Source organism: Aquarana catesbeiana, linkage group LG10 (assembly GCF_042186555.1).
Source record: "Aquarana catesbeiana isolate 2022-GZ linkage group LG10, ASM4218655v1, whole genome shotgun sequence".
In the NCBI taxonomy this organism is placed as follows: domain Eukaryota; kingdom Metazoa; phylum Chordata; class Amphibia; order Anura; family Ranidae; genus Aquarana; species Aquarana catesbeiana.
Genome location: NC_133333.1, coordinates 206,502,267 through 206,624,162, shown reverse-complemented (window position 1 = coordinate 206,624,162; position 121,896 = coordinate 206,502,267). Strand labels below are relative to the sequence as shown.

General features: G+C 44.2%; 1 protein-coding gene across 1 annotated transcript; it reads right to left on the bottom strand.

Annotated features, from left to right (window-relative positions):
• Positions 1 to 14,308: 14,308 nt before the first annotated feature.
• LOC141111149 (nicotinamide N-methyltransferase-like) lies at positions 14,309 to 57,573 on the bottom strand. The gene is made up of 3 exons (XM_073603193.1): positions 57,333 to 57,573; positions 56,042 to 56,249; positions 14,309 to 16,497 (listed from the first exon to the last, which is right to left on the bottom strand). The coding sequence occupies exons 1-3, from the start codon at positions 57,481 to 57,483 to the stop codon at positions 16,068 to 16,070; spliced, it is 789 nt and encodes a 262-aa protein (XP_073459294.1). The 5' UTR covers positions 57,484 to 57,573; the 3' UTR covers positions 14,309 to 16,067.
• Positions 57,574 to 121,896: the final 64,323 nt, after the last annotated feature.

Genomic DNA, 121,896 nt, shown 5'->3' with positions numbered 1-121,896 from the left:
AGCAAAAAAATGATGATTTTTACATGTAGGATAGAAGTGCCAGAATAGGCCCGGTATTGAGGTGGTTAAAAGAAGATGGATGCTACAACGTGGTAAAAATGGTCATCGAGTGCTGCCATCAATTTAAAAATGACCTTTTTTTTTTTTTCTTAAAATGCCACATTTTCTCAGTTTAAACTTTTGATAAATTTTCTATTTTCTAATGTACATGATGCTTATGTTTAATGTAAAGGGTGTGCTGATCTTTATATATTTACCCTTGTGCTTTGACGTTTACTCTAGGAGCCTCAGGGGAAATGTTTTTGTTTGTATATCTCTTTCACCTGTGTATGCCGGTGTTCTGCCGAGAAAGTACCCCTCGGCGGATAAGGACCCCCCTGTACTGCGCAGGCGCAGCGCTTGCGCAGTACGAGCTGGCGGAAATAGCCGAAGTCGAATAGTTGTAAATCAGCTGTACACGGCGCCTGTAAGAGGGCCCCTCGTGGGCTCGCTTCGCTCGCCACGCTTCAGGCACGGCCTAGCTTCGCTTGGCACTTTTTTATTCTACCTCTAGGTCCACTTGGATGGTGGGGCTTGAACCTGGACTCAGGGCGCAGGCGCCGTGTACAGCTGACTGAAGGTTTTCAGCTTTGGCTGAAACCCAGAATGAAGCCTACACATGTATCATTAGCTACATTATGAAGGTGAAAAACATAGATGCACTTGGGGTGTTCAAGGATGCTCTTAAGTCTATCTAAACTATGTGATGTTGATGATATTGATGTTTCTATATGTTGTAGAGATGCATTTTGATGGCTTTACACCCTGGAGATGTGAGATCCAATATACTGTGCCCTTATTTAACTCTGTCCACCACCTGATGTTGATGGTTTGAGAAATTTGGGCTTGTTGTGGTGTGTATACATTGTGGGGAATGGGCACCTGTATTGTGTGTATTTGTATGCATTGTATATGAAATTGATATGCTATGGCATTTTCTTTTGTTTTCTACCATTATAGAGACCATTCTTCTTTGTACTTTGCTCCCACACTCGCCGGGGAGATTTTTGGTGCAGTCCTGTATGTTGGTCCATTTGGGAGTGTTGAGTAAGCTGAATCTCCTCTCCAGCTATGGGGCATATTTATACAATGCACAAAGTAATTTTTCGTGATATAGATAAACTATATTTTTTTGTATGTTATGTTGTATTTTTTATTGTTTTCTGCAGATAATCCACTCTCTCAAATACTCCTAAAGAAGCAGTAATTCCACAAAACATGTTGAGAAGAACTGGCTAAATGTTTCCAAGATTGCACCAACTGATCTGTAGCACCTCATAGCACCATTAATCAATAATAATAGTCCAGTTTTGAGAGAGATATCAATGTGATCTCTTCAGGCATGATCAATTGTTTATAATATTTTATATTTTTTGTAACAAAATATCCTGTTTTTAATCTATACAAAGTGTTGTTATGTCTCTGGTGGTGCCATAAACATCCATATTGCCGCAGTGCTATTTTTCCCTTTACAGCATTTGGGGACATAGGTACCTTGTGTACAAACTTTAGCACACTTTACAAGTACTTTCTATTGTGAATAAAATATGGGTTTATGCGATTTGCGAATCATTGCATTCTGTTTTTATGTAGATTTTACACAGTGTCCCAACTTTTTTGCAATTGGAGTTGTAAGGCCATTGTGGGTAGTATTCTAATAACTGAGTACATAGGTGTTCACTACCTAAACAGTAGGGATGGGTGAGCGGTTTGGGCTGAGCATGAGTTCGACCCCAAACATCACCCGCACAGTGTCAGTGAATAAGTTGTTAAGGAGCTGGCGGGAAGCCTGCCGCTTTGTCCTTACCAACAGATGAATCATCAGCTGTCAGTGAGCTTCCCCGCTGACAGTTGAATGAAAAAAAAAACATTGCAGAATTTGCTGGCAATAGAAAAATGTTTAAAAAGAAATACAGTGTGGGGGTCCATCCCCAATCCATACCAGGCCCTTTGGGTCTGGTATGGATTTTAAGAGGAACCTCCATGCCATAACTAAAAAAAAAATAGTGTGGTATTCCCCCCCTAAATCCATACCAGGCCTTTATCTGAGCATGCAGTCTGGCAGGCCAGGAAAGGGGGGTGAGCGAGCACCGCCTCCTCTTGAACCCTACCAGGTTACATGCCCTCAACATAGGGGGGTGCTTTGGGCAGGGGGGGCTCTGCCCCCCACCTCAAAGCACTTTGTCCCCATGTTGATGGGGACAAGGGCCTCTTCCCAAAAACCCTGGGTGGTGGTTGTGGGGGTCTGTGGGCAGGGGGCTTATTGTAATCTGGATGCCCCCTTTAACAAGGTGGCCCCCAGATCCCGGCCCCCTTCCATGTGAATGAATATGAGGCATAAACAAACACAACGTTTTTGACAAGCTCTTAAAAAAAAAAAAAAAAAAAAAGTGTCCCCCAAAGGTAGATTCATTGTCAATCATGATGTCTGCCAAACCGCTGGGCAGCATTGGAGTTTGATTATAAAGTGTCACCTGACCCTTGGGGTCTTTGCTGGAGGTGAACGTGCATTAGGGGTTGGTGGAGAATCACAGTCACAGTTTGTTTAAATGAAGCACAGATGTGTGTTATTAAAAAGCACCATTTTAAGGCTTTTCATGGACATTTATTATTTATTATTTATGCCTATTCATGTTTCTTGATATTTTGAAGCACTATTGTTAATTTTGCTATTGTTGTATACAGATACCTACTGTGTTTATTTTTCCTCATGTTATTGCATCACATCACAGTGCATTGCTTGTACCTAATTTTTATTTAAGTGCTGGCACCCCTGGAGGGTGTTTACTGTTATTTTTTTATTTTATTTTTTCTATTTTTTTCATTTGTTACACACAGATATTCACTCTATTTTTCCTCATACTATTTTTATACATCACTGTGCATTGTTTTTACCTATTTCATTAGATCACTGCATTGCGTTTACAAATTGTGCTATTAGGTATTGGCACCTCTGGAGAGGGTATATTGTCAATTTTTTTTTTAGTGTTTAGATATACACGGGTATATCACTTATCCTTTTTTCTTTATTCTCATTTTGCATTGTTTTGCATTTTTTTTATACCTCTTAGTTATATATTTGTATGGTTTTTGCCTATTGTTGCACAGAAGATTGTTGGTCAATTTGTTATTTTATTTTGTTTATCCATTTACCTGTGAGGATTGTAATTGGTTTTGCTAATTTCACTTGGAGGGGGGGCACCACTTCTGTAGTGTGTTTATTATCACTTTTTATTACTTAGGCAATAGTGCAGCATAATTTTCTGTTGTTTTATTAGAAGTGTGGGAACACATCGGGGTGTTTGCGGCAGCTCTTTTTTAGTTGATTGTCATCTGGCAGCGTGTGAGTTTTTTTTTTGTCTTTTAAAGGATATGGACATGCCATCTTTCCTGAAAGCCTCCCCAATAGTATATGGACCGGCCAGGCTGCATTTGGCTCCTTGAGACAGACGCTGTTGGCACATCTGAGACCTGCTCTGCCACACATTGCTGTTACATCCTGTGAGTGTCCTGGGTCGGGTGCCTTCCTGCAAGGCTTGTTGTGAATCATGAGCTTTAACGTTAACACAAGTTCTGTTGCCTGCATCTGGGTGCTCTGAGTGTTTACTGCCGCCGCACCAAGCTGTACCTCCACTCATGCAGACTGGGCTACACCCCCTTGAGATATTTATATAACTTACCCCTTCTTCCCCATTAGGCAGTGCATGTTCTCTTTTTTGTATCTTGTTACTCCTTACACAAAATTGCCTGCTACTTTTTTCCCATTTTCCCATTCCCCATTTTGATAGCTGACATATTCTGAAAATTAGTGCTTTCATCATTTCACCCTAATCAAAATGTGCTGACCACTACTTTTCTTTTTTTAGTTTTGAAAAAACGTTTTTTTTTTTTATTGAACAATATACCTTTCTGAAGGTTATAAGGCAATACTGGGGAAATGCATATAACAAAGATATATGGCTTATGAACATGTAAACACAACATGACAGAAATGTATACAGATTGCACAAAGAACTCAGCGACTATCAATTGGGTGGAAAACCTTCTGTCTATTCAATTCATGATATTCCACGCTGGGAAGGGTTATGGCTTTACGAACCCCCAGTCAGTGGTGTATTTAGGTTTTGTGCTGCCCTAGGCCTGACTAAACTTGGGCACCCCCTAATTTAAATATGACCCACCCCTTCCTGTCAAGGCCACTCCCCTTCCCTTTTAAGACCCGCCCTGTCATCTTCATCTGATGAAGACAGAGGGACGTCGGGGGAGGAGGACAGACAGGGTTGTTGTGGTGGTCAAAAAGGCTTAGAGAATAGCAGGTTAGGCACGGCTCAGTCCGTAGGAACAGTAATGGATAATGGCCAACAGGCCCTCTTACCAGACCCAGCGAAACCGCAACAGTGATCCTGTGGCTCCCTTTCTGGTGGTGCGGGTACAGCGTGGCTCTATCTGGTGGTGCGGGTACAGTGTGGCTCTCTCTCTGGTGGTGCGGGTACAGCGTGGCTCTCTGGTGGTGTGGGTACAGCGTGGCTCTCTCTCTGGTGGTGCAGTTACAGCGTGGCTCTATCTGGTGGTGCGGGTACAGCGTGGCTCCCTCTCTGGTGCGGGTACAGCGTGGCTCCCTCTCTGGTGCGGGTACAGCGTGGCTCCCTCTCTGGTGCGGGTACAGCGTGGCTCCCTCTCTGGTGCGGGTACAGCGTGGCTCCCTCTCTGGTGCGGGTACAGCGTGGCTCCCTCTCTGGTGTGGGTACAGCGTGGCTTCCTCTCTGGTGCGGGTACAGCGTGGCTCCCTCTCTGGTGCGGGTACAGCATAGCTTTATCTGGTGGTGCGGGTACAGCGTGGCTCTCTCTCTGGTGGTGCGGGTACAGTATGGCTCCCTCTCTGGTTGTGTTGGTACAGCGTGGCCCTCTCTGGTGGTGCGGGTACAGCGTGGCTCCCTCTCTGGTGGTGCGGGTACAGCGTGGCTCCCTCTCTGGTGGTGCGGGTACAGCGTGGCTCCCTCTCTGGTGGTGCGGGTACAGCGTGGCTCCCTCTCTGGTGGTGCGGGTACAGCGTGGCTCCCTCTCTGGTGGTGCGGGTACAGCGTGGCTCCCTCTCTGGTGGTGTGGGTACAGCGTGGCTCTATCTGGCCTCTCCCAGCACAATCCTCTTTTTTTCTTCCTCTGTAGCACTCTGCTGTTTGCCGGGTTCCAGGTCCCCCCCCAGTGCATGTATGTTGGGGGACTGTAGCCTGCTGTCTGTGGACATACTGGGGCCGTCAATCTTCTGGGACTAAGTTTCCCATAATGCCCATCCCCCTCCTGATTGGCTCTCTGCTATGACCAATGAGGAGGGAATCAGAGTGGGCAGAGAGATGAACACGAGAGCCGCTTTTTTTCTCCTGTTCAACTTCAGCTGACAGGAGAAAGGAGGGGGGCGAGCGGGGGAATTACACAGCCGCTGTGTACAGCTCTCCTCTCCCTGTCACAGCGCCGCTGCCTAAGTTAACATCGCTTTGCCGCTGAGGGGGGGGGCGACTGCACCCACTACAACTGCTTCCTAGTGTCACCCGGGTGCAGTCCGCCCGCCCCCCCCCCCACTCCCATAGCGATGTCATTGGCGGCCCTGCATGCGTGAGTCGGGAGAAGGATGCAGGTGTTTTTTTTTCGTGGGGGGGTTGCCGCCCCCCCGCAAAGTGCCGCCCTAGGCCTGGGCCTTGTCGGCCTAGGCCTAAATACAGCACTGCCCCCAGTGCATCTGTCCGCGGACGCAAGCCACCTATCCCAAATTTTGTTGTATTTGTCTGGACAATCTCTGTTAATGTAGTTGAATTTCTTATAGGGAGGTGTGTTATTTATATCTATTTGCCAGTCGTTGAAGCTGGGGGGGAATGGGTCTCATCCACTGTCTGGCTATTATTTTTTTGTCAGAAAACAGTGTTTCATGCAGGAATGTTTTAGTTAATTTGTCTATCTCAGAGTCAGGGAATATCCCCAGGAGGCATTGTTTGGTCTCGAGGGTCATAGGGGATCCCATGTCATCATGGAGGAAATCTACAATCTGCTTCCATAGACTCTGAAGGACCAGGCATGCCCACATTAAATGGAAGAATGTGCCCGTTGCCTGGTTACACATTGTACACGAGGTAAAAGACTGTTGCCTAAAGCGGGCGACTCTTAGGGGGGTAAGATATGCTCGGTGACAATATCCACTTCAGCGCCGGAAGGATTTACCCCCTTCCTGACCAGAGCACTTTTTACAATTTGGCACTGCGTCGCTTTAAATGCTAATTGCGCGGTCATGCAATGCTGTACCCAAACGAAATTTGCGTCCTTTTCTTCCAACAAATAGAACTTTCTTTTGATGGTATTTGATCACCTCTGTGGTTTTTATTTTTTGCGCTATAAACGGAAAAAATTTTGAAAATAAATGATATTTTCTACTTTTTGTTATAAAAAAAATCCAATAAACTCAATTTTAGTCATACATTTAGGCCAAAATGTATTCGGCCACACGTCTTTGGTAAAAAAAATGTCAATAAGTGTATATTTATTGGTTTGCGCAAAAGTTATAGCGTCTACAAACTAGGGTACATTTTCTGGAATTTACACAGCTTTTAGTTTATGACTGCCTATGTCATTTCTTGAGGTGCTAAAATGGCAGGGCAGTACAAACCACCCCGACCCCCCCAGATGACCCCATTTTGGAAAGTAGACACCCCAAGGAAATTGCTGAGAGGCATGTTGAGCCCATTAAATATAAAATTTTTTGTCCCAAGTGATTGAATAATGATAAAAAAAAAAAAAAAAATTTACTAAAAGTTGTCACAAAATACATTTAGCTGCTTCTCCTGAGTATGGGGATACCACATGTGTGGGACTTTTTGGGAGCCTAGCTGCGTACGGGGCCCCAAAAACCAAGCACCGACTTCAGGATTTCTAAGGACGTAAATTTTTGATTTCACTCTTCACTACCTATCACGGTTTTGAAGGCCATAAAATGCCAAGATGGCACAAAACCCCCCCAAATGGCCCCATTTTGGAAAGTAGACACCCCAAGCTACTTGCTGAGAGGCATGTTGAGTCCATGGAATATTTTAGATTTTGACACAAGTTGCGGGAAAATTACAAACTTTTTTTTTTTTTGCACAAAGTTGTCACTAAATGATATATTGCTGAAACATGCCATGGGCATATGTGGAATTACACCCCAAAATACATTCTGCTGCTTCTTCTGAGTACCAGGATACCACATGTGTGGGACCTTTTGGGAGCCTAGCTGCATACGGGGCCCCGAAAACCAATCACCGCCTTCAGGATTTCTAAAGGCATACATTTTTTATTTCACTCCTCACTACCTATCACAGTTTCGAAGGCCATAAAATGCCAAGATAGCACAACCCCCCCCCCCCCAAATGACCCCATTTTGGAAAGTAGACACCCCAAGCTATTTGCTGAGAGGCATTGTGAGTATTTTGCAGCTCTCATTTGTTTTTGAAAATGAAGAAAGACAAGAAAAAATTTTTTTTGTTTTTTTAATTTTCAAAACTTTGTGACAAAAAGTGAGGTCTGCAAAATACTCACTATACCTCTCAGCAAATAGCTTGGGGTGTCTACTTTCCAAAATGGGGTCATTTGGGGGGTTTTGTGCCACCTGGGCATTCCATGGCCTCCGAAACTGTGATAGGCAGTGAAGAGTGAAATAAAAAATTTACACCCTTAAAAAGCCTGAAGGCGGTGTTTGGTTTTCGGGGTCCCATACGCGGCTAGGCTCCCAAAAAGTCTCACACATGTGGTATCCCTATACCCAGTAGAAGCAACAGAATGTATTTTGGGGTGTAATTTCACATATTCCCATGGCATGTTTGAGCAATATATAATTTAGTGACAACTTTGTGCAAAAAAAAAAAAAAAAAAAAAAAGTTTGTAATTTTCCCGCAACTTGTGTCACATAGTAACATAGTTACATAGTAGGTGAGGTTGAAAAAAGACACAAGTCCATCAAGTCCAACCTAAGTGTGTGATTATGTGTCAGTATTACATTATATATCCCTGTATGTTGCGGTCATTCAGGTGATTATCTAATAGTTTCTTGAAGCTATCAATGCTCCCCGCTGAAACCACCGCCTGTGGAAAGGAAATCCACATCCTTGCCGCTCTTACAGTAAAGAACCCTCTACGTAGTTTAAGGTTAAACCTCTTTTCTTCTAATTGTAATGAGTGGCCACGAGTCTTATTAAACTCTCTTCTGCGAAAAAGTTTTATCCCTATTGTGGGGTCACCAGTACAGTATTTGTAAATTGAAATCATATCCCCTCTCAAGCGTCTCTTCTCCAGAGAGAATAAGTTCAGTGCTCGTAACCTTTCCTCATAACTAAGATCCTCCAGACCCTTTATTAGCTTTGTTGCCCTTCTTTGTACTCGCTCCATTTCCAGTACATCCTCCCTGAGGACTGGTGCCCAGAACTGGACAGCATACTCCAGGTGCGGCCGGACCAGAGCCTTGTAGAGTGGGAGAATTATCGTTTTATCTCTGGCGTTGATCCCCCTTTTAATGCATGCCAATATTCTGTTTACTTTGTTAGCAGCAGCTTGGCATTGCATGCCATTGCTGAGCCTATCATCTACTAGGACCCCCAGGTCCTTTTCCATCCTAGATTCCCCCAGAGGTTCTCCCCCTAGTGTATAGATTGCATTCATATTTTTGCCACCCAAATGCATTATTTTACATTTTTCTACATTGAACCTCATTTGCCATGTAGTCGCCCACCCCATTAATTTGTTCAGGTCTTTTTGCAAGGTTTCCACATCCTGCGGAGAAGTTATTGCCCTGCTTAGCTTAGTATCTTCTGCAAATACAGAGATTGAACTGTTTATCCCATCCTCCAGGTCGTTTATAAACAAATTAAATAGGATCGGTCCCAGCACAGAACCCTGGGGAACCCCACTACCCACCCCTGACCATTCTGAGTACTCCCCATTTATCACCACCCTCTGAACTCGCCCTTGTAGCCAGTTTTCAATCCATGTACTCACCCTATGGTCCATGCCAACAGACCTTATTTTGTACAGTAAACGTTTATGGGGAACTGTGTCAAATGTCACAATATAAAATATTCCATGGACTCGTCATGGCTCTCAGCAAATAGCTTGGGGTGTCTACTTTCCAAAATAGGGTCATTTGGGGGAGTTTTGAACTGTCCTGGCATTTTATGCACAACATTTAGAAGCTTATGTCACACATCACCCACTCTTCTAACCACTTGAAGACAAAGCCCTTTCTGACACTTTTTGTTTACATGAAAAAATTATATTTTTTTTGCAAGAAAATTACTTTGAACCCCCAAACATTATATATTTTTTACAGCAAATGCCCTACAGATTAAAATGGTGGGTGTTTCATTTTTTTTTTCAAACAGTATTTGCGCAGCGTTTTTTCAAACGCTTTTTTTTGGGAAAAAACACACTTTTTTGAAATTTTAATGCACTAAAACACACTATATTGCCCAAATGTTTGATGAAATAAAAAAGATGATCTTAGTCTGAGTACATAGATACCGAACACAACATGCTTTAAAATTGCGCACGAACGTGCAGTGGCGACAAACTAAATACATTTTTAAAGGCCTTTAAAAGCCTTTACAGGTTACCACTTTAGATTTACAGAGGAGGTCTACTGCTAAAATGACTGCCCTCGATCTGACCTTTGCAGTGATACCTCACATGCATTTGATACCTCATATATATTTGACGCCAGATCGATGCTTGAGTTCACCTTTGCGTGATAGCAGGGGGGACAGGGGTGCTTTTTTTTAAATTATTTTTTTGCTTTTTTATCTTTTTGCTCGAGAGCACGGGGGGACGGGGTGCTTTTTTTTATTATTTTTTTTTTGTTTTTTTATCTTATTTTTAAACTGTTCCTTTCATTTTTTAAAATCATTTTTAATTGTTATCTCAGGGAATGTAAATATCCCCTATGATAGCAATAGGTAGTGACAGGTACTCTTTTTTGAAAAAATTGGGGTCTATTAGACACTAGATCTCTCCTCTGCCCTCAAAGCATCTGACCACACCAAGATCGGTGTGATAAAATGCTTTCCCAATTTCCCAATGGCGCTGTTTACATCCAGCGAAATCTAAGTCATGAAATGCTCGTAGCTTCCGGTTTCTTAGGCCATAGAGATGTTTGGAGCCATTCTGGTCTCTGATCAGCTCTATGGTCAGCTGGCTGAATCACCAGCTGCATTCTCAGGTGGGGGGGCATTCCCTCCCACTGCTTGTTAAAGCAGTCTAGAGGCTAATTAGCTAGGATTGCTTTTACATGAAAGCCGACCACTGGCTGAAAAGAATGATACTAAGATGATACCTAAACATCATTCTGGTATAATCACTCAAAGTCCAGCAACATACCAGTATGTAGCTGGTCCTTGTTGGGCATATATTGTAAACTTTTTTTTTCATGCAGCCTGTGGGCTGAATGAAAAAAGAGATTGATCGGTGGGTATGCCCACCATTAGAATACCTCCCTTCATCCACCCACTTCTAATGATGGGCATACATGCACCGTTTCTATATGCCGAAGCATGGGGGCATCTGCCCCAAAAGGTAGGAGCAAATCGCTCCTCCGCCCCTGCTGCCCCCATGCTTCGGCATATATGCTCTTTTTTTTAACTGTGATGGTGAAATCACCTCTGACAGCGCTGGAGTCACGGCTTTATGTATCGTGGGAGCAAATGCTGTTGCTGTCAAGATAAATAAATCCGCTCTGCAGCTGAATGGCGTACCTGAAAACAAAAAAATCCACAGCTCTGTTGTCAGAGCTGTCTTGGAGCCGCTGTCCTCTTCACTAGTGTACCTTCGATTTGCCATTTTGGGCTCTAAATTTAGTGGTACACTAGTAAGACTCACGGGTAAAAAAGCTCCTGACTGTTAGCGACTGTATCAAAACGCTACCAAAAAAACTCTTAGCGATCGCAGGGATCAGGCCTGACTCTGCAAACGCTGCAGTTATGTGTGTTTAGTGTTTTGTAAGTGACAGTGATCGATCGATACTGCACTTGGGTGGCAAAACGCAGGTGCTAGCAGGTATCTGGGCTGATCCCGCTAACACTGCGTTTTTGGGAACCCTAAACTGCTGGGGACGCTAGTATAGATCTGATCAGATCAGATATTGATCCGTTCAGATACTATACCACTAAGGGAGGTGTACGCTGCGTGCGTGGGTGTTAGCGGTATTGGTACTAACCTGACGCTGCCTGGGGTGACGCAGACCCTATCTGACTCTAAACCGTAACTTATATCACCGCCGGGCGATCAGGGGGTTAAACCTTTATTAGGTAATAAACGGCAGGTGCCCTGAAACTATAAAAAAGAAACTAACTAACCAGCGTCACCCGTAACAGTTATACGTTGATCACTGGTGAAAGGGTTAACTAGGGGGCAATCAGGGGGTTAAAACCTTTATTAGGTAGTATATGGGGGTCCCTCGCGCTATAAAACGATAACGGTGAGCCTAAATACTTACCTCCCTAACTAGCGTCACCTGTGACACTAATACAGCGATCAGAAAAATGATCGCTTAGTGAAGCTGGCGACGGGGGGTGATCATGGGGTTAAACCTTTATTAGGGGGGTATCCTAGACCTAAAGGGGGGCTAACACTAACTGCCCTACCACTTATAACTGTTACAAACTGACACCAATGCAATAATCAGTAAAAAAATAAAAAAAAATGCTATTGGTGTCACTGTGACAGGGGGTACAGGGGGGTGATCGGGGGGTGATCGGGGGGTGATGGGGGTGAAAAGTGAGCCTAGAGTGTTCTACTGTACGTGTGGTGTTGGTGCAGTTACTTGGATGTCTTCTCTCCTCGGCGCCGGAACGAAAAAGACCGACTCGAGGAGAGATGACATCACTTCCTCTGCCGCTGTTTACATTACAGAGGCAGAGGAAGATTGTCATTCGTTGGGAGCGATCGCGAGGGGGTGGCCTCCCCCTCAGCATTGATCGCTCCCCTAACGATGCCGACCGCCTCGGGCATGATGCCAGGTACATGATTTTGCCTGCCCGTGCCATTCTGCCTCAGTATATCTGCGTTAGGCGGTCGGCAAGTGGATATACAACTGGGTCAACCTGTCAGAAAGTTTGGGGGCTACAGTCTTGAATGAGTCCAGTGCTTCACTCCACTCCTCATCCTCTAATGGGCCTACCTCTCTTTCCCATCTTGGTTTAAGACTGTAAGCTAGCGTGGTTGATGTTGGGGTTAGGAGCGTGCCATAAAGATCTGAAATCAGCCTTCGTGGATAGTCCCCCTTAACTACTGCCATAATGACATTGGGGGTAGACTGTGGCAAAGGTTGGGGGAACTGAGTTTGAGCTGTGTGGCACACTTGGAAGAATCTAAAGAGCAGGGAATCGGGAAGCAGGAACTCATTTTGGAGGCTCTCGAAGTTTTTAAGTGTGCCTTCAGAAATTATGTGGTGTAAGTAATATATCCCATGTTCGCTCCATATCTCTGTGTCAGGGATCGAGAAGAACTCAGAGTAATTTGTTGTTCCATAGAGGGGTATAGTCATTGTATTTGGGGGTTGTCAACATTTTGTTGGCAATTTAGTGGCAATTTTCCATATTCGTCTAATTGGTACAGGAGAGACCCACGTTCTCTCTTAGAGTTATACCTGCTATGGCCCACTGCGATTGCAGTAAGTGGATCTGTGGTTAGTTGCGCCCACTGTGGGCAAAGGAACGTGTGGAATCTGAGTCTGTCGGTTTTGTCTATGTGATATAGCTGAGATAGTTGGGATGCAAGGTAATAGAGGTTCAGGTCAGGAAGGGCCGTGCCACCCAGGTCAGTAGGGTTCTTAAGGACTCTGCAGGCCAGCTTGTGTCTGTTGGTACCCCAAATAAATATCCTGAGTATGGCCTCTATTGATTTAAAAAGTTTTAAGGGTATATGTGGGGTAAAAGTATACGGGTATGTGCCAGAGCATGTACAATATTTTGGGTAGTAATATCATTTTAATAATATTAATGCGGCCCCAGACCCCGAGCGGTAGTCTCACCCATACCTGAGTCTTAGACTTGATGAGATCGAAAAGGGGCACTATGTTAAGGGATATGTAGTCAGCCGGTGTCCTATTCACTAGTACTCCAAGATATTTGATAGTGTTTACTCTGGAGTTGTAATTGCTCTTGTAGCTTGGGGGAGGGGAAGCTGTCCAATGGCAATATTTGGGATTTCTCCCAATGAATTTTGAGGCCAGAGAACTGACCGAAGTACTCGATCGTATGTAATGCCTTCTGGAGAGATGTGGTGGAGTCGGCCAGATACAATAATGTGTCGTTTGCGTATAAACTATTTTTTTCCGTCAGGGATCCAAGGCAAAGACCCTGGATCTCGGGGTCTTCTCTGATGGAAATGGCCAGAGACTCTGCTGCAAGGGCGTAAAGGAGCGGAGACAGTGGGCAGCCCTGCCTAGTGCCCCTGGATAAGTCAAATGTCCGGGAGGTCATCCCGTTGGCCACTACCGAACACTACTTTTCTTAAACCTCTCCTTCACTCCATGGTATCTGCTTTTTGCAGCTCTGCGCCCTTTAAATAACCAAGGGAAGTCTTTATGAATGAGTGACCATTATCTGCAGTACAAGCCTATCACTAATGACATTTGCAGAATTATTATAGGAAAGGTTAAGGTGTGGAGCATTTCTGGACAACTTACATACATCTGGAGTTGTTGATGTGACTAAATATGTATTTTTAATTGCCAAAGTCTGAACACCCGAAAGGAAACCGAACAAAATCAGAAATGTCTGGACAGTTGGTATATCATAGTCTTCTGTATCAATGTGTTTTTAAATGAAATTGAGGTTACCTCTTCTCAGCCAACAATGAACTTGACATGGAAGGCAAATAAGGTACATGCTAAATGTTGATACATTAAGCTTATAGCAACCAACCAATTTCCAGACAGATGTAACACAATACCACTCTATGTAAACGTTGTCTGCACATAACATATGGTTCTGGTACAAAGCATGATGAGATTGTTTATGAATAACTAAAAGCTTTTTAAAAAAATATTTTTTAGGTGTTTATGTGAGGAGAAGCTACAAATATGAATGAGACAAACAAACATAAATAAAAAATAAATGAACAGTAAAAGGAAAATCAGTAAAAAAAAACAGAGAAGCAAATAAGGGAAGAAAGGTTTAATGAAAATATATTAGGGTTACTGAGAGTTAATAACGGGCTAAATAGTGGGTAAGTCAAGGTGTATAAACACCACAAATAAAAGTTCTGGAATCAGAATATTTTTATTGTTTTATTAGCTCAAAAATCAATCAAAGATGCTAACACGTTTCTAAAGTCTAAGGATGCCTTCTTCAAGGCTTCTGTATCTTTGGCAGCCTACCTATATATCAACGGCCACAGCCAATTTCCGTCAGTGTGAAAAGTTGGTGTTCAGGGTGTGGAAGCAGGTTTGTGGTTGGTGATCTCTATATTCAGAGGACTGCCTCAACATTTGAGGTGCTCTACCAGTACATAGGTGAAATACAATTCTGGGGTTTGTTAGTTACCTAAGGCTGGGTTCACATATCTGCGGTGCGGTTTGCCCTGTGCAGGGGCGTAACTACCACCATAGCGACCAGTGCGGGCACTATGGGGACCGCAGCCAAGTGGGGCCCAGTGAGGATAAGAGCACTGCCAGCACAGTCTCCCAGCAAGGGGAAGAGAGAGGAAAGGAAGAGGCGAGCTGTCCGTATCAGCAGATAGCTGAATTGTCCGATGTAAGAGCTTTCATTAGAACTTCCAGTGTTCCGGGGGCTCACGTCACATAGCTCCACCTTTTGGCCCGGTGCCTTTGATAGACAGAACGCTGATCCAATGCGGGACATGTGACGTCATCAAAGGCGTCGGGCCAAGAGGTGGAGCTATGTGACGATGAGCCCCGGGAAGACAGGAAATTTAAATGAAAGCTATTACAGCGGGCAATCCCGCTCTCTGCTGATCCGGGTGGCTTGCCTCTTCCTCTGCACAGGTGGGGCTGTATGGGGCACAGGCAGACCAGGCTGTATTGGGCACAGGTCACGTTGTATTGGGCACAGGTCACGCTGCATTGACACTAGGGCAGCTGTGGGGGGGGGGCTGTTTGCAGGGGGGCCCCATACGAAATTTGGCTATGGGGCCCTGCTATTTCTAGTTACACCCCTGGCTCTGTGCGTTTCTGTTCACCGGTTCAGGTGAGATTCAGGTGCAAAGCCGGTCACACTCAAACCAGAGGGTGTATCATGCCTGCCTTTTTTGTCACACAAAGCCACAGGATTTTAATGTGCAGCATTACATTGTGCATTGGGCATTGTGTTGGCCAGCTGCTGGTTTCCCAACAACTGATGATGGCATAGGTTGAGAAGAAGGACGCCAGGCACCTGAGGACATCCTTGTTTGCCCCTTTATCTACCCCTCTCTGTCAACACTGGGGTCATGTCCGCTGATTGAGGGAGATAAACTGGGACAGAAGGGAAAAGCTGGAATGCTAGTCAGTACCAGTGTGAATTTTAAAAGAATAAATCTCTCATGTTGGGTGTCCCTCCCTGCACACTGTTTTTATGTAGAACTATTAGTTTAGTTTTTTTTCATTTTAGAATGGGTTGCCTCAAGATATGTACAATATTTTAAAGGGCGCCACGACACAAAACAGGTTGAGAAACACTGATCTATGAAGCTGTTCACATCAATGTGTTGTGTAAGAGGGCAGTGCATTTTGTTTTCCACAAATCCTGCTTTCTGCATCATTTGTGAGTTTTTGGTAAAATGTGTTTTGACTTATAATCAAAGCAACATATGGCGATGCATAGAAAATTCACAAATATTTTTTTAATTACTGCATTTTTTAAATCACATGGTACATTTCCCAGGAAGAAATTCATGGAAAATGCACGCAAAGCTCCCACCCACGCCTTGTATTACATTTTAACATTACACATTAAAATTGCACTAAAAAGACATTATGTTCTTTCATGAAATTCATGTGCACTTACTAACACGAATGAGACCTAAATCTTCTGTTCTTTATAAGCTGTACAGAACATAACTGAATCAAAATCTATCAGATCACTCTCAGCCTTTCTTTGGGAAACCTCCAAATGGGTGATAACAAACCCCTCATTACAGAGCATACTTCTAAAGTCACTTTCATTATACTTACAAAAATTGAACTTTTCTCCCCCAACCATAAAGAATGTGCAATTTAAAGCTCCATAATATATAATGCACCCGCCAGGTTTGAGAAGCTTTGAGAATTGCCTGAAGTTTCTCACAAATTCTTCAAGGTTTTTGCTGATGGCTTCCAGAATACAACCGAACACAAGACAGTCGGCTTGTGGTAGCCCAATTGAGCCTGTGAGATTTTCCTGGTTGAGATCGAATTTTACAACATGTTTAATTGCCTCCCTGAGTCCGATTTCCTTCTCCTCACATTGGTCACTAGAAGGAAGAAGCAAATCCCCTGTCACATAAAGCATTTAACTGATATTCTGAGAGACATTGAGTATATTGGGTTTGAGCTGTTGAATACTGTTAACATTTCTGAGCTGTAGAAGAGACTTTCAGATATCAGTGGAAGAGGAGTCGACTCCAACCATTTACCAGTGAGATGAAGCACTTACAGCTAGCCACTAACCACCAATTCCCTCTACCTCTTTTGCTGGGCATCATATGCTGCATACCCAAAAAAAGGTTCTTCTAGCAGTATTACACTTGATGTCAGTGGATAGGGATGAGCCGAACACCCCCCAGTTCGGTTCGCGGCAGTACATGCAAACGGACCGAAAGTTTGCTCGAACATTCGAACACCGTTAAAGTTTATGGGACCCGAACGAGAAAAATTAAAAGTGAATTTTAAAGGCTAATATGCAAGTTATTGTCCTAAAATTTGTTTGGGGACCCGGGTCCTGCCCCAGGGGACATGTATCAATGCAAAAAAAGTTTTAAAAACGGCCATTTTTTCGGGAGCAGTGATTTTAATAATGCTTAAAGCGAAAAAATAAAAGTGAAATATTCCTTTAAATATCATACCTGGGGGGGTGACTATAGTATGCCTGTAAAGTGGCGCATGTTTCCCGTGTTTAGAACAGTCCCTGCACAAAATGACAATTCTAAAGGAATAAAAGTCCCTATCAGCCCATTACCAGGCCCTTTGGGTCTTGTATGGATATTAAGGGGAACCCCACACCCAAATTAAAAAAAGAAAAGGCGTGGGGTCCCCAGGCCATATATACTCTGAACAGCAGTATACAGGCGGTCCAAACAAGACAGGGACTGTAGGTTTGTTCTTAAGTTGAATCTGTTTGTAATTTGGAACAGGTACATTTTGTAAGTGTAGCTCCAGCCAAAAAATCAATTTTTAAGCTTTTTGGATAACATAGGGAAGGGTTATCACCCCTGTAACATTTGTTATGCTGTCTGTGCCCCTGTTCAGAAGATTTCACCTCACTTTCTGTCCCAATGACAATTGGATTTTGAAAATTTGGGGTTATTAGGGAAACAAGGATTGGTGATAAAGCATCAGGGGAGAAACCTTTTTCCCATAATAACTCTTACAGGAGAGAATTTCCCTTCCTAGGGGTAAATTTTCTCTCACTTCCTGATGTCTCCCTCCGTTTGTAAGTAGGAGTAGTTTGTAAGTCGGATGTTTGAAAGTAGGGGGCTGCCTGTATATACTATACGGCCTGTCCTATATGCTCTGCAGAAAATTGGGCCTTAGGTGTTGGTGGTACCAGAACTCTAAGCCCTCACAGTTACTCTTGGTGGGTGCTGGAACGGGCCCTGCTGTGAAATATTATATCAAGAATTGTAATTACATGCCCCTCTTGAACAGGGGCAGAAAAATTGGGCCTTTGGCGGTGGTATGGTGGTGGTGCCACAACACTGTAAGCCCTCACAGTTACTCTTGGTGGGCACTGGAACGGGCCCTGCTGTAAAATATTATATCAAGAATTGTAATTACATGCCCCTGTTAAACAGGGGCAGAAAAATTGTGTCTTAAGCAGTGGTGGTGGTGCCACAACACTGTAACCCCTCACAGATTCTGTTATTGAGCGCAGGAACGAGCCCTGCTGTGAAATTTTAGAGAAAATATTGTAATTACATGCCCCTGTTAAACAGGGGCAGAAAGATTGGGCCTTAGGCACTGGTGGTGGTGCCACAACACTGCAACCCCTCACAGATACTCTAGTTGAGCACAGGAATGAGCCCTGTTAAATATTTGATCAAAAATTGTAATTACACGCCCCTGTTACACAGGGGCAGAAAAATTGGGCCTTAGGCACTGGTGGTGGTGCCACAACACTTTAACCCCTCACAGATACTCTAGTTGAGCGCAATAATGAGCCCTGCTGCAAAATATTACAGCAAAAATTGTAATTACATGCCCCTGTTAAACAGGGGCAGAAAAATTGGGCTTTAGGCACTGGTGGTGATGCCCTGAAACAAAAATGTTCTTAGAAGCTATCAACATGAACACTGAGGAGGAATAGGATAGTCTCTCAGCATAACAGGATAGTCACTCAGCATAGGCAGTCTTCAAGGGATCTCACATTCATAGAAAGATTAATCAGTTACATCAGCATCAGGTGCTTGGTAGCTGGTGACAGGGCCAGACTGGGAATGAAAACCAGCCCTGGAAAAAATGTCATACCAGCCCCATAGCATTATTATACCAGACCAACAGCATAACGTCATTATTTTCTTGTTCATAAAATGGAAAACCATGCATTTTAAAGCACATTTAAAGAGTGCATTATATATAGATAAGACACATAAAAGCACATAGGGCTATATATATATATATATATATATATATATATATATATATATATATATATATATATAAAGCAAATTACAGTTAAAAGTGGAGCAATCATCAAGAACAGTCCACTTATTGCTATGGTGATATATATTGCCAGAATAAGGAATAATCAAAGAACTTTACTGCAAAGTATGGAAGACGTAAACATGTTAAAACTTTATTAATGTAACATAAATAAATTACTCACAAAGACACAAAAATAGTAGTAGTTCATTACTACACATACTACAAAAGTGGAAAATGTTTTACTTAACAGTAATTAAATATTGTAACAGTTACAATAAACCGTTTGAGATAAAAAAAAGTGCAAATATGTTGCTGTTAATTCTGTAGCAGTACAAAATGGGCAAAAACTTTTAGAATTTTGACAAGTCGGAATACCTTGAAAACATGTTGTTAACTTGCTTTCCAGTCCAAGTTTAGGAATTAAAAAACGTTTCAGATGTACCAATGTAATGGCAAGCAACTCAACAGTTTTCAAAAAGTAAAGTTCAAACATTACTCAAAAAAAGTGCTTTAAAAACAAGTAAACGACTTTAACAGTAGATAAAAAAAAAAGTGCTCATTAACTTTTAGGAGGTTGCAATGTGCAAACTATCTTCTAAAGTTTTAGAGGATAAAATATGCAAAAACTTGTTTGTAAACATTGTAAACAAATAACTAATCTAGTCAAAATTTAAAAAAATAGAGATCAACCAGCATTGTAATCCTCAGACATGCTTGTAATGTTATGTAAGCAACATCCCTTGTAGCAAGCTGCTTTTTGAAGCCAAAACATCAATGATGGTTTCATTGCTTAGTCCAATCAAGGCCTCTTTTTCCATGGACATGAGCATAAAGGCCTCCAAATGTGGTTGGGAGAGGGAATTTCGAAGTCTGTTCAAGATATATTTCAGTTTTGAAAATGACCTTTCACATGCTACTTGAGAAGAGGAAAGTGTCAGTGTCAATTTGTATGCATTAAAAAGTGAACTATACGTCAGACTGTATAAGTTGTAATGCAGTAACACATTGTAGCAGAATGCTATACAGTTCTTACAAGTCTTGCACTTTCCATTTTGATCACCAACAGTTTAGTATGGTTGTTCCTCAGTTTCAGTGATGAGATGAGAATGGATGGCGTCTTCATCTTGACCTTCATTGTTAGAATGAGTATATTCTTCATCAAGAGACATTTTCAATCTTTGCCACTTTGATGAAAAATCAGGTAGCTCACTTTGCAGTTTCTCTTTAGTTGCCATGGAGTCAAATTTAATTACAAGACTGCTCAGTCATTCTAATGCATTGTTGGGAAGGTGTAGCAAAATGTCTTCAAAATTTCTGGGATCCAAACATGCCAAATCTGCAAATAGCTGACCATGTTTTGTAAATCGGCTCTGCAGACTATTAATAATCTTGTCTAAGGTCACTTTGTATACCTCCACCCTGAACTGATCACTTGCCAACAAGATTGGTTCATCTACTGCAAGCTCACCAGCCATTCTTTTCTTTCGTTGTATTCTTTTAGTTGGTGGAAAGTCTTCCTCAATCATAACTTGGCAATCAATTGTCTCCAACTTGCCATTTGCCCAGACTGCAAACTTCTTTGCAGCATCTATAATCATTTGAGAATCATGATCATGTGCTTGTAAGTTGTCAACGGTTTCTGACACCATTCGGTATGCCTGCAGTATATCCATACCCTGTGTTTGCAGGTACAAGGATAGTGGAGTGGTATTCTTGAAAATAAATAAGTACAGCTGTGCTGTTATACATGTTTTGAATTTCTTGAGGGAGTCTAAGAAAGTTCCAGCCTTGTATCTTATGTCAGCATTAAAATGATCAGAACATGATATCGCTGCCATGGTCTGGATCAAATTTACATACAAGGCTTGACTTGGATCATTAAATGAACCAAACACCTTTGTAAGTGCTGCATCTGTGGACCACCATCTTGTTTCTCCAATCACAGAAAGTGATCGGAATCTTTCTTCCTGAGGCTTATCCCACCATACATTCATCCGGACGTAAGATTCACGGATAAACACAGCACATGAATTTAAAATGCCGAACAATGATATTGCCTGAACAGATATCTTTGTGACATCCATCATCACCAGATTTAGTACATGTGCATAACACCAAACATGAATCTGGCCAGGCGCTTTTTTACTCAGCCATGTGCCGAATCCGTTGTACTGCCCCTGCATATTAGAAGCTCCATCTGTTGAGTTCCCAACACAGTTTGTAACTTCAATTTCCATGGATTCCAATACATCGCAAACTAGTTCACACAAAGTCTTCCCTGTCGTGGATGTGCAATTTACCACAGCAACTAGACGTTCATGGACCACATCCAGACATATCAAATTATAATTGAACACTGCTCTGAGACATATATATCCTGCGTTGTATCTAGCTGAATTAAGAACATGCCAGCATCTCTGATCTCTTGGGCAATACTTTTTTTAAAAGTGTTGAAATTACACAGATGATATTGTTCACTGTCGTTTTAGAAATTTAGTGTAACAAACCCGCCAAGTCCTTTGTTACTCGTTGCACCTTGATGCTTCTTTTTACTTTTTTAATAACTGTATCAAGGTGATTTTTCAGCAAGAGATCAAACTTGCTTAGGAGTAGCAAAATCTAAAGGAACTTTTCCATGGTCCAAATTTTTATCTTCTAAAGTATATGCTGCTTCAGCTGTTGCCCTATAGCTTAGACCTCTTTTTCCAATCAGCTTGATGGTGTCAATCACTCTCTCTAGGATGGCACGTTTTCTCTTCACTTCCTCCTTTCTGGCAGTTGTTTGTTTCTCAAAGAAATTACTAGATATGTCCATATTCTTTGAACTCATCAAAAAGGATTCAGAGCTATTATTGTGGAGGTTGCTTTTTCATGCTCTTCAATTCTCTGATACATATGTTTTTCATCAAACCAACCATCAATAAAAGCACTGATGTCTGTCTTTTTACTGAAAGCAAGACACACCATGCAGAAAAAACACCATGTCCATGTGAATAGGTCAACCAGTAACACTTCTTTCCATCCCTCCTCTCATATAACTTTTTCAAATTAAAAGAATGGAAATCTGGTTGACATGGATGAAACCAGAAGAATGAATCCAAATTTTCTGATTTTGGTCTGATAAACCACATTTTATCATCAACTGTGTCAGGTATGCCCTCATTAATGCTCACTACTTCTGGAATCTCTTCTGCTGCTAATGATTCATCCACAATTTCTTCTTCCAATTCTTTATCAGTTTCTAGCTCAATAGGAGGTCCAATACTGCGGTGAATATCTTTACCTGCATCAGTATCCATATCCACTTGTACAGTGCTAGGTATTGCTGTGCTACAGCTAGCACCACTGCCTTTAGGTAGAGATGCAGGTGGTAAGTCATGCTTTGTTGCCACTATCTTGTTTAATAAATTTTTATTAAAGGAAAATATAACAAAGGTATAATTACATCTCAAAATAGGTAACATTTTCATAATAACAATACCATAGATTACAGTACTCACAGATTTCAGCGAATATATGTAAGTTAGAAATACAATAAGTGTCTCTAGAAATATACAAAGAATCAACGTACTATCTAATTAGACAGAGGATACTTACTATGTGAGCACTATAATCCGAACGTATTTGAGAAAAAAAAAAGAAAAATGTTGCTTTGGTTTAATGAAAATACAGAATATGAAAGGATAGCGGGGTGAAAGTAGGGAAGAAGAGAAGATAAAGAAGAGAGAAGATGGGAAAAAGGAAAAGAAAGAGAAGTGTAAGAAGAAATGGTAAAAGGAAGGGAGAGGGGGGTGGTGGGTTGCCGGCATGCATAACCGCATATTGAAAAGGTGGGAGAGTTATCAGGAGTTAAATGTTAGATGGCTAAGTTTGATTGACAGGTTTTAAGGGGTTTGTGTAATAAGGTCTCTATATGAGGAGGTGGTTTGAATTTTTTTCCAAGGATCCCAGATTAGAGAATGTTTCTTGGAGGTCCCTCCAATATTGTGGGTGATACTCTCCATGAGGTGTACATTGTCAACCATTTGTAGCCAAACTTTTATAGAAGGGGATACTGGTTGGCCCCATAAAGTGGGAATTAAGGCCTTGGCAGTATTCAACAGATGAGGGATGATTGAGCGTTTGTACAACCTTATAGGAGTTTTTGTAACATTAAAAAGGATAGCCCAGGGGTCATTTGGTATATTGACATCAGCAATCTGGACAATCAGATCGCGAATGACATCCCAATATGGTCGAATAAGTGGACAAAACCACCATATGTGTGCATGAGTAGCTTTGTTCCCACAGTTCCTCCAGCACAATGGGGAACTGGCGGGAAACATTTGGAGCAATTTAACTGGGGTGTAATGCCACCTAGTGAGCAATTTATAGTTGACCTCTGACATTTTTGAGGCTATGGATGAAGTGTGGACTAATTGTAGGATCCTATACTTTTGGTTGTCAGTCAGAGAAAAATCGAAATCGATTTCCCATTTAGTCAGGAAAGGTGGGAAGTCGGGGTTTTGAAGAGCAATAAGGGCTTTATAAAATAAGGAAATACTATGTAAAGGGGGGTCTTTTGGATGAAATATTACTTCATATCGTTTATGTCGCTGGCACCCCTAAGTGGAGTAGGAAGAGAACTTACGAAGTGTTGTAGTTGGTGGTATCTCCATTTATCTAGAAACGTGGCAGGGTTAGGTGCGAGGATCGTATGTAATGGTTTAAGTATATTGCCATCTAGAGTATGATGTAGTAAGAGAGGCTCTTCTGACCTCCATGATTTAAAGCCTGGATCAAGAAGGCCTGGCAGAAAATATGTGTGGTTAAGGAGAGGTAACAGGGTGGAATCATATTTCCAGGAAATTTTTTTATGTATGGCGTCCCATACATCTAAAGAGGATATGGTAAGAGCCGAGGTAGTACGAGCAAGGTTCCTGTGAGAATGGGGTATCCAGGGAGCTATTGAGAGATCCACGCCACTTAGGAAATATTCAATTTGTAACAATAGCTTCGAGTTAAAAGCATATTTCCAATCAGCTAGTCTGGCCAATACAGTCGCTTGATAATATGCTTTAAAACTAGGAAGTGCCAGACCACCTGAGCATTTGGAACAAAACAATAACTCTCTGGATATTCTGGAGTGACTGTTCTTCCAAATAAAGCGGGAAACCATGGATTGTAGAATAGTAAAAAACCCCACTGGAACACACAATGGAAGCATTTGAAAGAGAAAGAGGATGCGAGGTAGTATGTTCATTTTAATTATATTTACTTTCCCTAACCATGTGTGGGACAGACTAGACCATTTTCGCAGGTCACCTCTAATCTTGTTTAGCAAGGGAATATAATTGTATCGAAAGAGGGATTGGAGATTAGAAGTAAGAGAAATACCTAGGTGTTTCATACATTTTGGTTCCCATTTAAAGGGAAAGAGGGGTTTGAGAGAGAGAGCCTCGGACTTAGGGATGTTAATGTTTAAAATTTCGTATTTGGATAAGTTTATTTTGAAGTTAGAAATTGAATGAAACGTGGAAAATGCAGACATCAAATTGGGAATCGAAATACGTGGCTGTTGAATTAAAAATAGTACATCATCTGCATAAGCTGTGTATTTATGGGATCTGTTGCCTATTTGTATACCTTTGATATTAACATTATTCCTAATTATAGCTAAGAAGGGTTCTAATGTAATAGCAAAGAGGAGAGGGGAGAGGGGGCAGCCCTGCCTAGTTCCATTATGTAAGACAAAGGAGTCACTTAACGTACCATTAATTCTAATTTGTGCTGAGGGATTAGAATAAAGGGATGAGATACGATGGAACATTTTAGGACCCAAACTGAAGTGTCATAAGGTCAGCTTAAGATACTCCCAGTCCACCCTATCAAAAGCTTTTTCTGCGTCGGTGGAAAGGAGTAGGGTGGGCTGGGCGCATCGCTGAACATATTGAATTAGATTGCACGAAGGGAATTATCTTTTGCTTCTCTATTGGGTATGAAACCTGACTGGTCTGCTGAGATCCAGCTGGGTATAAGGGGGAGTAATCGGTTTGCTATTACTTTGGCGAATAATTTAATGTTGACATTTATTAATGATATTGGCCTGAAACTGTTACATAGGGTAGGGTCCTTATCTGGTTTGGGATCGACAGTGATATGAGTTGAAAGTGACTCCGGGCATAGACCTGAGGATTGAGAAATAGAATTTGCATACGAAGAGAGACGAGGGAGCAAGATGTCACTGAATGTTTTATAATATAAAATAGTGAACCCGTCAGGTCCAGGGGCTTTACCAGATGGGGAGGACTTTAATGCTGCCTGAAATTCCTCAACGAGAAGCCTTCCTCCAATTCTTTAAGGACAGATATGGGCAATTTAGGAAGATTGGCTTCTTTCAAGTAGGAAAGCATGCGGTTTCTTCTCTCCTTATGAGGAAGAGAGGATAAGTCATTTTTGACGTTATATAGGTCCGAATAATATTCTCTAAAGGCTTTAGCAATGTCCAGAGTTGCATGAGCCAGTTCACCTGTTGAGAGTTTGATTTTGGGGATAAATGATTGCGACTGTTTAGTCTTTAATGATCTAGCTAATAATCTACTTGGTTTGTTCCCCCATTCATAAAATTTCTGTGACAGGCGTTGGAACTTTCTCTTGGTGTCTAAATTAAGGAGGGATTGGAGGTGTTCAATATGCAAAGAGAGTTTATGTTGCTTGTCAAGAACCGCTATCTGTTGTAGCACTTGGTTAATTTGTTGACCATGTTCCCTTTTCTTCCGAGCACCAAGCTCAATGAGTCGGCCTCTAATAGTAGCCTTATGAGCTTCCCATATAATAGAGGGGGAGGTGTCAGAGGGTTTGTTTTCCTTAAAGTATTGCGACAAATGAGAGGCCAACATGGAAACCTCAGCTTCATTAGAGAGAAGGGAGTCATTAAGTTTCCAGTTGGTGGTATGACGTGGTAGGAAAGGCATGGTCAATGTCATTGACACAGGTGCATGATCTGGAACAGATGCAGTGCCAATGTGAGTAGATTGTAGAAGGGGGAGATGAAAATGGTCTAAGAATATATTGTCTATTCTAGAGTATGATTGATGTGTTGAGGAAAAATGTGAAAAATCCTTCTCTTTGAGGTGGAGGAGGCACCAGACATCCATTAATTGGAGATCTGGAAGCCTTTTTTTTACAAACTTCAGTCGTTTGAAAGAGATGTTAGAGCGGCCCTGTGACGTATCAATAGTGGGGTCCAATGACATGTTTATATCCCCACGCTAGGATAGTAAGTCCCTTAGCAAAGTGTGACAATTTAGTCAGTATTTGTGAGAAAAAAGTGGGTTGATTATGGTTTGGGCAATAAATATTTGCAAGAGTGCATTGAGTGTTTCCAATAAATCCCCTAAGAAAAATAAAGCGACCATGATCATCTGCCAGCATATCAGATAGCCTAAGGCCCCTTTCACACTGGGGCGGTGGGGGCGTCGGCGGTACAACAGCGCTATTTTTAGCGCTGCTGTACCGTCGTTCTTGCAGCGGTATTCGGCCACTAGCGGTGCGGTTTTAACCCCCGCTGGCGGCCGAAAACGGGTTAAAATTCCTCGTACAGCGCGGCTATAGCCGCGGTATTGCTGCGGTATAGCCGCGCTGTGCCATTGATTTCAATGGGCAGGAGCGGTGAAGGAGCGGTGAATACACCGCTCCTTCACCGCTCCAAAAAAGCGGTTTGCAGGACTTTTTTCACCGCCCTGCTTGCGCACCGCTTCAGTGTGAAAGCCCTCGGGCTTTCACACTGAACAAACAGCGGAGGCTGTTTAGGGGCGGTTTGCAGGCAGTATTTTTAGCGCAATACCACCTGCAAACCGCCCCAGTGTGAAAGGGGTCTAAAGTACACATTTCTGCAAAAACCAATGGCTACTCCCTTGGCCTTATAGGCTATAATACCACTGCGGAAAGTTAGGTGATGTTAGTTTAACAGGTGCCGTGTTAAATGCGTTTCCTGAAGAAAGGCAATGGAACATGTGGCTTGTTTCAGTTCCCGAAATATTTGGTGTCTTTTAGCAGCGACATTAAGACCCCTAACATTATAGGATACAATCTTTACTGTAGCCATTGATAGGATAAAATGTGGACCTTCGGCCTATCCTGCCATGCATGCCAGCAGGGAGGGGGAAGTGAGGGGGAAGGGGAGAGAGAGGAAAAGTAGAGAGAGAGCTGAAGAAAGAAGTAAGAATATAAGCATAAACAGAGAGTATATACACAAATCAAAAAACTTGTGGGAAACAAATGAATATCACGCAGAAACCTGCAGTGGTCCCATTGGGGAAAGAGAGAGCGAAAGGCCATCCTAAGCCCTGAGCAGGGATTGAATAGGATAACTGCAGGGCCTCTCACACTCACCAACCCCAGAAGGAGATGGGGACGGGGTTACGCTGTAGGGGAGAGGTAGTGAGGGAAGTGCGCCTCGACAGCACACGGCCTGTAAAGAAAAACAAATAGCTTGTAACTACAAGTAAACAATTAGTTCCAGTTAGGAATATGAGAAACTGTTCATGTAGAACCAGGATCATTTTAAACGGTATACATCCTACAAGAAAACATAAATGTAGACCAGAATGCTAATTTGTAGTCCTGTGAGCCTCCAGGTAATTGACCAAATCTGGTCTCCAAAATAGTATATCTTTGTAAATGATCAGCTGCTAACGTTACGCATGTCTCATAACCATGCAAAATAGTTAAACCAAATTGTACACACACTGCGCTTATCAAAATAAAAAATAAGAAATATCCACTAAAATATTAATAAAGTGATATTGTGCTTAACATATACAAAATCTTTTAATAACTATTAATACTATACTATACTATACGTTAATGTGCAATAAATTTCAATGAGTGAATAAATAGGTAAAAGTGCTCCAATAAGCCTGTGTATTGCAAATATTCCACAAAGCTTGTGCAATTTTCAAACATTAATAGATAATTCAACACAAACATCCATGCGATTTAGTGTTGCATCCAAGCATATCAGTACTGCATCTATGCAATATGGTGTTAGTGCAATGTTCGAACAATAAAAAGTTAAAAAATACAAAAAAACGCATCCATGCGATTTGGTGCTACATCCATGTGATTCTATTCAATTCAGTGCTGTGTTGCTGTGCAATTATTAAATTAACAGTCTGATTTAGTGTTGCATCCATGCATTTCAGTGCTGCATCTATGCAATATGGTGTTAGTGCAATGTTCAAACAATAAAAAGTTAAAAAATTCAAAAAAACGCATCCATGCGATTTGGTGTTGCATCCATGTGATTCTATGCAATTCAGTGCTGTGTTGCTGTGCAATGATCAAATTAACAGTCCACAGATCTTCCACAATCCATTCATGTGTTATGGTTTTTCTGCTCCCTGTGCTACCTAACTCATTCTTAGCAGACACATCACCTATGCAGCCTCTGTTACTATAGAATTTTTACTCAAGATAATTTTTCTTGCTCCCCTCCGTGGCTGATGGAGAACATTTAATGCTACCTGCTTCCAACCTATATGAGATTTCCTCTACATGCTAGCAACATTTTGATGTAGGCACAATATTGATCGGATGTGAGTAAGAGGTGCCCTTTGCAGCTATCGGCCATATAGTTCCAGATATGCCTACCAAAACGCAGAAACTCCGGTCTGCCACAGTCAAACGTCCAAGCAAGAGATCACTGTCTACTCCAGTTTCTACAGGTTCCATTCAGCAATACTTGGCTAACGCACGTGGCAGCCAAGCCCGAACCTCGAGAACAAGCGTCTCTCCATCGTCCCACACTGCTTCGGTGAGAGAGAGCTCTCCGGCATCCTCCTATTGCTGGGACCTTGTGGACGATCCTGGTTCCCCCCGCGGGTTCTGAAATGTCTTCACTCATGAGCGGTCTCAAAAAAGAACTGGTAGGTATGTTTTCATAGTTTGGAGAAATCCATTAAAGAAATCACTGCTGTTAGATCTGATATGTCACATATCCTGGTCAGAATGGAGGAAACGGAACAACGGCAAGACACACAGGCGTTAGCCATTAAAGAACTACAGGACACTGTTACCCAAATGGCATTTGCCCATCAGGCATCTTTGTATAAGCTTGAAGACCCTGAGAACCGTAACCGTAGAAATAATATACGTGTTCGAGGTCTGCCGGAAGCAACTGGAGATTCTGATTTTGAACCTTCTATAAGAGGCATTTTTAATACCATTCTGGGTAACCCTGTCACTGCACCATTACGTTTCGACCGTGTGCACCGTGCCCTGAGACCCTGTAATAAGTCATTCCCTAACTGGACATATTTCCAAATCCACCACTTTCTACATGACAGTAACTGTAATTCGACGGTTTCCTGGGCACTCTCCCCTTTTAAAACCCTGTGCTCCCAATCCTCACCCCAGCAGCATGTACTATCAAATATTAATCACTAAATGTCTTGATCCAGGAGAATAACTATAAGACCCTTACTAGATGTTATCACACACCTGTTATGCTTAATAAATACCACCCAGACACCCCCAACACTTGCTGGAGAAGCTCCAGGGAACCTGGATCACTACACATATTTGGTGGTCATGTTCACTAATACAACCTTTCTGGTCACAGGTTCACAAAATAACGTCACTAATCTCCACCTACTCCCTGGAACACACTCCGGCCCTGTTTATCCTCCATCAATTCACTACACCTGTACAGTCTTACTGTAAGTCCCTGGTCATCAGGGTGGATAAAAATCAATGATTTAAAAAAAAAAAGATTTTTGTTTGATTTTTAATTTTCAAATTTATTTTAATAAAATGCTTTTGGAGTAAAAATCTAAAAGATAGTTTTCTATTTAATGTGGAGGTCCACCCTGAAACAAAAATGCACAAAAAAATACCTAAAAAATGTAGGAAAAGAAAAAAAAATTTTTTTTTACTTACGTGAAATGGCTGTTGCTAGGCAGTTTTCCTAATCTGCTTCTTCCTACACCGTGGTGATCTTCAGTCTACTGCTCCCCGCGTTGTCTTCTGGGGAATGGGGCGCGGTGTGTTATGGGAACTGTGTGTGTCCTACAACACATCGCGTCCCATTCACAAAGCGCCGCACCGCTCGCGCATGCGCAGTAGGAAACTGGCAGTGAAGCCGCAAGGCTCCATTGCCTGTTTCCCTTACCTAGGATGGGGGTGCCGGGACCCGAGAGCCGAGGGATGGATCGGCCTCGGGCGGCCGACATCACGGGCACTCAGGACAGGTAAGTACTTATTTAAAGTCAGCAGCTACAGTGTTAGTAGCTGCTGACTTTTACATTTTTTTTTCAGGGGCGGAATCCCGCTTTAAGATAAAATAGGAAAAAAAAAAGAGGCTGTATATTCTGCAATATTTTCATTTTTGGTAAACTCATTCAATGAATCCAAACTCTGCAAGTTGAGATAACATGCACTGCATTGATGTCACAGTAACCATGAACAAAATTCAGGAATATTACTTATCCCATTGTTTTGCATATCTATATACACTACAAACTGTATGATTGAATTGGTTCTGATATCGCTGTTTTACTAACCTGACAGCTTATTATTCTAAATAGGAAACCTTCATTTTGTTTGCAAATATCAAAGATTCTAACTACCAGCAAGAATGGTTCCTTACATTTAAAGAGCACCTGTCATTTCAGATCCATCACGGCAGCGCCTGTTAGCAGGCATCCACTCGCCTGCTGCCGCCACGTCCCTCACCTTGTTGTGTCACTGCCGCATCACCAGCCATCCCATTAAAGTGAATGGGACTGTCAGTGAGTCAACAGCGGGTCAGAGGAGGAGCCGCTGCAGGACAGAGATGACAGTTGCTCTTTAACCACGTCCACTCAGAAGGAGGAAGCGCCCACCCGGCCGTATATGTGCAGTGGCCGGGTGGGCGCTTCCTCCTTCTGAGTGGACGTTCAGGAACATCCCTCAGAAGGAGGGGGATCATGCGCGTGCGTGCGTGCCCGCGCAGTGGCGTGATCCCGATGCGTTTGTGTCACCTGGACACGGCGCATCTCTGATCGGCACTAGGGCTCTGTGATAGGCCGAATCACAGCCATCATGTGATGTAAATAGAGAGCCATTTTCTAGGCGATCGGCTCTCCTCTCCTCACACGGAAGTTATCGGAGAGGAGAGCGGATCTCTGCAGCCGGCCAGTGATCAGTGAGTATGAGCTGTCCCCACACAGTAAAAACACCTGTCCCCCACATATGTAACAGTGAAATCATATGTCCCAATGATCATCTGCACACATGTCCTTGATCACCTACGCACATCTGTACGCGCACATCTGTACATGATCATCTGCGTACATGTCTGTGATCACACAAACCAACTATTATACACTTAACAGGATTTTTTTACCAAAGACATGTAGCAGAATACATTTTGGCTTACATTTATGACAAAATTAGATTTTATTGGATTTCTTTTAAAATAGAAAGAAGAAAATATTGTTTTTTTTTCCAAATTTCCGCTCTTTTTTTCTGCTTATATCGCAAAAAATATGAATAAAATATGAATAAATACCACCAAAAGAAAGCTCTATTTGTGTAAACAGCATTGCATGACTGCGCAATTGTCATTGAAAGTGCGACAGCGCTGAAAGCTGAAAATTGGCCTGGGAAGGAAGGGGGTGAAAGTGCCCAGTAAAGTGAGGCCCGGAACGAAAGGACTGCAAGGAGGGATAGTGTAGGGCCGGGCATGACAGTGTGTCTAAGGGAGACACATATGGGGTTAATGTGGAAAGGAGTAATGGGAGTGGCAAGAAAGGGGAAGGTAAGAAAGAAGTTTTTGCCAAAGGGGAGTGGTTATATTTATAGAGGGGGCGGTGCAAAGGGTCAGTGTGAAGATGAACTTACAGGAGGAGGCAGTTTTTCTCACTGCTCCTCCATGATGGCAGAGATTGAAGCAATACCAGAGTGGCTGCAGAGACAGGCGCGGAGCTCATGGAGGATGAGGCAGACGGATCCCCGTCAGGTGAGGTGTCCCATCGCGGAGGTCGCGGCCTCCAGCGTGCTTTTCACCAGGGCCTGCATCTAGACCCATTCACCTCCCCAGAAGCCCGACAGAGGAGCGATCGCTTCCCCCGGCAAAACAGCATCAGCCACAGCTTTCAGCAGGCCCTGGGTGGTCCACACGCCGCCTGCCTAATCCGGTGGGTGGGGCCACGGGCCAACATGGCGCCGGTTCCCCGCACGGACATCGTGGGTCAGGAAGCAGGGCGGCATCCCCATCCGCACACAGCGATCAGAGGGGGGAGATGATGAGGGACGGAGAGCCGAGCAGAGACACGGAGGTGGTGGAGCGGGAGATCGGGAAGTCGGTGAGGGGGCGGAGCCTACCGGGACAGCGCTCGGTGGGACAAGATGGCGGAGGAAGAACAACACATGACAGCCAGGACATCGCCAGGTCAGGTCAGTGACGCCGGTCTGGAGAAGGAGGAATTTCGGGGGTGAAGCGGGCCCCACAACTGCCAAGCACCACGGCCTTAGGGATTTCATCTCCCGGGGGGCTTGCTATGCCACCCATCCTGGAACAGGACGAGAGGTCAGGGAAAGCATCAGGGGAGGAGGAACCACTAGTACCAGCGATAGAGAGAAACGCGGCGGCTGTTGGGGGAGCTCCTGGTCAGCCCGGTAAGTCAATGGTTAATTTGTCTTTGTCTGATGCATTGCAGGATGTGTTAGGGGTGGTAGCTGCGGGTACGGTTAGGCCAGCAGTTCCTTTGATACAGTCAGGGGGGGATACGCTGGGCCAGCAGGGGGCAGGGCACAGGCCTGCCAGTGCGGGGTCCGGTACACAGCTGACGGATTTATTGGAGGGCCTGCGGGCGTTGTTAGGTAGATTTGAGGCAGTGGTTGGAGGAACTGGGGGATCTGGGGTGGAGATGCCCCCGGCAGCTCCGATACCCGTGCAGTCAGGGGTAGGAGTGGTCACCGAGAAGGCAGGGGAAAAAGGGGATACGGAGAAGGCGGAGAGGACCAATATGGTCAGGACCGCGAACGCGGCAAAGTGCGAGGTATACCTCTACTTCGAGGGCCTGCTGGGAGCTCATCTAAAACAGGAAGTCCGGGATAAGATTTACAAGGGCGAGTATGTGGAGATTTTTCGCTACTGCCATTGGAAAAAATTAACTTGGACAGGGTGAAACCTGATGATTCCAAGAAGGAGAACGAGGAAAGAAGGAGGTACAGGCTTATACCGTGTACATTTGTTAACTGGCTGCAAGCGTTTGCCATTATGGTGAGCGTTATTGGTGAGAAGAACCCCGAGCATTGCTCGGCTTTGTTCTGTTACATGGACGCTATAGGAGAGGCACATAGGGTGTACGGTGGTACTGCTTGGCTTAGATACAACGAGCAGTTCAGACAGCGCAGAGCAGTCCGCCCATCTCTGCATTGGAATCATAAAGATATTAGCCTCTGGATGAGGCTTACGTCTTCAGCGAGGGCCCCGCCTCAGTTTTTTCAGGGGGAGGCCGGGGGTACACATTCCTCAGGACTGCCGGCCGGAAAGAAGTGGGGAGTATGCTGGCAGTGCAATGAGGGCTCCTGTAAATTTGGAGCAGCATACAAGTTCAAGCACGAGTGCTCTGGGTGAGGGGGAGCCCATATATTGTCCAGGTGTTTTAAGAGAGGGAAGCGTGCCAGCGACTCTGCTCAAAAGAGGGACGACGCCGGTGAGGGTGGAAAGGATGCTTCCTTTTCTAAGTAAGTATCCAGACAGGGAAGCGGCAAAGTTATTGGCTTCGGGGTTTCAGGACGGTTTTAAGAACCCGTGTTCGTTGGCGATGGTTCTGCCAAAGGCAAGGAATCTGACATCTGCTTTACAGCATCCGGGGGTGGTGGAGGACAAATTGGGAAGAGAAGTGGCCATGGGGCGCATGGGGGGGCCCTTTGCCAACAAACCCTGGCAGGATTTGGTGGTGTCACCATTGGGGGTGGTGCCCAAGAAGGAACCGAACAAGTTCCGCGTGATACACCACTTATCTTTTCCAAAAGCCATGTTCGCGGCTTTCAGCTCGTTTTTGGAGTGGGTGATTAGGGAGGTTTCCGGCTTAGGTTCAGTCATACATTATTTGGATGACTTTTTGTGTATAGGCCCCCCTGCTTCCTCTGTGTGTGCGATTCTACTTTCCATGTTGCAGCACATCGCAGGCAGGTTTGGTATACCATTGGCCGCAGAAAGAACGGAAGGCCCAACAGCTGAACTTAGCTTTTGGGGATAGTAATAGACTCAATGGCGATGGAGTGCCGATTGCCCAGAGGTAAGTTGGAGGACTTGCAGAAGGAAATTCGGAAAATCCACGGACTGCGGAAAGTTCAGTTGAGGACTCTGCAGTCGTTGCTGGGTAAGTTGAATCTTGCCTGCAGGATCATCCCCATGGGGCAGGTATTGCTGACGGCTGTCAGCAGCCACCGCGGGGGTAAAGGCCCCGACTCATTTTATTCGCCTGACCGGGGAACACAGGGAGGATTTAAAGGTGTGGTATGAGTTTTTAGCCTCATACAATGGCAGGGCGGTGTGGATGTCTGGCCCGGTGAGTAATTTCGATGTAGAGCTGGTTACAGATGCTGCAGGCTCCACGGGCTATGGTGCATTTTTCCAAGGGCAGTGGAGCGTGGAACCCTGGCCGCAGTCTTGGGAGAGGGCGGAGTTCCTTAAGAATTTAGTGCGACTGGAACTTTTCCAGTGGTGCTGGCTTTGGAACTGTGGGGGGAGGCATGCCAGATTCTAAAGTTGAGAATAAATTGTGACAACATGAGAGTAGTGCAGGTGGTCAATCGCATGTCTGCGTCACCACAACCAGTTATACGGCTTTTGCGGAAACTGGTGTTGAGGTGTTTGAGATTAAATATTTTATTTATGCGGTGCACATCCCGGGTGTCGACAATTCGCTAGCTGACTCCTTGTCTCGATTTCAATGGAACAAGTTCAGGGAGCTGGCTCCGGGTGCACAAAAAGAAGGAGTTCCTTGCCCGGACTGGATTTGGGAGCTGCCCTTGGAGTCACCGCGGGATGGATTCGGCAGTCTAAGTGAGTCCACTTGGTCAGCCTACGCGAAGGTATGGAAAGAATGGTCAGGGTTGGTACAGGAGGCAGGGGCTGGGAAAATGGGGTCTGACGGGCGGTTACTGGTATTGTATATTGTAGCTAGGAACATTGAAAAATGTTTTTTCGGTCTCTTCCATCGATAAAAAAATGGCGGGCTTATCGTTTCTTGTCAAATTAATGGGAGGGGAGGACTGGAAAAAAGATTTTGGGTGAAGCAGGCCATAAAGGGTTATCGAAAACAGCATATGTGGAAGGATGTGAGACGGCCTGTCACTTTTGCGAACCTGGGGTCCGTATGTGCGATGTTGGGTTCAATATGTAAATCGCGGTATGAAGCGTTGCTGTTTACAGCAGTGTTCTCGCTAGCATTTTTGGGGTTTTTCGGACAGGGGAGTTGGTTAGCCCATCGAAGTGTTTGGCAGTGGGCCTGTTGGGAGCAAGATGTGCAGGTGGAGGTGGATAGAGTGTGTTTGCGGCTGCGCAGGTCAAAAACTGATCACCAGGGTAAGGGTGTGGATGTGTCGCTGTTCGCAGTACCTGGGTCTAGGGTGTGCCCTGTTGAGGCAGTGCGTGAATTTCCGAAGATTATAACAGATGGGGCAGGGCCATTCCTGAGGCATGAGGATGGGTACTACTTGTCAAAGTTTCAGTTCATATCAATTTTTAGGAAATGTCGTAAAGCAGCTGGGTTGGACGGGGCAGGGTACGCTTCACACTCCTTCCGCATAGGGGCGGCTACAGAAGCTGCCAGATGTGGGTTGGATGAGGCGGCTGTGCGCAGAATTGGAAGATGGGATTTGTGAGATTTCGGTCTTATATTAGGCCTCATTTGGCCGTGGAATAGATATAAAAAAAAAAAAAAAACTATCTTGGATGTTTACAGGAAAAGGAGGGTGCATGTGGGATTCGCATGTTGTGATATGGTTGTGTTAAGTTGACAGGTGTGTTGCTGCCTTTATGTTATTTGTTTGTCGTTTCAGATGGAGGTTCAGTACGCCTTGTCTGGATCATAGGGCACTCCTAGGTGTGTTGGGGGGCCAGGAGAGGAGACGTAAGACCGGATGGCAGGCAATTGGGTATTTTCCAGGAGGGAGGCTTATCGGAGATGGTTGGGGATACCCGGGATGAGGTGGGGTAGAGTGATGGTGGAGGTGGAGAGGTACGTAAGGCTGGATAGACCACCTGACGTGTTAGTGATACATGAGGAATGATTTGGGGATCCGGACAGTCAGGGACCTGATCGCGGATATTAAATCCGATTTCACGCACTTGCGCACTAAATTCCCGGGTACCCCTTTTTGCTGTTGTCTGACATTGTGGCTAGAACGACATGGCGTTGGGCTAGATCTGTGGTGAGCATCAGTAAGACTCGTATCAACAAAGTAGTGGGTAGGTTCGTGGCACAGAATGGGGGTATTGTGATTAGGCACAGAGAGCTTGGAAAAAATGTGGGGCTCTACTTGAGGAGTGATGGAGTTCGTCTCTCTGAAGTGGGGATTGACTTATGGCTATGGGTTTACAGGAAGGGATAGAACGGGCCCTGAGGGTGTGGAGGTGCCCTCAAGGGTAAGGTTGTCACCCTTTCGGGCTGTGGCGGTGTTCTTCTGGTGGTCTTTGACGGTGGCAGTAAACGGAGGGATCAAAAAGGGGTGGGGGGCTCATCGTTTGTATGTGCCCCTCCGGTGTATTCCTGAACGGTGGATGGAATACTGGAATGGTTGCACTGTGGGAAGGGGTTGTCTCCGAGCGGTCACAGCTGGAGGCCTATCAGTTTGGAAAAGGTCCCACAGTGCATTGGTGTGGTATGTGGTTATACGTGGTTAAAAGGTGGGTCACCGTTAGAGACCATCAGACTGGGGTTAACAGGTTATATTATTGTTTATTATATTTATATATACAGTATATATAATATATATATATATATAGTGGTTTGGAGTTATTTAGTTGGTTTGTTTTAATAAAATAGGCTGTTATGGCCATTTTACTCCATAAAATATAAGTGTGGTCTCATTATTTGAGGTGGGTAAGGTATGGGTTGGAGATAAGTGGGTAACAGCGATAAGAATGAAGGGGACATTTAGACTACACTGGTCAAGTGAGGCCCGGAACGAAAGGACTGCAAGGAGGGATAGTGTAGGGCCGGGCATGACAGTGTGTCTAAGGGAGACACATATGGGGTTAATGTGGAAAGGAGTAATGGGAGTGGCAAGAAAGGGGAAGGTAAGAAAGAAGTTTTTGCCAAAGGGGAGTGGTTATATTTATAGAGGGGGCGGTGCAAAGGGTCAGTGTGAAGATGAACTTACAGGAGGAGGCAGTTTTTCCCACCCTCCCGCCCTAGATATATGTGTGCAATGTGTCCGTGTGTACTTGCTGCTCTGTTTTTAATTTATTGCAGGAAAAGGAAGAAGGTCGTCATGACAGCGGATAGGTGCCCTTCAGGGCTATGGCGGTGTTCTTCTGGTGGTCTTTGACGGTGGCAGTAAACGGAGGGATCAAAAAGGGGTGGGGGGCTCATCGTTTGTATGTGCCCCTCCGGTGTATTCCTGAACGGTGGATGGAATACTGGAATGGTTGCACTGTGGGAAGGGGTTGTCTCCGAGCGGTCACAGCTGGAGGCCTATCAGTTTGGAAAAGGTCCCACAGTGCATTGGTGTGGTATGTGGTTATACGTGGTTAAAAGGTGGGTCACCGTCAGAGACCATCAGACTGGGGTTAACAGGTTATATTATTGTTTATTATATTTATATATACAGTATATATAATATATATATATATATAGTGGTTTGGAGTTATTTAGTTGGTTTGTTTTAATAAAATAGGCTGTTATGGCCATTTTACTCCATAAAATATAAGTGTGGTCTCATTATTTGAGGTGGGTAAGGTATGGGTTGGAGATAAGTGGGTAACAGCGATAAGAATGAAGGGGACATTTAGACTACACTGGTCATGCACACAAATAATAAAAAAAATTGCCTGCACACCACTCTGTCCCTTAATGCCCACCTCCTTTTTATAGGGCACACAGTGTATAGGAATGTATAATGTAAAACATGGTGGGATTTCCCCACCCAGGGGAAATACAACTGGGCAGTGGCGGTGCGTCCATTGCACCCGTCAATCTTCAATAGACAGATTCATGCATTGCATGAATCTGTCTATTGTCGCTGCTGCCGCCCCCTATTCAGGTGTCCAGCCCCTTGTCAGGCATCGGGCATCTGAATTACAGCGGCGGGGGTGTTTTTAGAAGTGCCTGATTAGAGCCGTCGGCTCTAATTAGGCTTCCAAATTGGTAAACAGCAGGCACATGCTGTGCGTTCGCTGCTTACACAGTGCTGTGTTAGGAAATCAAATAAATCGCTTCCCTAACACTGACCCTCCTCTCAGCCAATCAGGTGCACTGGGTCTGGTTACCTGTCACCTGACTGGCTGAAGTGACAGGCGCTGTGATTGGATGCCTATTGGAGGGAGCGTGGAACAACGCGCTAACCTGAGACAGGTGAGTGTTGGGCGGGGGGGACACTGGCAGGATTTGATGGGCAAACTGGTGGCAATTGATGGGGCAAACTGGCGGCAATTGATGGTTACAGTGGCTGCGTTTGATGGCATAGTGGCTGCGTTTGATGGGCACAGTGGCAGCGTTTAATGGGCACAGTGGTGGCAATTTATGGGTACAGTGGCTGCGCTTGATGGCACAGTGGCTGTGTTTGATGGGCACAGTGGCGGCAATTTATGGGTACAGTGGCTGCATTTGATGGCATAGTGGCTGTGTTTGATGGGCACAGTGGTGTGAATTTATGGGCACAGTGGCTGCGTTTAATGGGCACAGTGGTGGCAATTTATGGGTACAGTGGCTGCGTTTGACGGGTACAGTGGCTGCGTTTAATGGGCACAGTGGTGGCAATTTATGGGTACAGTGGCTGTGCTTGATGGCACAGTGGCTGTGTTTGATGGGCACAGTGGTGGGAATTTATGGGCACAGTGGCTGCGTTTAATGGGCACAGTGGTGGCAATTAATGGGTACAGTGGCTGCGCTTGATGGCACAGTGGCTGTGTTTAATGGGCACAGTGGCTGCAATTGATGGGTACAGTGGCTGCGTTTGATGGCACAGTGGGTGTGTTTGATGGGCACAGTGGCGGGAATTTATGGGCACAGTGGCGGCAATTTATGGGTACAGTGGCTGCGTTTGATGGGCACAGTGGCTGTGTTTAATGGGCACAGTGGCTGCAATTTATGGGTACAGTGGCTGGGCTTGATGGCACAGTGGCTGCGTTTAATGGGCACAGTGGCTGCAATCGATGGGTACAGTGGCTGTGTTTGATGGTACAGTGGCTGCGTTTGATGGGCACAGTGGCTGCGTTTGATGGTACAGTGGCAGCGTTTAATGTGCACAGTGGCAGCAATTTATGAGTACAGTGGCTGCGCTTGATGGCACAGTGGTTGCGCTTGATGGCACAGTGGCTGCAATTGATGGGTACAGTGGCTGCGTTTGATGGTACAATGGCTGTGTTTGATGGGCACAGTGGCAGGAATTTATGGGCACAGTGGCTGCGTTTAATGGGCACAGTGGTGGCAATTTATGGGTACAGTGGCTGGGCTTGATGGCACAGTGGCTGCGTTTAATGGGCACAGTGGCTGCGTTTAATGGGCAGGGGTGGCTGCAATCGATGGGTACAGTGGCTGCGTTTGATGGTACAGTGGCTGCGTTTGATGGGCACAGTGGCAGCGTTTAATGGGCACAGTGGCGGCAATTTATGGGTACATTGGCTGTGCTTGATGGCACAAAACATGGACACCTCCCTGAAGGGGAGAGAGAGAGAGAGAGAGAGAGAGAGAAAGAGATTTTTAGTACCTTAATTCTTGTGCTGCAGCTGCATGGCCGGCCGTTGACTTCTATTCTCCTCGTGCAGATTAGTGGGCGGTGCTGGCGCCGCACGGGACGAGTCATGAAGGGAAAAATCAAGCAGCACGGCGTTCTCCTGCTCCTCCCCTCAGGCACACAGAGGCATATTACTCTTTAGTTGAGTGTGGGCGGTGCGCCGGCGCCGGATCGGAGGAGGAGACACAGTGACACAGCCATTGCATAGTGCGGTGGCTGCCGCTGCTCTTTATATTGCTGACACAGGCAGCCAGCCAAGCTCCGAGGCAAAAGCGGCCCCAGCGGTACTAAGTGCAGCCAGTCTACCGGGATATTAACCGGTATCCCGGTAGGCCAGTCCGGCCCTGGCTGGTGATCCGAAACTGATTCATTTTTATGAAGGTGAGCCGACCAACTGAGTCTGTGGACAGGTGCACTCTATGATCGCTTACAAAGCCTCCAGCAGCACTGAATGTGCATTCAGAAAGAACGTTGGATGCAGGACAGGCCAGTAGCTCAACTGCATATTGTGCAAGCTCTGGCCAGTGATCCATCCTCAAGACCCAGTAACCCAGTGGATTTTCGGTTAGAAAGGTCTCCAAGTCTGATCTTGCCCCTAGGTATTCCTGCACCATGTAAATCAGACGCTGGTGATGGTTGCTGGAACCGATCAGACCTTGGGGCTGCGGACCAAAGAATTGTCTGAACGCATCGGTCAGACGACCACCTTCTCCACCGCTCCTTCTGTGACTGACCGAAGCCTCAGCAACACATTGTCCAGGAGGACCAGGAAATTGTAACCTCCCAGGCTCAGGAAACGCATCGCACAAACCTTTTTGGAAGGCCTCCCGAAGATGTTTCATCCTCTGCTCCCTCTGCGAAGGCTGGATAAGTTCTGCAACCTTACCCTTGTAACGTGGATCAAGAAGGGTTGCCAGCCAGTAATGATCCCTCTCCATGATACCACGAATCTGAGGGTCCTTTTCTCAGGCTTTGCAGGATCAGGGAGGCCATGCAGCGAAGGATTGCTGAGGCATTCGATCCAGAGTCATCTGGGTCACTAAGGATGACATGATCCACAGCCACCTCCTCCCAACCACGTACAAGTCCATGGGTTTCTGGGGACTGAAAACAATCCCTTGAAGACTGCTGCTGATGCTGAGTGCTAGGCTCCACCTCCATGCTGACACAATCCTCTTCCTCCTCTTCCTGTATGATCAGCGGGCCCGAAGGAATACTGTTTGGATAAAGGGGGCCTTGACAGGTAAGGAAGTCCTCCTCTTCCTCCCTCTGTTCTGCCTCAAGTGCCCTGTCCATTATTCCATGAAGCGTGTGCTCCAACAGGAAGACAAGAGGGACAGTATCACTGATGCATGCACTGTCACTGCTCACCATCCTCGTGACCTCCTCAAATGGTGACAGGACAGTGCATGCATTCTTGATCAGTAGCCACTGGCATGGCAAAAAAAAAGCCAAGCTCCCCTGACCCTGTCCTGGTGCTATACTCACACAGGTACTCATTGATGGCCCTCTGCTGCGTGTGCAGCCACTGCAGCATTGCCAATGATGAGTTCCACCTGGTGGGCATGTCACAAATGAGGCGGTTGTTGGGCAGGTTGTATTCCATTGAAAGGTCAGCCAGCCGAGCACTGGCATTATAGGAAATGCCCACAGACTTTCCTGGCCTAACTCAGGAGATCCTGTAAGCCCGGGTACCTGCACAAGAACCGCTGCACCACCAAATTAAGGACGTGAGCCAAACAGGGAACATGGGTCAAGTGTCCCTGTCGGAGGGCAGAGAGGAGATTGGTGCCATTGTTGCAAACCACCATTCCTGGCGGAAGCTGGCGTGGTGTCAACCACCTCCGAGCCTGCCCCTGCAGAGCTGACAGAATCTCTGCCCCAGTGTGGCTCCTGTCCCCTAAGCAGACAAACTCAAGCACCGCATGGCATCTTTTTGCCTGAGTGCTTGTGTAGCCCCTTGAACGCCTACGGAGCACCGCTGGTTCTGAGGAGAAATCTGCAGAGGAAGAGGCCATAGAGGAAGAAGAAGAGGAGGGGGTGGAGGAGAGAGGTGTGGCAGAATCACCACTACTAGCATTTTGGAGGCGTGGTGGTGGAACAAGATCCAACAATACTGCACCCTATCCTGCTGCCTTCCCAGCTGCCAGCAGAGTTACCTAGTGCGCCGTGAAAGAAAGGTAACGTCCCTGTCCATGCCTGCTGGACCATGAGTCAGCGGTAATATACCTTACCGCTGACCGCCCTGTCCAATGAGGCCAAGACATTGTCTTCCACATGCCGGTAGAGAGCGAAAGGGGGCAGAGTCTACCAGAGTCTACCAGCTGAAAAGGCAGCAGTTGGAGTGCTAGCAATTTAGCCAAGCTTTTTACGATTTAGCAACTGGGGTAGGGAAATTTGTATGCTACAATCAGGTGTTGGTGTAGCAATAGCAGATTGCCCGCAAGTACTTGGCACAACTAATTCTACACGTTCATTCCTCTCAGTGCAGGTTTCTGAGAGGACTGAAGGTATAGTGGGGTGAGCAATGAGAAGTCTGCCTTGTTCTTTGGTGTGGGTCTTTTAAGCCAATGGACTGCATGGGAGGTCGACATATGTCTGGTCAAGCATGTGGTGCCCAAGTGGCTGCTGTTTTGGCCACGCTTGATATGCTTCACACATATGTTGCAAACAGCAATGGTGTGATCTGCTCCACACATATCAAAAAAGGCCCACACCAAAGAACTTTTCAAAATATGCAGGGAGTCAGCAGTGCCCTGCACATGCGGAGCTCTGCGGTGTGATGCAGTTAGGTGGCTGCCCTTAAGCTGAAGGGCATCCTGCCTCGTTGGAGATGTGCCTCCTTCTCTCTTCTATCAGGCACCCACGTAGAGTCAATGACCTCATCATCCCCTCCCTCCTCATCACTGGAGCAAACCTGGCAGTATGCTGCAGCTGGGGGAACATGACTGCCAGTTTCTTGTCCTTCTTGAGCACCCCCTCTCTCTGGGCTCACGTTACTGCCTTCCTCAACCTGGGTACCATCATCGGAGCCTTCAAAATGCTGTGCATCCTCCTGCAGCATGTACCCGACACTGTGGTCAAACAGTTTGGGGGACTCCTCTGTGCATGATGGTGGGGCTAGGGAAGGAGTGACTGATGACATTGAGCCAATGGAATAGGTCGCTTTGGCAGCTGCATTGGCAGGCAAACTACTCTGTGCCTGGGTGACAGAGGATGAGGACGGCTTAGTTATCCAGTCTACCAACTCTTCTGCATGTTGTGGATCAACACGGCCAGCTGCCGAAAAAAAGGACAAGCATGTCCCACAGCCACGTGCTGAGGATGCACTGTGTCCACGACCAGCACTGTTGGCTGTAGACACAGAGCCTGCTTGCCCTTTTTTAGTGGCCTGTGAGCGTCTGCCTCTCCTAGATGGCCTTCCAGACATGCTGTAAAATTTTATTGGCAAAACACCGCCTGAAGTTTACTAGAAAAAGTACACCAGGATTGGCCTGCAGTCAGATATAGGCTTGGCTAGACTAGAATGTAGTGGATATATATATATGTAGGAGACTGTATATATATTTAATGCACTGCAGATCACTGAATCACCTGCCTGCCTGCCTAAAAGTGTATTTGAAAATGTACAACAGGAATGGCCTGCAGTCAGATATAGGCTTGGCTAGACTGGAATGCAGTGGATATATATGTAGGAGACTGTATATATATTTAATGCACTGCAGATCACTGAATCACTTGCCTGCTTGCCTGAAAGTGTATTTGAAAACGTACAACAGTAATGGCCTGCAGTCAGATATAGGCTTGGCTAGACTAGAATGCAGTGGATATATATATGTAGGAGACTATATATATTTAATGCACTGCAGATCACTGAATCACCTGCCTGCCTGAGAGTGTAATTGAAAACGTACAACAGGAATGGCCTGCAGTCAGATATAGGCTTGGCTAGACTAGAATGCAGTGGATATATATATATGTAGGAGACTGTATATATATTTTATGCACTGCAGATCACTGAATCACCTGCCTGCTTGACAGTATATTAGAAAAAGTACACCAGGAACAGCCTGCAGTCAGATCTAGCTAGACTGGATACAGTGGATGTGTATATAGATATATATATATATATATATATATATATATACAAGACTGTATATATATATTAAATGCACTGCAGCTAGCAAAATCACCTGCCTGCCTGAAGTACATTAGAAAGAGTACACCAGGAATGGACTGCAGTGAGATCTAGCTAAACTGGATACAGTGGATATATTTATATATAAGAGACTGACTGTATATATATATATATTAAATACACTGCAGCTAACTGAATAGCCTGCCTGCTCAATCTAAATGAAATGACACTCTGTCTCGGTCAACGCCAGCAACACACTACACAGGGCCGACATGCAGGCGGACTTATATAGTGTGGGGCGTGGACTTAACCCCCTGAGCCATAATTGGCCAAAGGCACTATGCCTTTGGCCAATTATGGCTCTCTTTGCTGATGGCACTGTGATTGGCCAAAGCATGCGGGTCATAGTGCATGCTCGGCCAATCATCAGACAGCAATGCACTGCGATGTTGTGGTGCATTATGGGGCATGACACGCCGCTCGAATTTGTCACGAACGCCCCATAATGTTCGTATTTCGATGAACGCTTGAACAGCCAATGTTCGAGTCGAACTCATGTTCGACCCAAACATAAAGCTCATCCCTATTAGTGGAGCATTAATGCATTATTAACCCCTTTACGCCAACCGTATGCAAATATGCGGCCCCACTGGACTGGGCTTTTTTTTGCTTATTTGCTTATCACCCTTCGTGCTAGAAGCGCATCACAAGGCAGGACCCAGCACAGAGACTGGGTCCTGTTCTAATGATCAGGACCCAGAACGGCCAATTCTGGGTCACCTGATCGCTGTGATAGCTTCTAATTGGCTATTTATCAGTGTTTAGTAGGGATGAGCTTCGAGTTCGAGTCGAACCCATGTTCGACTTGAACATTGCACGTTCGACCGTCATCGAATTACGAACGATATGGGCTGTTCACGTCAAATTCGAGTGGCGGGTCATGGCCCATAATGCACCGCAACATCGCAGTGCATTGCTGTCTGATGATTGGCCAAGCATGCACTATGACCCGCATGCTTGGCCAATCACAGCGCCATCTGTACAGAGAGCTGTAATTGGCCAAAGCCAGGGTGGCTTTGGCCAATTATGGCTCAGGGGGTTTAGTACACGCGCCACACTATATAAGGCCGCCTGCACGTCGGCCCTGTGTAGTGTGTTCCGGCGTTGAGAAAGAGATAGAGAGAGAGAGACAGTGTCATTTGATTTAAGTTAGATAGAGTAGGCAGGGGAGTCAGTTAGCTGCACTTACAATGTATTGTGTATATATATATATATGCATCCTAGGTGATATATATATATATATATATATATATATATACACACACACACACACACACACACACAGTGTATTCAGTTTAGCTAGATCCGTTCCTGTTAATATATTCCTACTGTCAGGCAGGCAGGTGTTTTTACAGTATTTACAGCTACCTGAAGAAAATTGCTGGTGTTCTTCTGATCCTATTAGTCCTATTAGCTACAGTATTTACAGTTAGTGTAGTGCGTCCTCTGCACAGTGTGCACCTAAAGCTACCTGAAGAAAATTGGTGATGTTCTTCTGATCCTATTAGTACCGCAGGCAGCTGCAGTATTTACAAGTTAGTGTAGTGCGTCCTCTGCACAGTGTGCACCTAAAGCTGCCTGAAGAAAATTGGTGGTGTTCCTATTTATTTATTTATTTATTTCAGGTACTTATATAGCGCAGTCAATTTACACAGCGCTTTACATATACATTGTACATTCACATCAGTCCCTACCCTCAAGGAGCTTACAATCTAAGGTCCCTAACTCACATTCATACATATTAGGGACAATTTAGCCAGGATCCAATTAACCTACCAGCGTGTTCTTCTGATCCTATTAGTACTGCAGGCAGCTGCATTATTTACAAGTTAGTGTAGTGCGTCCTCTGCACAGTGTGCACCTAAAGCTACCTGAAGAAAATTGGTGGTGTTCTTCTGGTCCTAATAGTACCGCAGGCAGCTGCAGTATTTACAAGTTAGTGTAGTGCGTCCTCTGCATAGTGTGCACCTAAAGCTACCTGAAGAAAATTGGTGGTGTTCTACTGATCCTATTAGTACCACAGGCAGCTGCAGTATTTACAAGTTAGTGTAGTGCGTCCTCTGCACAGTGTGCACCTAAAGCTACCTGAAGAAAATTGGCGGTGTTCTTCTGATCCTATTAGTACCACAGGCAGCTGCAGTATTTACAAGTTAGTGTACTGCGTCCTCTGCACAGTGTGCACCTAAAGCTACCTGAAGAAAATTGGTGGTGTTTTTCTGATCCTATTAATACCACAGGCAGGCAGCTACAGTATTTACAGTTAGTGTACTGTGTCCTCTGCACAGTATGCACCTAAAGCGACCTGAAGAAAATTGGTGGTGTTCTTCTGATCCTATTAATACCACCGGCAGGTAGCTACAGTATTTACAGTTAGTGTATTGTGCCCTCTGCACAGTGTGCACCTAGAGCTACCTGAAGAAAATTGCTGTTCTGCTCCTATTAATACCACAGGCAGGCAGCTACAGTATTTACAGTTAGTGTACTGTGTCCTCTGCACAGTGTGCACCTAAAGCTGCCTGAAGAAAATTGGTGGTGTTCTTCTGATCCTATTAATACCACAGGCAGGCAGCTACAGTATTTACAGTTAGTGTACTGTGTTCTCTGCACAGTATGCACCTAAAGTGACCTGAAGAAAATTGGTGGTGTTCTTCTGATCCTATTAATACCACAGGCAGGCAGCTACAGTATTTACAGTTAGTGTACTGTGCCCTCTGCACAGTGTGCACCTAAAGCTACCTGAAGACAATTGCTGTTCTGGTCCTATTAATACCACAGGCAGGCAGCTACAGTATTTACAGTTAGTGTACTGTGTCCTCTGCACAGTGTGCACCTAAAGCTGCCTGAAGAAAATTGGTGGTGTTCTTCTGATCCTATTAATACCACAGGCAGGCAGCTACAGTATTTACAGTTAGTGTAGTGCGTCCTCTGCACAGTGTGCACCTAAAGCTACCTGAAGAAAATTGGTGGTGTTCTTCTGATCCTATTAGTACCGCAGGCAGCTGCAGTATTTACAAGTTAGTGTAGTGCGTCCTCTGCACAGTGTGCACCTAAAGCTACCTGAAGAAAATTGGTGGTGTTCTTCTGATCCTATTAGTACTGCAGGCAGCTGCATTATTTACAAGTTAGTGTAGTGCGTCCTCTGCACAGTGTGCACCTAAAGCTACCTGAAGAAAATTGGTGGTGTTCTTCTGGTCCTAATAGTACTGCAGGCAGCTGCAGTACTTACAAGTTAGTGTAGTGCGTCCTCTGCATAGTGTGCACCTAAAGCTACCTGAAGAAAATTGGTGGTGTTCTACTGATCCTCCTAGTACCACAGGCAGCTGCAGTATTTACAAGTTAGTGTAGTGCGTCCTCTGCACAGTGTGCACCTAAAGCTACCTGAAGAAAATTGGCGGTGTTCTTCTGATCCTATTAGTACCACAGGCAGCTGCAGTATTTACAAGTTAGTGTACTGCGTCCTCTGCACAGTGTGCACCTAAAGCTACCTGAAGAAAATTGGTGGTGTTTTTCTGATCCTATTAATACCACAGGCAGGCAGCTACAGTATTTACAGTTAGTGTAGTGTGTCCTCTGCACAGTATGCACTTAAAGCGACCTGAAGAAAATTGGTGGTGTTCTTCTGATCCTATTAATACCACAGGCATGCAGCTACAGTATTTACAGTTAGTGTACTGTGCCCTCTGCACAGTGTGCACCTAAAGCTACCTGAAGACAATTGCTGTTCTGCTCCTATTAATACCACAGGCAGGCAGCTACAGTATTTACAGTTAGTGTACTGTGTCCTCTGCACAGTGTGCACCTAAAGCCGCCTGAAGAAAATTGGTGGTGTTCTTCTGATCCTATTAATACCACAGGCAGGCAGCTACAGTATTTACAGTTAGTGTACTGTGTCCTCTGCACAGTGTGCACCTAAAGCTACCTGAAGAAAATTGGCAGTGTTCTTCTGATCCTATTAGTATCACAGGCAGCTGCAGTATTTATAAGTTAGTGTACTGCGTCCTCTGCACAGTGTGCACCTAAAGCTACCTGAAGAAAATTGGTGGTGTTTTTCTGATCCTATTAATACCACAGGCAGGCAGCTACAGTATTTACAGTTAGTGTAGTGTGTCCTCTGCACAGTATGCACTTAAAGCGACCTGAAGAAAATTGGTGGTGTTCTTCTGATCCTATTAATACCACAGGCATGCAGCTACAGTATTTACAGTTAGTGTACTGTGCCCTCTGCACAGTGTGCACCTAAAGCTACCTGAAGACAATTGCTGTTCTGCTCCTATTAATACCACAGGCAGGCAGCTACAGTATTTACAGTTAGTGTACTGTGTCCTCTGCACAGTGTGCACCTAAAGCTACCTGAAGAAAATTGGCAGTGTTCTTCTGATCCTATTAGTATCACAGGCAGCTGCAGTATTTATAAGTTAGTGTACTGCGTCCTCTGCACAGTGTGCACCTAAAGCTACCTGAAGAAAATTGGTGGTGTTTTTCTGATCCTATTAATACCACAGGCAGGCAGCTACAGTATTTACAGTTAGTGTAGTGTGTCCTCTGCACAGTATGCACTTAAAGCGACCTGAAGAAAATTGGTGGTGTTCTTCTGATCCTATTAATACCACAGGCATGCAGCTACAGTATTTACAGTTAGTGTACTGTGCCCTCTGCACAGTGTGCACCTAAAGCTACCTGAAGACAATTGCTGTTCTGCTCCTATTAATACCACAGGCAGGCAGCTACAGTATTTACAGTTAGTGTACTGTGTCCTCTGCACAGTGTGCACCTAAAGCCGCCTGAAGAAAATTGGTGGTGTTCTTCTGATCCTATTAATACCACAGGCAGGCAGCTACAGTATTTACAGTTAGTGTACTGTGTCCTCTGCACAGTGTGCACCTAAAGCTACCTGAAGAAAATTGGCAGTGTTCTTCTGATCCTATTAGTATCACAGGCAGCTGCAGTATTTATAAGTTAGTGTACTGCGTCCTCTGCACAGTGTGCACCTAAAGCTACCTGAAGAAAATTGGTGGTGTTTTTCTGATCCTATTAATACCACAGGCAGGCAGCTACAGTATTTACAGTTAGTGTACTGTGTTCTCTGCACAGTATGCACCTAAAGCGGCCTGAAGAAACTTGGTGGTGTTCTTCTGATCCTATTATTACCACAGGCAGGCAGCTACAGTATTTACAGTTAGTGTACTGTGCCCTCTGCACAGTGTGCACCTAAAGCTACCTGAAGACAATTGCTGTTCTGCTCCTATTAATACCACAGGCAGGCAGCTACAGTATTTACAGTTAGTGTACTGTGTCCTCTGCACAGTGTGCACCTAAAGCTGCCTGAAGAAAATTGGTGGTGTTCTTCTGATCCTATTAATACCACAGGCAGGCAGCTACAGTATTTACAGTTAGTGTACTGTGTCCTCTGCACAGTGTGCACCTAAAGCTAACTGAATAAAATTGGTGGTGTTCTTCTGATCCTATTAATACCACAGGCAGGCAGCTACAGTATTTACAGTTAGTGTACTGCGTCCTCTGCACAGTGTGCACCTAAAGCTACCCGAAGACAATTGCTGTTGTTCTGCTCCCATTAATACCACAGGAAGGCAGCTACAGTATTTACGGTTAGTGTACTGTGTCCTCTGCATAGTGTGCACCTAAAGCTACCTGAAGACAATCGGAGGTGTTCTTCTGCAACTATTAATACCACAGGCAGGCAGCTACAGTATTTACAGTTAGTGTACTGTGTCCTCTGCATAGTGTGCACCTAAAGCTACCTGAAGACAATTGCTGGTGTTCTCATACTAATAATACTACAGACAGGCAGTTGATTCTGCTAGCTGCAGTATCAGTATATATATATATATATATATACATCCCAGCTTTGTGCAGCTACATCTCACTGCAGGCCATTAGTATGTCTGGAAGGCCAACAAGCAGAGGCAGACAGTCACCAGCCAATAAAAGAGGGCAAGCAGGCTCTGTGTCTAGAGGCAACAGTGCTGGTTGTGGTCATGGTGCATCCTCATCAGCACGTGGCCATGGAACACCCTTGTCCTTTTTTTCGGCAGCTGGCCGTGTTGAGCAGCAACATGCAGAAGACTTGGTAGAGTGGATGACCAAGCCGCCCTCATCCTCCTCATCCTCTCTCACCCAGGCTCAGGGTACTTTGTCTGGCAAAGCAGCTGCCAACGTGGCCTCTTCCTTCGGCTCAATGGCATCAGTCACTCCTTCCCTAGCCCCACCATGTCCTCCTGAGGAGTCCCCTGAACTGTTTGAACACAGTGTTGGGTACATGCTCCAGGAGGATGCCCAGCATTTTGAAGGCTCCAATGATGGTACTCAGCTAGAGGAAGGCAGTAACGTGAGCTCAGAGAGAGGGGGTGCCCAAGAAGGACAACAATCTTGCAGTCATGTTCCCCCAGCTGCAGCATGCTGCCAGGTTTGCTCCAGTGATGAGGAGGGAGGGAATGATGAGGAAGTCGCTGACTCCACGTGGGTGCCTAATAGGAGACAGGATGAGGAGGAGGCACATCACCAACCAAGCAGGATGCCCTCCAGGGGCCAGCTTAAGGGCAGCACACCGACTGCATCACACCGCAGAGCTCCGCATGTGCAGGGCTCTGCTGTCTCTGTGCGTTATTCCGAAATTCCTTGGTGTGGGCCTTTTTTGAGACGAGTGCATCAGATCCCACCGCTGCTATTTGCAACATATGTCTCAAGCGTATCTCACATGGCCAAAACATTATCCGCTTGGGCACCACATGCCTAGCATACCTAAAAGACCCACACCAAAGAACAAAGAGGACCTCTCCTTGCTCCTCATCAGCTGGGATCTCCAACCCCACTATACCTTCAGTCCCCTCTGAGACCTGCACTGAGAGGAATTAAGGTGTAGAATTAGGTGGGTCAAAGGCCAGGGTACTTGGGGGCAATCTGCTATCGGTACACCGACGTCAGATTGTACCAGGCAAATTTCCCTGCTCCAGCTGCTGCACCGCAGAAAGAAGTTCGCTCCCAGCCATCCACATACCCAGTGGTTGAAAGCTAGCTTGGCTAAATTGCTAACACTCCAACTGCTGCCTTTTCAGTTGGTAGACTCTGCCCCCTTCCGTGAGTTTGTGGAATGTGCGGTTCCTCAGTGGCAGGTTCCCATACGCCACTTTTTCTCATGGAAGGTGATTCCGGCTCTCTACCGGCATGTGGAAGGCAATGTCTTGGCCTCGCTGGACAGGGCGGTCAGAGGTAAGGTGCATATTACCGCTGACTCATGGTCCAGCAGGCATGGACAGGGACGTTACCTATCTTTCACCGCGCACTGGGTGACTTCTGGCAGCTGGGAAGCATGCAGGACAGAGTGCAGTAGTGTTGGATTTTGTTCCGCCACCACACCTCCAAAATTCTACTAGTGGTGATTCTGCCACACCTCTCTCCTCTACCCCCTCCTCTTCTTCTTCCTCCATGGCCTCTCCCTGTGCTGATTTGTCCTCGGAACCAGCGGTGCTCCATAGGTGTTCAAGGGGCTACGCAAGCACGCAGGCAAAAAGATGCCATGTGGTGCTTGAGCTGGTGTGCTTGGGGGACAGGAGCCACACTGGGGATGAGATTCTGTTAGCTCTGCAGGGGCAGGTTCAGAGGTGGTTGACGCCACACCAGCTTAAGGCAAGTATGGTGGTTTGCGACAATGGCACCAACCTCCTCTCTGCCCTCCGACAGGGACAACTGACCCATGTGCCCTGTTTGGCTCACGTCCTTAACTTGGAGGTGCAGCGGTTCTTGGGCAGGTACCCGGGCTTATAGGATGTCCTGAGGCAGGCCAGGAAAGTCTGTGTGCATTTCCACAGGTCATATAATGCCAGTGCTCGGCTGGCTGACCCCTAAAAGGAATTTAACCTGCCCAAGAACCGTCTAGTGGGCATCTGTGACATGCCCACCAGGTGGAACTCAACATTGGCCATGCTGCAGCGGCTGCACACGCAGCAGAGAGCCATCAATGAGTACCTATGCGACTATGGCACCAGGACAGGGTCAGGGGACCTTGGTTTTTTCCCCACGCCAGTGGGCTATGATCAGGGATGCATGCACTGTCCTGTCACCATTTGAGGAGGCCATGAGGATGGTGAGCAGTGACAGTGTATGCATCAACTGTACCTCTTGTCCACCTGTTGGAGCACACACTGTGTAAAATAATAGACAGGCCACTTGAGGCAGAACAGAGGGAGGAAGAGGAGGACTTCCTTACCTCTCAAGGCCCCCTTTATCCAGACAGTGTTCCTGAGTGCCCGCCGATCACACAGGAAGAGGACGAGGAGGACGAGGACAAGGAGGAGAAGGGGGAGGATTGTGTCAGCATGGAAGTGCAGCCTTGCACTCAGCATCGCAGCAGTCTTTAAGTGATCATTTACAGTCCCAAGAAACCCATGGACTTGTACGTGGCTGGGAGGAGGTGGCTGTGGATCATGTCGTCCTTAGTGACCCAGAGGACTCCGGACCAAATGCCTCAGCAAACCTACGCTGCATGGCCTCCCTGATCCTGCAAAGCCTGCAGAAGGATCCCCGTTATCGTGGTATCAAGGAGAGGGATCATTACTGGCTGGCAACCCTCCTTGAGCCACATTACAAGGGTAAGGTTGCGGACCTTATCTTGCCATCGCAGAGGGAGCAGAGGATGAAACATCTTCGGGAGGCCTTGCAGAAAGGTCTGTGCAACACGTTCCCAGAGACTGGGAGGTTACAAACTCCTGTTCCTGGACAACGTGTTGCTGATGCTTCGGTCAGTTAAAGAAGGAGCGGTGGAGAAGGTGACCGTCTGACCGATGCGTTCAGACAATTTTTTAGTCCGCAGCCCCAAGGTATGTTCGGTTCCAGCAACCATCGCCATCGTCTGTTTTACATGGTGAAGGAATACCTAGGGGCAAGATCTGACTTGGACACCTTTCCCACCAAAAATCCTCTACGTTACTGGGTCTTGAGGATGGATCATTGGCCAGAGCTTGCACGATATGCAATTGAGCTACTGGCCTGTCCTGCATCCAGCGTTCTTTCAGAACGCACATTCAGTGCTGCTGGAGGCTTTGTAACCGATCACAGGGTGCGCCTGTCCACCGACTCGGTTGGTCGACTGACCTTCATAAAAATGAATCAGTCTTGGATCACCACCAGCTACCAGGCACCTGATGCTGATGTAACCAAATAATTTTTTTTTGAAATGTCAGATCCCTTCAAGACTATCCTGTTATGCTGAGTGATTATCCTCTTCCTCCTCAATGATCATGCTGATAGCTTGTAAGAACATTTTTGGTTCTGGGCGCCACCACCAGTGGCTAAGGCCCAATTTTTCAGCCCCTGTTTAACAGGGGCATGTAATTACAATTTTTGATGCAATATTTTGCAGGAGGGTTCGTTGCTGCGCTCAGCTAGAGTATCTGTGAGGGGTTGCAGTGTTGTGGCACCAGCACCAGTGCCTAAGGCCCGATTTTTCAGCCCCTGTTTAACAGGGGAGTGTAATTACAATTTTTGATGAAATACTTTGCAGCAGGGCTCATTCCTCCGCTCCAACTAGAGTATCTGTGAGGGGTTGCCCAGCGCCCAAGGCCCAATTTTTGTGCCCCTGTTCAATAGGGACATGTAATTGCAATTCCTAATCTAATATTTCACAGCAGGGCCCATTCCTGCGCCCACCAAGAGTAACTGTGAGGGCTTACAGTGTTGTGGCAACACCACCACCACCAAAGGCCCAATTTTTCTGCCCCTGTTCAACAGGTGCATGTAATTATAATTCTTGATATAATATTTCACAGCAGGGCCCGTTCCAGCGCCCACCAAGAGTAACTGTGAGGACTTACAGTGTTGTGGCACCAGCACCACCACTACCAAAGGCCCATTTTTCTGCCCCTGTTCAACAATGGCATGTAATTACAATTCTTGATCTAATATTTCACAGCAGGGCCCGTTCCTGCACCCACCAAGAGTAACTGTGAGGGCTTACAGTGTTGTGGCAACACCAACACCTAAGGCCCCAATTTCTGCAGAGTATATAGGGCAGGCCCCTACTTTTCAAACACCCAACTTACAAATGACTCCTACTTGCAAACGGAAGGAGACAACAGGAAGTGGGATTAAATCTACCCCTAGGAAGGGAAATTCTCTCCTGTAAAAGTTATTATGGGAAAAATGTGTCTCCTCTCCACTGATGCTTTATCACCAATACTTGTTTCACTAAAAACCCCAGATTTTCAAAAAACATTTGTCATTGGGACAGAAAGTGAGGTGAAATCTGAAGAGGTGCACAGACAACAAAACAAATGTTAAAAGGGGTGATAACCCTTCCCTATGATTTTCAAAAAGCTTAAAAATAGATTTTAAAAATAGATTTTTTGGCTGGAGCTACACTTGTAATATACCAGTTCAAAATTACAAACAGATTCTACTTAACAACAAACCTACAGTCCCTGTCTTGTTTGCACCGCCTGCATACGGCTGTTCAGAGTATATAGGGGGGGCCCCACGCCTTTCCTTTTTTAAATTTGGGTTCAATATTAATATCCATACAAGACCTAAAGGGCCTGGTAATGGAACTGGGGGGGTACCCATGCCGTTTGTCAAACTGATTTTCATCCATATTGCCGGGACCCGACATTACATTAAAGCCGCAAGCAGTTTTAAATGACTTTTTTTCCTTTAAAAATTTCATTTTGTGCAGGGACTGTTCTAAGCACGGGAAACACGCACCACTTTACAGGCATACTATAGACACCCCCCAGATACGATATTTAAAGGAATATTTCATTATTTTTCACTTGAAGCATCATTAAAATCACTGCTCCTGAATAAACAGACGTTTTTAAAACTTTTTTTTTGCATTGATACATGTCCTCTGGGGCAAGACCCGGGTCCCCAAACCCTTTTTAGGACAATATCATGCATATTAGCCTTTAAAATTAGCACTTTTGATTTTGAACGTTTGAGTCCCAAAGACTTTAATGGGGTTCTAAAGTTTGCGCAAACTTTCGGTCCGTTCGCAGGTTCTGGTGCGAACCGAACCGGGGGGTGTTCGGCTCATCCCTATTGTTTAGTCACTGTGAAGCCCGTCCCCATGTTTTCTGTCTCTGTGAATGGACAAGAGAGATACATTGTATCATTCTCTGTCCTTGCAGAGATAAATTAAAAAAAAGTGTGACGAAAATAAAAAAAAAATGATAAAAAAAAAAATAAATAAATAAAATTAACATAAATACCTGGATCAAGGTTTGATCCAGTAGGTCAGTGCCAGGGTTAGTGTTTGGGTCAAGGTCAGGGTCAGTATATTTTGGACAGGATTTTTTTTAAAATTAGTGTCAGTGTCAGTTAGTGTCGGTGTGTTTTAAGTAGGGTTAAAAAAAAAGCAAAAATGCGCACTATTGTTTCTGGGCTGTACTACGGGTACAAACAACATAAAATATACATATGTGATATCGCTGGGATCGTCAGGAGCAGGAGAATTTATTTTGGGTAGTTCTTTGGTGGTGAGTTATGGTAGTAGCAAGAAATATACAGTTACATTTAAAAATTTGTTTTTTTTTTTACTATTTTGTGCTAGTTTTCATTGATAATAATAATTTAAAAAAATATCGGAAGATATCCATTACCATTTACCACCAAATGAAAGCCCAATTTGTCCTGAAAAAAACAAGGTATAATCCACCTGGATGCACAAAGTATTGATGATATGTACGGTTTTACTAACTTTACTAACTGTCAAAATTGCAAAATAGGGCTTAGGCATTTACATTTGTTTTACCCTAGGCGTGAAGGGGTTAACATAACTTTTTCCCTCGTAATATTATCACCTGATTTACGCATCTCCTCACAAGTTGAAAAGACTAATTAAAAATACAATAATTAAATAATAATAATAATTATTATTATTATTAATAAATAAATACAAAAATTAAATTACAAATGTTTTAAAAAGTATGTCTGGTCCTCCTCCCAACGCTACTAGTTCATCACACAGGGTATTCAGTCTGACTAGGACAAAAAACTGGCAGATACTTCACCTCTTTCCTGCCAATTCTGTAGCAAGTATAGTGGTGTGTGACCAATCAAATGCTCCGGTTCGTCTGTCTGTCCATTTTTTCACTTCTACAATACAGTGATCAGAAGGCTTGAGAAGGATGATATCTCTGAAATATTTCTGCGCTGCATAGAGAAGGTGTATGATGGGACCAGTACTGATATCAATCAACACATCTCCCCTAAAGTCACCTGCAGGAAAAGATTCAAAACAACCTTAAAGAAGAGCTGTGGAATAGTCTCTATGCAATGCATTTGAATTCAAGACAGTTAAAGCACAACTGTGCTACATCTAAATATCAATATAGGCCATTCAAGAAGAGGGTATATTTTTTATAGGTCAGTTCATTAAAAACTGATATTTCAGTTATTGGTAGGTGAGTTAAACCAGTTTCTTCTATCTCTATGCTGAGGTCCCGGCTCTGCACACCTGCCGTGTCCATTACAATGGGCTTTCACCATCTCTTACAGCATGATTTGTTTTATATTATAGAGAATGTAATAGGAAGAGTTGGAACACACAGAGATGGGTGGGGGCAGCTAAAACTTCCAGGAGTACATAACCAGAGAGAATTATGGTAGGAAGATCCCATTGTAGGAATATTCCACACATATAGCCAGGGACTGTGCCAGGGGGTAGACAACCAGGACTCCCTATAGTGGAGATGATTGATCTTTTAACACATTTGGGTGTATGATCTCTTGCTAATTCTTGCTAAGTTCAACCTCCCTATGTACAATATATTCTTATACTCCAACAGCAAGGTAAAGCAGTAGTAAAGTCCCCTTTTTGATTTATACCTACAGACCTATAAGACTTACCTATATGTACATTAAATATCTCCTAAGTGTGCACCATTTAGGAGATATTTAGTTTAGTAGTAGCCGGTGATGACACTGGTGCATGCACATTGCCCTCTGAAAAGACAGTGCTGTCCATTCAGAGCTCTGTGCTGAGACCGTGACTCCTGTGGGCATCATCGCAGCTCGGCCATTCAAACGGACAGAGCCCATGGACCCAGAAAGAAGACTGTGAAGATGGAAGCCCTGGCAGCAGTGACAGTGTGCCGCTAGAGGGCTTTTTGATTTTCCTAAAGAATGGATCAGCAAAAATTCTACTTTGTCTCTACCTGGTTTATCTAAATATATGATTCTTTCACCCTCTGTTTCAGTCATATCTTGTACAAGATTGTTCTGCAAATCAATAGTTATGCTTAATTTCTCCTAATATATACTTCATGCACAAAGAATTTATCAAAAAAAAGCTTTACCTACCTGAAGAAAATGCATTGTGAAATTTCTCCATAGGATACATAAAAGCCTCATGAGTAAAGGGCATTTCTGGTTTACTGGAACAGTACGTTTCTAGGAAATCCCGGGAGTGGAAGCCGTGTACATGGTAGAGTTTATGAGAGCCGGGCTCCATCCTGTAATATTGTTTTCTCCACTACAGCAATCTTCCAGTGTGTATCCTATCTTCTGATGTGTGGGATAAATTCAACTTTTTAAATATTATGACTTCGTTAGAATGTCACCCAATATTAGTACATTGTGACTCAAGTCATCATGCTTTGGTAGCAGAGATTCAGGTGACTGCATTGTGATCTGCCAACGATGTAAAGAAGGTTTTTTTTGTTTTATTTTTGCTGGTTTGGGGGTAGAAGAGGTTTGATCCTCTCAAACAAAATATTACATTACAAGTATAGAACAGAAGTTTTTTTCTGTGCCCAAAATGTCTTGTGTGTTTTGTTTATGTAACCAAGTCCTGGACTACAGAAACAAGAAGGAGACAGTGGGCTCCATTTTACAAAGCAGTATCTACCGCTTTAAGAAATGTAGTAAAAGAGTTTGGCCTTGGAGTTCCAATAAATGTTTTTTTATATTTTCAATCCTTATGTGTGAACTGGTGATAATTCATCCAAGACATTGCTCAACAGAAGGACTAAAAAAACATTTTTAATGATGTGATCATTTCTTTGCCCATTTACCAAGTGTATAATCATGTTATGCAGTGTTTGTTTGCCCTTTTACAATATGGTTGCTACAGGGGCGTAACTAGAAATAGCAGGGCCCCATAGCAAAATGTTGTATGGGGCCCCCCTGCAAACAGCCCCCCCCCCCACAGCTGCCCTAGTGTCAATGCAGCGTGACCTTTGTCACATACAGCGTGACCTGTGCCCAATACAGCGTGACCTGTGCCCCATACAGCGTGACCTGTGCCCCATACAGCATGACCTGTGCCCCATACAGCGTGACCTGTGCCCAATACAGCCTGGTCTGCCTGTGCCCCATACAGCCCCACCTATGCAGAGGAAGAGGCAAGCCACCCGGATCAGCAGAGAGCGGGATTGCCCGCTGTAATAGCTTTCATTTGAATTTCCTGTCTTCCCGGGGCTCATCGTCACATAGCCCCACCTCTTGGCCCAACGCCTTTAATGACGTCACATGTCCCGCATTGGATCAGCATTCTGTCTATCAAAGGCACCGGGCCAAAAGGTGGAGCTATGTGACGTGAGCCCCAGGAACACTGGAAGTTCTAATGAAAGCTCTTACATCGGGCAATTCAGCTCTCTGCTGATACGGACAGCTCGCCTCTTCCTTTCCTCTCTCTTCCCCTTGCTGGGAGACTGTGCCGGCAGTGCTCTTATCCTCACTGGGCCCCACTCGGCTGTGGGCCCCATAGCGCCCGCATTGGTCGCTATGGTGGTAGTTACGCCCCTGCACAGGGCAAACCGCACCGCAGATATGTGAACCCAGCCTTAGGTAACTAACAAACCCCAGAATTGTATTTCACCTATGTACTGGTAGAGCACCTCAAATGTTGAGGCAGTCCTCTGAATATAGAGATCACCAACCACAAACCTGCTTCCACACCCTGAACACCAACTTTTCACACTGACGGAAATTGGCTGTGGCCGTTGATATATAGGTAGGCTGCCGTGACGGACAGCTCGCCTCTTCCTTTCCTCTCTCTTCCCCTGGCTGGGAGACTGTGCCGGCGGTGCTCTTATCCTCACTGGGCCCCACTCGGCTGCGGGCCCCATAGCGCCCGCATGGGTCGCTATGGTGGTAGTTATGCCCCTGGGTTGCTATGCTCTCTCTCTCTCTCTCTCTCTCTTGCTCTCTCTCACCAAGGATGAGATCATCAAGAAGAGCAGAGGATGGCAAGGGGTTTTGTGGGTAAGTGGGTGGAGAGACAGACATGTGGGGAGAGAAGAGTGAATTCCTGCTAAGAGAACACAGACTGTGTAAGTGCTGCAGATTTACCTCACTGAGACATACATAGAGACTGTTAATGATTTCATGTTCCTGTTTGGAAAATACGTTATGTTGGATGGTTCAATTAATGTTATTTCTTCAATACTTTCAAATACAATGCTGTGTGGATTACTGTCTATGTGGAGATACATTTCTCAATTGGGATTTCACTTGTTAGTCACAAGCCCCAATTGAGTGGAGGCACTGTGCTTGTTAAAGATCCTGTCCTGATCACACAGATTATGAAGACTCTGCTCCTAAATACTATACAGGTGGCACCATCATACCTCAGTAGCCGCAGAGAGAGAAGAATAGTGCTGCATTTGGAGGCACTGCTGAGATAAATATCTTGGATCAGGACATTAAAGTGGGGTTCCACCCAAAAAAACAAAAATACCTGAAAAATTGTAAAAAAACAAAAAACAAAAAAACATTTGAATACTTTTTTTTTTTTACTTACCTCTAAATGCCTGTTGCTAGGTGGTCCCTTGTAGTCTGCCTCTTCCTTTGCCTGGGCTGGTGACATCGCGTCCCCCCAGGCACAGGAAGGGCTCGGCTCTGCTCCCTCCCTCCTGTCAATCATCTGGGACCCATTACAGGTCCCAGGTGATTGAGCAGCCAATCACGGCGCGTGGCGCTGCTTGAAAATGCCGGCCCCGACGAGCGGAGGGGGGGACGAGCGGGGCTTCGATCCCCCGCATCGCTGGACCCAGGGACAGGTAAGTGTCTAATTAAAAGTCAGCAGCTGCAGTATTTGTAGCTGCTGACTTTTATTTTTTTTTTTTTTTTAATGGAGCCCCTGGGTGGAACTCCTCTTTAAGGAACGACCATGTCACTGTTATCAACAGAAGCTGTGAGGCAGTGGGCCCTGGAATAGGCACTTCCACCTAAAAGGACATTTTTCGTGTGTACCCATCACTGTGAGCACCTATAGACTGCAGGAGGCGCAGTCTGCGATGAGAGTTATGAACTTTATATCCATTATCTCTGACTCAGTGAGGTGGATTTAAATCCAGTTAAAGGGCCCTTTTGCATATATCTAAGGGGAGCTGAAGTAATTGGTTGTGCTGTAGTATTTCCAGTAATCTCACCTCCAGTAAGGTGGAAGTTACCAGCCCTGCCTGTAAAGGTTGAACCATTGAATACAACTGCTTCATCAGGACAAACTCTGTTGACTGCTACAGCTGCTAAGCAGGAAACAAATATTGAGCACCTGCTGCTAAAAGTCACTGAAGTCATTGCTCAGAATTTACATGCTGATTCTTATCGCAAATTGAAGGCTTTTTCAGGGGTGCTCCCTGTCTCCGCTGGTAAAGAAAGCTTTGAGGTGTGGAAAGATTTTGCACAACAAGTGATAGAGGAATGGACCTGCTCAGCAGAAAAGAAAAAACAGCGCATCATGGAAAGTTTAAGACCATCCGCATCTATTATCATTAGAGCTTACAAAGACACTCATGTGAGTACCAGTGCTCAAGAATATATTGATGTTTTGACAGATACTTATGGACTGCACCGTGACCCTGATCAGATGCTTGCTGATTTTAAACAGACAAAGCATAAAGAGGAAGAGGATGTTTCTGTGTTTGTGAGGAGGCTAGAAGTGCTTCTAGGGAGATTGCTCACTGAAAAGGTAATCTCTCCCACGGATGTTGATAAATTAAGGACTGCTCAAATAATAAAGGGGCTACTGCCACATCACCCAATGTCACCGGTCCTAAGAGTTGTTTTGGGAGAGAGAAACTTTACTTTCACTGAAACTATGACTGAAGTAAAGAAACAGGAACCTGATATCCGTTTTAGTACCCTTCTACGAGCAAAGTGAAACAGAGTTCTTTGGTTGAGCACAAAAATGAGACTGTTGCTAAACACAATGAAGTGGGTAGACACCTAAATCTGCTGATAAAACCTCCAGTGATAAGCCTCTCTTCCACATTAAGGCTCGGTTTCCACTATTGCAACCCCGAAGTCGCGCAATTTTGCCACAATTTTTTACCTCGATTTTGATGCGACTTGAAGCAATGCCTGTGTAATCTTGAGGTTTATGGACCTCAAGTTGCATCAAAGTGGGACCAAAGTAGTGCAGGGCCTAAGGCTCAGTTTCCACTAGTGCGACTTATCATGCGACTTGGGACTGCAAAGTCACATGGCAAGCCATACCCCATGATTTCTAATGAGTACCGTTCATATCTGTGCGACTTCAAAGTAGTCCCTGCACTACTTTGGTCCCACTTTGATGCGACTTGAGGTCCATAGACCTCAAGAATATATAGGCATTGCTTCAAGTCGCATAAAAATCGTGGCAAAATCGCACGACTTTAGGGTTGCAATAGAGGAAACAGAGCCTAATGCCGCGTACACACGGTCGGACTTTCCGGCATACTTGGTCCGGCGGACCAGAGTGTGCCGGACAATCCGCCCGTGTGTGGGCGGCGGCGGACTTTTCCGGCGGACTTTTTCCCAAAAGCCCGCCGGACCAAGATTTGAAACATGTTTTAAATCTTTCCGTCGGACTCAGTTTCGGGCGGAAAGTCCGCTCGTGTGTGTGCTGGTCCGACGGAAAGCCCGCTCGTGTGTAGGCTGGTCCGACAGACCAAATACGACACGAGGGCATGGTATTGCATCTCGCGCTCGCTGCAATAGGAAAAACAAATCTTCCTATTGCGGCGAGCGCGGGGCATACCAGGCCCTTAGGTCTGGTATGGATTATAAAGGGGAACCCCGCTACGCCGAAAAAACGGCGTGGGGCCCCCCCTAAAATCCATACCAGACCCCGATCCGAGCACGCAGCCTGGCCGGTCAGGAAAGGGGGTGGGGACGAGCGAGCGCCCCCCCCCCTCCTGAACCGTACCAGGCCGCATGCCCTCAACATGGGGGGTGGGTGCTTTGGGGGAGGGGGGCGCCCTGCGCCCCCCCCAAAGCACCTTGTCCCCATGTTGATGAGGACAAGGGCCTCTTCCCGACAACCCTGGCCGTTGGTTTCGGGGTCTGCGGGCGGGGGCTTATCGGAATCTGGGAGCCCCCTTTAATAAGGGGGCCCCCAGATCCCGGCCCCCCACCCTATGTAAATGAGTATGGGGTACATGGTACCCCTACCCATTTACCTAGGAAAAAAGTGTAAGTAATAAAACACACCACACAGGTTTTTAAAATATTTTATTAAACAGCTCCGGGGGGGGGATCTTCCTCCGGCTTCGGGGGTCTTCTTCCGGCTTCGGGGGTCCCTCCGCTTCATCTTCTCCCGGCGTCCGGTTGGTTCTTCTCCGCTCTCCGGCCTCTTCTCCCGGTGTCGCAGGTCTTCGGCCGGCCCCTCCGCTCTCTTCATGTAGCTCTATTGCGAGCGGAGGTCCGGGCTTCTTGGCTTCTTGGCTTCTCTTCTCTTCTCTTCCCCCAGATGTTGACACGACGCTCTCTCCGGCTGGACTGGTGTCTGAGGGCTGCGTTGTGACTTATATAGGCGGAGACCCCGCCCCCATATGATGTCACAGTCCTTGGGCATGCTGGGACTGTGACGTTTTAGGGGGCGTGGTCGACCAGGGGATTTAGTACACGCCCCACACTATATAAGGCCGCCTGCACGGCGGCCCTGTGTAGTGTGTGTTCCGGCGTTCATTGAGAGAGAGAGAGAGACAGACAGTGACATTTGATTTGAGTTAGACAGATTAGGCAGAACAGTCAGTCAGTTAGCTGCACTTACAGTGTATTGTGTATATATATATATATATATGCATCCCAGGTGTTGCATATATATATATGTATATATACACTGTATTCAGTTTAGCTAGATCTGTTCTTGTTATCTTCCTACTGACAGGCAGGCTTGTCTTGTTACAGTATTTACAGCTACCTGAAGAAAATTACTGGTGTTCTTTTGATCCTATTAGTACCACAGTCAGGCAGCTAGACTATTTACAGTTAGTTCAGTGCGTCCTGCTCACAGTGTTCAGCTAGATCCGTTCCTGTTATCTTCTTACTGACAGGCAGGCTTGTCTTGTTACAGTATATACAGCTACCTGAAGAAAATTGCTGGTGTTCTTTTGATCCTATTAGTACCACAGTCAGGCAGCTAGACTATTTACAGTTAGTGCAGTGCGTCCTGCTCACAGTGTTCAGCTAAAACTACAAGTTAGTGGGGTGCGTCCTGCTCACAGTGTTCAGCTAAACCTACAAGTTAGTGGGGTGCGTCCTGCTCACAGTGTTCAGCTAAACCTACAAGTTAGTGGGGTGCGTCCTGCTCAGAGTGTTCAGCTAAACCTACAAGTTAGTGCAGTGCGTCCTGCTCACAGTGTTCAGCTAGATCCGTTCCTGTTATCTTCTTACTGACAGGCAGGCTTGTCTTGTTACAGTATATACAGCTACCTGAAGAAAATTGCTGGTGTTCTTTTGATCCTATTAGTACCACAGTCAGGCAGCTAGACTATTTACAGTTAGTGCAGTGCGTCCTGCTCACAGTGTTCAGCTAAACCTACAAGTTAGTGGGGTGCGTCCTGCTCACAGTGTTCAGCTAAACCTACAAGTTAGTGGGGTGCGTCCTGCTCACAGTGTTCAGCTAGATCCGTTCCTGTTATCTTCTTACTGACAGGCAGGCTTGTCTTGTTACAGTATATACAGCTACCTGAAGAAAATTACTGGTGTTTTTTTGATCCTATTAGTACCACAGTCAGGCAGCTAGACTATTTACAGTTAGTGCAGTGCATCCTGCTCATAGTGTTCAGCTAAACCTACAAGTTAGTGGGGTGCGTCCACCTCACAGTGTTCAGCTAAACTTACAAGTTAGTGGGGTGCGTCCTGCTCAGAGTGTTCAGCTAAACCTACAAGTTAGTGGGGTGCGTCCTGCTCACAGTGTTCAGCTAGATCCGTTCCTGTTATCTTCTTACTGATAGGCAGGCTTGTCTTGTTATAGTATATACAGCTACCTGAAGAAAATTACTGGTGTTCTTTTGATCCTATTAGTACCACAGTCAGGCAGCTAGACTATTTACAGTTAGTGCAGTGCGTCCTGCTCACAGTGTTCAGCTAAACCTACAAGTTAGTGGGGTGCGTCCACCTCACAGTGTTCAGCTAAACCTACAAGTTAGTGCAGTGCGTCCTGCTCACAGTGTTCAGCTAGATCCGTTCCTGTTATCTTCTTACTGACAGGCAGGCTTGTCTTGTTACAGTATATACAGCTACCTGAAGAAAATTACTGGTGTTCTTTTGATCCTATTAGTACCACAGTCAGGCAGCTAGACTATTTACAGTTAGTGCAGTGCGTCCTGCTCACAGTGTTCAGCTAAACCTACAAGTTAGTGGGGTGCGTCCTGCTCACAGTGTTCAGCTAAACCTACAAGTTAGTGTGGTGCGTCCACCTCACAGTGTTCAACTAAACCTACAAGTTAGTGGGGTGCGTCCTGCTCACAGTGTTCAGCTAAACCTACAAGTTAGTGGGGTGCATCCTGTTCACAGTGTTCAGCTAAACCTACAAGTTAGTGGGGTGCGTCCTGTTCACAGTGTTCAGCTAAACCTACAAGTTAGTGGGGTGCGTCCACCTTACAGTGTTCAGCTAAAGCTACCTGTAGAAGGTTGGTGGTATTCTCATACTACAGGCAGGCAGTTGATTTTGCTAGCTGCAGTATCAGTACATATATATATATATATATATATATATATATATATATATATATATCCCAGCTTAGTGCAGCTACAGGCCATTAGTATGTCTGGAAGGCCAAGAAGGAGAGGCAGACAGTCACAAGCCAATAAGAGAGGGCAAGCAGGCTCTGTGTCTAGTGCTGGTCATGGAGACGGTGCATCCTCATCAGCACGTGGCCGTGGGACACGCTTGGCCTTTTTTTCGGCAGCTGGCCGCGTTGAGCCGCAACATGTGGAAGACTTGGTCGAGTGGATGACCAAGCCGTCCTCATCCTCCTCATCCTCTCTCACCCATGCCCAGGGTACTTTGTCTGGCAAAGCAGCGGCCTCTTCCCTTGGCTCAAAGTCATCAGTGACTCCTTCCCTAGCCCCACCATGTCCTCCTGAGGAGTCCCTCGAACTGTTTGACCACAGTGTTGGGTACATGCTCCAGGAGGATGCCCAGTGTTTGGAAGGCTCTGATGATGATACTGAGCTCGATGAAGGCAGTAACATGAGCACGGACAGAGGGGGTGCCCAAGAAGGACAGCAATCTGGCAGTCATGCTCCCTCTGCTGCAGCATACTGCCAGGTTTGCTCCAGTGATGAGGAGGGAGGGGATGATGAGGTCACTGACTCAACGTGGGTGCCTGATAGGAGAAAGGAGGAGGAGGAGGAGGTGGCACATCATAAGGGCAGCACATTAACTGCATCACACCCCAAAGCTCCACATGTGCAGGGCGCTGCAGTCTCTGCCGTTATTCAAAAAGTTCTTTGGTGTGGGCCTTTTTTGAGACGAGTGCATCAGATTGCACCGCTGCTATTTGCAACATATGTCTCAAGCGTATCTCGCGTGGCCAAAACATCTCCCGCTTGGGTACCACATGCTTGACCAGACATATGTTGACCTGCCATGCAGTTCGTTGGCAAGCATATCTAAAAGACCCACACCAAAGAACAAAGAGGACCTCTCCTTGCTCCTCATCAGCTGAGATTTCCAACCCCACTATACCTTCAGTCCTCTCTGAGACCTGCACTGAGAGGAATGAAGGTGTAGAATTAGGTGTGTCACAGCCAAGTACTTGTGGGCAATCTGCTTTTGGTACACCAACGTCAGATTGTACCAGGCAAATTTCCCTGCCCCAGCTGCTGCACCACCGAAAGAAGTTTGCTCCCAGCCATCCACATGCCCAGCGGTTGAATGCTAGCTTGGCAAAATTGCTAGCACTTCAGCTGCTGCCTTTTCAGTTGGTAGACTCTGCCCCCTTCCGTGAGTTTGTGGAATGTGCGGTTCCTCAGTGGCAGGTACCCAAACGCCACTTTTTCTCATGGAAGGCGATTCCGGTTCTCTACCGGCATGTGGAAGGCAATGTCCGTGCCTCGCTGGACAGGGCGGTCAGCGGTAAGGTGCATATTACCGCTGACTCATGGTCCAGCAGGCATGGACAGGGACGTTACCTAAGTTTAACGGCGCATTGGGTGCCTCTGCTGGCAGCTGGGAAGGATGCAGGACAAGGTGCAGTAGTGTTGGAGGTTGTTCCGCCACCACGCCTCCAAAATGCTAATGATTGTGACACACCTCTCTCCTCCACCCCCTCCTCTTCTTCTTCCTCCATGGCCTCTTCCTGTGCTTTGTCCTCGGAACCAGCGGTGCTCCGTAACCGTTCAAAGGACTACGCAAGTACGCAGGCCAAAAGATGCCATGCGGTGCTTGAGCTGGTGTGCTTGGGGGACAGGGGCCACACTGGGGCAGAGGTATTGTCAGCTCTGCAGGGGCAGGTTCAGAGGTGGTTGACGCCACGCCAACTTAAGGCAGGAATGGTGGTTTGCGACAATGGCACCAACCTCCTCTCTGCCCTCCGACAGGGACAAATGACCCATGTGCCCTGTTTGGCTCACGTCCTTAACTTGGTGGTGCAGCGGTTCTTGGGCAGGTACCCGGGCTTACAGGATGTCCTGAGGCAGGCCAGGAAAGTCTGTGTGCATTTCCGCCAGTCATATAATGCCAGTGCTCGGCTGACGGACCTCCAAAAGGAGTTTAACCTGCCCAAGAACCGCCTAATCTGTGACATGCCCACTAGGTGGAACTCAATGTTGGCCATGCTGCAGCGGCTGCACACACAGCAGAGGGCCATCAATGAGTACCTGTGCGACTATGGCACCAGGACAGGGTCAGGGGAGCTTGTTTTTTTTTCCCCACGCCAGTGGGCCATGATCAGGGATGCATGCACTGTCCTGTCACCATTTGAGAAGGCCACGAGGATGGTGAGCAGTGACAGTGCATGCATCAGTGACACTGTCCCCCTTGTCCACCTGTTGGAGCACATGCTGCGTGGAATAATGGACAGGGCACTTGAGGCAGAACAGAGGCAGGAAGAGGAGGACTTCCTTAGCTCTCAAGGCCCCCTTTATCCAGACAGTGTTCCTGCGTGCCCGCCGATCACACAGGAAGAGGACGAGGAGGAGGAGGAGGAGGAAGATTGTGTCAGTATGGAGGTGGAGCCTGGCACTCAGCATCAGCAGCAGTCTTTAAGGGATCAGTCCCAAGAAACACATGGACTTGTACGTGGCTGGGAGGAGGTGGCTGCGGACCATGTCGTCCTTAGTGACCCAGAGGACTCCGGACCGAATGCCTCAGCAAACCACGCTGCATGGCCTCCCTGATCCTGCAAAGCCTGCGTAAGGATCCTCGTATTCGTGGTATCAAGGAGAAGGACCAATACTGGCTGGCAACCCTCCTTGATCCACGTTACAAGGGTAAGGTTGCGGACCTTATCTTGCCATCGCAGAGGGAGCAGAGGATGAAACATCTTCGGGAGGCCTTGCAGAAAGGTCTGTGCAACGCGTTCCCAGAGACTGGGAGGTTACAAACTCCTGTTTCTGGACATCGTGTTGCTGAGGCTTCGGTCAGTCAAAGAAGGAGCGGTGGAGAAGGTGGCCGTCTGACCGATGCGTTCAGACAATTTTTTGGTCCGCAGCCCCAAGGTATGATCGGTTCCAGCAACCATCGCCAGCATCTGTTTTACATGGTGCAGGAATACCTAGGGGCAAGATCAGACTTGGACACCTTTCCCACCGAAAATCCTCTGGGTTACTGGGTCTTGAGGATGGATCACTGGCCAGAGCTTGCACAGTATGCAATTGAGCTACTGGCCTGTCCTGCATCCAGCGTTCTTTCGGAACGCACATTCAGTGCTGCTGGAGGTGTGGTAACCGATCACAGGGTGCGTCTGTCCACCGACTCGGTCGATCGACTGACCTTCATAAAAATGAATCAGCCTTGGATCACCACCAGCTACCAAGCACCTGATGCTGATGTAACCGAATAATTTTTTTTGAAATCTCAGATCCCTTCAAAGACTGCCTATGCTGATGCTGAGTGAGTATCCCTGAGTAATTATCCTCTTCCTCCTCAATCATCACGCTGATAGCTTGTAAGAACATTTTTGGTTCTGGGCGCCACCACCAGTGCCTAAGGCCCAATTTTTCTGCCCCTGTTTAACAGGGGCGTGTAATTACAATTTTTGATGCAATACTTTGCAGCAGGGCTCGTTCCTGCGTTCCAACTAGAGTGTCTGTGAGGGGTTGCAGTGTTGTGGCACCAGCACCAGTGCCTAAGGCCCAATTTTTCTGCCCCTGTTTATCAGGGGCGTGTAATTACAATTTTTGATGCAATACTTTGCAGCAGGGCTCGTTCCTGCGTTCCAACTAGAGTGTCTGTGAGGAGTTGCAGTGTTGTGGCACCAGCACCACCACCACCACCAAAGGCCCAATTTTTCTGCCCCTGTTCAACAGGGGCATGTAATTACAATTCTTGATCTAATATTTCACAGCAGGGCCCATTTCTGCACCCACCAAGAGTGAGTGAGGATTTACAGTGTTGTGGCACCAGCACCACCACCACCAAAGGCCCAGTTTTTCTGCCCCTGGTCAACAGGGGCATGTAATTACAATTCTTGATCTAATATTTCACAGCAGGGCCCTGTGAGGGCTTACGTTGTTGTGGCCACAACAACACCTAAGGCCCAAATTTCTGCTGAGTATATAGGGCAGGCCCCTACTTTCAAACATCTAACTTACAAACGACTCCTACTTTCAAACGGAAGGAGACAACAGGAAGTGAGATGAAATCTACCCCTAGGAAGGGAAATTCTCTCCTGTAAGAGTTAATATGGGAAAAACATTTCTCCTTTCCACTGATGCTTTCCAATCCTTGTTCCACAAAAAACCCCAAATTCTCAAAAAACATTTGTCATTGGGACAAAAAGTGAAGGTGAAATCTTCTAAAGAGGAGGAAAGACAGCAAAACAAATGTCACAGGGGTGATAACCCTTCCCTATGTTTTCCAAAAAGCTTAAAAAAGATATTTTGGCTGGAGCTAAACACGTTAAAAATGTACCCGTTCAAAATGACAAACAGATTCTACTTAACAACAAACCTACAGTCCCTGTCTTGTTTGCACCGCCTGTATACTGCTATTCAGAGTATATGGGGCCTGGTGGCCCCACACCTTTCCTTATTTTAATTTGGGTGCGGGGTTCCCCTTAATATCCATACAAGACCCAAAGGGCCTGGTAATGGACTGGGGGGTACCGTTTGTCTCACTGATTTTCATCCATATTGCCAGGACCCGACATTACATTAAACCCGCAAGCAGTTTTAAATGAGATTTTTTCCTTTAAAAAAGACATTTGGTGCAGGGACTGTTCTAAACACGGGAAACACGCGCCACTTTACAGGCATACTATAGACACCCCCCAGGTACGATATTTAAAGGAATATTTCACTTTTTTTTTACTTTAAGCATCATTAAAATCACTGATCCCGAAAAAACGGCCGTTTTTAAAAGTTTTTTTGCATTGATACATGTCCCCTGGGGTAGGACCCGGGTCCCCAAACCCTTTTTAGGACAATACCATGCAAATTGGCCTTTAAAATGAGCACTTTTGATTTCGAATGTTCGAGTCCCATAGACGTCAATGGGGTTCTAACGTTCGTGCGAACTTTCGGTCCGTTCGCAGGTTCTGGTGCGAACCGAACCGGGGGGTGTTCGGCTCATCCCTATTCCCGAGTCTGGCTCGGGGTGGAATTTCAGAACCAAAAGCGGTAACCCCAAGCCAGACTCTGGATCGCATCGCACGATCCAGGAAGAGCTTACTTACCTTGTCCCCTGGATCCTGCGATCCAGTGTGAGTGGCTCGTCCCCCCCTGATTCATCATGGAGCCAAGCTACGTTCCCTGTGAGCGTTGCGACACACTGGGACAGAGAACGGCGCCAAATTCAAAAAGTGAAACACACACAATATATACAGTATAATGTAATCTTACAGATTACAGTACTGTATGAAATTATTTCACCTCCCTTTTGTCCCTAGTGGTTTGTCCAGTGCCCTGTATGCAGTTTTATATTATAAAAACTGTTCTTTCTGCTTGGAAACTGGAGATTGTCCATAGCAACCAAAACCGTCCCTTTACATCAAAAGGGGTTTTAGACCAGCTAGAAAACAGCGATAATAAATTAGAATCACTCGCAGAATTGAGCGATAGTGATTTGTGGGGAGATCCGTCATTAAACACTGAAAAGTAATGACAGCGACAATTCTGCAACTGAGCAAATTTTTGTGTTTTTGATTTGATTACATTATTAAATAATTTTTATTATTATTATATTATTATTTTGGTATAATTATTTATAGTTATTTATTATATTATAATTTATGATTTTGTGTTTCAAACTTTATCATACCCGAGATGTCTACTAGACTCTGGTTTGGACAGATTTAAGTGAGTTATTCCTAAGAATTACAGGCCTACAATATAAAATGCCAAATTTCCATGCAAAATAATTGTACCGCTTTCAGCATCAAAAATCTGAAATAATCATACCGCCAGGAAGGTTAATGTGCAAATAAGGATCATCTCTTCCTCAGAGAACTTAGCAGAAGTACAAGCAACTTCCTGTAGGGGCGTGATGTCATTCTGGCCACCGCTTTCTGAGGACCACGTATGCGCATACCTGTGCGCACACAGCAGTTGCGCATCTCACATACACAGTGGTCGCGCATCTAGCTGCATTTGGTGCATCTAGCTGCAGAAACCCAATTTTTATGGAAATTAATAGTAAAGCAAATGCAGATTTCCAGGACTGGACTAACAAATGTTTCTAGTGAAAGGCAACTGGTGTTTTCTATTAAACAAGGTCTAAATGGGCCATTGACATGCATCACAGTTGTACTTAGGAATGAGTTTTTGCAAAGTTAGACTAAATGAAATTCTCTTATTTTTGCTTGGGGATAGAGTGCAGAGGAATTAGAAGTCTTGTCAGTTTTTTGGGATGTCTGCACCCCTGATAGGGTGAAGACACCTCCTTCCAATTTATTCACTTCCTGTCACATAGCCAAACAGGTATGAGGGTAAAATCCTACCAATGTCTTTCCTTGGGGACACACAAGTCAATATAAATAGTTTCCCCATTAGGTAAATTGCACTCTAGCATTTTGCCCTGTACACCCCAAATTATTAGGTATCTTGGACTTTGGGGTTTATTTACTAAAGGCAAATCCACTTTGCATTACAAGTGCAGTTGGTGGAGATCCAAGGGGGGGGACATGCAAGGAAAAAAAAAAACACCATCTTTGCTTCTACATGATTGGATGTTAAAATCACCAGTACTTCCCCTCAAATTTTCAGCGACTACACTTGTATTGCAGAGTGGATTTTCCTTTAATAAACCTAAAAATACCTAAGAATTTGGGGTGTACACAACAAAGTGCTAGAGTGCAATTTGCCTAATGGGGACACTAGTTAGATTGACCTGTGTGTCCCCAAGGAAAGGCATTGGTAGGGTTTTACCCTCACCTCCTGTTTGGCTATGTGACAGGAAGTGAAGCCAATTTTAAGAAAAGGGACACAAAGCCCAACCTAAAAAAGACAAGTAGGGGTTCTAACACTCACTCGGTTTCCCTCAAATGCCCAAAATTAGAATAGGATTGTCTTGAGCTAGATTTTAGCTCAGTGCTCTAAATGAGTACTTCTCAAGCCTGTCCTCAAGTACCCCCAACAGGCCATATTTGCAGGTTTTCCTTCATCTTGCACAGGTGCTTTAAATCAGTCAATGGCTTGGTATTTTGGACAGCTATTTTAGCCAAGATAAAATTCCCAATACATGTCCTGTTGGGGGTACTATAGAACTGAGGCTGAGAACCACTGCGCTAAAATGGAAAATTGAATACTTACCTCTCTGTAACTTCTTTCCTGGTGCCTATCCATGGCAGCATACACACAATCAATGCATATGCTACCATGAAGGCACCAGGAAAGTAACTTAGACAAATCACACATTTTTGGGATTTGCCATGCCAATCAGCCTAGTTAGGCTGCAGCTGGGAAATATGTTGCATGAAAAGTAACAAAAAACACAAAACATAAAAATTGGCTACAAATTTTATTGGTCAACAAAACAGGACTTGGAAAAGAGCATGGAAAGCAAAAAACACATGTACAGTCAGGTCCATAAATATTGGGACATCGACACAATTCTAATCTTTTTGGCTCTATACACCACCACAATGGATTTTAAATAAAAACAAACAAGATATGCTTTAACTGCAGACTTTCAGCTTTAATGTGAGGGTATTTACATCCAAATCAGGTGAACGGTGTAGGAATTACAACAGTTTGTATATGTGCCTCCCACTTTTTAAGTTACCAAAAGTAATGGGACAGATTAACAATCATCCAGCAAACTTTCACTTTTTAATACTTGGTTGCAAATCCTTTGCAGCCAATTACAGCCTGAAGTCTGGAACGCATAGACATCACCAGTCGCTGGGTTTCATCCCTGGTGATGCTCTGCCAGGCCTCTACTGCAACTGTCTTCAGTTCCTGCTTGTTCTTGGGGCATTTTCCCTTCAGTTTTGTCAAGTGAAATGCATGCTTAATTGGATTCAGGTCAGGTGATTGACTTGGCCATTGCATAACATTCCACTTCTTTCCCGTAAAAAACTCTTTGGTTGCTTTCGCAGTATGCTTCGGGTCATTGTCCATCTGCACTGTGAAGCGCCATCCAATGAGTTCTGAAGCATTTTGCTGAATATGAGCAGATAATATTGCCCAAAACACTTCAGAATTTATCCTGCTGCATTTGTCAGCAGTAACATCATCAATAAATACAAGAGAACCAGTTCCATTGGCAGCCATACATGCCCACGCCATGACACTACCACCACCATGCTTCACTGATGAGGTGGTATGCTTTGGATCATGAGCATTTCCTTTCCTTCTCCATACTCTTCTCTTCCCATCACTCTGGTACAAGTTGATCTTGGTCTCATCTGTCCATAGGATGTTGTTCCAGAACTGTGAAGGCTTTTTTAGATGTTGTTTGGCAAACTCTAATCTGGCCTTCCCATTTTTAAGGCTCACCAATGGTTTACATCTTGTGGTGAACCCTCTGTATTCACTCTGGTGAAGTCTTCTCTTGATTGTTGACTTTGACACACATACACCTACCTCCTGGAGAGTGTTCTTGATCTGGCCAACTGTTGTGAAGGGTGTTTTCTTCACCAGGGAAAGAATTCTTCGGTCATCCACCACAGTTGTTTTCTGTGGTCTTCCGGGTCTTTTGGTGTTGCTGAGCTCACCGGTGCGTTCTTTCTTTTTAAGGATGTTCCAAACAGTTGATTTGGCCACACCTAATGTTTTTGCTATCTCTCTGATGGGTTTGTTTTGTTTTTTCAGGCTAATGATGCCTTGCTTCACTGATAGTGACAGCTCTTTTGATCTCATATTGAGAGTTGACAGCAACAGATTCCAAATGCAAATAGCACACTTGAAATGAACTCTGGACCTTTTATCTGCTCCTTGTAAATGGGATAATGAGGGAATAACATACACCTGGCCATGGAACAGCTGAGCAGCCAATTGTCCCATTACTTTTCATCCCTTAAAAAGTGGGAAGCACATCTACAAACTGTTGTAATTCCTACACCGTTCACCTGATTTGGATGTAAATACCCTCAAATTAAAGCTGAAAGTCTGCTGTTAAAGCACATCTTGTTTGTTTCAAATCCATTGTGGTGGTGTATAGAGCCAAAAAGATTAGAATTGTGTCGATGTCCCAATATTTATGGACCTGACTGTATGTTAATTTGAGACACTAACAGAATATGGTTAACATGAGTTAAAAGGAGTGTGCCCACAAATGGATATCCATTAAGGATTTAAACATTAGTCACAACATTTTGAGAACGTTTTTGCAAAATAATGCAGCACAGACAATTAAATCGAAGTGAACAACCTACAAATGACACACATTGACAACAAATATATTTCAGGGGAAAATATCACCTACCCAAAAAAATACAATAAACCAAAGTGAAAAAAAAAAAAAAGACTTGCTCGAAAACACATCTGTTTTGCAAAGACATAACAAACAAAATACAAAGAGAAAATACATGTGTTACAAACTCGATAAGGACACCCAAATGTACTCTTTTTTTTTTAATTCCACTTCAGAAAACTCTCGAGAGACTATTTAGCTTGACGCTCATTCACTGTCTCCAACAAGGTCTTACATCATCATGGTAGAGACTTAATTTTTAATCAACATCCTCCATTTTTTAAACTTCAAGGTGCCTTCAGCATCCACACCGTTCTTTTTCTCTTTTAAATAGTTTATTGAGAATAAATCTTTACATATTAATCATACCATTTTTAACATTGTATAAAAATAACAAATACGTTTTCAGGAATAACTTCTCGAAGTAAAAAAAAAGCAGATAATATTATATTGCAGTAGCGTAGATACAATATAAAAGGAATGTGGGAATTTTAACAATCAATATAAATATAGGATATGATTCTTATGATGAATATTTCTATAATAAATTGTATAAGGGAGATATAGATAATGCATCAAATATTAGGGAGTAAAGGGTAGAGGTAAAAATATTTATTAATTAATCAGTTATCATTAGGATGTCCTAAAAAGGTATCCAGACATCCAGGGCCAAGGTCCGGCTATGTGGCCCAGTAAATCCCAGATGACCGGGTACCTAACAGAACACCCCTATTGCAGATCAGGAAAAGTTGTTTAAAAAACGATTAATATCCTTCTATCAAGGTGTAATTCGGTATGAGAGTATAATAAGATATTCCCACTGTCGTTTATAGTGAAAGTAAAATAACTTATGTGGGGAAATGGGGTGGGAACTGAAAGGAGGTTGGGAGGGTGTGGGGTCTTCAAAAGGGGGTAGGTTATCTCAATACAAGCATAGTCATATATAATTTTGACCATAAAATGGTGAAACAGCTAGGGTAAAAGTAGGGAGTAGTCTAAATTTGATGGTAGGAAATGGGTTATCCATGGAAGCCAGAGTGTATTAAATTTATCAAGTTGATCGAGTATAATTGCTTCCATTTTTGCGTGTATCATAGCTTGTGTTATACGTTGTTTCACCGTAACTTCACAAAGTTTGTCTGACTTCCAAGCTTTTGAAATTGTCTGTTGTGCAGCAGTTGTAACATTTAATAAAAGTTTAAATTGAAGTTGTGTGATGTTTCGTGGTTTATTGTTTAGGAGAGCTACGGAAGGATCTAGTTGTATAGTAGTGCCAAACATTGTAGAGAGAAAGTAAAATATTTTTGACCAAAAGGCCTGCGCTATGGGGCAAGTCCACCAAATGTGTAGATGAGTACCTGGGTCACTACAACCACGAAAACATTGAGGGGGATATTGGGGAAGGAATTTAGATACTCGTGCAGGTACTAGGTACCACCTAGTGAGAACTTTATAGTTTGTTTCAAGAGCTATAATGTTAGGTGTAGCAGGTTTAGTATCTTTCCAGATTTGTACCCAATCCAATGCATCTGGGGTAAGATTTAAATCAGTCTTCCATTTGGAAGTGTAAAATGGAGGAGTGGAGGATGTATGTGTAAGTAATTGGGTACATAGATCTGAAATCAGTCCTCTTCTGTGTGGATCAGATATACAAGTGCGTTCAAAGGTAGTATAGTCCAGTGTTGTCAAGTTGGTGGGGGCATTATGGGACAAAAAGTTTTTAATTTGTAAATATCTAAACATTTCATTAGAAGATATATTGTGGGATTTACTGAGCGTTGGAAATGTTATGATTTTATCGGAGTCATAGAATTGATGTGTCTGTGTTAGACCAGCAGTTTTCCAGGCCGAAAAGGAGGAAGGTAAAGTCCAAGCTGAATAAAAGGAGGGATTGTGTAAGAAGGAGAGGAGAGGATTAAGTGGAGATTGGAGACCAAACCTAGATTTGAGTCTATCCCATATTGAGAGGCTATGCTTAGTGATCGGATTTGATATTGAACGACGTTGAGAGGTTGACAGCCATAACAGATTTGACGTGGAAAGTGGATCACAGTCCACTGATTCTATTGCTACCCAAAGGGGTGTTTCTTTTGTCGAATGGTATTTTGTTAGTTGGGCTAATTGTGAAGCATAGTAGTATTTTGAAAAATTAGGAACGCCCAGGCCTCCACGGATTCATGGCATGAATAGTGTAGATTGTGGTAAACGTGGTTTAAGCTTATTCCAAATAACTTGGGCTGATCTGCGTTGTAATATACGGAAAAAATGAGCAGGAACATTTATAGGAAGTACTCGGAACAGATATAGAATTTTAGGTAATATTGACATTTTAACCACTGTTATTCTACCCATCCAAGCTAACGGTAAGGAAGACCATTTTTTCATTAAGGTTGTTAGCTGTGATAGCATAGGTGGGTAGTTTGCAGAGTATAAGTCGGCTGGATTTGCAATAAGAGAGATTCCCAGGTATGATACATGTGTTGTCGACCATACAAATGGGAGGGAATCTTGTAATTATTTTTGCATTTCTGATGATAATGAGATATTTAGGGCTTTTGATTTGCGTTGGTTAATTTTGAGTCCAGATAAGTCGCCAAATTTAGTAAGTATGTCGATGAGGTTTGGAGCTGATATTAGGGGTGAGGTTAGAAATACCAATACATCATCGGCAAACATACAAATCTTGTGTTGGAGACCTCCCAGTTCAATCCCTTTTATATTTATATTTTATCTAATGAGTTGTGCTAGAGGTTCAATAGCTAATGAGAATAGGAGAGGGGATAAAGGACATCCCTGCCTGGTTCCTCTATCAATCTTGAAAGGACCAGAGCAGTAACCTGAGTAGTATACACAGGCTTTTGGATTATGATAAAGAGAGGAAATCCATTTCAGAAATCTATCACCAAAACCCCATCTATGAAGAATGGCGTGAAGGTAGGACCAAGACGATGTATCAAAAGCTTTTTGTATGTCAATTGAGAGGAAGCAGGCAGGGATTTTGCGAGTTCTTGCTATATGGGTTAGTAGAGTAGCACAACGAATGTTATCACTTGTTTGTCTATTGGGAATGAAACCAGTCTGGTCTTTATGGATCAGTGTACCTATAATTGGGTTAAGTCTATTTGATAAGATTTTGGCTAGAATTTTAATATCCATATTAAGTATAGAGATGGGCCTATAGTTAGACCATGCAGTGTCGTCCGTTTGAGGTTTAGGTATCATCGAAATTGAAGCTAGTAAAGATTCTGCACGAAATGATTGTCCTTCTAAGAGTGAATTAAATGCGTTTGTCATAATTGGGGAAAGTAGTGTAGAAAAATGTTTATAAAAGGAGGCTGAAAATCCGTCAGGGCCTGGACGTTTATGAAGTTTCAAGGATTTAATGGCTAATGTGACTTCCAAATTAGAGATTTGTTCATCTAAGGTATCTTGTTGTATATTCGAAAGAGAGGGTAAGTGAATTGAGGAAAGTAGAGTGTCTAGACTGTTTGGGTCTAATGTGTGTGTGTTTTGATATAAGTCTTTGAGTTTTCTGCTGAATTGATTCAGTATTTTCAGTGGATTACTAGAATATGTGTTTTTGGTTATTTGTAGACGAATCGGTTTAGGATTGTGGTTAGCTCTCCGAAGAGCTAATGCTAAAAATGTAGTTGGTTTGTTTGCTTTCATATATAATGTATGTTTTGTTCTATGAAGAGTCTGTACAGCCGAGTCTGTTAGGAAAAGGTCCAATTCCAATTTAGCTTTATCATAGATAAGTTTGGTGGAATTAGAAGGTGATTTTTGAAATTCTTCAGAGGCTTTATAGAAGGTATCCTCTAGTTTATTTTGAATATTTAGTTTAGTTTTACGGTAGTAAGAGGCTTGGCTGATACAGACTCCTCTAATAGACAGCTTGAGAGCTTCCCATAAAGTCAGTGGATTTGTGTCTGTTGGTTTGTTGTTCACGAAGTAATCTTCGATAGTTTTTTGGATATTTATACGATATGTAGGGTCAACTAAAACTTGTCATTTATATTTCAGGATCTATAATTAGGTCTAGGAATCAGGGACGAGAAAGTTGTTATGACCATATTGTGATCTGACCAGACACATGGGATAATCAATGAATTTTGTATTAGTGGTACAGTACCAATATGGACAAATTGGTGGTCAATACGAGAAAATGTTTTGTGAGGATGAGAAAATTGTGTATCGTCTCCTCTTGGGATTTTGTTCACACCAAGAATCAATGAGTGCATGTTGTTCAAGAAGTTGTCGAAAATTAAGTCGTTGAGGTTGTAATGGTGTAGGGGATTTGTCTAAGAGAGGGTATATCACTTGGTTTGAATCACCACAAATGATAAGGGTACCTTGTTTGTGGGATTCCACTACTGAAAATAGATGTGAGAGAAACGAAAGGGGATTTCTATTTGGAGTGTAATATGAAACAATAGTTACAACATTATCTAACAATAGACCGGTAATTATTATGTAACGTCCTTCAGGGTCTTTTATTTCTTTCTGCAGTGTGAAGGGGGTAGTATTGTGAAACGATATTAGCACACCTCGTTAATGCTGATGCCATATAGACTTGAGGATATTGGCAATTTATAAATTTAGGGGCAGATGAAACTGAGAAGTGTGTTTCCTGCAGGCATATAACATGTGCAGAAAGTGATGAGAAGGAGTGAAAAGCTTTTGTTCTTTTTTGTGGTGAATTATGACCCTGGGCGTTAAGCGACAATAAGTAAATAAGTAGGAAATAAAATAAAAAATAAGGAATAATAATGAATAAAAAATAATAAATAAACATTAGATGGGGAAGGGAAAAAAAAAGGGGGGGGGTAAAGAAAAGGTAGGAAACGGAGAGTTTAGTAATGGGAAAACAAATTGACTAGCAACTTAATATACCGATAAGAAAACTAAAAAAGAGAAGTTATTATGACCTATTAAGAAATATAGCTCCTATGAGGAGCTTGTATCCAAGGGTAGGTGATTTTATCACCTACCATTGGGTACTAACCGTCCAAAAAGGGTCCGGTAACTCGAAGATCAAGTGAGAGGTGCAGTGGATTGTTTCCGGGACAATTGTAGCCTCTTCAAAAGTTGTATAAACATTTATTAAATAATACAAGTCAAGGATGATGTTTAAGGTATTATTAAAATAACTGAAAAAAGGATTAATCTTATAACCTAGCCTTCGAAAATCAGTAAATAAAGGCAATTTATTAAACTGAAAAAACCTGCAGAAAGATGCTGAAGCATTATGGATATATATAAAAAAACAAAAAGAGAGAGGAATCCATCTAAAAACGTAAAATATTACTATATTTGTAAACTTATAAGGATAAAGTAATCAACCTTGAAAAGGTAGTATGGTCCTTTCCATTGAGAGTTCTTATGACTTGTCACTATTAATGCAGTGACTAAGGATTATAAGAATAGTGAATTAAATTTCTTCAAAAATGTATTAGTCCATCTGTTCTTCAGAATTCGGTGGAGAAGCAAAACGACCCCTTTTATTGGAGGTGGAGAGGACTTGTTGTATAGAATTTTCTTGCTGGGTAGTAGGTGAAGTTGATGAAGCTCGTTTAGCGCCTTCTGATGCATTCTCTGGGATTGTCAATCGAAGATCTTGGATTGCAGTTAGAAGGTCATCCGTAGTCTTGCAGGTGAATGTGGTACTTTTATGAGTGAATCGAAGAGCGAATGGAAAACTCCAACGATAGGTAATGTGATGGTACTGGAGAATCTGTAAATGTGGCTTCATTTCTTTTCTTTTGAGGAGAGTCTGTTGTGAAAGATCTTGAAATATTTGGTAACGCTGACCTTGAAAAATTAATGTGTCTTTATTGCGTGCAGCTTCCATCAGCTGCTCCTTTGTTTTGAAGTAGTGTAATTTTAACACTATATCTCTGGGGGGGGCCATCTTCTTTTTTGGGGGTTAATGATCTATGAATTCTATCCATCTCTAAACATTCAATGGGGATTGAAGGGGCTAATTCCTGAAAGAGTGCTGTTATTGTTGATTGTAGATCTATTATGTTTTCTGGTATACCACGGATTCACAGGTTTGACCTCCGTGCTCTGTTTTCAAAATCTTCTAAACGTAAATTAAAGATTGAATTCTCTTCTTTAAGGGCTTCTAATTCATCAGTATGAGCTGTGGTAATATCATTTATTTCCTACACTTTGTGTTCTAATATTGATGTGCGGCACCCTACCTCACGAATTTCTCTTGTAAGTTTTTCAGTTATTGTATCTGAAGTATTTTGGAGGGCTTTTTGTAAGACACGTTCAAATTGGCTTAATAAGTCAGTGCCATTATGAATATCTTGTAATGATATAGGAGTTAATCTGAATTCAGAATCAGTGTCAATTAAATGTGGAGAGGAAGGGTTAGAATTCCCCTTCTGTGTCATTTTCTGAGGTAAAGTTGTGCGGGAGGAATGCGCAGCTGCCATTTTAGAAGCGTTTCTAGTCAGAGTTTCCTTGCCTGGTTGTTGTTTCAATTTTTTTTCCCATTAAACATGGTATGTCGTTGTGCTGTACAAGTTGGGGAATAAGATAGTTACCGTGGAGATGCGGTTTTCGACCATGACTCGATGATATGAGGCCGTTATTGTCCCGGTGACAGCGGAGCTCTAAGCATCCATGTCTGCTCAGCAGCCTCGCGCATGCACTCTCCCACACCCTTCTTTTTATCCAACACGAAAAAAAAGTATAGCTTTCTTAGCCATAATCCTATACATTGTTTACTGTCTAACAAAACATTTTTATATACATACAAGTTGCGTGCATCCCACAACACTTCCTTTAATGCACTGTTAAGTGCAATTTTTAACTGAATTGCCTCTAGTTTATATTGCTTTGCCAAATTTAGCTCTATTAGAAGTAAGAAACAGAATCAGGAGTTTCTGTATATCAATTCCGAGCCTTAAAGGTCCCGTACTGTCTGTGGCTGCCCTTCTTTATTGAAGCTTTTTATAGGCATGGTTACACAAGCATCAGTTTGAGCAAATTTCCATATAAGGTAACAAGCAGTATATTTCAACATACATGTGCTGGACATACATCTGGAAGATCTTAAGCTAGTCTTGCAACATATGCTGACACGTACACATAATGCAGAGAAATGAAAAACTACTTAAGTAGAACTCTAACCCATTATTTCCAACCTTATCATGCACATAACACTAACCACAATACTCTGTTTATCTTTTCCAGTTTCCCCAAGCCATACATCATAATTTTCCACTCACTCACCTTCACTCCTGTTATTTCTTTCACCAGATCTTGACTCTTATTGATCACATCTTTCGCTACACCACATCCCCAGAACACATGCTCACTGTCTTCTACACACGCAAATTCCTCCTTTTCATAAATAGCCTTGTAGCTAGACATTTATGCAAACTCATCCATACTATCTGTCTCTGCACATTTATCACCCCATATATACTCATCTTGTTCCATACTTCCCCAGCCATTGACGCATTAACTCCCCTAAGGTTACACACATACTCCTTCTCTATCAACCACTTTCTCACCTTCAATTTATCCCTCTCCCCTTCTCCTAAATCTGCCAACTTAAACTCTACCCTAAACTTTTCCAATACCCAGTAGTCGCGTGCCACTACGTAAGCCACCAGTATCCTTGAATCCCTTCCCAACCACCCCCATCTCCTAAACAACCACCCACCCAAAAAAGCTATCATCCTAGTACACACTCCACCATTCCTCAAAACTTTCACCACGCAAAACCAATAATTAATTAACAAAAACACTCTCACATTCGGAAACCCAACCCACCATTACATTCACGTCTACACACATTCTCTCTTGACTCTTTCCATTTTCAACCCCCATAAAAAGGTAGACAATAACTTATTAATTTTCCTCAATCTCATCTCCCCAGGAGGGAAGATATTACTTGCATACAAAATTAAAAGTAAGATTACTGCCTTGACTACTAAAACTTTCCCATAAATCGACAATTTTCTTAGACACCAAAACCTCCTTCTTGGCCATCTTGTCTCCCACTTCATTCCAGCACACTTCCCCTTTCATTCCATAGTCAAACACAATACCCAAAATCCTCACTCCATCCTCAACCTTCCCAATCTGTTCATCCACACATTCCACTTGTCTTCCATACACACCCAAACTACACTTATTCCAATTCACACTCATTCCCGCACATACACAAAAAATAGACAAAAGTAACTTCACCCTTATGCCCACCACTGACTGACACACTGCCACTACATCATCCATATAACCTAAACATTTCACAATTTTCTCCCCACTCCCAGGCACCAAAAAGCCCCTCACCACCTTATCCCTCTGTATCATCCTTAACAGTGGATCAATAAAATAAATAAAGAGAATAGGGGACAGGGGGCACCCCTGTCTCACCCCAGATTTAACCAAAAAAGCCAGCCCCAAACTCCCATTAACCAGAACCCCACTACTGATCCCCCAATACAATCCTTTTATTACATTAATGAGCAGCTGTGGTATACTCATCTGCTTCAAAACCTCCCACAAAAAACCATGATTCGTTTTATCGTATGCCTTCTCAAAGTCAAATGATGTCAGGAAGGATAATCGAACTATTCCTATCTTTACAAAAATTAATTATATCCCTAACTAAAATGAAATTCTCCGAGATCATTCGACCCGGCACTGCACAGGCCTGCATCTCACTAACCATCCTACTAATGACCTTAGATAATCTCCTCGCCACCATTTTTGCAAAGACCTTGAATTTAGTAAGGAGATAGGCCTCCAATTTCGAATATCCATCTTATCTCCCTTCTTATCAATTAATACCATTACCCCCTCTCTCATAGATTCGGATATAATGCCTTCTCTCATCATGTAACTAAATACCTCAACCACATCCCGCTTAATAATATCCCAAAACAATTTAAAAAACTCACTTGGTAAGCCATCCCCTCCCGGGGTTTTATTAGCCCCCATGCTTGTCACAGCTTCCCACACCTCCTCCTCGTTCACTGCTTTCTGCAAAAAAACCTTATCATCCTCATCTAAATTATCCTCTACCATATCAATCATTCTAGTATCTGACTCATCAACACACACTCCCTCATACAATCGTTCATAAAATTTAGTCACGCATTCCAGCACATTCTCTCCCTTACATTCCCTACCTTCTTCATCATACACACCCTCAAACACTCCTTTTTCTCTTACAATCCTTCTCGAAAAAAAATCTAGAACATTTTTCATCCTGCTCCAGGTGTTTAACTCTTGCTTGAAAAATTATTTGTTTTCCTCTTTCAGTTAATACCTCTTTAATCCTTTTCCTAACATGGTCTATTTCATCGGCCATGCAAAGCCCATATCTCTAAATTAATATAATGTAGCCAACCTGACTTGTAACTGACAATATCTCCTTTTCTCACTGCTACTTTTATCCCTACTCTTTTTTTGAAAAAATAATTTAATTTTCCTTTTGACCCAATCCCACCACCCAAAATATTACTAAAATATTTTTTCCTATTAACCCTTCTACTATATACATTATTAAATGGGCTTTGACATGCTCATACTGCAACAATAATCAATAATTTAACCTCCATACCCCTAAACCAAACTTAATACTATCTCCCATACTCAAATCAACATACACTGCCACATGGTCTGAAAAAATTACCGGCCTGTGTTTAACATTAGCACATTTGAACGCATCAGAAAACAAACAAATCAATTCTGGATTTGGTGCACTCACAAAAAAAAAGTGAAATATGGATCCACCAAACCCAGAACAGTATTAGCATCATTGAGATGCAAGTCCTGAATTACCCCATTCAGCATACTGCTACCTACATCTAACTTAGTCTCCACTACTCCTATTCGATCTTTTACAAATCGGATCGTATTAAAATCACCCATGATCACACTAGGTCTCCTTCCCACTGCATGTAACTTCAGGAGACCCAGAACCCCTCACAGGGACACCAGCTTGATGCTCATTCACATGAAGATGTGCATCATTCACCCCCAGACCTATCACTTAAGCCAGAAAACTGACATACATTCCTCAGGGCCATAAAGCTTTCATTATCAAAAAACTCCTGACTAGGCCACAATGTGGCCGGCTGAAAAATTTCTGGAGCCCCCGGACTTAGTGCTGGTGATTCTACCTCCACTCCAACATCCCCCAGGACCACAAAGAGGTTACTTGTTTCAATTCCAGCTGTCCCTACTTTAAATTTCTTAGCCCTTCTCTTCTTAGGGCTCTCCAAAGCGTCCACCTTGGTCCTGGCACCCAGTGTCTCCATCTTTTCCACCTCCTCTTTTTGGGCTTCCTGCACCTCTGGCTCCCACTGTAAGGCTGCTGCCAACTCCTCCATAATCTCCTCCACTGCCCTCTCCACCTCGGCTCCACTCTCCGCTCTCCGCTGTTAATGGCTCCACACTGGTGGGTGGCACTTCTACTCTTTCCTTCACTCTCTCCTCCACACCCCAGTGCCCACTTTCTTCCTCTTCCACCACCACCTCCTCCTCCTCTTCCTGTCTTCCTGTCTTTCAGGAGAGTCAGACAGCGTCTGTGTGGACACTGGTCGTCCACTCTCAGCGGTGCGCCTGACAGCTTCAGCATAAGAGACATAGGCCCTTCTTACTTTGGGACAATTCTTCACTGTATGTTCACACTGTCCACATATATCACAGGCCTGCTTAATCAAGCAAGCCCCAGCCTTATGACCCTCCTCCCCACAGTTCCAGCAGTGCATCTCCACATTACATTCATCTCTGGTATGCCCAAACTTATGACATCTTCTGCAGTATGTCGTTGACCAGGGTAGTAGAGAAACTTTCTATTTCCTGCTATTGAAAAATTAGCTGGTAGATGCCGCACTCCATCAATCCCTTCAGAATCCACCTTCAGCTTGACAAAAAAACTTTACTTTGCCATTAAAGATCCCCAGACGATTAGTCAGCCTGAAGCCTCCCTTAACTGCAGAACAGTATCTTTTCAAAAAGGCCACTACCAAGGCAATGTCCGTGAAGGGGTTAAACAGGTGAACAACCAATGGTTTCTCCTCCATAGCATACAAGGGTTCCACTATGAAAGGCCTTATAGACTCATGGTTAGCTTTCTTCAATTCCTTAAACTTCTCAATAACTCCAATGCAAAAATTGCTATGCACAAAAGAAACATAGTACCTTGTTGTTGCATGGTCCTGGATACAATAGATGTGACGTGGTTCCACTCCAACTGATTTCTGCAGCAAATCCTGAACAAGGAACTCCAAACTCACTTTATGCAAATGTCCAGGCATAACCTGAAACCGCAGGGCGTTCTGAATCCCCTTTCACTCCATTGGGCTCAGCAAACAAAAATTCAGACCATCACACAATCTTGCCTTTTTTCAGGGCAAGGTAAAGAATGCTATCTACAAGCTTTATATAACATAGGTTTGTGTGCTAATGAGGCAGTTGAAAACACATGCACAGTCCATGAAACACACAAAATGCAAGTTCACCCAATGTAGAGACAGAACTTCAAAGTGGGTACACCTGTTAAGGATGTACTTAAATTACTAACTCAAAAAACACACTCTCTGAGCATGCCCAGAAACATCCAAGTGCTGTTCACACACAAAAAGCACAAAAAAACTAAAGTCCCTGAGTATGCCCAGACCAGCCCTAATGCAGCTAGCACAAAATAAGCCACCCCCATCCAAAATTAAACACATTATCCAGCATGTCCTTAATTAAGTTTAATAAAAAAGAAGGTGGAAAAAAATACTGGAGTGCATCAAAAACGCACCAAAAACTTATAAACGCACTGGATCGCATCAAAAATGCACATGCATCTGGACTGCATTTCTATGGAGTGAACTAGCCCTAAAGCTAGTAACTTGGGGGGGGGGGCTTACTCTGCCTGTAAAGTGGTGCATCTGTAGCATGTATCCAAAATGCTGCTTCAAAGATGTACGGCTTTGGAGAAAACATACATATCGACATTGCAGCTGCAATATTTTAACACAAAACCAAAAATAGCCTGCCCCCCAATACATACAAGGCCATTTGGGGCTGTAAAGGCTTAAAATGAGAACCCCCACGTGAAAAATACCACCACAAAATCTAAAAATATTGTGCCCCTCCCACACACTAACAAACCCCTAGCCAAACACACAGCAAGCCAGCCCATGAAAGAGGGGTGTATGCTTGGGAGCAGAAGGGGCTCAGGCACCCCAAAAGTCAACCACCTTGTTCCCATATTCAGAGGGACAAGGGCCTCTTCCACACAACCCTAGCCTGGGGTTGTGGGGGACTGAAGACGGGGGGCTTTACAGAATGTAGAAAGCCTCTTTGTGTGTACAAGGTGCTTTGTGGTTGGTATTGGGCTAAGCACAACATGCCCCAAAGGCAGCCAGCTATGTTGAGTGCATGTGGCCTTGAATGGTTCGTGAGGAAGTTGGGCGATCGCTCTTCTCGCCCCTTTCCTAGCTGGCCCTGTTGTTTGCTCTGAAAAAGGATGTGGTTAGGATTGGTGAAGGCAGCTCACAGCCTTTGGAGATTGGAGAATGGAGTGTGAAGTTCCACTTTAAAAGCAAAAGCTAGCCCCAAAGAATTATATGCATTAGAAGTGGGAGACAAGAGCATTGGAGTGTAGAGTTCCCCTTTAAAAGCAAAAACTAGCCCAAAGAAAACATTTGCATTAGAAGGGGAGAAAAGAGCATTGGAGTGTAGAGTTCCCCTTTAAAAGCAAAAACTAGCCCAAAGAAAACATATCCATTAGAAGGGGAAGACAAGAGCATTGGAGAATGGAGTGTAGAGTTTCTCTTTAAAAGCAAAAGCTAGCCCAAGGAAATTATATGCATTAGAGGGGGAAGGTTAAATGCCCTTTTAGGAGAAGCTAGAGTAGCGAGAGTCTTTTTTAATAATTTTAACAAGGTACATGTCACATGTTGGCAACGTAACATGCTAACATGACCTGTGTGCAAATATCTTTAAAAAAATACATAAAAGTAAACCAGCTTAAAAAAAAAATGTCAAGTTTAGAGGTGCGCCCGTTCAACCCACGCAAATGCATTTGCTTGACATTTACTAAGATTTTGCAGACGCAGTGAGCCAATGCATTTGAACGAGCGCAAATGCCACTTGCGCATGCACAGTGCATAAATTGATCTCACGCAGTTCTAAACGTACTTTCAGGCACAGCAGGCTTGTTCAGAAAAAGTTACTTTCTCATTCTATTTTGGGCATATTTGTTACTTGGGCAGTTATTACTATACTTCCTCACATCACCCCCATAATATTGGTACTTCCAGCTTCTTTTATTTTTGGGTTGAAGATGCCCTTCGTCATGTCCATAGTGGCGCACTAATCGCCTCCTCCCGTGCGCCGAGATTACTATAGTAAATGGGGAATAGTGCTGTGTTACCGGCGCAAATGTTTCGTAAATACCAAAACGTACGTTGCGCCTCGCTGTGCGCCTCAACTCATGGCGCAAACGGTTCGCATATCAGCCCCATTATCTGCAGTTTCCAGGGCTGCCAGTATATCAGATTCACCCAGAGGGAAGCATGGGCTCACTAAAAGCTTGGCAATCACCTACTGCCCCATTCAGAATCAGTTCATGTGCCGCAGAATTCAGGTTCGCAATCTGCTCCAACAACCTCTCAGAGACCCTGTCCAGTAACTAGGTCCAAACCTGTGCCCCTGAACATAGGCGAGGAGGACACTAAGGATGAATAATTGGGCATGGACTGGCTGTGTCTGTCTCAAGTATCGGACACTGTCACCCCCTCTTCTCCTCCTAGAAAGTGTCAGGGCTGGGCTCAACCCTTCCTTCTCTGAGCTGGCCGCTCAGCTGTCGGCTAATTGCCAACTCCTATCTTTCCACAGTTACTAAGCTGTTGATGATATCCTGCTCGTCAGTCCTGCCTACGTAAGCTGTCCAGCCCAGAGGACCTCTGCCTTTGCCTTAGTCAACATCACAGAGACGCTCTCCTGCATTCCTGTTAAAAGACTTGCTTGGCTGACATCCCTTCCGGCTCCAGATCCTGCTTGCTGTTTTACTACGCTCATCTCAGGCTCCCTGATGTTTGGCTTGTCTGACTATCCATTCCGGTTCCTGAACTCTGGCTATGTTTTGACTATGTTTGTTCTATTTACTTTTATTATTAAACAAGTGTGATTTAACTGTACTTCTGTCTCTGTCTTATTTCATGATTTCTGACAGTAGGAAAAGGCCATGAATTCAGAAGATACAGTCAATCCACTTGTTGGCAATATTTTTTCCAGATTGGATGAGCAAGATCACCGCATGGATCAGTTTGCCATAGCATTACAAATGCTCCTGATTCGTATGGCTCACCTGGAATCTCCCACTGTGGCTGCTCCGGTACAACCTGAGTTGCAGGCCGTCCCTGCTGCTGCGCCAGTCTCTATGCAGGCACCCGCCTCCAGTATTACCTCTATAAGAGGTATGTCTGGTTCTGCTCCGATTCCCCAGAGATTTGGGGGCGATCCAGTCCAATGCAGAGGGTTTCTCAACCAGATTGAGATATACTTTGAGATGCTGTCCCAGGCGTTTCCCACAGACAGAAGCAAAGTAGATTTTGTGATATCTTTGCTTTTTGAGAGAGCCTTGGCCTGGGCAAACCCTCTATGGGAGACGCAAAAATCTATTGTCTTGAGTTACCCTGAGTTTGTGGCCTCCTTTAAAAAGGTATTTGACATTCCCGCATGCTCCGCTTCTGCTGCCAAGTGCCTCATGTCCATCAAACAGAGTACGAGATCTGTTGCCTACTACGCCATTGAATTCCATACTCTGGCAGCAGAGGTGGCTTGGAACAGTGAGGCCCTCGTGGTTGCTTTTTCTCTCGGATTACATCAAGGATGAGATAGCAGCCCGAGATATACCCACTGAGCTGGAGAAGTTGATCAGATTTGCCATCCTCATTGATTCCAGACTCATTGAAAGACTCCCATTTAAAGAGCGCTTGCAGAAGCCTCCTGTACGTTTGCCTCCGAGCTTTGCAGTCCCACCCATGCCTCCCATGCCTCCTGGTACCAAGTCGGTCAGTGAAGGTGAACCCATGCACTTAGGCTTCATGCGTCTCTCTGCGGATGAGAGAACCTTTAGGAGGAGGGAGAGATTGTGCCTGTATTGTGGCCAGGCAAGTCACTTTTTGTCCTACCCGTCCAGGGAATGCCTGAACCTTGAGGTCCCATCATGGACAGACCTTAGGTGGCGTTGTTTCATCCCCAGTTATCCAGAAGGATAAGCCCCTAATTTTGGTCACCCTTTCTTGGGCTGAGTCATCGGTCGAGATACAGGCTCTAATCGACTCTGGGGCTGCAGGCCTGTTCATTGATGCTGCCTTTGTATCGAAGCACTCGATTCCGCTTCTTCTGCATGACACTCCACTTGCTATTGAGGCTCTTGATGGGAGACCCCTACAGCCTGCCCATGTGACTCATGAGACGTTTCCGTTGTCCATGGCCGTAGGGGCTTTTCACCATGAGATAATCCAATTCCAAGTTATTTCCTCACCTAAGGTTATTGGTTATCCTTGGTTACAGAGGCACAACCCCTCTTTTGATTGGCTCCATGCTGAGGTTCTCTCCTGGTCATCACAATGCAGTAAGACATGCTTCCAGAAGGTAGCCAAGGTCCTGTGCACCTCCTGACACTCCTCCCTGCCGGAGGAGTACCGTGATTTTAGCAATGTCTTTAACAAAAGGTCAAGCCGGTAGTTTACCTCCACACTGGCCATATGATTGTGCAATTGACCTTCAACCTGGTGCCCTACCCCCTCATGGCCGGGTTTATCCTTTGTCGGTCTTGGAGGATAAGGCCATGGAGGAGTGTGTTGCAGACGCACTTTCTCGAGGTTTCATCCGCACCTCGTCCACTGCTAGTGCTGATTTCTTCTTTGTGAAGAAGAAGAGTGGTGAACTGAGACTCTGTATTGATTATAGGGGTCTCAATCATTTCACGATTAAGAATGCCTGTCCGATTCCTTTGATTACGGAGTTATTTGAGATCCTCAAGGGAGCAACGGTTTTCACAAGGCTTAATTTGAGAGGGGCATACAATCTTGGGAGGATTAAGGAGGGGCGACGTATGAAAAACTACGTTTACTACCAGAACAGGCCATTATGAGTACCTCGTAATGCCTTTTGGCCTTTGTAACGCCCTGGCAGTTTTCCAGGAACTCATTAACGATGTCCTCCGAGATTCGTTGCAGTTATGTGTGGTGGTTTATCTCGATGATATCCTGATATTTTCCAAGTCCCTGGAGAGCCACCACACAGATGTCTGTTGTGTGCTTCTGAAACTAAGAGAGAACCATGTCTATTGTAAATTGGAGAAGTGCGAGTTCCATTGTGAACAGGTTAAATTCCTAGGCATTTCCACTGCTGGTTTTTCGATGGACCCAGAGAAACTCTCTGCAGTCCTACAGTGGCCCCATCCCATGGGTTTACATCCTCTGCAGAGTTTCCTGGGCTTTGTAAACCATTATGAGAAGTTTATTCCTAACTTCTCATCTCTGGTCAAGACCCTGACTGATATGACCAGAGAGGACGGTAACCTACAGAGTTGGTCTCCAGAGTCCGTTAAGGCCTGTAAAAGTCTCAAGGCTGCCTTTGTTTCTGCTCCTGTGTTGGCACATCCTGATCCTACATTACCTTTTATCCTTGAGGTTGATGCTTCTGAGACTAGAGTTGGCACCCTTCTGTCTCAATGTCCTACCTCTGAGAGTGCTTTGCATCCATGTGGCTAATTTTCCAAGAAATTGTCACCTGCAGAGTGCAATTACGAGATTGTGACAGAGAGCTGTTGGCGATCATTTTAGCCCTGAAAGAATGGAGACATCTCCTCGAAGGTACCACTCTTCCGGTTCTCATTCTTACTGACCATAAGAATCTCACATTCTTGTCTGAGGCTAAACGCTTTTCTCTGAGAAGGGCGCGATGGGCTCTTTTCTTGTCAAGTTTCAATGACATTGTCTCATTCTTTTTATGTTTTTTTTTTTTTAAGCTACTTCAGCAAGTTCTTTTGGGATACTTAATTCACCATTAAAGTTCATTTTTATCCCATCACATGTCACATCATTGTAGCTTTAGTCTTTTCTTTACCCTTTTTATCCCTCCCCCCATTTAATCTTTATTCAGCTTTTCTTTCCCTTCCCCTTCGCTTCCTCCAAGGGTTAAGAAATTAGTTAAAAAGTGAATACACAAAACGTTCTCTTACATAATAAAATGGATAAGTACCTCATCAAGAAGTGAAGGGGCATTATACTAAAAAACAGTAAGATGAGTAGTAGAAACCAAAGTGATCAAAAGACCTCCTCCATCCCACTCACTTCACCTATTTTCAGTGTTACAAACCAAGCATTGCCCCTTAATCCCTCCCCTCTTTCCTACCCCTCCCATTCATTTATCACTCTATAGGGGGGAACCCATTTTTTCCAACCATCTCCTCCACATCGCATCAAATTCCTTAAGGTTGCCTCTCTTTGTATACACTGCTCTTTCTTTACATATAGTCTCATTCACTTCCCGAATCCAATCTATCACAGTAGGGGTTGTTCTAGATTGCCATCTGGTTGCGATCATTTTTCTGGCTTGGAACAAACACCTCACTATTGCAATTGTGGTACTATTCATCTCCACCGCTCCTTCCTGTACCCCAATATGCATACCACAGCATCCATTTTCATTGTTATTTTAAATATATCACTTATGATTTTAAGCACTTCCTCCCAGTACTAATACAGTTTGGGGCACCTCCATACCATGTGTATAAGATCGCCGGTTCCCTGACATCTGGGGCATTTATCGTCTGATCTTCTGCCAAACTTGAACAGCCTCTTAGGAGTATAATAAGCCCTATTTAACAACATCAGGTGGGATATCTTCTGAGGGGGTGAGACCGATACCCTCGAGCCCATTTCTAGGATTCTTTTCCACTGCTCCTGTGTTATTCTCCCTATATCCTCTTTCCATCTTTTTTTCTCTTTGCGGAGTTTCCCCTCAGCATCAACTTCTTTGCTTATCTGTCCATAGAGTTCAGATATAAGTCCCTTAGTGGAGCCAACCTGGAGTATACTCTGAAAGAGGGGCATTTCGTTCCATACTGGTTGCTGTTTCCTAAATTGGGCTTCAAGGGCATGCCTCAACTGTACGCAGGAATAAAATGAGCGTTGCGATATATTGAACTCTCGTCTCAAATCTGAGAATTTTTTTAAAGTATTTCCCAGGTACAGTTGTCTCAGTCTTTTGATGCCATGTATTTCCCATTCTCTTACTTTTCCTATCGAGAGGGTTTCCCGCAGATTGTAGTTATTCCAAAGGGGAGTGTATTCAGTTAGCCCATTATATCCCATCTGTTTTTTTACAGTTTTCCATATTTTAGTTATCATTTTTAATATTGGAGACCTATAGCCAAAGGAATCCGCCTCTAGTGCTTCAATAATTGTATTATGTGAAGCTTCAGTCAGCACGATTCTCCCATTGGGGGTACCTCCACCTGGAACGTCACATATTAACCACATGAAAAGAGGCCATAAAAAGCAATATTCAAAGAGGGATAAATAATTCTCGTATTTATAAAAAAACCACCGAGGTCAGGCTCCCTCCTGTAGGTTGCATAAAAATACAATCGATAGAATGTTTGTCAGTAAGTTACCCTTACTGATGCTGAAATTTCCCTCTTAGATAAGGGCCTCAAATTTGCACCCCCCGAGTCTTGAACAAATTTGAAACATATATGGATATTCACAAATACACACGGAAGCTTAACATCAAGAGGGGTTTATGCTGTCCAACCCTATCAGCTCGAGAGGGATAAACTCCACCAATATTAGGCATTCAGGCCTTGCTAATGCCTCCCTCTTTAATCCTCCATGCGGCCTATCTTCATCGATTAAGGTATTTAGAGATGTGCTTTTGAGAGATTTGGACCTTCTAAAAGTCAAACAGGCTAGGATGACCAAACATCTCCAGTTAGGATTGGATCAATTATGTAACCAGAAAGAGTTACTGCCGATAAAGTGTGTGGGGGGGGGGGAATTGTAATCTTAGACAAGATGGACTATATTACAGAACTTAACAGGATTGTTGGCGATAGGGAGACATATATGCCACTCCCTTCTGACACACGGTTTAGATTTAAGAAGCAACTTGAGTCAATTGTCCACTATGGGTTTGATTCAGGCATACTTAACAAAAAGGAGAAATCATTTCTTATACCCATTGCTTCTATAATTCCCGTCATATATTATCTGCCCAAAATCCCTAAATATTCAGCCCATCTCCCCGGCCGACCCATCATTAGTGGGATTGATTCCCTCACTTCTCGGGCAGGTAAATATATTGACGGGTTTCTCCAACTGCTGGTTAGATACCTGCCTGCCTATATTAGAGACACCAAACACACTATTTATCTTTTGAGGGATTGTGCATACAGGGAGGGCCTCTGGCTGGTCACAGCGAATGTACACCATAATTCCACATAACTGGGGGTTGTCGTCAGTGAACTACTTCTTGAAGAAAGACACTACTTTGCCCACGAAACAAAAAGAGTTCATTATGGAACTCTTATGCCCTGTGCACACGGTCGGATTTTTCGACGGAAAATGTGCGATGGGAGCTTGTTGTCGGAAATTCCGACCGTGTGTGGGCTCCATTGGACTTTTTCCATCGGATTTTCCGACACACAAGTTTGAGAGCAGGCTATAAAATTTTCCGACAACAAAATCCGATCACGTCAATTCCGACCGTGTGTGGACAAATGCGCACAAAGTGCCACGCATGCTCAGAAGAAATTCCGAAACTGCTCGGTCTGGTAAAATTAGCATTCGCAATGGATATAGCACTTTCGTCACGGTGCAATGTTTGAAATTGTTTAATGCAGCGCACTCTCTTCTTCTTTATAATGTTAGAAGAAAGAAGTAGTTTTGCTGCTCATATTCACACAGAGTTCTCACAAACTTCTTTCTTTATTATTTATCAAGATTTCATCACTATATTTTGATTTGTCACATCTGACTAAAAAATTATCAATTTTTTATTTTTTGGTTTGTATTTTTTTCAAGCCTGATCTTTTTTTTTTTTTTGACCAGAATATTTTTGTGTGTGTTTTGTGTGTCAAGTTACCATAACACCATTATTATTGAGTATTATTTAATCTCAAGGAGGTTGCTTGGTGTTGGTGTCTCTTGTTAATTTGACATTGTATTTTTGAAATGTACCCGCCTCCTCACAAACAAACTGTCCTTTTTGAAGGAAAACACACATAGGCAAGTATAATTGAAACAAAAATTCCTTTATTAAGGGCTCATAACCAAACAAAGAGGGAGGCAACGCTGGATAAACAGCAGAAATTGGCGAAGCCTTTGGCCCCCAGGGAACACATCAATTATTTTACAGCAAAATTGGTGGCCTGAGGAGTCCATATATAAGGGAGTACAGTCTGGTCCAGAAGTCCAAGAGATCAGGAACAGCAGCAGATGACATGTATGTTCCCAGGCTGTGGTCATACAAGAGCCTACATCTTTTGACATACCAGACTGAACCCAGGCCATCACTCTCTGGTCTTCCTTACATGCTTCCTTCCTGGCTGTGTCTCTGGTGTTGGAGGTCTGGCAGGAGGAGGAGTAGGACCTGGAGAAGGAGGAGGAGGACCTGGAGGAGGAGGAGGAAGACCTGGAGGAGGAGGACCATGGGTGAGCTGACAAATGTGGCTTTCACATGTGAGTTGGCCCCTCAACCCCTTCTGTAGAGCTTGTAAAATGACACACTCACATAAGAGGCGTTGGCCCTCCTCCATTTGCAGCATTTTGCAGGCTGTTATGGCAGCAAAATCCTGTTCCACACTGTGGGGTGTTCTGAGGGCCTCAGTAGCCTTCCAAAATAGGCCAATTGCAGCCTCCTCCAGGTTACTCCTCTTCCTGCCACTTTTTCTTTGAAGGCGGAGGGGAGGAACCTGGGTATCGGGCAGCCTACTTGGCCCGGCCACCTCCTGGCTGAGACTTCCCTGTGTATGAAAAAGGGACATCGATTTAGTTTTTGGTTCATCAATCACAATCTTAAATTAGTACTCCAAACTAACATAGATTTAACATCATTAATTTGACAACCCGAAATTTTTAGAAGAATGCTATACCTGACTCAAGCTGGGCTCCTCCACATGTTGCTGCCTGGAAGGCCCAGGTTGGTCATCAGAAGCCTCAGCTGAGGGGGAAGGAAGCGTGGAAGGAAGACTGGAGAGTGCTGGCCTGGGTTCAGTCTGACCTGACAGAAAATGCAGTCTGTCATAGTACCACAGCCTGGGGACATAAATGTCATCTGCTGCTGCTGATCTCTGGGAATCCTGGACCTTCTTGTGCTCCCTTAGATAAGTACTCCTCATGGCACCAATTAGGATCTTCAAATAGGTGATGTCTGCCGTGGGGATCACCGGCTTCACAAATTGCAGAAATTCATCCAGCGCTGCCTTCCTCTTTGTTTGGTTCTTATAATCAGGGTGGTTTACCTGCCATAGACAAGGCAGCTCCCTGAACATATCTATGAATATGCTCATAAACTCCTGATCCTTCAAGATATCCATTTTCTCTGCAAGACACAACACAAGACAAACCCTAATGTCAGGCTAAAGTCTCCTAATCTTGTCCCAATAGAGGCCTCAATCTAGAAGCAGTATAGGCCCAATGTTAAATCTTACCTTCGTTATCACGATCGGCCCCTCCGATACTCCTTCCTCCGCTCACAGATCGTACGCACTACGCACGTGTCTTACGCTTTATATACACTGCGCATGCGTGAAACTCCGCCCGCCCCTGACGTTCTTTCTAGTCTATTCCCCGCCCCTTCTCGTTCGGAGCAGTGGGGGAAGAGCACATGGCGGAGACACAACAGGTGCGTGCTAATTACAGCAACGAGGAGGAGGAGGAAAGCCCGGAGCCAGAAACGTCCCAATCCCGGAGGAGATGATTTAAGGCCTCAAATACGTCCTTTGAGGAGATGTTGGAGATGGTCGACATCCTGAAGAGGACCGACTATGATGGGAAGTATGGACCTTACCCCAACCTCAATGTCAGAAAGGCCAAGATCAATAGCGAAAGTAGTCAAGAGTTTGTAGAAGAATTTTGGGGTACGACGATCGAAAGATCAACTCAGGAAGTGGTGGTCGGACCTCAAATTAAGGGAGCATGAGCAGTACAGAAGGATCAGGAGAGTGCTTCAAAAAAGTAAGTAGTTGTCCTGTGTTCCTATTATTATTTATTTTTCTAACGTTTGTGCTGCTCCATGTGCTTTTCTTAACTGTTGTACAGTTTAAAATGGCAACTTTCATGTTCATGTGCACATTATTCATTCGTATGAAACATTCGTTCGGCATAGAAAACACCGTGTTTTGGACATATGCATTTGAATACATTTTTGCTAGCCTACTTCTTTTCAAATAATTTTGGTGTCTAGATAGGTTGTTAACTAGAATGAAATGCAAACTAGATTCTGTGTAAGAAGAGGACACTCAGCAGCTGTTTACACATCTGGACACTGGAGCACTAGTGTGGGACACCAGAACACCCTTTTTAATAGGGGGCCCCACACAGGTGCTCCAGTGTATACTATAGGGGTGACTCCATCTGTGAAGCTTGTACAAAACAGGTAAGTATTCAAGCTTGACAAAGGAAAAAAATATTTCTTCATCTTGCAACTCTGCCAAAAGAGACAATTGTACCCCACTTCCAAGCAATGTTTCATATTCCTATTTCTGCCATCAAATATCTGTGTACCTATTTTTTTTTACATAGGGGAGAAAAGACTCGTAGGACACCACTCATCCGAGGAGACCACAGACCCCCCACCTCATGAGGAAGTGGAAATCCCCCAAAGGCAACAGGAGGAGGAGGAGGAGGGAGATGTGGTGGAAATTGTCACCACAACAGGTGAGTGTCTGCGACCACAGGCTCAGGTAAGAGATGGATGGCGGCATATTTATAATACACGGTGTGTTTTTTTATATATATATTTAGGTGATCATGATGTTGTGGATGAGGGACATTTCACCAGTGAAAGTGCCCAGATCCTGATCGGGGAGATCATGGGCTGTAATAGGGACTTGGAAAACATCCAGAAAAACATCAATGATGTTAAAAAACAAAATGAAGAACATCACTGATGTTTTAGGGAGAGTTTAAAACCCCTCGAAATCCCTAATGTAGTTTGCATTTTTTCCACAAAAAATTGTTGCACCTTTTTTTACATAGTGTCGAAAAGCCAAATTTTGAAGATGCACACAGTGTGTCAACATGTGCTATCTGCCATCACGGGAGATCAATGTATGCTTTTTGTGGGTGCAATCCCTTCCTCAATAATAAAGTAGCTGAGAGGAAGGGGTTGCACCCACAAAACACGTCCCTTGATCCCCCATGATGGCAGCTAGCACATGTTAACATTCGTGCATTTGTGTGCATCTTCAAAATTTGGCTTTTCCAGGGGTGACTTCACCCCAGTTGAACGCAATATCAAACACAGTTTAGAAATACTCATGTCTGATATTGCCCTCAATTTATAACAAAGTTGAGCTTTGTAAGTTCCAGATTTGTGTATTTCTTGTTGGTTTTAAACATGCCTGTTTTACCTTAAATGGACATTTCTACTTTTATTAATGTGACCCCAAAAATTGTTATACAACAAACATGTTGGTTTGTTTTAAAAACCTTTGATAAATGCACATGTGATTGTGCTTGTATTAAAGATTGTTCATCAAGAATGTGTGGATTCTTCTTTCAATGCTCCCCAAATTTTTGGTTGATAAAATTGTTGGTTTCTGTGACAATGGGGGTTATATCCTAAGGGCAAATCCACTTTGCACTACAAGCGCAGTTTCAGTGCAGTCTCAATTGCACTTGTAGTGCAAAGTGTCTTTGCCTTTAGTAAATAACACCCAGCAATGCTTTCTAATGTTACACAATCACGCCATTTTCAGGACTCCCCAAATTTATGTCAGGGTCAGCTAAAAGAAAGACAAGCAGTAAATGTCAGCAGATATTTTAGTTGTTCAAATTTGTTTTTTATTTAAAAAATGTCTCAGACATTGTCTGGCATACTGATGGCGCCCCTACCCGCAAAGTATTCCATGTATCTTAGACGGACCTCGTGGGCACTCAGGGGGGGCAAGCCAGGACGGCCAGCTTCAAGCGCCCTCAGGGTTGGTTCATTTACTTGAATTCTGGATTCAGGCCCAACTGAGCCAGCATAGTTCACAGAATTTCTCCGTAAAAAGTTGTGGAGAACACAGCACGCCAGAATGATATGATTGAGTTTATACTCAGCTGTATGTATGGGTGTAAGAAATAGGCGGAACCGACTGGCCATTATTCCAAATGTGTTCTCTACCACTCTTCTGGCTCTGGCCAGCTGTCATATGATGGCCTGGGCTGCCTGGCCGTCTAGGGGGCGCGCACGCCGGCCGCATTGCTTGGGAACCGTTGCGTGTGCCCGGCAGCCGCGATGTCCGCCGGGCACCCGCGATTGCCTGTTAACCGGGCCGGACCGCGGATCTGTGTGTGTAAACACACAGATCCACGTCCTGTCAGTTGAGAGGAGACCGATCTGTGTTCCCAGTACAGAGGAACACTGATTGGTCTCCTCCCCTTGTACGTCCCCGCCCCCTACAGTTAGAATCACTCCCTTAGGAAACATAATTAACCCCTTGTGTCCCCTAGTGGTTAACCCCTTCCCTGGCTGTCACATTTATACAGTAATCAATGCAATTTTATAGCATTGATCGCTGTATAAATGTGAATGGTCCCAAAAATGTGTCAAAAGTGTCCGATGTGTCTGCCATAATGTCGCAGTCATGAAAAAAAATCGCGATCGCCGCTATTATTAGTAAAAAAATAAATAAATTATTTTTTTCTAAAAATGCCATAAATCTATCCCGTATTTTGTAGGCGCTATAATTTTTGCGCAAACCAATCAATATACGCTTATTGCGATTTTTTTTACCAAAAATATGTAGAAGAATACGTATCAGTTGAAACTGAGGAAAAAATTTGTTTTAAAAAAAAAAAAAATTGGGATATTTATTATAGCAAAAAGTAAAAAATATTGTGTTTTTTTCAAAATTGTTGCTCTTCTTTTGTTTATAGCGCAAAAAATAAAAACCGCAGAGGTGATCAAATACCACCAAAAGAAAGCTCTATTTGTGGGGGAAAAAAGGACGTCAATTTTGTTTGGGTACAACGTTGCACGACTGTGCAATTGTTTAAAGTGCGACAGCGCTGAAAACTAAAAATTGGTCTGGGAAGAAAATGCCCTGTATTGAACCGGTTAAGGAGCATTTAAAGACAAAGGTATAAGGTCCACCTATCAGATTCCTCCTCCCCCCCTCTCATGGGCCATTTTATAAATTTTAGGGGGGAAGATGTTTTGGACAGGTAACCCTCTCCACTTCATTGAGAGATGAATGCCTAAATAATGTGTATGCCAGCCCCTCCTTACTTACACTATTGGCAGCCCACTGGACAGGTAAGAAGTGTCATAATACAAAGAGATAAATACACACTGTACACATTTTAGCACATTTTTACATTCTGCTATTACCTATCAAGATAATAATAGGATACAAAAACTTCAAACAGTACCATTTAAAAGTATTCAGGCAGGCCCCTGCACTACATGCTTTGGGGAATTCATCCATAAATCTGACCACAAAAGAGGTGGGTATAGTGTGTATGGGTTTGGCAAAGTCAGCAGATAGAGGATTGGTATCAGCTGAGTTAGCAGTTGGAGGGAGGGAGGGAGGGTTCCAAATGTTTTTGTGACCCAAAAAAAAAACCTCTGGCACTCTGCCAGAATTTAAAGCACACATCACAATTTTAATCATTTTAGGGGGTATTTAGGGTAAAGCACTACTATGGAGCTGGCAAAATACATTGTTAAGTGACTACACTAGGTGAATATAGGCCCAGGAGAGCATGCTGGGGAGGTAAGTGAAGGCAAATATGTATGAAGGACAAAAATAAAAATTACATAAAAATCCAGCATGCATAAGGACAAAGGGGACATTCACAGCATATTACAATCATGGTAATTAGGAAAGAAATACAATATATTATCAAACATTAAATACAATAAAATGTGCTGTTAAAGGATAAAAATCTTACCTTAATATACTCCTTCTGCAGGACCTGAATGATGGCAGAACAGGTCTCTGGGATAATGATCCCCAGATATGTAAATAAATGCATTGCGCTAGAAAAAACATATATAACACCCCAAATAAAAATCTGTATATGTTAAATAAATAAATACCAATTCATAAGTGACCGGTGATAAATATAAATATTCCCAATAAATCTAAGACAATATTTGATAAGTGACAATTATTAAACCACGATAATGAGTGACAATTATATAAGTGCAACGTGCATATATAATGCTGAAGTCAAAGTGCAAAACATAAACCAAAAGCACACACTATTTCCAAAAGGAAATTAATATAAATGAATGAATGTTCATAGGTGATGAATAAAAATGTGGAGGTAACACAATGTCCATTAATAGTGACATCCAGCATGCTCATCCAAAGGGTGTAGTAGAAAAAAAACATGCTAAGGTGCACTCCGGTGACCCCCCAAAAGCTTATGCGCTCACCTCTGAGCGTGTGACACAGTAACCAAACTATGTCTAAACACGCTTTGGAGCCACTCCTGGGCTCTATAATGATGTATTATATATGCACGTTGCACTATAATTGTCACTCATTATCGTGGTTTAATAATTGTCACATATCAAATATTGTCTTATATTTATTGGGAATATTTATATTTATCACTGGTCACTTATGAATTGGTATTTATTTATTTAAGAATAACTAGAAACTGGTGGGGTCAACCTGCGCTAGTGAGCAATACGTGAAAATAATGTGTATTCGCAAAAATTGCAGCAGCAAAAAAAACTTCAAATATCCATGAAGTGACAAACATAAAAAATAAAACTTAATTGCGCTAGCAGTGATAATATAATTGAAAAAAAAAGTGTTTAGGACACACAATATATGTATGTAAGTCCCAATTAACAGGTAACAATAAGTGCATAAACCTTATAACAGGAAATAGTTATGTGCTAAGAGTCGATGTTCAGGCAACAACACCACCTATAATATGTCCATAAAACAATAATTCCAATAGGAATAAAAGTCCATTTAAGTTGTCTAGTCTTCAAACCATAAGGGCTGATAGATCAAAGAAGCTTTCTATCGGACGTGCATTGATTGCAGAGAGAGTAATAGGTGTGCGCTTACCCCTATTGTTGGACCTCCTCTGTGGCAAGGTCTTACGAGCTTGCAGATTTCGCCCTCTGCAGGGACCAAATGTTGGTAACCAGGTCTTGACAGCGTACACCGCAGACTTCCAGATGGTCGGGATAGTCCAACAGCTCCAGCATCAGAGGGGGGACCCGAAAATGGAGAGGCCCATAGACAAAAAAGACATAAGGAGAAAAAGAAGAAGCTCCTCTGGTGTAATATCGTTGGGGTTTTATTGGATAAACCACAAGTGAACATTTAAAAAAACTCCATAAAAAATTCATAAAAAGCCGGCATATACAAAGGCAGAACGCCCGTGCAAAGTAAACCTTTCAAAACACGTGATGGCAAGCACTGCGAGGCCACGCCCTACATGTTTCGTCATACGTGACGTCATCTACGTGCCCCGTAGATGACGTCACGTATGACGAAACATGTAGGGCGTGGCCTCGCAGTGCTTGCCATCACGTGTTTTGAAAGGTTTACTTTGCACGGGCGTTCTGCCTTTGTATATGCCGGCTTTTTATGAATTTTTTATGGAGTTTTTTTAAATGTTCACTTGTGGTTTATCCAATAAAACCCCAACGACATTACACCAGAGGAGCTTCTTCTTTTTCTCCTTATGTCTTTTTTGTCTATGGGCCTCTCCATTTTCGGGTCCCCCCTCTGATGCTGGAGCTGTTGGACTATCCCGACCATCTGGAAGTCTGCGGTGTACGCTGTCAAGACCTGGTTACCAACATTTGGTCCCTGCAGAGGGCGAAATCTGCAAGCTCGTAAGACCTTGCCACAGAGGAGGTCCAACAATAGGGGTAAGCGCACACCTATTACTCTCTCTGCAATCAATGCACGTCCGATAGAAAGCTTCTTTGATCTATCAGCCCTTATGGTTTGAAGACTAGACAACTTAAATGGACTTTTATTCCTATTGGAATTATTGTTTTATGGACATATTATAGGTGGTGTTGTTGCCTGAACATCGACTCTTAGCACATAACTATTTCCTGTTATAAGGTTTATGCACTTATTGTTACCTGTTAATTGGGACTTACATACATATATTGTGTGTCCTAAACACTTTTTTTCAATTATATTATCACTGCTAGCGCAATTAAGTTTTATTTTTTATTTATTTATTTAACAAATACAGATTTTTATTTGGGGTGCTATATATGTTTTTTCTAGCGCAACGCATTTATTTACATATCTCGCTATTGCACGGTTATGAAATGTGGTCAGCGTTTGCAGCTGGTTATCATTATCTTTTTAGCCTATAGGCACTGATCTGTCAGTGGCTCGCAAGATTTTTTCTTTATTTCCATATAATTATCCCCAGAGCCTGGGGGGAGATGCCTGTCGAGAACTTAAGGTCCTGCAGGCTTCTCCCCGTCGCCAAGTACCGCAGGGTGGCCACTAACCTCTGCTCCAGAGTGATGGCTTGCCTCATGCAGGTATCCTGCCTGGTGATATAGGGGGTCAGCAAAGCCAACAAACAGTGAAATACGGGGTCCGTCATCCTGAGAAAGTTCCTGAAATCGTCAGGATTATTCTCACGGATCTCACGGAGAAAAGGCATGTGACAGAACTGGTCACGCTGGAGCAACCAATTCTTGGTCCATGAACTCCCCCCCACCCTGTTCATGGACTGGGCTTGTGTCAAGGTAAGGACCCCAACACCAAGCCCCCGCACAGCACGAACTCTACGAGGAGTACGTATACGCAACATGGATAGAAAACAGTCGGCTGCTCAGAACAAAGTAACAGAACGCACTGAAGAACAGCAAGGCCTGTGAAAATCAGTAACGAATGAACACGAACACAATGACAAGTCAATTGTACTCGCTGCACGCACTGAAGACCAGATACAAACCCACAAGCACAAACTGAACAGCAGAAAACGATCTGAAAGCCACAAGTCTGAAAAAGTGCGAATCGTCTATCACCAAACTTTTACTAACACGAGATTAGCAAAAGGAGCCCAAAGGGTACCGCGCCTGGTTCTGAACTGCCCTTTTATAGCCTCATTGTATGTGGTGTACGTGACCGCGTTCTTGCTGATCGGAAATTCCGACAACTTTGTGAGACCATGTGTATGCAAAACAAGTTTGAGCCAACATCTGTCGGAAAAAATCCATGGATTTTGTTGTCGGAATGTCCGATCAATGTCCGATCATGTGTACGAGGCATAAGAGTATGTTACCACACACAAATTTTTCTGGCATGAGAATAAATATTTCCTCCAGAGGAAGGGCGTAGCCATGGGGCAAAGTTTGCCTCCAGTCTGGCTAATTTGTTCATGGGCAAATGGGAGGAGGACGTCATCTATGCTGACAGGAGACCTGAATTGGTTCTCTGGGCCAGATATATAGATGATGTCCTCCTCCTATGGGATGGTACCCTTGAAGCTTTACAGTCGTTTATGTCCTTTTTAAATGATAACAATCGAGGGATAGAATTCAAATATGAAGCTAGTCAGCATACTATTAACTTTCTAGATTTGACTATCCGGAGTGAGGGTGACACATTGGTCACCTCCACTTATTTTGGCACATAGTCAAAAATGACCTTGTGCTGGGCTCTGTGCTTCCGGACAAGCCACGTGTAGTGTTTAAAGGGGCTCCTTCCATTAAAAAACTGGTTGCCCCTACCGTCTGTGATCCACCTATTAATAAGCCCACATTCTTTCAGAATTTAGTGGGCTTCTATAGATGCAACAATTGTGCTGTTTGTTCTACTAATGCCATTAAAGCTAGGAAAACAACTGAATTTATGTCTAAAAAAATGAATCATGTATTCCCCAGTAAATCTTTTATGACCTGCTCCACCCCCTGTGTAGTGCATCTCCTGACCTGCCCAGGTGGGCTTCAGTATGTCGGTCGTACCGTACGCCCCCTGCAGGTCAGGTTGAATGAACACCTAGGTAATATCAGGAGAGGGTTCAAAGTGTCATCCACTTTCCAAACATTATTTAGAAGTCCACCAACAAAACCCTTAAGGTACCTCTATGATAGGGATAGACAGGCTGAGATTACCCTGGTGGGGTGGACCAAAAAGGCGGGCCATTTCAATGTTAGAAATGAACTGGATCTACAAAATTAAATGTCTCAGGCCTTTCGGTTTAAATGTAGATATAGAAATTAATGCTTTCTTTGATAATTCTTGAACTTTGTGGATTCTATCGGTAGGATTATGTATTGTTTGGCAAACATTCTATCGATTGTATTTTTATGCAACCTACAGGAGGGAGCCTGACCTCGGTGGTTTTTTTTTATAAATACAAGAATTATTTATCCCTCTTTGAATATTGCTTTTTATGGCCCCTTTTCATATTTTTATATTTTCATATTTTTATATTTTTTTGTTTTTTAATTTTATCCTTTCTTTTTTATGCCTTATCTTTCAATTTCCCCATACCAACTGAGGGAGTTGAGATGTATATGGTCGTATCGTGACACAATTCTAGTTGTTGAGGCGTATATGTTAATTCAATAACATGGGTATTCTCATGAGATCGTGACGGTGTCAGATCGAGGTCTGGCTCCTCTTGTGCGTTTCATTTGCTATTTGAATCCAATATGGCGCCCAAGTCACAACGAGGCTTGGTGATGGCCGTACGTTATTTCAGTGATGTTCAGCACATCGCCCGTGCCACAGGAAGACGCAAGGTATTGCAAAACTTGTAGGGCGGTGCGTTGTGCTGACGCCATCACGCCACATATGACCCCGGCACGCGGGTTTTTTGTTTTTTGTTTAGTTAGCCGGCTTTTTATCTAATTGTTTGTACATGTCATTTGCGGTTATCCGCTCGTTTTTATATTAATAAAGTGCTCTTGTTTACTACTTACTACACGATCAGCGCCCCTTTTCTTTTGCTCTTTCACTCGTGGCGTTGAGCCCGAGTGTGTTTCATTTCAGAGCAAGATTATCACTGTGTCGGGCTCAACTCCGCATCCCTGTGAACCACCTCTATTCACTATCTGAAGTGAAGAAGAGACTGGAGACACTGACGGCTCATCAGTCCCCCACAGAGGGCTAATCTGTCTGCCTGTATGACCCTGCGCTGGAAGGGGTCCACCATCTCTGGTAAGGGTTTTCATATACAGAGTCCTGCCTCCAGGGGTGATCCATCTCTCCATTATCTATGATCCGGGGAGGTGAAGACAGGGACCTCTGAACCTTACCTGCACTGATCCCTACTGTCAATATACATCCATCTCTGTATCTATCTGCTCACGTTGTATTTGCGTTACACTAAGGACATTCGTTCTGGCTTATTGATGCACTTTTGGTGATTGATTGACTTTTTATGTTTATTTATTAATTTTCACATTATTTATTGTTTTGTCACTATTTATTCATGCAACTTAGGTTGATTTGTGGTTTTATGAGGGGGATTTTTTTCAATTTATGATTTTTCACAGGAATAATCACTTTTTTTGCAATTTAGCGCAACTTTAATCATTCCCTAATTACCATGATTGTAATATGCTGTGAATGTCCCCTTTGTTCTCATGCATGCTTGAATTTTTTAAACTTCCTATTTTGTCCTTCATGCATATTTACCTTCACTAACCTCCCCAGCATGCTATCCTGGGCCCATACACACCTAGCCTAGTCACTTAACATTGTATTTTGCAAGCTCCATAGTAGTGCTTTACCCTAAAGACCCCCTAAAATGTGTACAAATGTTATTTGTGTCCTTAAATTCATGCAGAGTGCCAGAGGCAATTTTTTTGGGTCCCAAAATCATTTAGAACCCTCCCTCCCCCCCAACCACTAAGTCAACCGATACCAATCCTCTATCTGCTGACTTTACCAAACCCATACACACTATACCTACCTCTTTTGTGGTCAGATTTATGGATGAATTCATCAAAGCATGCAGTGAAAGGGCCTGCCAGAATACTTTCTAATGGTACTGTTTAAAGGTTTGTTCTCCTATTATCTTGATAGGTAATTGCAGAATGTAAAAAAGTGCTTCAATTTGTACAGTGTGTATTTATACTTTTGTATTACGACACTTCTTACCTGTCCAGTGGATTTGCCTGTAGTAAATAACCCCCATTTCAGTGTAAACACCAACTTAGTCCAAAAAATGATATTGCGCAATGAAAGAAGCAACACATTGTTGATTAGAAAACTTTTTGCTCTGTGCACATTCACATGTGCATTAGAAAAGGGTTTTTAAACAACCCAACATATTTTAGTAATACATTTTTTTTGACAGTACAAATAGCCTTTTTTGTGTTAAAACAGGCTTGTTTAACCTCTTCCCGACCGTTCACGCAGATAAACTGCAGCAGAAGGGCACGTACAGGCAGAATCACGTACCTGTATGTTGCTCTTTAAGAAGCGGCTTGCGGGCGCGCGCGCCTGCCGCTGGCTCCTTGAGTGTGAACACGGGTCCCGCAGACTCGATGTCTGTGGGGATACCCGCGACCGTCCCACAGAGAGGAAGAACGGGGAAATGCTAATGTAAACAAGCATTTCCCCGTTCTGACTAATGACACTGATCACAGCTTCCTGTAATCGGGAGCGGTGATCAGTGTTGTGTCACACACAGTCCCTCCCCCCCACAGTTAGAATCACTCCCTAGGATACACTTAACCCCTACAGCGCCACCTAGTGGTTAACCTCTTCACTGCCAGTCACATTTACACAGTAATCAATGCATTTTTAATTGCACTGATCGCTGTATAAATGTGAAAAGTCCCAAAAGTGTCCGATGCTTCTGACATAATGTTGCAGTCGCTGATCACTGCCATTACTAGTAAAAAAAATATTATTTATAAAAATGCCATAAAACTATAAATATATATTTATATTCTTTGCACGGTTATGAGTACGTGAACTGCATTTGCTGCTAGATATTTATCTCTACTAGTATTATTCTTTTAACTGTCTGCACACTGAGCATTGGGTTATTGTGGCTCGCAAGATTTCTACCTTTTGTTTCTGATGCCATAAAACTATCCCCTATTTTGTAGATGCTATAACTTTTGTGCAAACCAATCAATAAACGTTTATTGCGGTTTCTTTTACCAAAAATATGTAGAAGAATACGTATCGGCCTAAACTGAGGAAAAAAAATATTTTTTTAATATATTTTTTGGGGATGTTTATTATAGTAAAAAATAATGCGTTTTTTTCAAAATTGTTGCTATTTTTTGTTTATAGCGCAAAAAATAAAAACCCGCAGGGGTGATCAAATACTACCAAAAGAAAACTCTATTTGTGGGGAAAAAAGGATGTCAATTTCGTTTGGGAGCCACGTCGCACGACCGCGCAATTGTTAGTTAAAGCGACGCAGTGCCAAATCACAAAAAGTGCTCTGGTCTTTGACCAGCCAAATGGTCCGGGCTTAAGTGGTTAAAGCCATAAAACAATACACAACACAGGAACTTACAAAGTTCAACTTTGACAATGTGAAGGCAATATCAGGCATTAGTATGTCCAAGCTGTGTTGATCTTGCCTTCATCAGATGGGGAGATGTCACCCCTGTGAAAGCCAAATTTTGAAGATGTACACAAATTGAGAGTCAAAATGTGGATTTCCCTCCTGATCCCATGCCTAATGTCAACATGTGCTAGCTGCCATCATGGGTGATCAATGGACGTGTTTCGGGGGTGCAAACCCTTACTCTCATCTACTTTATTTGCGAGAAAGGGGTTGCACCCCCAAAACACATACCTTGATATCCCATGATGGCAGATAGCACATGTTGACACACTATGCGCATCTTCAAAATTTAGCTTTCTAAAAAATATTTAAAATGTGTGAAAATAATAAAAATATAAACAAACTAGAAGAATTTTGGGGTGTTTTAGCCTAAAACATCAATGATGTTTTTGAGTCTTTTTTCCACATCATTGATGTCTTCCTTGATCTTCTCTAAATCACGATTGTACACCATGATCTCCCCAATGAGGACATGTGCACTTGCACTTGTGAAATGAGATTCTTCTTCCACAACATCCACATGCCTGGAATAAAAAAACACCATGTATTATAAATACGCAGGAATCCATCTATTACCTGAAGCTGTGGTCTCAGACACTCACCTGTTGTGGTCACTATTTCGCACAGATATTTAAAGCAAGAAATAGTAATATGAAACATTGCTTGGAAGTGTCGTACAATTGTCTTTTTTGGCAGAGTTCCAAGCTGAAGACATTAATTTTTTCCCTTTATAAAGCTGGAATACTTACCTTTTTTGTACAGTTTTCACACACGGAAACACCCCTAGTATCCACTGAAGCACCTGTGTGGGACACCCTTAAAAGTGTTTTCTGGTGTCCCACACTAGTGCTCCTGCGTCCAGATGTGTAAACAGCTGCTGAGTGTCCTCTCCTTACACTGAATCAAGTTTGCATTTCATTATGGTTACAAACCCGTCTAGACAACAAACGTCTTTTAATACAAATAGGCATGAACAAATGTAGTTAACCTGCATCTGCCAAAAACATTGCATTAGTGGGCGAACAAACAATGTTTACTACGAATGATTACTGTGCCGACGAACCTGAAACTTGCCATTTTAAACTGTACAACAGTAAAGAAAAGAACAAGGAGCAGCACAAACGTAATAATAACAATAGGAACACACGACAAGTACTTACTTTTTTGAAGAACTCTCTTGATCTTTCTGTACTGATCGTGCTCCCTCAATTTCAGGTCTGACCAGCATTTCCTCAATTGATCCTTGGATCGCCGTATCCAAACATTCCTATGCAGACTTTTCAGAACTTTAGTCATGATCTTGGCCTTTCTCACATTTGGGTTTGGGTAAGGTCCATGCTTCCCGTCATAGTCGACCCTCTTCAAGCTGTCCACCATCTCCACCATCTCTATAAAGGACATATTAGAGGCCTTAAATCTCCTCCGGGATCGGGACGTTCATGACTCCGGCCTTTCGTCATTGCTGTTGCTGCTGTCTGCATGCACTTGCTCTTTCTCCGCCATGTGCTCTCCCACTGCGCCGAAAGACAAGGGGCGGAGAATAGACTAGAAAGAACATCAGGGGCGGGCGGAGTTTCAGGCATGCACAGTGTATATAAAGCGTAACATGCGTGCGTCGTACTTACAATCTGTGAGTGGAGGAAGAATTAGTGGAAGCGCCGATCGTTCTAACGAAGGTACAAGTTTAACTTGGTGCATCAGTGGCCTATACTGCTTTTAGATTGAGGCCTATATTGGGAGAAGATTAGGAGAGTTTAGCCTGACATTACTGTTTGTCTTGTGTTGTGTCTTGCAGAGAAAATGGATGGCTTCACAACTTCCTCCCCCTATTCATAGACAAGTACAGGGAGCTGCCCTGTCTGCGGCAGGTGAAACATCCGCATTATAATCATAAACAAAAGAGGCAGGCAGCGCTGGAGAAACTGCTGAAGTTGGTGAAGCCGCAGATCCCCATGGCAACCATCCCCTATTTGAAGGCAAAAATTGGTGGGGTGAGGAGCACTTATAATAGGGAGCACAATAAGGTCCAGGATTCCATGAGATCAGGAGCAGCAGCAGATGCCATTTATGTCGTCAGGCTGTGGTACTATGACAGACTGCGTTTTCTGTCAGACCAGACTGAAGTCAGGCAATCACTCTCAACCTTTCCTTCCACTCTTCCTTCCACACTTTGTTCAACCCCAGCTGAGGCTTCTGACGTCCAACCTGGGCCTTCCAGCCAGGAAGAAGTGGGCGAGCCCAGCTTGAGCCAGGTATAGCATTGTTCTACATATTTCTTGTCGTAAAATTAATGATGATAACTAGATGTTATTATTGATTACTAATTGCTGATTTAATAAAGTGTTTTACATATCAATAGACAGTAGTGGCCAAAAATGTTTGGGACAAGAATGAAAAATGCTGGGGTCAGAATGATAGTGTTTTCTATTTGTTAACATTCAACTTGCAACAGTCATGAGCTGAAATTGTGTGTGATTGATGAATAAAAACTAAAACGATGTCCCTTTTTCATACACAGGAAAGCCTCAGCCAGGAGGAGGGCATGGAAAGTTGCAGCCAGGAGGTGGTGGGGGTAAGTGGCAGCCAGGAGGTGGCGGGGTAAGTGGCAGCCAGGAGGTGGCCCGGCCCAGTAGCCTGAACAAATCCCAGATCCCTCCCCTCCGCCTTCCAACCAAAAGGCCCAGGAAGGGGAGTAACGTGGAGGAGGCAGCGATTGGGCTGAACCACCCCCCAGAGGCCTTTGCCTCCATGGCTGCATGCAAAATGCAGGAAATGGAGGAGGGCCAATGCCTCATCTGTGAGGAAATTATGTATCTGTCCCTAAATAAGGGGTTGAGGGGTCAACTCACAACCAAAACCCACCTGTGTGAGTTCGACCATCCTCCTCCTCCTCCTCCACCTCCTGCCAAAACTCCAAAAACACAGCCTGGGAGCAAGCCTGGAAGGAAGAGTGGAAGGAAGACAAGAGTGTGATGGCCTGGGTTCAGTCTGGTCTGACAAAAGACGCAGGCTGTTGTATGACCACAGCCTGGGGACATATATGTCATCTGCTGCTGTTCCTGATCTCTTGGAGTCCTGGACCGGATTGTGCTCCCTATTATATGGACTCCTCATGCTACCAATTTTGGCTGGAAAATAGTAGATGTGTGTCCTGGGGTACAAAGGCTTTGCCAATCTCACCAGTTTCTCCAGCGTTGCCTTCCTCTTTATTATATTATGACACATAATAAATTGCTATTTTGTATTCACAAATACTTGCCTATGTGTTTTACTTAAAAAATGACAGTTTGTTTGAGAGAAGGCAGGTACATTTCCTAAATACAATGTCAAATTAACAAGGGACCCCAACACAAACCGACCTCCTTGAGGTTCAAAAAATACAAGATAATAATGGTGTTGTGGTAACTTGACACACAAAACGAAAAACAATATTATGGAGAGCACTAGAGAGAAAAAAAAAGCAGGAGATCTTGATAAAAAAATATAACAAAAATTAAAAACATTATTATGGAGATCTGACGAAAAAAAAAATATTCAGGAGATCACAGGAAATAATAAAGAAATCATTTTTTCAGAACTCTGTGTGAATATAAGCAGCAAAACAACTTCATTATTCTAGCATTATAAAGAAGAGAATGTGCTGCATTAACCACTTCAGCCCCGGAAGGATTTACCCCCTTCCTGACCAGAGCACTTTTTACAATTTGGCACTGCGTCGCTTTAACTGCTAATTGCGCGGTCATGCAATGCTGTACCCAAACGAAATTTGCGTCCTTTTCTTCACACAAATAGAGCTTTCTTTTGATGGTATTTGATCACCTCTGCCGTTTTTATTTTTTGCGCTATACATGGAAAAAGACCGAAAATTTTGAAAAAAATTGATATTTTCTACTTTTTGTTCTAAAAAAAATCCAATAAACTCAATTTTAGTCATACATTTAGGCCAAAATGTATTCGGCCACATGTCTTTGGTAAAAAAAATGTCAATAAGTGTATATTTATTGGTTTGCGCAAAAGTTATAGCGCCTACAAACTAGGGTACATTTTCTGGAATTTACACAGCCTTTAATTTATGACTGCCTATGTCGTTTCTTGAGGTGCTAAAATGGCAGGGCAGTACAAAACCCCCACAAATGACCCCATTTTGGAAAGTAGACACCCCAAGGAAATTGCTGAGAGGCATGTTGAGCCCATTGAATATTATTTTTTTTTGTCCCAAGTGATTGAATAATGACAAAAAAAAAAAAAAAAATTACAAAAAGTTGTCACTAAATGATATATTGCTCACACAGGCCATGGGCATATGTGGAATTGTACCCCAAAATACATTTAGCTGCTTCTCCTGAGTACGGGGATACCACATGTGTGGGACTTTTTGGGAGCCTAGCCGCGTACGGGGCCCCGAAAACCAATCACTGCCTTCAGGATTTCTAAGGGCGTACATTTTTTATTTTACTCCTCACTACCTATCACAGTTTTGAATGCCATAAAATGCCCAGATGGCATAAACCCCCCCCAAATGACCCCATTTTGGAAAGTAGACACCCCAAGCTATTTGCTGAGAGGCATGGTGAGTATTTTGCAGCTCTCATTTGTTTTTGAAAATAAAGAAAGACAAGAAAAAACATTTTTTTTTTTCTTTTTTCAATTTTCAAAACTTTGTGACAAAAAGTGAGGTCTGCAAAATACTCACTATACCTCTCAGCAAATAGCTTGGGATGTCTACTTTCCAAAATGGGGTCATTTGGGGGGGGGGGTTTTGCCACCTGGGCATTCCATGGCCTCCGAAACTGTGATAGGCAGTGAAGAGTGAAATCAAAAATTTACGCCCTTAGAAAGCCTGAAGGCGGTGCTTGGTTTTCTGGGTCCCGTGCGCGGCTAGGCTCCCAAAAAGTCCCACACATGTGGTATCCCCATACTCAGGAGAAGCAACAGAATGTATTTTGGGGTGTAATTTTACATATTCCCATGGCATGTTTGAGCAATATATCATTTAGTGACAACTTTGTGCAAAAAAAAAAAAAAAAAAAATTGTCTCTTTCCCGCAACTTGTGTCACAATATAAAATATTCCATGGACTCGACATGCCTCTCAGAAAATAGCTTGGGGTGTCTACTTTCCAAAATGGGGTCATTTGGGGGGGTTTTGAACTGTCCTGGCATTTTATGCACAACATTTAGAAGCTTATGTCACACATCACCCAAACTTCTAACCACTTGAATACAAAGCCCTTTCTGACACTTTTTGATTACATGAAAATTTTTTTTTTTTTTGCAAGAAAATTACTTTGAACCCCCACACATTATATATTTTTTTAAAGCAAATTCCCTACAGATTAAAATGGTGGGTGTTTCATTTTTTTTTTCACACAGTATTTGCGCAGCGATTTTTCAAACGCATTTTTTGGGGAAAAAACACACTTTTTTAAATTTTAATGCACTAAAACACACTATATTGCCCAAATGTTTGATGAAATAAAAAAGATGATCTTAGGCCGAGTACATGGATACCAAACATGACATGCTTTAAAATTGCGCACAAACGTGCAGTGGCGACAAACTAAATACATTTTTAAAAGCCTTTAAAAGCCTTTACAGGTTACCACTTTAGATTTACAGAGGAGGTCTACTGCTAAAATTACTGCCCTCGATCTGACCTTCGCGGTGATACCTCACATGCATGGTGCAATTGCTGTTTACATTTGACGCCAGACCGACGCTTGCGTTTGCCTTAGCGCGAGAGCAGGGGGGACAGGGGTGTTTTTTTTTTTTTCTTTATTTTTTTGCTTTTTTATCTTGTTTTTAAACTGTTCCTTTTATATATTTTTTTTTTAAATCATTTTTATTGTTATCTCAGGGAATGTAAATATCCCCTATCATAGCAATAGGTGGTGACAGGTACTCTTTTTTGAAAAAATTGGGGTCTATTAGACCCTAGATTTCTCCTCTGCCCTCAAAGCATCTGACCACACCAAGATCGGTGTGATAAAATGCTTTCCCAATTTCCCAATGGCGCTGTTTACATCCGGCGAAATCTAAGTCATGAAATGCTCGTAGCTTCCGGTTTCTTAGGCCATAGAGATGTTTGGAGCCACTCTGGTCTCTGATCAGCTCTATGGTCAGCTGGCTGAATCACCGGCTGCATTCTCAGGTTCCCTGTTGAGACAGGAGAGCCTAGGAAAAACACGGAAGACGGTGGGGGGGGGGCATTCCCTCCCACTGCTTGTAAAAGCAGTCTAGAGGCTAATTAGACGCTAGGATTGCTTTTACATGAAAGCCGACCGCTGGCTGAAAAGAATGATACCAAGATGATACCTAAACCTGCAGGCATCATGCTGGTATAACCACTCAAAGTCGTGAATGGCGTACCTGAAGACAAAAAAATGGTTAACAATAAAGCACAGTAAACGGTAAAGTATAAAAAATTGCAGACCTGAAAAACAAACATGATAAAACATAATAACAATAAAACATTGCAGAATAGAATACAGTAAAAAAGAGCAGAACAATAGAGAGAATAGAGAGAGAGAGAACAATAAAACGACAACTATTTTTTTTTTATTTTATATTTTTGTATGTGTTTTTTTTTTTTTTTTTTACACTTTTTTTTGTAACTAACTTTTATAACTGTAACCGGTTCCAGGTTCGGGTCTCTCAAAATGTGATGGCATCTTGGGAGACCCTGTGAAAGTGTGCCTAGTCTGTGCAATGCTGTACCCTACGCTAATACTCAACTAGTGAATGGTAGCATTCAAAACATTCACCAATGCAAAGACCAGGATTGTCAGGACAGGAGGGACAATAATAGCGGGTGTCACGCCTATATCTGCGCTTGCTGCAGACACAACATCTTTTTTGGGGGGGTTCGTTGGGTAGGGGTACTCGGGAGGACATAAAAATGCCTCTCATGCAGCCGACTGCATTTGGTTGGGGATGTGAATGAGGGAAGTACGGGCGCTGCAGAAGTGGTCGGTTCCCAATTAGGATTGGCGAATGCAGCTGAAAGGGCATTATGGGCACGACGGGCCTGTGTTTGTCTTTTTGGTGGCAATGGGACACTACTTGTGCTTGCCACCTCACCAGCTTGAACTGCATTTATGGGACTCGCCACGTCACCAAGTGTTACTGCAGTGCTGGTTTGACTATGACCGGGGTGTACTAGGCCGCTGGTGCTTGCCAGTTCACCAAAACGCTACCAAAAAAACTGTTAGCGATCGCAGGGATCAGGCCTGACTCTGCGAACGCTGCAGTTATGCGTTTAGTGTTCTGTAAGTGACAGTGATCGATCAATACTGCACTTGGGTGGGCTGGGCCGGGCTGGGCCGGGCGGAGGGGCAAAACGCAGGTGCTAGCAGGTATCTGGGCTGATCCCACTAACACTGCGTTTTTGGGAACCCTAAACTGCTGGGGACGCTAGTATAGATCTGATCGAATCAGGTATTGATCTGATCAGATACTATACCACTAAGGGAGGTGTACGGTGCGTGCGTGGGTGTTAGCGCGACTGGCGCTAACCTGACGCTGCCTGGGGCTGGTGCTTGCCAGTTCACCAAAACGCTACCAAAAAAACTGTTAGCGATCGCAGGGATCAGGCCTGACTCTGCGAACGCTGCAGTTATGCGTTTAGTGTTCTGTAAGTGACAGTGATCGATCGATACTGCACTTGGGTGGGCTGGGCCGGGCGGAGGGGCAAAACGCAGGTGCTAGCAGGTATCTGGGCTGATCCCGCTAACACTGCGTTTTTGGGAACCCTAAACTGCTGGGGATGCTAGTATAGATCTGATCGGATCAGATATTGTTGCGTTCAGATACTATACCACTAAGGAAGGTGTACAGTGCGTGCGTGGGTGTTAGCGCGACTGGCGCTAACCTGACGCTGCCTGGGGCTGGTGCTTGCCAGTTCACCAAAACGCTACCAAAAAAACTGTTAGCGATCGCAGGGATCAGGCCTGACTCTGCGAACGCTGCAGTTATGCGTTTAGCATTTTGTAAGTGACAGTGATCGATCGATACTGCACTTGGGTGGGCTGGGCTGGGCCGGGCGGAGGGGCAAAACGCAGGTGCTAGCGGGTATCTGGGCTGATCCCGCTAACACTGCGTTTTTGGGAACCCTAAACTGCTGGGGACGCTAGTATAGATCTGATCGGATCAGATATTGATGCGTTCAGATACTATACCACTAAGGGAGGCGTATGCTGCGTGCATGGGTGTTAGCGGTACTGGCGCTAATCTGACGCTGCCTGGGGCGACGCATATCACCGCCGGGCGATCAGGGGGCTAAACCTTTATTCGGTAATAAACGGCGGGTGCCCTGACACTATGAAAAATAAACCAACTAACCAGCGTCACCCGTAACGGTTATATGGTGATCAGTGGTTAAAGGGTTAACTAGGGGGCAATCAAGGGGTTAAAACATTTATTAGATAGTATATGGGGGTCCCTGTCGCTATAAAATGCTGACGGCGAACCTCAATATTTACGTTCCTAACTAGCGTCACCAGCGACACTAATACAGCGATCAGAAAAATTATCGCTTAGCGACACTGGTGACAGGGGGTGATCAAGGGGTTAAAACTTTATTAGGGGGGGTTAGGGGGGTACCGTAGACCTAAAGGGGGGTAACACTCACTGTCCTACCACAGTAACTGTCACTAACTGACACCATGCAGTAATCATAAAAAAAAAAAATACTGCTTGGTGTCAGTGTGACAGGGAGGGGGGAGGGGTGATTGGGGGGGATCGGGGGGCGATCGGGGGGGGATCGGGGGTGTTTTGTGTGCCTGGCATGTTCTACTGTGTGTGTGTGTGTGTGTTGGTGCACTTATATGTCTTCTCTCCTCGGCGCTAGAACGGAAACTGCCGAGCCGAGGAGAGATGACATCACATCCTCTGCCTGTGTGTACTATACACAGGCAGGGGATGTTCCTCATTGGCTGGGAGTAGGGATGAGCTTCGAGTTCGAGTCGAACTCATGTTCGACTCGAACATTGGCTGTTCGCAAGTTCGCCGAACAGCGAACAATTTGGGGTGTTCGCGGCAAATTCGAATGCCGCGGAACACCCTTTAAAAGTCTATGGGAGAAATCAAAAGTGCTAATTTTAAAGGCTAATATGCAAGTTATTGTCATAAAAAGTGTTTGGGGACCTGGGTCCTGCCCCAGGGGACATGGATCAATGCAAAAAAAAGTTTTAAAAACGGCCGTTTTTTCAGGAGCAGTGATTTTAATAATGCTTAAAGTCAAACAATAAAAGTGTAATATCCCTTTAAATTTCGTACCTGGGGGGTGTCTATAGTATGCCTGTAAAGGGGCGCATGTTTCCTGTGTTTAGAACAGTCTGACAGCAAAATGACATTTTGAAGGAAAAAACTCATTTAAAACTACCCGCGGCTATTGCATTGCCGACAATACACATAGAAGTTCATTGATAAAAACGGCATGGGAATTCCCCAAAGGGGAACCCCGAACCAAAATTTGAAAAAAAAAATGACGTGGGAGTCCCCCTAAATTCCATACCAGGCCCTTCAGGTCTGGTATGGATATTAAGGGGAACCCCGGCCAAAATTTAAAAAAAAAAATGACGTGGGGTTCCCCCTAAATTCCATACCAGACCCTTCAGGTCTGGTATGGATTTTAAGGGGAACCCCGCGCCAAAAAAAAAAAAAAAAAATGGCGTGGGGTCCCCCCAAAAATCCATACCAGACCCTTATCCGAGCACGCAACCTGGCAGGCCGCAGGAAAAGAGGGGGGGACGAGAGTGCGCCCCCCCTCCTGAACCGTACCAGGCCACATGCCCTCAACATTGGGAGGGTGCTTTGGGGTAGCCCCCCAAAACACCTTGTCCCCATGTTGATGAGGACAAGGGCCTCATCCCCACAACCCTGGCCGGTGGTTGTGGGGGTCTGCGGGCGGGGGGCTTATCGGAATCTGGAAGCCCCCTTTAACAAGGGGACCCCCAGATCCCGCCCCCCCCCGTGTGAAATGGTAAGGGGGTACAAAAGTACCCCTACCATTTCACTAAAAAACTGTCAAAAATGTTAAAAATGACAAGAGACAGTTTTTGACAATTCCTTTATTTAAATACTTCTTCTTTCTTCTATCTTCCTTCATCTTCTGGTTCTTCTGGTTCTTCTGGCTCTTCTGGTTCTTCCTCCGGCGTTCTCGTCCAGCATCTCCTCCGCGGCGTCTTCTATCTTCTTCTCCTCGGGCCGCTCCGCACCCATGGCATGGGGGGAGGCTCCCGCTCTTCTTCTTTTCTTCTTTTCTTCTCTTCTTCTCTTCTTCATTTTCTTCTCCGGGCCGCTCCGCACCCATGCTGGCATGAAGGGAGGCTCCCGCTGTGTGACGGCGCTCCTCGTCTGACAGTTCTTAAATAACGGGGGGCGGGGCCACCCGGTGACCCCGCCCCCCTCTAACGCAAGGTGACTTGACGGGACTTCCCTGTGACGTCACGGGGAATGCCACAGGGAAGTCCCGTCATGTCCCGTGCGTCAGAGGGGGGCGGGGTCACCGGGTGGCCCCGCCCCCCGTTATTTAAGAACTGTCAGACGAGGAGCGCCGTCACACAGCGGGAGCCTCCCTTCATGCCAGCATGGATGCGGAGCGGCCCGGAGAAGAAAATGAAGAAGAGAAGAAGAGAAGAAGATGAAGAAGAAGAGAAGAGCGGGAGCCTCCCCCCCATGCCATGGGTGCGGAGCGGCCCGAGGAGAAGAAGATAGAAGACGCCGCGGAGGAGATGCTGGACGAGAACGCCGGAGGAAGAACCAGAAGAGCCAGAAGAACCAGAAGAACCAGAAGATGAAGGAAGATAGAAGAAAGAAGAAGTATATAAATAAAGGAATTGTCAAAAACTGTCTCTTGTCATTTTTAACATTTTTGACAGTTTTTTAGTGAAATGGTAGGGGTACTTTTGTACCACCTTACCATTTCACACAGGGGGGGGGCCGGGATCTGGGGGTCCCCTTGTTAAAGGGGGCTTCCAGATTCCGATAAGCCCCCCGCCCGCAGACCCCCACAACCACCGGCCAGGGTTGTGGGGATGAGGCCCTTGTCCTCATCAACATGGGGACAAGGTGTTTTGGGGGGCTACCCCAAAGCACCCTCCCAATGTTGAGGGCATGTGGCCTGGTACGGTTCAGGAGGGGGGGGCCGCACTCTCGTCCCCCCCTCTTTTCCTGCGGCCTGCCAGGTTGCGTGCTCGGATAAGGGTCTGGTATGGAATTTAGGGGGAACCCTACGTCATTTTTTTTTTTAAATTTTGGCCGGGGTTCCCCTTAATATCCATACCAGACCTGAAGGGCCTGGTATGGAATTTAGGGGGACTCCCACGTCATTTTTTTTTTTTAATTTTTTTTAATTTTTCCCCTTTGGGGAATTCCCATGCCGTTTTTATCAATAAACTTCTATGTGTATTGTCGGCAATGCAATAGCCGCGGGTAGTTTTAAATGAGTTTTTTCCTTCAAAATGTCATTTTGCTGTCAGACTGTTCTAAACACAGGAAACATGTGCCCCTTTACAGGCATACTATAGACACCCCCCAGGTACGAAATTTAAAGGGATATTACACTTTTATTGTTTGACTTTAAGCATTATTAAAATCACTGCTCCTGAAAAAACGGCCGTTTTTAAAACTTTTTTTTGCATTGATCCATGTCCCCTGGGGCAGGACCCAGGTCCCCAAACACTTTTTATGACAATAACTTGCATATTAGCCTTTAAAATTAGCACTTTTGATTATTCATGTTCGTGTCCCATAGACTTTAACGGTGTTCGCGTGTTCGAACGAACTTTTTTCCTGTTCGCATGTTCTGGTGCGAACCGAACAGGGGGGTGTTCGGCTCATCCCTAGCTGGGAGCGATCGCGAGGGGGGGCCACGATCGGATGGTCTCCCCCTCGTCTCTCATCGCTCATAACCAAATGCCGACCGCCGCTGGCACCGGGGGGGGTCCGATTGGACCCCCCGCCCGCGGGAAGGCAATCACGTATGGGTACGTGATTTTGCCTGCCCGTGCCATTCTGCTCACGTATATATGCGTGAGGCGGTCGGCAAGTGGTTAAAAGATTTCAAAATTTGCAGTGTGACGAATGAGCTATCTCCATTACGAACGCTAGTTTTACCAGACCGAGCGCTTCCGTGTCGTAATTGATTCAGAGCATGCATGGAACTTTGTGCATCGGAATGGTGTACACATGACCGGAATTTACAAGAACAGATTTTGTTTTTGGAAAATTTGAGCTGCAGATCTCAAATTTTGTATGTCAGAAATTCCGAAGAAAAATGTCCGATGGAGCCTACACACGGTTGGAATTTCCGACAACAAGCTCCCATCGAACATTTGTTGTCGGAAAATCCGATCGTGTGTACACGGCATAACTGTTTGTCTTCATATATGTATTAATCTTCTTTTGCCTCCCAATGTACTTTGAGAGCTGTACCAGGTTATAGACATTATATGCAAGTGGATTTTTTCCCTCCTTTGGGGACCAAAGATTCTTTGGTGGGGGGAGTGTGTAACAGGCACGCTGTCCCTGAATTATGTGAAAAACCCATAGGCTATAATGTAAAAGTTACAGTGCAGCGCTAATAACATAAATAAATAACATATACGAATGCAAACTTATATATAATAGTGAACACAATAATATGACTATAAAATAAGAGAGTTATAAAACTCTGTGTACCTGTTAATGAAAACACACATAAATAAAATAACAAAAGTGACATTCATGTAAATTAGTGACACAAAAGTATATGGTTATAAGTCAAGTGACTTGCTCACAATGTGTATGAGCTAAATGAATATACAGTCCAAAATGGTAAAAAGGAAGTTGAAGGAAGTCAAATGGAATGTAGGATAAGTGTTCAAAGCAATAATCTGAAAATTGGTGAATAAGTCCTAAAGACACCACAGAGGGGTCACAACTGTAAAAGGATCCACCACCATTAAGACATGAGGGGGCTTACTGGAACATGTGGACCAAATTGGCGTACACCTGAGTTGTAAAGGCTGTGGTGTATGAACACCTAGTTAAAAACTGCCACACCGCTCTCCCCCGAACACTCCTTAGACCATTCAGACCATCAGTGTTGCAGCAATAAAAAAACAGCTATGCAGGACCATCAACAAGCAGATTCAAAGCAGATGAAATCCCCTCAGCATCGATCGAATAACACAGGTGTCCAGAGAGGAAAAATAGAGAGCTTGACAAAAAAAAAGTGTAAAACTATGAGGTAAAGGTTTTTTATTTTAAAAAATGTAGAACACACACACTTCAGCAGGTATAAAAGTGCATATCGAATAACATTCCTTGTGGACATCAAAACAGGATGCAATGTCATAAAAAGGACCAGGAACCGACGCGTTTCATCTTAAACAGACATCATCTGTGGAGGGGATCTTTTGGGGATAATGTAAAAGTATTCATTATGCAATTTCTCTTTTTGTCCACAAGATGGGAGTATAGAGATGTAGCATTTTCCCCTAGTGTTCAGTGCTGGGACAGTTGCATGGTGGCGGTGCATTGATGGGCACAGTGAGACTGCATTAATGGGCAGTGAGGCTGCATTGATGGGCACAGTGAGGCTTATTGATGGGCACAGTAAAGCTGCATGAATGGGCACAGTGAGGCTGCACTGATGGGCAGTGAGGCTGCATTGGTGGGCACAGTGAGGCTGCATGAATGGGCACAATGAAGCTGCATGGACGGGCACAGTGAGGCTGCATGGATGGGCTCAGTGATGCTGCATTGATGGGCACAGTGAAGGCTTATTGATGGGCACAGTAAAGCTGCATGGACGGGCACAGTGACGCTGCATTGATGGGCACAGTAATGCTGCATTGATAGGCACAGTGAGGCTGCATTAATGGGCAGTGAGGTTG

What these genes read in the sequence shown, in the direction of transcription:
- LOC141111149 (XM_073603193.1), bottom strand. Translation starts at nt 57,483, where the DNA reads ATGGAGCCCGGCTCTCATAAACTCTACCATGTACACGGCTTCCACTCC. An exon ending in TCACAATGCATTTTCTTCAG is followed by an intron (nt 56,250 to 57,332) that starts GTAGGTAAAGCT and finishes CTTTTCCTGCAG; the next exon opens with GTGACTTTAGGGGAGATGTG. An exon ending in ACAGAATTGGCAGGAAAGAG is followed by an intron (nt 16,498 to 56,041) that starts GTGAAGTATCTG and finishes TCTTCCTTCTAG; the next exon opens with TGACCAATGTGAGGAGAAGG.